The sequence below is a fragment of the Amia ocellicauda genome, chromosome 4 (assembly GCF_036373705.1).
Source record: "Amia ocellicauda isolate fAmiCal2 chromosome 4, fAmiCal2.hap1, whole genome shotgun sequence".
NCBI classification, from domain to species: domain Eukaryota; kingdom Metazoa; phylum Chordata; class Actinopteri; order Amiiformes; family Amiidae; genus Amia; species Amia ocellicauda.
The window spans coordinates 27,892,953-28,037,131 of NC_089853.1; the positions used below are offsets into that span (position 1 = coordinate 27,892,953).

At 38.3% G+C, this 144,179-nt stretch overlaps 7 protein-coding genes across 9 annotated transcripts in view; 4 read left to right on the forward strand and 3 right to left on the reverse strand.

Annotated features, from left to right (window-relative positions):
- Window positions 1–15,707, forward strand: part of sin3aa (SIN3 transcription regulator family member Aa) — a 25,013-nt gene extending 9,306 nt beyond the window's left edge. For both annotated transcript variants that reach the window (XM_066701702.1, XM_066701701.1), the window contains exons 7-21: window positions 365–517; window positions 954–1,112; window positions 1,293–1,382; window positions 1,832–1,950; window positions 2,595–2,805; window positions 3,014–3,130; window positions 3,377–3,615; window positions 4,114–4,297; window positions 4,793–5,369; window positions 5,777–5,946; window positions 6,066–6,239; window positions 6,675–6,767; window positions 7,320–7,414; window positions 10,655–10,859; window positions 11,447–15,707. In XM_066701702.1, the coding sequence (XP_066557799.1) occupies window positions 365–517; window positions 954–1,112; window positions 1,293–1,382; window positions 1,832–1,950; window positions 2,595–2,805; window positions 3,014–3,130; window positions 3,377–3,615; window positions 4,114–4,297; window positions 4,793–5,369; window positions 5,777–5,946; window positions 6,066–6,239; window positions 6,675–6,767; window positions 7,320–7,414; window positions 10,655–10,859; window positions 11,447–11,677 (2,817 nt within the window). In that variant the 3' untranslated portion in view covers window positions 11,678–15,707. The remainder of the gene's footprint in view (window positions 1–364; window positions 518–953; window positions 1,113–1,292; window positions 1,383–1,831; window positions 1,951–2,594; window positions 2,806–3,013; window positions 3,131–3,376; window positions 3,616–4,113; window positions 4,298–4,792; window positions 5,370–5,776; window positions 5,947–6,065; window positions 6,240–6,674; window positions 6,768–7,319; window positions 7,415–10,654; window positions 10,860–11,446) is intronic.
- A 10,381-nt stretch (window positions 15,708–26,088) lies between these two features.
- Window positions 26,089–39,690, reverse strand: crabp1a (cellular retinoic acid binding protein 1a). Its single transcript, XM_066701703.1, has 4 exons — window positions 39,426–39,690; window positions 36,471–36,649; window positions 31,415–31,528; window positions 26,089–26,467 (listed from the first exon to the last, which is right to left on the reverse strand). Exons 1-4 carry the CDS (start codon window positions 39,673–39,675, stop codon window positions 26,417–26,419), a joined length of 594 nt encoding a protein of 197 aa, XP_066557800.1. The 5' UTR covers window positions 39,676–39,690; the 3' UTR covers window positions 26,089–26,416.
- A 9,895-nt stretch (window positions 39,691–49,585) lies between these two features.
- Window positions 49,586–57,338, forward strand: skic8 (SKI8 subunit of superkiller complex). Its single transcript, XM_066701707.1, has 11 exons — window positions 49,586–49,717; window positions 50,444–50,494; window positions 50,971–50,998; window positions 51,363–51,468; window positions 51,548–51,720; window positions 52,251–52,399; window positions 53,784–53,877; window positions 54,204–54,297; window positions 54,674–54,766; window positions 55,818–55,896; window positions 56,944–57,338. The coding sequence occupies exons 2-11, from the start codon at window positions 50,483–50,485 to the stop codon at window positions 57,031–57,033; spliced, it is 918 nt and encodes a 305-aa protein (XP_066557804.1). The 5' UTR covers window positions 49,586–49,717; window positions 50,444–50,482; the 3' UTR covers window positions 57,034–57,338.
- A 601-nt stretch (window positions 57,339–57,939) lies between these two features.
- On the reverse strand, window positions 57,940–67,372 carry slc25a44a (solute carrier family 25 member 44a). Of its 2 annotated transcripts, none has more exons than XM_066701706.1 (4): window positions 67,094–67,372; window positions 62,326–62,999; window positions 61,890–62,017; window positions 57,940–61,240 (listed from the first exon to the last, which is right to left on the reverse strand). In XM_066701706.1, exons 2-4 carry the CDS (start codon window positions 62,957–62,959, stop codon window positions 61,049–61,051), a joined length of 954 nt encoding a protein of 317 aa, XP_066557803.1. In that variant the 5' UTR covers window positions 62,960–62,999; window positions 67,094–67,372; the 3' UTR covers window positions 57,940–61,048. The 2 variants fall into 2 exon arrangements, with proteins under 2 accessions (XP_066557803.1, XP_066557802.1); XM_066701705.1 differs by having other exon boundaries at window positions 62,326–63,003; window positions 67,094–67,369.
- Window positions 67,373–67,905: 533 nt separating this feature from the next.
- ireb2 (iron-responsive element binding protein 2) lies at window positions 67,906–81,230 on the forward strand. The gene is made up of 22 exons (XM_066701704.1): window positions 67,906–68,005; window positions 70,225–70,320; window positions 70,510–70,675; window positions 70,993–71,130; window positions 71,515–71,733; window positions 71,860–71,929; window positions 72,530–72,713; window positions 72,939–73,078; window positions 73,162–73,333; window positions 73,553–73,653; window positions 74,027–74,143; window positions 74,457–74,616; window positions 74,721–74,856; window positions 75,218–75,302; window positions 75,677–75,833; window positions 75,960–76,084; window positions 76,219–76,323; window positions 76,585–76,727; window positions 77,009–77,156; window positions 78,237–78,359; window positions 78,667–78,852; window positions 79,459–81,230. Exons 1-22 carry the CDS (start codon window positions 67,981–67,983, stop codon window positions 79,579–79,581), a joined length of 2,919 nt encoding a protein of 972 aa, XP_066557801.1. The 5' UTR covers window positions 67,906–67,980; the 3' UTR covers window positions 79,582–81,230.
- Window positions 81,231–81,941: 711 nt separating this feature from the next.
- psma4 (proteasome 20S subunit alpha 4) lies at window positions 81,942–88,172 on the forward strand. Its single transcript, XM_066701708.1, has 9 exons — window positions 81,942–82,043; window positions 82,924–82,951; window positions 83,657–83,699; window positions 84,214–84,376; window positions 84,521–84,598; window positions 84,681–84,769; window positions 85,771–85,901; window positions 86,971–87,094; window positions 87,906–88,172. Exons 2-9 carry the CDS (start codon window positions 82,949–82,951, stop codon window positions 88,058–88,060), a joined length of 786 nt encoding a protein of 261 aa, XP_066557805.1. The 5' UTR covers window positions 81,942–82,043; window positions 82,924–82,948; the 3' UTR covers window positions 88,061–88,172.
- A 2,470-nt stretch (window positions 88,173–90,642) lies between these two features.
- On the reverse strand, window positions 90,643–103,298 carry oaz2a (ornithine decarboxylase antizyme 2a). The gene is given in 6 exon segments (XM_066701710.1): window positions 90,643–92,609; window positions 92,883–92,968; window positions 93,679–93,851; window positions 96,234–96,314; window positions 96,316–96,382; window positions 102,960–103,298. Coding segments are annotated over 6 exon segments (651 nt in total). The 5' UTR covers window positions 103,073–103,298; the 3' UTR covers window positions 90,643–92,478.
- Between the last annotated feature and the right edge of the window lie 40,881 nt (window positions 103,299–144,179).

Genomic DNA, 144,179 nt, shown 5'->3' on the forward strand with positions numbered 1-144,179 from the left:
AGTGCCATTTAGAATTTACTGACCATAGTGATGCACCACAACGTGTTCCCTGAATAATAGGCTTTCAGAACGGAGTACCAGGAAGTTGTTTAAAGCTTTTCATTGTTATATGGAAACTAAATCTGTAACTCTGGATCATAGCTAGGTTATATAAATCACTGTCTTTTGGGCTGGTAGCAAAATGGGCATCCGTGTTCGAAATATGGTGTTGCCTTTCAGAAAGTAGTTCATTTTGCAAAACGACAACAAAAATAGGGTGCAGTAAATTCGTCCTTAAAAATATACTTTTTTGTCTTTTGTCTTCCTCACCTTTTCGTGTGTCCATGTGCTAGTCCATCATAACTGTTTCTTGTTGCTTGTGCAGAAGGAGCAGCGCAATGCGAAGGAGGCGGGAGGAAACTACACTCCTGCACTGACGGAACAAGAAGTTTATGCTCAGGTGGCCCGTCTCTTCAAAAACCAGGAAGACCTGCTCTCAGAGTTCGGCCAGTTCCTGCCGGATGCAAACAGCTCTGTGGTGGGTGTAAAGCGTTTTCTGAAAAGCTTATGCTGGGGAAGTCTTTCAGAGTCGCCAGTAGCTTAGGAAACGAGCGAATGGTAAGGCAAAGCTAATACTGACTGGCTTTGTGTCACGAGATATTGATTAAACAAGTTGAGGAGGAGTCTGAAGAAGAGCGGGTATTATCCTTCACAGTCTGTCTGCAAGAATTCAGTAAACTCTAGAGACATGCCTTTTCATTATTTTCTGTTACATTTCTGAATAATTACCCAACTGAGTCACTTACTTTCCACACTTTAAAAATCTGTTAGGTTTGTGCTCCAAATTTAGGAATGCTTTCACGTTAAGCCTTAGATTCAAATAACTCTGTGGAGAGAGGTTTTTGTATGAAAGTTATTTTAATTTCGTACCGAATTCTTTGTTGTCTTATTTTCATTTTCTATTTGTTCTCCAGCTGTTGAGCAAGACCACTGCAGAGAAGGCCGAGTCTGTGCGCAACGATCATGGCGGTACTGTCAAGAAGCCCCAGCTGAACAACAATAAGCAGAGACCCAACCAGAATGGTTGTCAGATCCGCCGGCACTCCGGGACAGCTACTACACCCCCTGTTAAGGTAATGCACCCACTGACTCCCCATTGACACTACAGAGAAGATAGGGGTGTATGCCTATACTGTGAGTAGTACTGGAGAAAAAGGAGCAATTAAATCCTTCCTTGGTATAAGTTCACAAGAAATTGGTGATAGTGTAGATCTGTAAGCTTTTCATTTAATGTATTACTCTTCCTCTTGCAGAAGAAGCCAAAGTTACTTGGCATGAAGGATTCGTCATTGGCAGAGGCCAGTAAGCATGGGGTTGGCACAGAGTCACTGTTCTTTGAGAAGGTACCTATAAATTTGTCTGCATTTTTTCTGTCACAAATGTACAATTAGTCTATACAAAATTTAAGTTTACAACCAGTTGCACATGGTAATTGCTTAAGTGAAATTCACCTATGATGAGCAATTAGACCATTAGCAGTGAATTTTATGTGTGGTTTAAAAATATATTTTTTTATGGGAAGAGAAAACTTAGCCCAAGTTTGTGTTGGAATAAAAAAGAAAAAAAGTTTCTCAACAATTAAATGTTTTCAGAGACATTGATATTCTCAGATTAACTATCAGGGGAGACGAAAAAACATTTGGTTAATCTTCATTTGTGAAAATGGTGTAATCAAGCAGTGGGTAAACCTTACAAAATTACAGGTTATAATTCTAGAATATTCTCAGAAGTATTATGTTGAGATCATAGCAGCAGCAGGGGTGATGGACATGTGCTCTCTTGTTTTTTGCAGGTGCGTAAAGCTCTACGCAGTACCGAGGCCTACGACAACTTCCTTCGATGTCTCGTCATATTCAACCAGGAGGTGATCTCCAGAGCTGAGCTGGTGCAGCTGGTACTGCCCTTCCTAGGGTAAGTTTCTGACCTAGTCTGGTGGAGATGGGACTCTCAGATTAAGCTAAAACACTCTGGGCTAGTTTCACTCACCCAAATTTGGTACTAGTAGTGGACTACCCAATTTTGCAGTAAGGGGGTGTGTGAGGGGGACCTTCCATTTGTGGGAGAGAGAAAATCTAAGATAATGTAAAATTGCTTATACAAATAATAGAGTAGTCCTAGACTGGTGCTAATCGAAGTCAAGTGAAACCAGCCAACAAAAGTTAACACCTGGAATCCATTATGTTGTATTTGTTTTTCCAATTGAATGCATTTTTTTTTAAATCTAGAAAGCGATTTAATACATTTTACTTATTGTATAGGAAGACCATTACAATTAAAACTAGACTGTATGTATTTCCAGGAAAGGAAATGGATTTCAAACTAAATATTGTCTGATTTTTGTTTTTCTAACTTGAAAACTAGTGAACCCCCACACACAAATTAAAAGTAACACCTGTTTTATTAAATGCTGTGGATATAGTCTTTACAGTTTCATTACAGTTAGACTTTCTTTATATTTAAAACTACAATTTGCATTATTTTTATTAAACCACCTACTGTACCAGTGGCAAAAATAAACTGCATTAATCTAAAGTATAATTTATCCCCATTTGCAGGAAGTTTCCAGAGCTGTTCACTTGGTTCAAGAATTTCTTGGGGTATAAGGAGTCATCCCATATAGAGAGCTTCCCTAAAGAGAGGGCCACAGAAGGCATTGCTATGGAGATTGACTATGCCTCCTGTAAGCGGCTGGGCTCCAGTTACAGGGCATTGCCCAAGAGCTACCAGCAGCCCAAATGTACTGGGAGAACCCCACTCTGCAAAGAGGTACGATCAACAGATGCACAGTATTGCTACAGTTCTCCGCAGTGCTGCACAGCCATCCACAACCACATACAGCCCTGCATGTGTTCAGCATAACTTAGAGACCCTAACAGGTTGTCGTATTAAGAGCTAAAATCTAAGTGCAAGTGCATGGTTTTAGAATTGCTTTTCATGTAATTTCACCTATGTCTCTTATTTGCTCCTTGTTCAGGTGTTGAATGATACGTGGGTGTCTTTCCCATCCTGGTCAGAAGACTCGACCTTCGTCAGCTCAAAGAAGACGCAGTATGAAGAGCACATATACAGATGTGAAGATGAGCGGTTTGAGGTGAGAAGGGAAATCTCACAGTATTGCCGTTTCAATGCTACGGATATACTTGAACAATATGAAACACATAGACTTCCTATTTCTGAAAATTTTGATGTAACAGGATGTAACATGTAAAAGGAAAGGCTTAGTCAATACAAATTATGATTATAGTGCATGGGAAAATAACAGTATTCTACTGTGAAGAAAGTTGAAATGGAACGGGCACTTTAGTTCGTGATAGAATAAACTGTTTCCTCCCCTTAGCTTGATGTGGTATTGGAAACGAACTTGGCCACTATCCGTGTACTGGAAACCGTTCAGAAGAAGCTGTCCCGCATGTCTGCTGAGGAGCAGGCCAAATTCCGTCTGGACAACACCATGGGTGGCTCCTCTGAGGTCATCCACCGCAAGGCCATCCAGAGGATATATGGTGACAAGGCTCCAGATATTATTGATGGCCTCAAAAAGAACCCAGCTGTCTCCGTCCCCATTGTTCTTAAGAGGTACGTTGAATAATTACACTATAGTGCTTTATTTAGACTTCGAAAGTGCTTTACATGTTAGGGGTACACACGTCCAGCACCACCAGTATAGCAGCCACTTTTTAGGAGGCTTTAATTGATTAGGGCCATAGTTTGGAATTGTCTTGTCGAGAAATGCGCTAGGATTTTTACTGACAGTCAACATTTTTTTTTGTAATATATACGAGCACAGCACGTATTGACAGCACAGTGTCCCCAGCCCTGTACTGTGGCATTGTGATCCACACAGACCACAGGGTGAGCATCTCCTACTGGTCTCCTCAAGGTCTTTTACAGCAGCAACCTTAGTTTCTCTCAGGAGGTCTCACATCCAAGTACTGGCCAGGCCCAGACCTGCTTAGCTTCAGTTGATTACCAGTGTTGAGCTTCAGTATGGTACTACTGACAAGGTGAATAACACCTTTTTAGGGAACTATACATACTGGTTTACATTCTTAAATTTTGTACTTTTATGTTTAGGTTAAAAACTAAAGAAGAAGAATGGCGGGAAGCACAGCGAGGTTTCAATAAGATCTGGAGGGAACAGAATGAAAAGTATTACCTGAAGTCTCTCGACCACCAAGGCATCAACTTCAAACAAAACGATACCAAGGTGCTGCGATCCAAGACACTGCTCAATGAAATTGAGAGTATATATGATGAGGTAAGATAGGACTATACACATTCATCGCAAGTATTACACCTGCTACTCAGGTAGAATTACTCCTAACACTCCAACATGGTACAGAGTAGAAATTACTTCTATTGGTAACATGTGCTTTATAAAGACAATTAATACATATGAATAACCCTCCCAGTGGCTGCATGCATACATCAAGATGACTGTTTAACCAAAAGTTTAGATATTATCTTGGGAGTTTTACAGGAGGCACATATGCTCACATTCTTGTTGCAGAGATTTTTACAGTTCTGTGCAGATCTGCAGAATCCAACTGATCCAATAGGTGGAGCAGCGCAGAACTGCGGACATCTGGGCTACAAGAACTCAACCCATGTTTTATGTCTGTAACACTCAACTTTTTAAATGGCCCAGTTTATAATGCAGATAACTTTCCATTTAGCTCATCACCATTACTGTGACTGACAGCTTTGTGCATGGTGTACAATCTGATCTTTTGTTTGTAACCTTGTCTTACAGCGGCAGGAACAGGCATCAGAGGAAAATGCTACGCCACCCATAGGGCCGCATATGACGCTTTCTTACGAAGATAAACAAATCCTGGAAGATGCAGCATCTCTCATCATCCACCATGTAAAGAGGCAAACTGGCATCCAGAAGGACGACAAGTACAAAATCAAGCAGGTGATCTATCACTTCATCCCAGACCTGCTGTTTGCGCAGCGGGGGGAGCTCTCTGATGTGGAAGAGGAGGAAGAAGAAGAGATGGAGCTGGAGGAGGGTGGCACAAAGAAGCACAATGGGGTGGCGGCCGGAGGGGTCAGCCCCACCAAGTCCAAGCTCCTGTTCAGCAACACGGCTGCACAGAAGCTGCGAGGCTCCGACGAGGCCTACAACCTCTTTTACGTCAACAACAACTGGTACATCTTCCTGCGGCTGCACCAGATCCTCTGCTCGCGGCTGTTGCGCATCTACGGGCAGGCCGAGCGGCAGATCGAGGAGGACTGCCGTGAGCGCGACTGGGAGAGGGAGGTGCTGGGCCTCAAGCGGGAGAAGAATGAAAACCCAGCCATCCAGCTCAGACTTAAGGAGCCAAGTAAGTTGCAAACTTCAGATTTCCCTCTATCTCATTCTTTTTCTTCTGTACGGGAACATGTTTATTAACAGTTAGGACATTTAGTAAAACTATAATTCTTACTATAAAGAAACTTTAATTTGGCCTACTGTATTAAGAGTGGTGTTAAAAATGTTCTGTAAACATTCAGCAATTTCAGTTTGGCATCAATAGTGGTAAGGTTTCAGTTTTTTTTAAACCAATGCTGTTTTTTTAACTGGAAAACAATGGGCAACAACAGGTACACAAGTGTATTTTTACACCAGGGCAACATGTCTAGCATGCAGATCTGTTCCACTGGTGTTTGTTTGCATTGGTCTTTGTGATACTGAATCATGCTCAGTATAAACGGTTACAGTTTATCGATGTATATCTGTTCCCATTTCCAGTGGATATCGAGGTGGAAGATTACTACTCCGCATTCTTGGAGATGGTGAGAAATCTGCTGGATGGGAATATGGACGCATCTCAATATGAGGACTCATTGCGGGAGATGTTTACCATCCATGCCTACATCGCCTTCACCATGGACAAGCTCATCCAGAGCATCGTCCGGCAGGTACGGAGGCGGCCCCTTGATAGCAATGGAACGGCTTTAGTATAAACCTAATTTTCTGAAAGATTACGAAATGTCCTGATGTTGATGTCCTGTCCGCTCTTTCTCTTATTGTTCTACAGCTCCAGCACATTGTGAGTGATGAGATCTGCGTGCAGGTGACTGACCTGTACCTCTCGGAGACTTTAAATGTTGCTACAGGGGGCACTCTATCCACACAGCTGTCCCGGACCACCTCGGAGGTGGCCTACCAGCGCAAGGCAGAGCAGCTGATGTCAGATGAGAACTGTTTTAAGGTAGAGACCCTTTTCTTGGTATCGCAGAGCTTCACCATCACAATCTTAAACTCTTTGACCCCGATTCTTTTTTCCTGGGGGTGTGAAATGTGAAGGGGATCTTCCATTTGTGGGATAAAAAAGGCAAGATAATGTAAAATGGATTAGACCCCAGAATTAGCACTAGTCCTGGATTACCCAATGTTATTTTAGGTAGAGCAGTCCTAGACTCCTGCTAATCGAGGTCTGTGAAACCAGCCAATGGAAAACCAAGAATCAAACACTTGGGCATCAACCATGAAAGCATGTCTTGTCACCCAGTGCATGCTACTTATAATTTTCTGCATCTACAATAATCCAGAATTCAGAACACATACATACAAATGACGTAATGGTATTTCAACGATGAATCCCAGTCAGCACTAATGTGGTCCTCTCTCTGCCTGTGGTGCTCAGCTGATGTTCATGCAGGGCAGGGGACCAGTGCAGCTGACCATCGAGCTGCTGGACACGGAGGAGGAGAACTCGGATGAGCCTGTGGAGGCAGAGGTGAGTTCACTGCATACTCATGTAGCGTGGGTGTAGGTACCTGTGCCTGCAAGAAGCTTTGAATCCTCATCCTACAGTATATAGTGTCACGTGTGCTTCAGCTGAACAGTAGCAAGTAAGTATAAAGAATCAAGTCTGTATTTTCACTTGATCTTCCTGTGGTTTCGAGTTTGAAGTTTCTTCAGAGTGTTTAATGTTTATATTAGATGTTCTGCCCATGATAAACCTGAAGACTCCTTCATAAAATACATTTGCATATTCCATCTCTTTAGAACAAATCCTCCAACTGTGGATCCCCTAACCTGTACCTACTGAAGCAATAAACAAGCTTATGAGGATAGAAAGGCATAGGAGCAGAATGGAGGTGCAGGTTTTGAGGGTGCATCTAAAACCATTTAGTTGGATTGCTGTTACACTGTCAAGCTCATGAAGTCAGTTTTACATGTTGCCATTGAGGGATACTGGGATGTGCTTGCAAAAACGGGGTTCCGCTTGTGAATGATGCTTCTTAAATTAACTCTTGATCGCGATTGGTTTCCTCTTGTTTTGCAGCGCTGGTCAGATTACGTAGAGAGATACGTGAACTCGGACTCGACCTCCCCGGAGCTGCGGGAGCACCTCTCACAGAAGCCCGTGTTCCTCCCAAGGTGAGGGTCTGGGTCTGGTCCCAGTGAAAAGAGTGGTCTCTGCCCAAGTGCTCTTTGTATGACTCAGTCTGTTGTAGTGCTGTTTACAAGTCTGTGGGCTAAAAATACATCTAGTTAAATCACAAGTTTTGGCTTTCGTACAGGGACATCTAAGAGGTGTTTGCACAAAATTGGAAAAGATATGTGTCCCCTGTATTTCCCAACTGATTATTAAAACGCTGTTTGTAAAGTGACACCTACCCTAATTTGACTAGACAAGGACAATTTTACATACAGATAGAAGCACACCGCTCAACTGTCTGAGCTTTATATTGATGCGCAAGGAGATGGCAAGGTGAAGGAACAAGAGATGTGATCTCCTATGTAAATGCTCTCTGCTGGAGATCTGTCTTTTCTTTTACTTTAAAACAGTTCCGATGTCCTCCAAGTCTTGGGAAAGCATTTCTTTATTTTTAAACCAGAAGCTTATTTTATTAGATATCCTAACAAGTCTGTATTTATTCTCCCTCCCCCCCATGAAACTACAGCCTGTTCTAACTACAGAAGAAAAGAGTGTACAAAAAATATATACTTGGATTTATCTTTCCTTTCATTGTTGCGTGGCTCCAAGGTTTACCAATTTTGCACTTGAACTTTAAATTAGTTTTTTTTTTTTTTTTTTTTTTTTAATAACTTTATTCTGGCAAAGGATGACTAATATTTATTGAAAGTGTGTACCACTTATTTTTCCTCTAAAGATTGCACATAAACAAAGCACCAGAAAAGAGGATCATTAAATGGGTTTTAATGAGCATGATCTGTTGAAACCCACAATACAATGGGGTTAATAAAAATGTTTCACTGTACAGTTTACTAAGTTCAAAATATTTGATTACAACCCCCCAAAAAAATATCACCAGTGGTTACATTTGTATTTCATTCTTCCCAAATTAATACAATGTTCTGATGAGATTTTGCAACATTTTATTGTGTAGAAATAAGGTGATTTAAAGAATGTTACAGAAATAAATGCATATGACTTGAATGTTTCTATTAGAATGATATATACATTCTATTTATACCACCAGTCTCACACGAGCTTTGCACTGTTTTTTTTTATTTTTTATTCTTTATTCTAGTTTTAGGCCTACTCTGTACTGTTCTATGATGAGCATTTTTTTAAATAGTCTTTTGAATACGTTAATGCATACCTTGCTTTGCTTGGTTTCATTCTCAGAGTGGGACCTCTGTATCTGTGATTAGTAATTACCTTCAATACACAGGCTTTGTTTTGTATTTTTATCCTAAAACACTTTTTTTGTTTTTTTCCTTTCAGCAAATTTTATTTTATTAGTATTTAGGAGCTTTCATTCTGTTTTCACATTAGGTATAAAGTCAGAATGCGTAAGTTGGTTTAAGATAATGTAAGTAATTGTAGGAAATCTCAATCAAGTTCCTTTTATTTGGCATTTAGTTTCCGTTCCTCTTTATATGTCATCTTGACGACCCAAGGTACAATTATTGATCGTGGTGTACAGTTCCATTGGTGGTATAAATTGAATACTTGGCAAGAAATATTTTGATAGCGGGACACAACTTGAGATTTCATGAGTATAATGTTTTTATTGTTCAGCCATTATTCAGTTATCTTTTGTGCACATGTAATTTTTTTTCTTAATATGACAACTGTATGTGTAAATGATTTTATCAATGTATAGATGTTTATGTATTTCTATAAATGTTGTACATGATCTCAAAAAATTGAGTGTATATTATTCTATAGTGGACTATGTGTGTTAACCATCCAATAGATACAGTGCACTCCCGTTATATTTTTTGTCGGGGGTGGGGGGTCTATTATACAGTGCTGGCAGAAGAAATAACCTGATATGATTCTAATTTAACACCTGCTACACTGTATTTGCGAGAGGGGCTTGTAAATAAACTGCTGGTCTGAATTTTATTCCTATATGTGCGTGTATTTTTTTCCAGAGATTTGAGAGTATTGTATGCAAGGGTTGTTTGATCTTATTTAAATTCAACACGATTGTGGCACCTAAAACATGTCTGTTTCTGGTTTTGTGTGCGCATTACAACAGTGGTACAGATTGGACATGGTTAATTTCATTATACATAAATAGCATCATATAAAATGACAGAAAACTTTAGTTGGGAAGTTATACCAATTTGGCAGGCTTTGTGGTCCAGTGGAGAAGCCTGAATAAAATAATCGTCTCCGTGATTTTTGTATTGTGTTGCGCTTTCTTCGGTCTTTTATTTATTTTTTGCGCGTGTACTTCAAGTGTATTTTAATTGAAGAACTGAAGGTGGACATTATTACCCTACAGTCATAACGGTTACAGTAGATGAGGAACTCTCAGCAGGTGGTCTTGCCAGTCTTCTGTAAAGGATGTTTTATCTGATGCAATAATTTAAATTAAAATTATTCAACAGCAACCCCTAGTTTTGACAAATTAAAACAAATCGAAAAACTCCCTAATTTCCACTTCTTTGTGTTCGTCATTGAATGTATTTAAAACATTCATGTTTATGAAGTCTTAGATTTTTACAGGCAGCAAATTCAAAAGATATCTTAGACAAAGTTGGTTTAAACTTTTTGAGAATGTCTGATTCTGACTGCTTGTTTTTGTTTTCAAAACCATTTTTAGGAATTTTGAGGTATTTTTCTTCCCTTGTCAGCATTGTTGATTGTAAATATCTTAGAAGGTGTATTTGCAAAATTCTGAAATAAACTCACTTGTAGTATATTTCTTGGCTTGTGAACCTTTTTGGTGACTGTATAAAGAGTTTGTTTTTTTCTCATTTTATGAGAATTAGCTAGTTCACAGCTATTTGTTTAAGTGGAGCCCTGAATGCAAAATATGATTCATGGCTTCAGTCCCCACTCACCAGTAACTTCTACGGTAAGTACAAATTTTACTTCTAGTATTTATTGAAGTGGGGAAAATCATTGCATTTTAATGCTTGCATATTTTGGATTTTACCATGTTGTGGATCAAAATGTGTGCCAAGGATATAAACCCCATAAGTGATTCTTAGGTAACTTTTCTAACGGAAGTGCACTGTATGTAGATGCATCTGTGTTAATCATGTTTGAAACTTCAGCCGATTGATTTTAATACTGTGCATCTAAAGCATGGAATTCCGGAGTAGGGACATACATTGAGACTGCTGTATTTACGCATTCAGCACTTCTTGGCTGGGTGAATTTAAAAGGTGTTTTTTCCTCCTCCCAATAAGGAATCTGCGTCGGATACGCAAGTGCCAGCGAGGGCGTGAGCAGCAAGAGAAGGAGGGCAAGGAAGGAGGGAAGAAGTCCGTAGAGAATGTGGAGAATATGAACAAGGTGGAGTGCAAGTTCAAGCTCAACTCCTACAAGATGGTCTATGTGTTCAAATCAGAGGACTACATGTATAGGCGTACCGCCTTGCTACGGGCGCACCAGGTAAAGGCCTTTTGCAATTACTCTCATGGTATTTTTAATTTTCTTTGGTCTGATTTGACTCTGGGTCAAATGCATCTCCAGTGTTCTTCAAATACTTTGAGTTGTGTTCACCCCTTTTCATCAAGGTGAGACCTAATCAAATCCAATCAAACCCACTTGTTCCTGATGATCTCCCCCATTTGAAGCTGACTTCTGAACAGTGTTAATTTCGTCAACGAAAAATATTCGTCAACGACCTATTTTCAGTGACGATAACTATGATGATAACGACGAAATACTGTGAAAAAGACGATAACTAAAAATAAATGTCTTCTAATGTTAGTTGACTAAAATGTGACAACAAAAATTAAACGCAAGACTAATGGACGTAAATTACAGTATTTGTTTCATGGTCCAATCATAATTATGCATGCCTTGACTTGGTCATTGCGTTCGTGTAGCGCAGCTAATAAGCAGGTTAGGAGCAGTGTTCCCTGGTGATCTTTGGAAATACATACTCTCAAGTGTTCTTGTGTTCAGAATGTTGCTTTCTAAAATGAATCAACTTTTTTTTTTGGAGGCCTGAATGTTTTGTCTGTTATTTTCAGTCCCATGAAAGGGTCAGCAAACGACTGCACCAGCGTTTCCAAGCCTGGGTGGACAAGTGGACGAAGGAGCACGTCACTAGAGAGATGGCAGCTGAAACCAGCAAGTGGTTAATGGGAGAGGGGCTGGAGGGACTGTTGCCTTGCACAACCTCTTGTGAGGTGGAAATCCTACACTTCATGAGCATCAACAAATACCGTGTCAAGTATGGCACAATATTCAAAGCACCATAACCTGCCAGTGTCCTGGGAAGGGAAGGGGGTCTGTTTTGTTAGGTTTTGGGAAAATGTGAGGGGTGGTTATCAACAACTTTATTGGAACTAAGTGGCATCAAAAAGCTGGTTGCCATATTGTACTGTGGGCGGCTGGTGGATTCATTTTTTGTTTTGTTTTTAGCAGCATTTTAGCTGTTCCTGCTCTTGCAGGTCTCTGGTGCCAAAACTAGTCAAGCATTTTACATTTGTTTAAATGCTTCTAAATATTCACCTCCACAGTTAATATAATTGGACACACAATTACCTAGCACCTGTAAGTCTAATTTAGACCTAATACTTGGATTACTGCTCTGACCTATAAATATGGGTTTATGGGAGCCATTTGCTGTAGTACAGTTTTTCACACGTGCTGGTTACAATTTGGGACTGATTCTAATGTTAAGAGTCCAAACTTTTTAATACGTTTGCCATTCCACATTAGGTACACAGGATCAGGCTTGGATGGGAATAAGGCCACAAGGGTCAGGCCAAGTTTTGATATAAAGTTTGGTTAAAGTGCAAGCAGTTGCAGAAAAGGTTTTTCTTGTATGTGAGGGGAACTTGAAAGCTGTATAGTGACATACTGGCAAGAGTTCATTTTCACTATGCATTTTAATAAATGGGTTTGAGAAGAAATGCGCACTTTAGTCAGAATTGACGCAGTTTTACGTGTTTTTTTCTAATGACTTTGGAATTTAAAAAGCACTCTCTGTGACCAGTCTGCTGGAATCGGATGGGGCTGAATTTTAATGGTTTTCATTGCTTGCCACTATTTCATATTTCAGGATGCTAATTTTATTCAAACAAAGCTTACTGGCCCTTGGAGAAAACATTGCAGTATGATGGTATTCCTGTGAATCTCAACAAGAATGCATTTTTCAAAAATAATAAAACAAAGATTAAATACCATGATCCATTTACCTGCTTTGATGGACTGGTCAGTAGTTACTGATCGCAAAGATTAGTCGGCAAACTCGTACATATACTTTTTTTTTTTTAATTATTATTATTATATATTTTTTTAATAACTTATTCAAAACAATGGCAGCATTATATATATATATATATATATATATATATATATATAACACACACACACACACACACACACCTGTAGGGGGTGGGGGGAACAAGACTGTGGAATTAAAAGAAATGTAGTGCAGCATTTCTTGTAAAATAACAAAAGTCAGGCCACCCATTGAGGTTTCTGGCCACTATGTAAAATTGTATATCTTGTGAAATGTCAGATTTATGACACTATAAATATATATAAATATATATCACAATCGCAACCAAGCCCTGGCCGCCCTGGTACAGTACCTACGAAGTTGCTGGCAATGCCCAATGCCAATACACCAGCTTTTACACACAAACCAAGAACAATGAGAATGGACTACCCACACACTGCTTACAGTTTTGTAAATAATATGTATATAGTGTCAAACCTTTTTTTTATTACAGAGATCTGCGTTGATGTGCTAGCATACTTTACAAGCTTACTGTGTACTTTAGTGAGAGGTGGCTTAAAGGTAGTACTTATAAAAAAACAAAAGAAAAACAAACAAAAAAAAAATAGCAAGTTTATTACAGTTTTTACCAAAGGAAGTTGATTTATAATGATAGTTTTTCTTGTTTTCCTTTTTTGTGTGTTTTTGTTTTTTTAAGCTAAAGAAATGTTAATTTGATAGTAGAAATATATCCAGGATTTTTGAACAATATTTTTTATATCATTAAAACAAAAAAAGAACAAAAATGTTTTTGTGACTAATTGTCCAAACTCTTCAAATTGTGAGGTAAGAGTTTGGCCTTTATTTCATGCTAAACTGTCACTGCCGGTTTGGATGTATTGAACATATTTGACAGAACAGATACTAATGAAATATCAGGCTCCAGGTGTACAGAAATTCTTTCTTTAAAAGACCATTCAGCACTGGAAAAGTTATACTTTTCTATAGCACCCTCTTGTGTATAGTCTTTCTATGTTGTTAAAATATGGGATTGAACAATGGCCTCTCATTTAAGAAACCCTGGATACATTTCTGCTATGAATATTCATCTGCATTTTTAAAGGAGAAAAAAAGAGAAACTGCAAAATGTCACCGCATGATTTTTCTGTGGATCATCATGGCCCCTTTATTTCAACTTTATTTAAAAAATAATAAAAAAATAAATAAAATTGAAATTTGTAGCAGATGGACCTAATATCTTTGGCAAGGTCTCCAGATCCCAGGCTGGTCAAACCCTATTCATCAGGGGTAGGCAATTGTTGAGGGGTATAGTTCATCTACCTCTTCAGGACAAACACACATACTGTGAACTCCTTATTGTAGAATAAGTGTAGGGATGCAGTTATGCAAATACCTTTGAACAAGACAAAAAAAAGAGTGTTGTGTGTTACTGATCTTACCTGATGTACATTTTGTAAGTGCTGCATAGGTTCTAATTTTAAATGCAGTCATACTGGTGAAGGAATTCTAGATGCTAGATTTGTTTGAATTACATCCCTTAAATTACTTCTGATCTCACTTTTCCACATTAAAGTTGTCTTTACAAGTTGAATGGCTTGGTAACTAATCCTGGTTCTAATAGGACCACAATCAGGTGGGTTTTTAAAACTGTTTTCAAAAAGTACATTTTTAAGAGTAACTTTACCATATTGTTATTTTGATAAACTGAATGCTCAATCTTGAGGCAGTGCAGCAATTTGCCAATGTCCTGTCCTCTGCTGTAAAGACAGGTTGCTCGAATATTTTCTCTAAAATCAAAGCAAATTTTGATTGTCAGACTTCTGCAGTCTAATCCACAACACACATCTGAAAGAACTTCATAATATATAGGGTTGCATTGTAGCGGCCAGTTATACAATACTGCTTTCATACAATCTCATGATGTCGACAACATTTTGGTTTACGGTATTCAGGACAGATGTTCTCCTTTTTCCTGATTTGGCCTGGCTTTGTTTGAGATCTGGTTCATTAAGGTATCTGTACAGAGACTTTTTACAATCTGAGAGTAGATACCTCTTTGCATAGAAACAAAAAAAAATACAATACTTGTATTTATCTATAATCCTCCAGGATTTATTCAGTTAGCCATTTTTACCTTAACAATTCATGTTATAATGAAAATGGCTGAAATTCCAGATTGGCATGTTTGTGCCTTCCCAACTGCCTTCTGATCATTTTGGGGTTTACATTCAGTTTTGTGTTTTGAGGAGGGGCCATGTTTTCTTGTTGTAGGTTTCTATTTTAAAGGTGCTGTTTCATGGATAATGTTTTATCTTAAACTTCAGAATTATTTCTGCTTCATCCAGAGCTATTTTTGTTCAGTTTTTAAAATTAATTTGGCTCCTCTATAGATCACATCTAAAGGGATTCCTAAACAACTGAGTAGTTGTTCCTGAAAAAAGTTAAAATGACTGTTAAAATCCCAGACTGAACCCTAAATATCAAGCAAAACCTGTCCAAAGAGAAATCCCAGTGTTCCCCTTAATGAATTCAAAAGGTTTCAATGGAGTAATGAGATAGTTGCATTGTCAAAAAAACTGTAGGCAGTAGATCTAATTTATTCAAGCATAGCCAATTTCTGTATGTTGAAAGTGTCCTGCGGTTTTATTTTTTATTTGTATATATATAAATGGTGTTATTACAAGGATTCAAGCATACATACATTATATACAAAATACACGATGACACCCTGTCAGCACTTAAGATACTTATCTTCCTACTGTGGGTCTGTACCATGAATGAATTCACAACCTGTAGGGTGGCCACTTGGTGTAACATTGGTGGGACCTCCAGTTTACCAGCAGTGTTTATCTGGTAAAATAGCTAAAAGAGGAATTTTTAGCTTGATTTAAAGCATCTGAATGATAGTATACTGCAATATATAGCATCTATGACCCTGTAGACCCTATACAGTTAAAATCTCTTCTCCTGGGCTAGAATGTTTGTCATGTTAAATTTCAAGTCAAATAAATATGTTCTATAGTATGTATATTGTTGATCAACTGAGATGTTTTTTGTTTTGTTTTATGACACTGAAGAAGTTTCTCATCAACAGCCCTTTACCTTTAGTTAAACATTTACCCTTGGGTGGCCTGCTGCAGGGGAGGTTCAAGATAGTGACAACTCTTGTGATCTAAGGCTAAGCAGTCATGCATGTCCCACTGCACCCGATGACATGAACCTGGATGAGTGAAAATTAGAGCTGATGAAATGAGTGAATCCTGTATTTTTATTACTGTAACCCATTTCATTATTTAGGTAACTGATCTCTAGGTCAACGATATACACTATTGTCATCCTAATTTGAAGAAAAAATATAGTTTGTGACTGAACAGAACAGGCTAAACAGTCAGTCTGTTTAAGAAAATATTTGCTAAGGGCAGATATACTGTGCTGCACTCGGTCACAATATAAAGCTTTCTCAGTATTAGTTTGGGAATCCAATTTAAAGATCGCACCACAATAACCTTTTTAATTGAGAATCTCTTCAATCGGAAATTTAATGGGTACCTATTGAACCTGGTGCTGAATGATCTCTTGCCAAGTAACATTGCTTTCTTGATGATCGGAGTGCTGAATTAAGCCTCGTCCCATTTAGTTCCCATTGGTCCGTACTAAACGCCTCGACAGTGTGGACAGTTTGTTTTACTACAGTATCTGCATGCGTAAGCACCTCCGTTATCAGAGCGTTGTTGACAACCTGTTCAGAAAGCAAAACCACATTAGGTACCACATCTCTTAAATGGGTGCTATGGCTTTGGGTGAATACAGCAAAACCAGAAATGGTCAAGTCAGATCTCTGAGGATCATTTGAAAAAAATAAACAAGGACTGGATAAACCCTTGATGCACACTCTTATAAGGAGTTAAGTGACCTGCACGCTGAGCGACTCTTATCATAAAAAAACAGTATATGAGCAGCCTGCTTTTGTTCCCCCTCACCAGTTGAATAGGCTGGTCCTGCCTGCCAACACTCACTGCCACCAGCTAAAGACAATCTTGGACAAAATCTTGGACAGTTTGTGCCCAGGACTGCGATTTTATTTTTATATTTACTGTATAAAATATAAGAAGAGATAGTTGGGGCTCCGGCTTGTACAAATGCAACTTGTTAAACTGCTTTTTGTATTCCATTTGACTGTGACCCTTTTGCCACCTCTCCACACGATTTATATACAATGTTGTATACTTGAGTGTAGTGCAGTATTTGCCATTAAAATATTACTGAAATAGAGAATAGAGCAATGTGTTTTGTTTATATTGTGCGCTTTTCTCAACATCTATTCACTTGAAACGTAAAAGTAGCATTGGACATCTTGGACACCACAAGCATTGCTCATTATCCTTAATAAACTTATAAGACTTTTTTTTTTAGCTTTTTTAAAATGTATTTCTCTGTTCTGCCTTCCACAGAATTAAAACAAAAAGTGTGCACAAAACCAGGAGTGGTTTTAGTAGTTCAGTCTATTACAATATTGATTATTACTGGACATGGTGTTGGAAAAATGTGGGTTACATTGCCAATAACAGCTAAGTGCTGAAAAGCAACACTTACTGCAGTGTGGCCTGGATGCATCATTGACGCATTGGGGGGGGGGTAATGTTAAAGAGGAACATGACAGGAGAAAAGTTATTTTCTTAAAAATTATAAAGTTGACAATTTAAACTAAATTTGTGTATGAAATGATTACACAACACAAATAAAAATTGGTTAAACGTGACGCATATCTCCCTACCTACATAGAATTCCACAGATCACATGAAGGATATGAAAATGTTGAGAAGGCAATCTTGTTGGTGACACAAAAAGCAGTGTAGAGTAATTAGAAACCTGGATACATTATTCTATGTATTTTGGTTATTTTAATCTTTGCCGTTTTCAGCCTTAATATACAGACTATCATGGACAGTGAACATGGTTGTCGTGGCGAAGGATTTGAAGGTGAACTACAGGATGTGCACAACCCTTGCTGTTCTTTCTCCAGGCACCAGAGGGGGATGAGGGACCATCCAAAGGCATGGAGTTTCTCCCTATCCCTTTCACACACACCCCTTCTTTACCTCTCAGGCTAAGATCATGCGAAGGTAAACTAGATGTTATTTGTTTCAGAATTTATATATTTTCCAGCCACATAGTTATTACTACCAAACAATCTGGAAAATCTGTGAAGTCTTGCAAGAAATAACTATCCAGATTTAGGGTTTGTAAAATGAGTTTGAAGGCAAAAGGTTAGGTTACCTAGAAAACCTTTCTGCCTGAACAAAAATAAAATAGGAAATCTCAACCTTGGTGAAGATCAAAATGAAAAATAAAGACGTTGATTGTACAGTTAGGTCCATAAATATTTGGACAGTGAAAAAATTGTCATAGTTTTGGCTCTGTACACCACCACAATGGAAGGAAGATTTGCTTTAAGTGTAGACTTTCATCTTTAATGTGAGGGTAGTTACATCCAATTTGGGTGAATGGTGTAGGAATTACACCCATTTTTATATGTGGTCCTGCCAATTTTAGGGGCTCAAAGTAATTGGACAAACTAACATTCATTAATTAAATTGTGATTTTCAATACTTGGTTGCAAAACCCTTGTAGTCAATGACTGCCTGAAGTCTGGAGCCCATAGACATCACCAGATGCTGGGTTTCTTCCCTGGTGATGCTCTGCCAGGCCTGCACTGCAGCTGTCTGTAGTACCTGCTTGTTCTTGGGGTGTTTTGCCTTCAGTTTTGCCTTAGAAATCAAAACAAACCAATTAGAGAGATAGCAAAAACATTAGGTGTGGCCAAATCAACTATTTGGTACATTTAAAAAAAAAAAAAAGAATGCACTGGTGAGCTCAGGAACACCAAAAGGCTCAGAAGATCACGGAAAATAACAGTGATGGATGACAGAAGAATTCTTTCCCTGGTGAAGAAAAACCCCTTCACAACAGTTGGGCAGCATATCTGTGTCAAAGTCAACAATCAAGAGAAGACTTCACCAGAGTAAATACAGAGGCTTTACCACAAGATGAAAACAGGAAACTGGAAGACCAGTTTAGAGTTTGCCAAAAAACATCTAAAGAACCTGTACAGTTCTGGAACAATATCCTATGGACAGATGAGACAAAGATCAATTTGAATGATGGAAAGAGAAGAGTATGGAGAAAGGAAGGAACTGCTCATGATCCGGAGCATACCACCTCATCTGTGAAGCATGTTATGGCATGGGCATGTATGGCTGCCAAGGGAACTGGTTCCCTTTTATTTATTGATGATGTTACAGCTGACAAAAGCAGCAGGATGAATTCTGAAGTGTTTAGGGCTATATTATCTGCTCAGATTCAGCCAAATGCTTCAAAACTCATTGGACGGCGCTTCACAGTGCAGATGGACAATGACACAAAGCATACTGCGAAAGCAACCCAAGACTTTTTTAAGGTGAAGAAGTGGAATGTTCAGCAATGGCCAAGTCAATCACCTGACCTGAATCCAGTTGCATGCATTTCACTTGCTGAAGGTAAAACTGAAGGCAAAACACCTCAAGAACAAGGGAACTACAGACAGATGCAGTGCAGGCCTGGCAGAGCATCACCAGGGAAGAAACCCAGCATCTGGTGATGTCTATGGGTTCCAGACTTCAGGCAGTCATTGATTGATTGATTGATTGTCATTGGTTTTGCAACCAAGCACTGAAACTCACAATTTAATTAATGATTATGTTAGTTTATCCAATTACTTTTGAGCCCCTAAAATTGGGGGGACCACATATAAAAATGGGTGTAATTCCTACACCATTCACCCAATATGGATGTAACTACCCTCAAATTAAAGATGAAAGTCTACACTTAAAGCATATCTTGATTGTTTCCTTACATAACCATTGTGGCATACAGAGCCAAAATGATGACAATTGTGTCGCTATCCAAATATTTATGGACCTAACTGTAGGTGTAAATTGTTTGAGATGGATGGAGCAGCTCATGTTGAACTAATGTTCCTGGACAGGTCAGAGATGGGCTTGTTTTCTTCAAAGAAAGCATGACCCAGATTTATTGCATGTGTTCACACAGGGTAGGGGGGTGACAAGAATGAGTCTGACAGATGCATATGGGACAGTTTCCCACTAAGAAAGCTAATGAGGGAGTTCAAAAGGCTGGTCCACAGTACAACATCAATTAAAAAAGCAGTTCTGCATGATTAGATTTTGAGAACATGTCCTATTTCATGCATTTCAGCTCATACTAATTGTGAGCAATAGTAACTGCAACATGTTTTATGTCTATCATAGGGAAACTTAGATGAACACTGCAACTGTACCCCTGCCTCCAAAGAATAATGAAATATTAATAATAATCTGAGGGACACTATACAATTACTTTTAAAAGTAAAAGGTGGGATAACCAAAATTTAAGTCTTATATATGACCACATCTTGCTTCGGTTATTTAATGACATGCCTGGATTTAATGCCGGGATTCTTTTAATTGTTCACATCCTTAAAGGTTTTTAAACTATAAATGTATGTCTAATGCAATCACTTTCAAGGTTTCAGCTTGCATTTGTGCCAGGGGCTGTTTATTTGTTTGAAGTCTCTCACAACCCCCCCGCCCCTGGACATGTTGATTCACATCTAATATATGCAGTCTGCACATTTAGTATAACTAAATGCACAAAGTGTCTTTTACCCTGTTGGAGAGGCCATTGCTTTTCCTTATTACTTGAAGACCTGTTTAGCCCATGGAAGGTTTTGATTGAGAACACAAAATAGTCCCTTCATAGATCATTCTTTATTAGTCCTTACCCAAGCCCAGGCTCACCATGGAAAGTGTGCTTCGATGGAAATCCAGGAAAACATTTTCAAAGCCCTCTGTGCTCCTGAGAAAATGAGACCAAACGGTAACCCAAGGGACTGGGCTTTCACGCATCAGATATTTCTGATCCTCCTGCCTGAAACCGTGAGTCATTTCGATGAACTTCGTTTTTCCAGAGAGAAATCAAGAGAAATCTTCCAATACATACAGTACATCCAATGAGCATTTGCAATCCGGGGCTAGAAATACTAATTGGAACAAATGTGAAAAGAAAAGGATGAAAAATCATTAATGTATCTATCTTTCCTACATTGATTTGAGAGACCAGGGTCCAAGCTATATTGTATGGCTTGGTAGTTTGGTAGTTTTCTGAGTCTTGAGATTATGTATACAGTGAGGGAAAAAAGTATTTGATCCCCTGCTGATTTTGTACGTTTGCCCATTTTAACAGTGAGAGACAGAATAACTACAACAAAATCCAGAAAAACGCATTTCAAAAAAGTTATAAATTGATTTGCATGTTAATGAGGGAAATAAGTATTTGACCCCTTCGACTTAGTACTTGGTGGCAAAACCCTTGTTGGCAATCACAGAGGTCAGACGTTTCTTGTAGTTGGCCACCAGGTTTGCACACATCTCAGGAGGGATTTTGTCCCACTCCTCTTTGCATATCCTCTCCAAGTCATGAAGGTTTCGAGGCTGACGTTTGGCAACTCAAACCTTCAGCTCCCTCCACAGATTTTCTATGGGATTAAGGTCTGGAGACTGGCTAGGCCACTCCAGGACCTTAATGTGCTTCTTCTTGAGCCACTCCAATGTTGCCTTGGCTGTGTGTTTTGGGTCATTGTCATGCTGGAATACCCATCCACGACCCATTTTCAATGCCCTGGCTGAGAGAAGGAGGTTCTCACCCAAGATTTGATGGTACATGGCCCCGTCCATCGTCCCTTTCATGCGGTGCAGTTGTCCTGTCCCCTAAGCAGAAAAACACCCCCAAAGCATAATGTTTCCACCTCCATGTTTGACGGTGGGGATGGTGTTCTTGGGGTCATTCCTCCTCCTCCAAACACGGCGAGTTGAGTTGATGCCAAAGAGCTTGATTTTGGTCTTCTCTGCCCACAACACTTTCACCCAGTTCTCCTCTGAATCATTCAGATGTTCATTGGCAAACTTCAGACGGGCCTGTTCATGTGCTTTCTTGAGCAGGGGGACCTTGTGGGCGCTGCAGGATTTCAGTCCTTCACGGCGTAGTGTGTTACCAATTGTTTTCTTGGTGACTATGGTCCCAGCTGCCTTGAGATCATTAACAAGATCCTCCCGTGTAGTTCTGGGCTGATTCCTCACCGTTCTCATGATCATTGAAACTCCACGAGGTGAGATCTTGCATGGAGCCCCAGACCGAGGGAGACTGACAGTTATTTTGTGTTTCTTTCATTTGTGAATAATCGCACCAACTGTTGTCACCTTCTCACCAAGCTGCTTGGCGATGGTCTTGTAGCCCATTCCAGCCTTGTGTAGGTCTACAATCTTGTCCCTGACATCCTTGGACAGCTCTTTGGTCTTGGCCATGGTGGAGAGTTTGGAATCTGATTGATTGATTGCTTCTGTGGACAGGTGTCTTTTATACAGGTAACAAGCTGAGATTAGGAGCACTCCCTTTAAGAGAGTACTCCTAATCTCAGCTCATTACCTGTATAAAAGACACCTGGGAGCCAGAAATCTTGCTGATTGATAGGGGGTCAAATACTTATTTCACTCATTAACATGCAAATCAATTTATAACTTTTTTGAAATGCGTTTTTCTGGATATTTTTGTTGTTATTCTGTCTCTCACTGTTAAAATACACCTACCATTAAAATTATAGACTGATCATTTCTTTGTCAGTGGGCAAACATACAAAATCAGCAGGGGATCAAATACTTATTTCCCTCACTGTATTTAAGGCCCTCTTGCCTTTGCTTCTTTACTGAGACTCGGTTATTGGCCTATTTGATTTATGTTGTGAGACTAACAAGTGCAAGTATATCTATGTTGTCGACAGCAATTTTCTACCTATATCACAGTCATGCATGTTCCATACAGATTTTGTGTTAGTTCATCCGTCGTAAAGCAGGGTTTACTTGCCTCCAAATAATTTCTCAAATTATTATACATCTATTATAAGTGTGTATTTGGTTTTCCAATCCTAATCCTAATCCAGATTGGTAGTGTTCTTCTGCTTATAAACCAAAATAATGTAACTGTAATCTAAATAATGACCAGTTCAAATGCTGTTTATTTAATGCAAACTAACCCATTTTAATTGTTATTTGATGTTCTGTAGACCCATCCCCCAAGTGAGCTGTGACCAGGAATGCATTCACGAAGGGGGCATTTCTTCTCCTCCCTCTCGGTGCGGCATGGTCCTGACAGAATGCTTCTGTTTGGCGTCACTTTTGCAAAGAAAGCCCTGTGTGTTTCCAGACTGACCCTTCACACAAGGGATCACAATTACTTTATTCAGATGTGTTGGTGACATTTACGGCATTATGAGAATCTGTAGCCTGTCATTAAATTAACAGGCCAGTGCACTTACTATGGGCACCAAGATCAAAGCTTTGTTAGTCACTCAAGGGGAAAGTAATGCTTTCATTAAATATCAGGTCAAAAGTATTTGAAATTCTAACTGTATGTGTCATTTACAGTGTTGAAGACATTATTGGACATTGTTGTTGGATAGTGGACCAAAAGTTCTCCATAAAGAGCCTGTCCAGTTCATCCCATTGCAGGACATTGGTATAATCGACTTGTTAATGATTTAATTGATCGTTAATAAGCTCAGTTCCATTGCATTAATTAGAAAAGTCTACTTGTAGAGAGCTGGTGCTCAGTATTCTTACATTTGTAAGTTTAGGATACACAAATGTGAAATACTGATATATGATCATTCAGGTCACTTGGTAGTTGTTGTTATTTTAAACCACTAGAATTATAATTTATTTTCAGTGCAGGCCAGTGGTGACAACAGCAGAGACATTTCTTTAAATTATGACAAACCAGAGAAGCTTGAAAGCCATACAGTGTGAAGTGGTGCCAACAATGACCTCGATCGTCTCAGAATATGTATGAAAACCAGATTGTATCTAACCTTTCATATTAATTCACTGTGATCAGTCTGCAATTTTTCACTGTGTGTGGTTCTGCAGACTGTTATCAACCATATCTCACTATTGTATCAACAGCATATGTCAGCTAATCTGCCAGACAGTTAATTAATCAAGTTCTGTATTTTTGGAGCCAGATAAAACAAAAACTAAACAAAACAAAATGGAAAAAAGCCCATAAACAACAGTCTGACAGGCCTTGTGAAAAAGCCACATCCCTAAAAGAGACCTACATTTTAAAATAAACTATTTTGGTGCCATAGGCTCATTATTGGTTTTCAACTTTCAGTTCTGTTTCCTCCTCAGCATAGAATATAATGATGCCCTCAAAACCAGAACACGGCCAACTGCTCTCCATAGTCCTACGGGGTCTGGAACTTGTTTCCTGTTTAATGTCTAATATCCGACAGTAATATGCTTTCCTTTAATCTATTTTAATAAGCTGCAGTGTTTCTTGTGCTTGTTATTTATTAATGAGCAAATAACTTTTATTCGGATATTTGGATTCTCCCACCCAGGAAAATACAACTTTAAGTGGTTATTTTGCTGTTACAGTGGTTGTCTCAAAAGACTCAACAACTGCCAGTGTACAAGATGTTTAATGTAGATTTGGAGCATGTGGTGTTAATAGAGTTGAGGAGCTGTGGCTTGCTGGCTTTCAGCAGATGATACTGCAAGGAATTTAACTGAAGAACTCAAGCGATAGTGACAATACCACTGTGGGATTAATATTAGGAGCCGACACGGGTTGCGTTTGTATTTATTCCCATTAAAACACCAGTTTACCGAATCTCTCAGTGCAAAAAAAAAGGAAAAACAATGCACTGAATTCCTTGAATTGAAGGGTATTCATAGAGAACCAAAATGCTGAGAATCTTTTAAGGTTTCAAAACAGGAAGACACATCAGATTCCTTTATTTATTGAGAGCAGCAACCCAAGATTTAATCTGTGGTTTATGATCATCCATCGCTATAACACTTTTGTATACTAACTCATCTACTTAACTAAGCTAATGATTTTTTTCCATTGTTTGTATGTCAACATCTTTTTCTAGTTGTCATGTTACCAGCTTCTTACAAGTCCCAGCTTGTAGTCTGCTGGCTATAGTATCTTGAGCACTACAATTATTTACTGATCCATGACCACTATCACTTATTCCACTGAAGGTGACTGGCAGTCTGAGCACTTCAGCTCAATGCGTGTTGGCAGAACCGACTATTTTCATATTCACTGTGTAAAACAGGTGTATTCAGTAGGGACAGACTGGATTAATCTAAATGCAGTATTTGGCTCATCATTTTCCTATAACTTAAATGTGGTATAATGTATAATGGTCTTTTAACAGCCCTTGCATTTGTCCCATGGCAAAATGATAGTTGCTGCCTTTGTTTTCTTTTCATGACCCTCTTTTCTCATTGTATACCCTCAGTTGAGCCATTAACATCTTTATTTGTGCCGGTTCTTTTCATGCTGTTGGCTCCAATATAGAATGGCCATGGGACATTACATAATCCAATTTTATCTTTTGCTCTTTTCATTGTCTGATTCAGATTTCACTTAGTGGCCTATCACATTTCTCCTAATACGTACTTCAGGACAACACCTAAACCAATTCGATGAGAATTTCAAAATATTACCATGCTGTTTGAAAGAACCTCAAGCTACCCTGCATATTTAGTTTTGCCAGCAACACAGAAATCAATATTAGTATTTAATATATAGACAACATTTATTAGAGACCTCTGTGTCCTTGAATGCGCAAATAGTGTCGTATTTATCTGTCAGTCAGTGGGTCTATTTTTTTGTAAAGCTGCTCATGACTGAGCTAAAACTGAATTGTGTGCTGGCTGCTGCTTATCTCTCAGCTCTTGTGTTTTTTTTTTTTTTTTTTATCTCACCGCCTGTAGTGTCACGCCGGAGCAGTCGGCTCCACACAGACAGGGGTTGTTCCTGTGGGAGCGTCGGGAGGGAGCTGCTGCAGTGAGAGTGAAGGATGACTGCAGCCAGTGTCAGTGGGTAAGGCCTGGGGGTGTGGTTCTCAGCTGAGAGAGAGAGGGGCTTCTATTGGTTGAGGTAAACAAAGAGCTCAATGTGAAGCCCTACAAGTGTGTCAAATATAAACTGTGAGGAAGTGTACATCATTAGAGAGCCCCTCCGGGTGGGTGAGTGGGTTTTAATGGGAAAACACATCTCTCATGTATAGCGTACTGTATCTCAGTAAGAGAATGGAGCTTGTGGAGAATTTTATCACCCCCTCACCCTGTGAAGACCTGCTGACAACAACAATAGCTTTCTCAGATGAAAGATGGTTAGCAAGAACTATTTCAGGTGAATATGTTTAGCCTGTTATGTCAGCTTGGACATAAAATACGTAAAAATAAAATACCACATGGGTGGAGTAGGTAGCAACAATGCTAGAAGTTCCTCTGAAAATAAACACAACAGAACCATTTTTTAAAATTTTATTACTGTTATGATTTTGCAATGCTGAAGTGCCACACATGTATAACATACCAAAAAAAAACAATGAAACATCCAATTAAATGCACTGGAGTTCACAAATACAATCACAGTTATCCCAGGTTTGTGGCTAGTGTTCATACCGATATAACACAAACACACTGAAGGCTTAGGAAGGTTCTGATGCTGATGCTGTACGCTGCACAACTCTGGCATTGACTCTGAAACAACACAGTGATTTAGAATGGGGGATTCACAACTGAGCTTCCGCAATCTCATCACGAAGTGGCATCCACTCTCCTCAAAGCATCCCTCTTCACTCCCGCACGTAAATGCGCGTGCACACCACGTCATCAGCACCAAAAGTCTGCAACAGAAGCAGTAGGAAAAACATTATACATTTTTCTGTGTGTGTGTGTGTGTGTGTGCATGCATGTGTCTACTCTGTCAATTTGTCCCTTCTTGTAACTATCAACAATCATATTTACATTGGCGTGTGGCACACCTACAAAGACAAGACAAGTCTTTTTATGCAGGTTCTGAAAATATTTTACTGATTATTCCGTCCATCTTGTGTTTGCTCCAAGTCCCCCATATTTTTTTCCCTTGGGAGATGCTCTGTTAGCAAATCCAAAAGGACAGACGATTATACACGATACGGAAACTTCTATGTACTTAACTCAAGTTCACTGCCTGAGAATGCATGACGCGATTCACATTTAATACTAGATTCCTTTAGAGAATGTCTTTATTTGGATTTCAGTTCAGCTGGCAATGGTTTATGTTATGTCACATATTCCAAGAATTAGGACTAGCCTCAGGTCTATAAAGTGTCTAAGCCCAGTTTCTAAGCATGATAATTTGATTTCTATATTTAAAGTCTGTCCCACTCATTTATTTTTCTTGTGATTTTACTGTGTTTCCTTAGCCATCTGTGTTAAAGAAGCCATGTGTGTGTTGTATTGTCTATTGCCCATGTGGTTTAACAGAATTCTAGTTTACACTGTAAACCTGTGCCAGGATAGTGTTTGCCTTGGCTTCCTAATATGATCCCGGCATATTTAGCCACGGCATACGTGTCAGTCTGGAGTTGAACGCTATCAGTAAAACCTAGAATAGCATTTTTACTCTGAAGCAATGATTTCAGTGAGATGTAAACTTACAAGATTGACATCTCCTATTTTTCCGGGATGTGAAAGTTAAGTAAATAGAAGACTGACAGAAAAATATACAGGAGTTGTCTTTTATTAATGTCGAAAAGAGACAAATACCTAAGCCAAAGATTTATATGACATTCAACTGGAGAATATCCAGAAACATGGGACTAGATCTAATACCATGTTGTCACAAAGAATTGAAAAACGAAAGCCCTAGAATTCGTGGTTTTAGGAGGTCAAAGTTCAAGACAAGATCAAGACAACACCCATCACCCCTGTATCAAAAACATGGTGCATGGTAGATACACTTCAGCCTTCCTCAGTAAATCAGCATGTTTTCTTTGAAAGAAAAATGACAGGTATGTTATTGAAATAGCTGTAGTAACATGTAGAGATGTAAAATGCCAAGAAAATGTATTAAGCTGCTACATGCTCTTAATGGCCAGCCTTCATTCTGCTATATTAAAGTTACTGAGGAACAAAAGATACTTCTGTGCAATGAATATGAGAGTTTGTAGTTGAATTAAGAGGCTGCAATGAGGGTGGTTAATTACATCCAAAGGAGCTAACAGCTGAAAATTAGGACATCGTTGGCTGTAAAGTGTCTGAAACCAAAGATTTATTTGAGTTTGAAAAGTGCCATAAGTACGACTGCCAACTACATGGAGCATCTGTATCCCAGTACACAACTGCAAGTCAGGAAATGAAGGAGTGCAGTGTCACGCGGCATTAAAGAATTGCATTTAGATGAGCCATCTGCTCTGCAGGAGCGTCCAGGGAGACATTACTGAGAGTAGGTTTACAGTGCCATTTCCACCATGATCAATTAACCACATTAACACTGGCAGGCATATTTCAAATTGCACAGTAGCAGTGTTTTAATTCACCCAAACTACTTAATGGGATCCAAAGTGTGTGGATCCAGCTGAGAGCAGCCCAAGTAAATGACCAACTTGGCATTTCTTTCAGAGCCAGGTGGATCTTCAGAGAGCAGCTGCAGGGTGTTTTAGTTAGCACTGTTACAGACTCTAAAGCTTGAGAGATGTGTGATGGAATGAATGACGCTTTTTCCTTTTCTCACTTAATTAATTCCATCTTTAGGTTAATCCGTCTTTAATTGTCAGTTGCTGATTGGTTTGTTGTGATTAGATTTGTCCAATTGGGGGGATGGATCCAGCAACTTTCTTGTTTCTCTTGCGTTTTTGTGTTTAAGCTGTTAATGTGTCATTGGGTTTTGCTGTCTTGTAGACTTCCTGTGTTGCTATGGAAAATTATTAGACTTACTGACTGCAGTCTTACTCATTGTCTTCTGATTGCAGTCTTACTCATTGTCTTAATCAAAAAGAATGTTGTGCAATGCTCTTTCTCTGATCTTCTGAAATTCAGGGATAATGCTTCTTGAGAATGATTTTGTGTGACAGTATGTGGTTTGCAGGCGGTTTCAAAACGTAGCCAAGTCGTAATCAAGCCTTGCCATGGATACATTTATTACAGAAAGATACGTTTATTTAGTTGAGTCTGAGGAGATCAGGCCTCCAGTCAGGTTCACTCAAAGTTCCTGAGAACTTATGCTCTGCATCATAAATCATCCCTTCAATCTCTCACCCCTTGGAAATTATCACGTGGCTCTAAAAAGTATTTGTTAAATCCATCCGGAGCATTAGTGCCAGAGATCAGCAAAGAAGCAAGAAGGGGCCCCTGTTTTTCTTTCACATTTCTCTTTGGGTGATTTAAAGCTTTTTTATTACAGATCCATTTACACATGTCTTGGAGGTCAGCGCGAAATGGATATATTGACCAGGGTCATTGTACATTAGGACCCATAAACAGGACAGAATTCAGAAAGCAGTGAAGGAAATAACAGCAGGCAATCACACGAATAGTCCAGCCAATCAGACATGTTACTAAGTGGCAAATTGAACTCAATAGCAATGATACTTATTTTTTAATTTTTTAAGTATATGATTTTGAAATTTCCAGTTTTCTATCAGTCATGAATATCTACTGATTTTGTGATGCTAAATGTGTATGCCATTAATTTACTGTTATACTTCATTATCCATGCTTCATCCAAAGAATGTGAGCAACTATCAGGAAGACTTTCAAAGCTTTGGCACAAAAGCAAAATCTGTTTTCCCTCTCTCGCCAGCTGCTTATGTAACACATTTTTTTATTGAAGAATATTTATGATATTCCTCTTCCATAGCTTGAAGTTATTTTCCCTGTGAAGCAGCACAAAAAGTTTGATTATAGAAAATATATGGGACAAATTCTGTGCTGCATGAAAAAGCCTTGTGCTTGATACATTTAAATTAAGAAATGAACTGCTATTGTCATTCATTCATTTGATGCCTTTCTACAAGAGCAGGGAGTTCTGTAATTGTTTTCTAAAAACTAGATTGGTGCCAGAAAAAGCCAAAATGTTTTTACATCGGAGAAGCCAGATTTACACAGGATATTTACACATATCCTATCTGACCATGGTATTTTATTTGCTAAAAATAGTATAGCCTCTCAAGTTTGCACAAAAAGTGAAATAGTTTGATCCTAAAATATCACTAAATATACACAACCATGTAAAAACTCATCAGTCTTCAAACATGTATTGAGCCAATAGGTTTTCATTGTTTTCATGGTTTTCAGATCTGCTTGTGATTTCAGACCGATTATCAGGCAGTTGCCAGTTGTTTAATATATCTCATCCCACGTGTGCAACACAACACACACAACGTTTGTAAAATAATTTCAGGAAAAGTGGGAGACTTGAAACAGAAAAAGGTAATCCCTTTGTGGAAAACAGATTTCTTAATTTCCCAGTGGGGTTACCAAACTTCAGTAATGAGTATATCTTCACTGCTAATAAAATGTCCACAACTCAGGAATTGGAAATTGCATTTATTGGTTCTGTGAAATGCTCCCCATATGGGCTATAAAATCCAGCAGATGTTTTTGACCTCTACATTCACTTAATACTGTTGACAGAAATCAATCAACTGCGCAGGAAATAATGAAAAGACGCGATGATGCCTTTAAGACCTTTGCCCAAGGATTCTGTATATCATGACATGTATATTCTTTTTTTTTCCGACTGAGGATTCTGTTAAGTGGAAATGGGAACTAAACTGCATGGAAACTCCCGATAATGCCTAAAACTTGTATCAGAGAAAAACATGGGGCAAATTGTGTCAGTCTGCGTGCAGGGATTCCAATAAGAAGTTGTTCACATGGTAGAAAAACACATGACCATTGAAGAAATGTAATATTCAATTCACAGAATGTGAACCAATAGTATGGCTAAAGATCTGGCATGTGGTTTGCACAGTAAATAATACCAGTACTTGCCTTTTAGTAAAAGACAGCAAAGCCAGAGGTGCAGAGTGATTATAGTAAGTGCTCCCTGTTCCTTACTATTTATTCTGTTTGCTATATTAAGATGGACAGCATGACCAATATAATTATCCTACTAGAGAGTTCTGGCTGCTGCACATGATATTTAATGTAATATAGTGCATGTATGGGGAGCTCAAGAGGCGTGTAATGTTAGGTAAAAGAAACAGGCTTGCATATCTTGCCATGAAGATGTAAGCCGTATAGGATTCACACCAGCAAAAAATACCTTTGAATAAATGCATTTCAGGTTAAATTGTAGTGTACCCAAGAGGTGTAGGAGGTTTTTCAAATGTCAGACTCCAGTGGTCTCTACTGTGTTTCACAATCTTTATCACATTTATATCCTGATGTTAGGCCACAATAATAGGAAGTGGTCAGTCTGAAATGTCTGAGTCTGCAGAGCCTTATTGTCTTATTGTCTGAGAGGTAGGCAGATCGGTCAGGCACATGATGTTACTTTGGCTCATGCAAGCAAGGCTGAAAATGCACTGCCCCTCAACCCCCTCTCTGGCTCTGTAATTCATACACGGGTTATTGGTACTGTCTGTTACTCAGACCAAGACATTTGCACATCTGAAATTGGCGGACTGAAGCCCTTTTTTTAAGGATATGAATATATTGGGGTGATGTACACATCAACCCTTCTGGCACGCACAAGACTTTGATCTTTCTAAAGCACAGCATTTTCAAATCTGTGGTGAATAAAAATAATTCTGTAAAGTGAAAGGTTTCCCATCTGTAACAGTTAAATATCTCACAGCTCTTACCAAGATCAGTTCATCACCTCTCAGTTCTCTTGTCCAGTAGGTTTTTGGACCGGTTCCACCTACTAGCGTCTGCTTGCAATACATCTTATTCTCAGTCTCCCAAGTCGCCAGGCTCTGTGGGCAAGAGAACAATCAACTAAGCATGATGCCACATACTTAACATCCCAGCAACACTGTTCCAGGGATGGAGAGAATTCATCTGACCAGGACCCCTTCATAAAGGGAGAACTACAGACAAGAGACAACATGATAAATGGGCAGCAGCATTCACTTTCACAATGCCCCCCTTCCAGCGAGGCAGTCTGAGACAGGCCCTTGCTCAAGATTACTGCACAGAGCAGCTGTCCTTGGGACCATTTCAAACACTGTGTGGAGCTGTGTCTAATTGATATCAGTTTTTTTTACAATATAAATTCTCGAATCTGCATTTCTGATGTGAAATTCAAGGGCTCTATTGGTCCCCAAAGGCCCGCCTCTCGCTACTCTGCCTCTGAGACAAATCCGTGAAACAACTATTTCAGTTCTTACACCCTTAATTCATGAAAAGGCCCTTGTGACATCATTCCAAATCTTGAAGACTTCATTAACTCTGATCTATTTGGAACAGAGTTCAAGCTTTTTCCCTTTATTTTTTGGATTGGAGCATGTGAGTCAAGATCCATTTGAAGGTCACAGCAACATTTTTCTAAAATATTTTTTAATAACCTCTCAATGAGAACAAAGCAGTCTTACTACAGGGGAGGGCATTTATCTTGAACATGTCTTTGCAATAAAATTATTTTGCCCAGAAGAACAGAAAAGGATCACATGTACACTATATATAAATATATTTAGTTTCAAATGAACTAATCTATGTTTTGAGGCGCAGTTATCCGACAACTGGTCTAAAGAGGGATAAAATCCCATGACTTTCAATTGAAGAAAACAGCTGAATCAAGGTGGTTCTATCCAGCTGTCTCTACGTAATGGTTTATTATCTACATTTCTTTACACTTAAATAATGCATTGGCAACTCGTTGATTCAGATGTCTAATTACTGACAAGTATAAGAGGCTTCCAAAAGTGTTTTATCTCTTGGTTTAAAATATCATCAATGCCACACACGCTTACTGTTAAAACTTTATGTAGAAGACATAACTTAATCTGCAAGTGTTTTAGCTCCACTAAATCACCAAATTGACTGAAGCCAATATACCAAAAAAACAGGTGTTTACATGTATATAATAGGGTGTGGGGCCACCCTTGCCCTTAATGACAGCTGCAATACATTTACAGATGGACGACAGAACACTTCCTCATTCGGCACAGGCTGACATGCAGTGAGAGAAACTGGTCTCTGAAGTGTCTTATGGATTTGGTGTTACAGGTCATTCCAGCCATGTTAATCAGGATTGAAACCAGCACTGAGCAGACCACAACTTGGCTTTCATTTTTAGCTATACCTAACATGAAGCTATGATTTACTTTTGACTGATTTCTCAGAACTAGAATACTAAAGCTGGGATTTTGGACACTTGCAATGATAAGGATAGCTTCATGTTTTCTTGCTGTTTTCTCTGGTATTTCATGGTATGGCATCTCCAACATGCGAGTCCTCCACTATATGGAACGCATTTCTTACTCCTGTGACCAAAGCACACCTGTTGTATTTGAAAAATGTATGTAATCTAATGGAGAGTCAATTGATGAGCAGGTGAACAGTGGGTGTTGTGACATTTATGTTTGGTTTCCTCAACCACCACAGACAAGGTTTGTCACCTAATGAATTAGATGGCAGACTTATTGTTAACAAGGAATTTTTTGGGATGCATCAGACTGCCTTCCTAAAATGAGGTCGTTACAGATTACATTTCTAGTCATGCCCTTTAGGTTGTAGTTCCTCTATTAGCCTGTGCAGTCAGAATGTTAATCAGCATATCAAAGGCTGAGATGGATTTTGTAATTCCTCTGTGCCCATCTTGAAGAATATTAAACATCACATCACATTACTCCAGTGCAGATTGCTCATAATCTTCTTTTCTCCTTGCAAAATATGTTCCTCTCATGCCCCAAGTTAAACCTGCCAATTGAGGTGAACAGTCACAGACTTCCTCTGTTACTGGCAATACTGATATGCAATTCTGACTAATAACAGAATGAAAGTAGAGATTTGTTCTTTTAAAAAATCTTTTCATAAAGCTTTTTTTTTCATAATGTTAAATAAACATTTTAATCTTCTTATCTTCTTGAATCTGAATCTGAACAGAATGGTAAACTCGCTTTCTCGTTGAAGAAATGTTCTTTTAATAATTTAGGGAAAGAATGTAAAATGTGCTCTGGAAGTGGAAAACCTAAGGCTTTCATTAGTTTTTCCTCCTAATGCAATGAGGTTGTCGTGTTGGTGTTCTTGTGGGTATTTCAGTGGGGTTTGCCAAGCCTCATGCAGACTGGTGCAGATGGATCCTGCAGTAGCATTGCTGAGTATATCGCATCGGTGCTGAAGGCTGTGTTATTTTTTCTTTTGTTCCCTGCAGCAGGTGTATAATGCTGGAATCTGTCTCCATAGCAACCACATAAGAAAAGACCTAGATTCATCAAAGCAATTCCACCTGTACTATGTATGTATGTAGTTAAACATTTAGTTTGTTTTGTCACCTCGGAAATTCATAACATCCTATAATCTAATAATTTTTGTTTTAGTAATTGTCATGCACTATCATTAGAGTAAGAGAGGCATATCGAATGGGAGATTTTATCCGAACCTTGTTGCTTTAGATCCTAAATGCCACTTTTTGTAGGGATGAATGATAGCGTATGAACTTTACTCATCAAATAACAAAATAAACACAAAAGAAACCATGCAAGAGAAGGATAAACTGGAAAGTCCTTGCTGAAAAGCAGCTGAAGGCTGCCCTGCAATATCCTGGATCCCTTTGAGTCTAGAAGATTAAGAAGTGCTTTAACCAGGTGCCAGTGCCAATACTCAAAAGTTAATGTGTTGCGGCTGATTTACATGTAATCCCCTTTGCAACAGACACAGCCATGTTTGGGCTAATCGGAGGGCTGCAGGAGCTCAGCAATTGTGTTCAGAGCACGTTTGCTGGCTCCAAATCTGATGACTATGCCGCCACTGCCTCCAGTCCCCAGGCATGAGGTCTAGAGGAACGGAGGAGACGTGCTTGACGATTTGAATGTCAGAGATGCACACGGGAGGTTCCCAGGACCGCGGGCTGCAGTGTGGTTATCAGTGCCGATTGTCTGCGGCTTCTCATTGCTCCAGCAGCGCTCGTGCAATCTGTCTGTGTCAGAGCTCGAGGGCAAAGCCAATGAGATCACATGTGCTCAATAAGTGCTGGAGCTCATTATAAGAGCGCACAGCACTCTGCCTATCACTAATGTTCTGCTTCATGGGCTGGCCACAGACACAAAGCTGAGTAGTGGCAGAAACTTCATTCCTGTGTTTTGGACACACACTATCACAGAAGCAGCTATGGTACTTTAGTTCAGAAACTAATAGTAAAATATTTAATTGACTTTTAAAAGTCCTTTCCTGTTTGGGTTGGTCATGTTGTACAGCATTGAATCTTGTTTCATTCATCTGTCCCAGGATTCAGGCTCAGATTTCCCACTCCTGGCCTCAGCCAGTTGTGATGGAACTCTTTCGCAGGGAATGGCCGGTGTGAATCGGCCCACTCGGATAATTAAGCTGTTTCCTTGCAGTAATCGAATCGTACAGTGGTTAAGGTTGACACATTTCTTGCTGATCTGCTTTTAAAACATAACTGCTTAACACACGTGTGTGAAATATGGCAGACAGGCTTTCTGAACTCCAACACTTGTGGTTTACTGCATGGTGCTACCCTATTCATCTGTTCAACTTATGTGATTTTCTTCTTCTATTTTTTGCAGCCCCTGACTTATTATAAGTATATATACAGAGACACGTGAGTGTATAGAAGCCTTTATCTCTGAATGGTTGCTTTGGTATTTAACTTAAGATTTCAAAAGATACTTTTTAGAAAGCACATGTTGATGAGGTCAATGTATTTAAATGTATATGGGGTAAATATTTGTGACCATGTGAATCTATCTAGAAGGTTTGGTTGTGAAGGCCAGGATTGAACAGATCTGGCAGTCCAATATTTGTGACAGTACTGGTGTGTGAAACCAGTTTCAAATTATAATAAGTATGGATGAGGAATGAAATATAACTATTTTTTTTGTCAGCCATTAAGCCTCATGTCCAATCAAGTTAAAAGTGATCAGACTTATTTGAGCTGAAACATTCAAACTTCATGAGTAGTTACACATCAACTATAGAAGCAGATCTTAACATGGTGAACTGTATCTTTCTTCAGGGAATTCTGAAGTCGGCTTCTTGCAGCAAGTTGGACTGTAAAGAGAAACGTTTTGCTGGTTTCATTTCGTGCTGCATCCCCCCCTCCCACCACCACCAATGATCAACTTTCAGCTACAACAATCCTACCCACCATTCCACCTATCTTTTGTTGGACTCTTAAGGAAAGGCCATAGCTTGTGTCCACATCATTAGTTGGGTTGCTCCCAGTGCTCAGTCCTGAGTGGTCTCTTTATAACACCCCTGTGTATGTAAAGAGTGTGCCCTGTCTCAGAGGCAATATGTCATTATTAAAGCCCTGATGCTCTCATTCACCCTGCCAGCTGAGCAATGGTAAGAAATATAGAGGTCAAGTGACTTGGCCTGTGGGTCACACAGTGTGTATTACTCTGATTAGCTGGTGTTCATATGTGTCCAGAGGCGCGCAGTGGAGGACTGCATGGAGTGTTTGAGGCTGTGACTTCCTCAGTGTGCAGCGAGAGACAAAGAGAGGTGATAATTGTGGGTGCTTTCCATCTATATTACAGCAGACATTCGTAAATTTTTATAATGCTAAACGGTTCCAATGTACTCGAGTACTCGTGTATTGTAATTGTAATAACATTACCCTATACATGGGCTATACATTTGCATAGAGAGCTTGGAGCAGCATGCGGAAAACTGCTCTCTGGTCCTGTAAGGTCCTGGTTATGCCACCGTGAGGCACTGGCCATTTCTTACCCTGCATTTCCTGCCATCCACCGTCTCCTCTTCAAACTCCTCTCCGATGTGGAAGTTGATCTCGGTGGTGCGGACGGTGGTGGAGGTTTTGATGTAGAACTGCTCTCCGTTCTGCCTGATCTCTACATGGGGCTTCGAGGCAGCAGCCCCAGCCACCTTCCTCAGCATGGCGTTCACGCCTAAACACACAGAGCAGTCACATGAATAGAAATAATAACCAAAATCGAGCTTAACAACTGAACAAGCCCCGCCCTCTACCCTCCCTCCCTCAGACATCCTTGCTGACACTCTTTCTTTTGTATCTCAGTGCCACTTTTCAGAAATGCAGTCTCTGTGATGTGTCTTGGAAGAAGGGGTCCTTGCTTGCTTGCACTTATAGCAGTACAGATCTGTTCAGTAAATTACCAAGCATTGTGTAGCATAAGCACCAAAGGGAGGGTCACTTAATGTGCAAAACAAAATCTGTTGTAAGCATTGTAATGTTTGAGCATTGCTTTGAGCCTGAGGTGTCATCTGAGAATTATTCTCAAGTATTTTCCATTCCCGTTGCTATATTATGTGGCAATACATGGTATGAAATGGTAAATCTTCAAAAAGCAAAACAGCAATGTGGTCAAGCTCGGTACAGCCTTTTCATGTTGTTATAGTGCAGCAATTGGCAGAATACAATTCTTTTCACATTAAAATGAATTTAAGGTTTTAAAAATTCTGACCAAGCTTTTAAAGTAAGAATTTTGCATTGACTTTAACCACTAACGTGTTTGCACATATAAATTATTTGATTTTCTATCTATAATGGACTATTACTGTCTATCGTTGTGTTGACATAAACAGTAAAAATGAAAAAATTAAAGGACATGAAAACATTTATAGAATAATTATAGCAGTGTGAACTGAATATTCAGAGCCGTTCAATGCCTGTACAAATAGGAGAATTTTAAACATTCAGCAGAAAAATTAAATGTTTAACTCAGGATTGCTTTTAACACAATTACATGCCCATGGGAGCTCTTAAGAAACTGACACTGAGCACTGGAAAAAGAATTTGTGGAATTTTTCAATTGCAGCCCATCTGAGATTTCAAATATTTGTCTTTATTAACAATAAGCTCAAATAAAATGGCACTTGTCTCTTGGAAGATGATTGCTTGCGCATTAGGGAAATCTCAAGTTATAGAATAATTCCTTTCTTTGTTGTCTGTTACCCTGTGACTCTACTAAAAGCACTGGCTGCACCTTTTGGTTGTCTGGCCCCAGTAAGTGGTGTAAAATCTCCAGTGAATTATCTGCATGCCAGGGCAGGGAAGAGCCCGTTCTCTATCATCTCCTCTCTCTAAAGGCACATCTGCCATTCTGCTTCTTTTGTCACCCCACTGAAATGGGTAAAATGATCAGCATGGATCTACTTTCAAATATGTTTGTGTTTGGAGAAATCTATATATTTCAAAACAATTTCTCAACAGTAACTGTACATTACTGCTATATTCATGTTTTCCTTGCCTCTCAGCCATGTTATATATGTGTGTGTGTGTGTGTGTGTGTGTGTATATATCCACAGTACAATCTCAGAATTATATATAGTATATCGTTTACAGGTTTGCAATTATTCTTTCATTGTGCATTTTTAAATCTTGGTCTTTTCTGAATGAGAAGGAGAGGAAAATAGCTTCCCACTGATTTTCATTTACCTTTTTGTTTAAAAAAATAAACATGCCAGGAACATCATTATCAATTAATTCCTATCTATTCTCCTAGGGCATGCCATAAATTAGACCCTGGTTTAAATCTAAAACCCAGTCTGTTTTTTGGCGGAACAGAAATCCTTCCATTAATGTCTTGTTTTATGTTGGTAGCTCTTGTTTAATTACGCCTTAGATTATGCCTCCTGTTTCTCTCATTTTTCTTTTTCTTACAGAGAAGGTTTCTTTCCGCGAGGTATTAAAATATGCTGTTAAGGCATTGGAAAATCTCAGCTTCATTTATTTTGCTGACTTAGCCTACCTCTAGTCATTTCTTCCTAATTCTTTCACCCGCATAAAAAAAATAAAAAAAAAATGGTGGGCAGCAATAAACTGCTCATGTCCTGCTCAGTTGGTACTTCAATCTTAACTAATTTCCGTTGCCTTTATTGTAATAAGGGTACTTCAGTTGTATCCCATAATATAAATGAGTGTTCCAGCTTTCAATTGCTGCATCTCTGGATTTGCTGCCTGATGAGTTATTTATGAAAACCCTCCTGAATAACAAAGGTTAACAAATGTATGTATTTATCTTCAGAATATAAGTGCATAATACTGATGGGACAGCTGTATTGCCTTTGATAGCTATGGAGCATTTGGAATGATCTATCTGTTTTATTTTTCATCTTAAATCTTTTTACATACATAATCTAAACTAATTTTCAAAGGAATAGATGGAGGGACAGCTATTTCTGTTGGTAGACAGTACATCTTTAAAATCAAATACACCAAACTATGAGATTTGGCTGATTGATTATACTGTCCTGCTATCAGCCCTCTGTTCTGTTCAATCTGTACCACATGTTCTTCCAGCCACCTATTTATCTCAATGCCTGTGCTATGGATAAAGACTGAAATCCAGTTAGGAGGCGTGCAAAGGCAACCCCAGTCACTGATGGATCTCGTAGATTTCAGCTGGAAACATTCACCCCCTCTTAATGAAGGTCTGAATCTGGTTCATTCCCTAAAAAAAACAATACATTGTCTATTTAATTGGATATCCTCCGTGCTGTGGCTCTTATCTCACATATATATATTCGCTTTCCTGCCCATTCTTTTTACTGGGCGAAGACTATGGCTCTCGTCTGAAGTAGAGCAATCAATCCAGGATTTAAAGCTTTGGTGAGTTTCAAGGCATGCAATCTTCTGGGGGGATTTTTAGGATAATTTTAGTGATGTGCAAGCAAGGGAAAAAATGGGAAAAAGCAAGGTCTTACCTAGAGCTTTAAGAAGTTCATCAAAATTCTCACTGCTCTTCATCTTCCAGGTTCCGGCAAAGTTGGGCATTTCTGTAGCTGCTGAGGGCTGTGTTGGAGCTGTGAATGAGGAGTCTGGACGCAGTGTCTTGTAGTGTGACAGAAAGAACCTGCTTCTTAGTGCTTGGTGCTCTGCTCTCTGCTCTTTGCGCTCTCTCTCACTCACCCCCCTCTCTCTCTCTCTCTCTCTCTCTCTCTGCTTCTGCCTCATCTGTGCCACTAGTTATAGCAACTGTCTTGGGTCTGAGTCACAAAGTTCCCTCCCCCTGAAAGCCCTATCCAATTATATAAACAAGGCCCCAGTTAAAGATGTAGCACAATGAAAGGAGCAAGTGAAACCCAGACATGTCTGTCACAGTTTATGTTTTTTTTTTTTTTTTTTTTACGTTTGCTCATTTTCAATGTGCAATCAGTTAGGTAGGGGCTATTTTGTGGTGTGTGTCCATGTGTCATCAGGTCATTGCGGATGGTGTAAATGTCTTGTTTGAGCTAGTCTCCCAAATAATTAATTTAAATGGAAATCATATACCCCTGTTTTGTGTAAAATAAAATATGTATGTTAGAGCTTTTTCATACATCTAAAGATATAAACATACAATACAAAAAGCAAAAAGCTTCAGACCCAAAATCTTCAGTTCAAGTCAGCAGTGTTTGATGTTATTTTTCTCATCACTGTAAATTACATTTTTATTTTTATTTGTCATGAGCCACACCCTTATTATCTTTCCCCTTTTCACAGACATGCACAGTGCTGTCAGTTGGTTTATTAAACTGACACCTTATATCAAAAACTTGAAATGCATAGTCATAAAGTATGTGAACAAACAAATGTAAGTATTTGTAAAACACATTTGTATAACAAAGTATAATTTTTCATTACTTTGCTATGTTTGTTTGAAAGTTTGACTGCTTTATTTTGGGAGCAACCATTTTAAAATATTGATCTTTCCATAAATCCTCCTCGGATATTTAGGGGTGCCAACTGGATACAGAATTCCTTGTTTTTCCTTTGCCAGAACATTTTGCAACATGACATCTGACAGGGAAATCTCTCTCCAAGTCTGAGTCATAAGGACCTTCCAAGGATTGTTTATTTTTGTTATTCTGGGACCTCCTTCCCTTCCCTTTTGTGATTGGAGATCAAAATCAGATGTGACCGAGCACAGAGACGCTAAGTGCAATTGCGCCCTCGTTTTTTCATTTGCAGTTAAAGAAGTGAAAGTGCAGCTCCACAGTCCGCAACATAGGAATGGCAGAGTACGATATCAAAGAGATATTTAAAGGTCATCCTCTGAAAATGAAAGTTACATTCCCAGGTCATACCCACTCCTTGCTGTGTTTGGCTCAAGGCAGGAGAGAGCCCTGTCTGTCAGATGAACTGAGCATTTTGGTTTTGTCATTTCCCTTTCTTCATTGCTCTTACGCAATCTAAATAATTCTCTCCCCCTGCTGTTCCCAGCCTTTTGCTTCCCTGTGCAGCCTTCAAGAAGCCTTTTGCATTATTTTTATTGACCGGTCTTGGCACCCACATTAATTCACAAATGCAGTGTGAAAAGTAGAAACAAACAATAAAAAAAGGTGGTGGATTCTACTAAGGGCACCGGTGTACAGGGTACTGCAACACCCTGTCAAGAAGAATGAGCCCGACCTACAGAGAGACAGGCATCCAGCTTCACAGGAATCATTTCACACTCACCGCAGCACTCAGCCAGACCCCAAGAGGGCCAGGATCTGCCGGCGTGTAATACTGAAAGACCATGGCTAGACTCCATTAAATCAGAGACACACAGAGGCTCCCTCCCGTCAGTCTTACTTATTCTTTCACACGTAAACCATTATTTTTTCCCCTGTCAGAGCCTTGCTGTGCAACACCATGAGGCTGGCTGCCATAAGAGTGTATACTGCTTCCAGCGGTTGCTATATACTGCAGAAACACAAAAATACTTTGTATTTTCTCAACTATAATTGTAATTGTAGTTAGCATAAAAAGGTGCAGGTACTGCGTCAGCTTGGCTCGCCGTGACCAAAATGACTCTTGCTGTTCAGTATCCAAAAATGACACTTTTAGAGATTTGCTAGGGTCACCAGATACATATTTATTTGTGTGATTCAAACATGGATTACCCAAGTTATTGGCTTGAAAGCTTATAGGAATTTACCTGTACACTTTAATAGCTTTTTGAAATATCTGATTTATTACTTGTGCCTTTGTTTTTTGCTCTATGTCCCTCGTTTGATGTTGATGTGTGTATTTGCTTCAAAACAGAAGCTAAAATACATTAAAAATAAGGGTCACGATTTACAATAAGTACCCAGTATAACTCATTAATTAATATGAATACCACAGGTTAAACATGAATATGTCATGCTCGTCATCTGAGTTCTTATGTTAATCACATGTATAACAGGGTCAGGGTTAGGGTAAGTGCAGGATCATGTGCTCAGCATCAGAACTCAGATGATGTTCATGATGTATTGATGTTTAAATCCTATAGTTTTCATATATTAATTAATGAGATATACTGGTATCTTATTGTAAAGTGTTACCAAAATAAGTTTAGTTGCTTGAACCCTAGTTAGAATAGACAACTGGCAGTATATTTGGTCTGAGAAAACATTGGCTGTGAAAGGTTCTGCTTAATTCTTGATGTAATAGTTCAGAATTGTATTTCCAGAGCTGCCATGGGTGTTATTGTGATTTTCACCAAAAGACAGCTTCCCAGTGATTTGAATGTGATTTCCACTGATATAAAATGGCCACAGAAATGATTAAAAACTGACTTCCACCTTCTTTAGTCTGTAACTTGAAAACAGATCGGTCTTTATGGTAACTTTAATTTTGAATGTTTTATTATTACAAACCTAAAATAAACAACTACACAAAGTGGTATGTGGTGGTACTAATCCTGAATAACAATTTTAAAAAGGGTGAAAAACACGCACACACAAATGTATGTATGTATATATATATATATATATATATATATATATATATATATATATATATATATATATATATATATATATACACTCACCTAAAGGATTATTAGGAACACCATACTAATACTGTGTTTGACCCCCTTTCACCTTCAGAACTGCCTTAATTCTACGTGGCATTGATTCAACAAGGTGCTGAAAGCATTCTTTAGAAATGTTGGCCCATATTGATAGGATAGCATCTTGCAGTTGATGGAGATTTGTGGGATGCACATCCAGGGCACGAAGCTCCCGTTCCACCACATCCCAAAGATGCTCTATTGGGTTGAGATCTGGTGACTGTGGGGGCCAGTTTAGTACAGTGAACTCATTGTCATGTTCAAGAAACCAATTTGAAATTATTCGACCTTTGTGACATGGTGCATTATCCTGCTGGAAGTAGCCATCAGAGGATGGGTACATGGTGGTCATAAAGGGATGGACATGGTCAGAAACAATGCTCAGGTAGGCCGTGGCATTTAAACGATGCCCAATTGGCACTAAGGGGCCTAAAGTGTGCCAAGAAAACATCTGCCACACCATTACACCACCACCACCAGCCTGCATAGTGGTAACAAGGCATGATGAATCCATGTTCTCATTCTGTTTACGCCAAATTCTGACTCTACCATCTGAATGTCTCAACAGAAATCGAGACTCATCAGACCAGGCAACATTTTTCCAGTCTTCAACTGTCCAATTTTGGTGAGCTTGTGCAAATTGTAGCCTCTTTTTCCTATTTGTAGTGGAGATGAGTGGTACCCGGTGGGGTCTTCTGCTGTTGTAGCCCATCCGCCTCAAGGTTGTACGTGTTGTGGCTTCACAAATGCTTTGCTTCATACCTCGGTTGTAACGAGTGGTTATTTCAGTCAAAGTTACTCTTCTATCAGCTTGAATCAGTCGGCCCATTCTCCTCTGACCTCTAGCATCAACAAGGCATTTTCGCCCACAGGACAGCCGCATACTGGATGTTTTTCCCTTTTCACACCATTCTTTGTAAACCCTAGAAATGGTTGTGCTTGAAAATCCCAGTAACTGAGCAGATTGTGAAATACTCAGACCGGCCCGTCTGGCACCAACAACCATGCCACGCTCAAAATTGCTCAAATCACCTTTCTTTCCCATTCAGACATTCAGTTTGGAGTTCAGGAGATTGTCTTGACCAGGACCACACCCCTAAATGCATTGAAGCAACTGCCATGTGATTGGTTGGTTAGATAATTGCATTAATGAGAAACTGAACAGGTGTTCCTAATAATCCTTTAGGTGAGTGTATATAGTAAAAGTAAATGTTCTTCTAGAGCACCACTCTCTTATATATTAAGTCTGGTGCCCTGGCTGGAGATCTGAGAGGTTGTGTCATGCTGGGACCGGGGGAATGGCAGGAGGTGTTCAGTTTATGGCAGAGGTGTCTGTGCAGAGGAAACCTCAGTGTTATGTGCCAGCGCTGGGCTTGGAGCCACACACATTCAAACTCACACAGTTCCAATTGTGGAGACATGCGATGTGTGGTTAACATAACCAACCAATGCCATATGTTGGAAAATATTATATTAAATATAAACTCTTTTAATTTTCCACTGAATTTGTGATTAACATGAAATTCTGAGGTTTCTGTTTGTCCACATGATAACCCTATAGTGACCAAGTTTGAAATGTTTATTCCTCATCTGATTCTCATTAGATGTTTTACTCATTTGCAGAAGTTGCTTGAAATTATTATTATTATTATTATTATTATTATTATTATTATTATTATTATTATTGAACAAAAAGCCTTCAGACTACCTCTTAATTATTTGCAAAGAATGGCCTTTTTAAAACTTGAATAACTTATACTTGTTCATTTCAAACAAGCAGTCTGTAAAAGATAAACAGATTTGGATTGTACATCATTTAGTTTTTAAGACATTTTAGGATTCTGCAAGACCCTGATAATGTTCTTGTCATATCCATTAAAGGCTGGTGTTTCGTATAATTGCTTTTGCAAATGACATTCTAAGAAAGATTAAACCGTCCTATTCAGAGGTTGTCCCCCACAATGAAGTTCATCACAGTCATGCACTAACAAGAATGATAAAGAGTCCTGTACAGTTTTACAGCACCAGCACTGATTGCTGTCAGGAGAGCGGCTTTGTGTTTTTTAATGGCGTAAAATAAGACCAGTCTGGGAATAATTTTGAATTATATCAATCTGTCTCTTCAACAAGTGAAGCTGTTTGTTTCAGCTTTTAGAGTTCTCCTTAGTGCAGGAAGACCAATGACTTTTTAATTGGACGATTAGCAGAAGACAAATGGTCTGGGAGTCCTGTATGGAGACTATAATGATCCATGGGTGACTTTCAATACACAAAAAACTCAATTCACCACCTGAAATAAAGACATTTCTGTGACAAATCCAATATCCTGTGGTATCAGTAAATCAGTAGATCTTGTGGTAGTTTACTTCTTAAGATTGTATAAATGATCAGGTGTACATGCAATAAATATTGTATTCAGTTAATATTTTAAAAATCTTCAGGCAGAGATTAATAGGTTTATTTATAGATTTTGTATTGTTGTATAGCTGCCAGAGAGGCTTTAAAATATACGTCTTGATTTAATTCCTATTCCAAGCATTGAGCAATTTAAGATTATTGACACTCTGGATTATCACATATTTTCCTTGACATTAGAGCTGCACAGCCAAGATGTTTCATGGATATTGGGGGTGCAACCACAGCAACAAAAAAACACACACAAGCCTGCCCCATTCCTTTCCCCTGTTTGTGTGTGTGTGTGGGGGGGGGGTTAAGCAGCTGAGGACCACTATAAACACACATTTCAGCAGCCTCCTGTCAGTGGCTCCATTCAGATGGGTTTCAATGTGCGCCACTCCATGCAGACCTATTCATTCGCCAATGCATCTTCCCAAAAAGGCCACCCCCGGAGAGAGGCTACTTTTGTTTACTAATTTCCCCCAGGCCAGATCGGTTGCTTTCTTGATGGTCTTCATCAATCTCTTTAAAAACTGCCCTCAAGACAACAGAAGATAATTTATGTACAGATGGGGCTTGAAACACTTTGTCATCATCCTAGCGAAGTGACCAGTAATAGGGGCCAAACTATTCCCCTGTGAGCAGGGCCTGGCCACTCTACGGGCCCCCCAGCCGTCTCTAGGACAATAAATTCCATTTCCTTTGGCTCAACTGGGGCAGCCGGCAGAAGTAAAAAGGCTCACTGATGAATAATTTTTTTGGACATGAATAAATTATGTAAACAGAAAGAAAACAAATGTAGATTTGTGATCTTTGGTTCTGGTTTAATTTGCAGTGTAATGTGGAAGCAGTTTAAAGAGACACACATAGTGTTATAGCTATGTTGGAGATTACATTTAAATGAAATTTTGATTTTTTTCTGTTGTTTTTCCCAGAATTATGTTCAAAAGCTTAAAAAATAATAATTGTCATGACACAATTCATCTTAACTGGCTGGACAGGGGTGTTTCTGTGGTATAGAGCCAATATTAATGCAAATGTCTGCAACAAACAATTATAAGCAATTTGCTTAACTTGTTAAATTATGGAGTAACATTTCAGAACGATTGAAATACATTCAACTAAATAACTTTAAAAGTACAGGCTGGATGTTGTAAAAGATTTTCTAGGCAATCTTCCTCCATTTCCTGTGAGATTCGATGTTATAATGAGTATACTTTAAAATATCTTTCTGGACTCAGCTTTCATCCCCCGGTGGAAATTATTTACACAAAACACGATTTAGTCACAGTGCAGTAAGTTATGCAGTGAGGCAAAAACAAGACAAAGCAAAGCTGGATTATAATATAGTGGAATAGTGAGCATGTGGAATTGAACAAGTGATAGTATGTAATATACAGCTCAGTTTGAGGCAACAGTGTACTTGTCAGTATATAGGGTTTAGAGCACAGCAATGGATCAGCTGGTGAAGTCTGAATAGGATTTCAGGATGCATCAGAGGGTGATCAGAAATGGTGTAGTCTTTACATTTCTAGATAGTTGATTCTGCCACTGGAGGGCAAGATAAAAGAACAGAGAGAGGAACCAGGACAGTGAGGGGAAAGTATAGTTAGCAGATGGTTAGCAGAGAAGACTGGCACTTTAAACATCTTTTTGGTTTGAGAACGTTCTTCTAGTTACTTTAAAGTAAAGATATAGAAGTCTATAAGAAATAACTATTGTGTTTCGAGTAGCCAAGTAGCCTACTTTCTCCATATGTTCATATGTTCGTTGGGGAGAAATGAAAGAAACTCAAAATATCTTTCTGTGCCAAGGTATAGGATTAGATGACAGACACAGCAGAAATCCAGCAATCCATAGGCTGATTGAATACATCTATCTACAAGCCAGACTGCTGTAGCCTTCTGTGTCATCAAGTTACCTGCAGAGTGACCAATGTGTGTTTGAGTTCCTGTGTCAGGAAGGCCATCTTTGACTGAACGAACCAGGAATTGTTACCACTGACGCTCCCACCCGTCTCTAAACCAGTTCTGTACAAATGAACTGGCTTTCCCAAAGGGGATGGCCCTCCTCTAACCTTTTTAAAGTCTAATAAGTGAGCCGTGGATGAATAAAGTCTCTACCAATATTTAAAACACTCCCTGCTGCTTCCTGTCCTCCTGATCATTCATCAATGCTGACCTTGCAGCGTTTTGCAGGCGAGAGGAGGTTACGAGTTCGATAGTAACCCTGACCCCCCTCTGGCCTCTTCTTTCCCCCCCACACACCTTATGCACAGAAAGGTCCTTGGAAATCATTTTATAAACCACTGCTGTTTACAAGCAAATTCCCTTGTGGCAAGACGGCCTGACTACTCCCATTAACATCAGGAGGTTTTTGGGTTCTGCCAAAATTAGGTAATCTCTGTCGAAGATCATTGTATAACACTTTTCAGGGGAACAGAGGACAGATCCTGAAACATTCTTCTGTCCTTACAAACATCTCAAAGGAGCTTAATAGCTGTATTATGAATCGAGGAGTGATATTAACTGGTGCTCTTAGAGGCTTCACAGATCTAGTAGTGAGTAAATATAGTCATAAATAAGAATACCCTGTAAATGTTAATGGACCACAGAGCACTTTTTAAACATGGTGATAGACTTTCATGGTAAAAAACAATTACTTTGAGTAATGGCGGCCAAATATTTGATTAAGTATCAGGCAACTATACCACAATGTTATTCCACTTTAATAATACCTTAAATAATATGTATCTGATTATTTCATATGAAGTTATTGAAAATCGTACTGCTAAACTGGTGGAAAACTTTTAGCAGTCTTTTAAACTTAACGTTTTTACTTTCTGAAGATGCCTCTAGTCTAAACGTATATGTGCATGGAATTGTCTTTATGTGTAAGTCTTAATATATCACTCCTTGTACAAATGTCTCACTGATCTTTTGGAATGGAAACTGAATTTATTTTCATTTTTATAAGCATAATTTAGTAGCTTAGATCCTTGTGAAATATTTTTGATGCTTCTAACAGGCCCAGATTCCTTTTAAGATTTCATTTTCCATTATTAAACAATTTCCATGATCATTCTTAAGTGCTATACATACTGTATGAGTGGAAAAGCCTATTGAAAAGTTTTATATAGTCTAATTGCCATTTTTAAGCTTTTTAGTAAGTTTATTGGGGGAGTTACACACAATGCACTCAGCACACAATGCACCTTTGATTTTTTTTTATGAACATCTTTTGGCAGAGATCCTTGTTGAGAGAGGGGGTTTCAAGTGACCTATTATCAGCTTCACAGTGTTGCCTAATTTTCCTTCCAAAAGGGTGTCATCTTTAGAAAATGATTTTAATCTGATAGTACAGGGAAAATCCAAATTCTGAAAGCCTGAAGCTGATGAAGTAACACCTGAAATAACTATGGCAGTTGCTGCAAAATAATAATAATAATAATAATAATAATAATAATAATAATAATAATAATAATAATAATAATAATAATAATAATAATAACACTGCAGTACTTAACAATACCATTATAACTTTAAGCCTAAATGCTTACATCTATTATCCCTCTCTTGGCTGCGTCATATAAAAAAATCAAATATGTTATCCATCATGCTTGGTAAGGGCATCTACTAAAAAAAAAAAAAACATAAATACATAAATAATAGCATCCTTTTAATTTGCTCTTCCTGTTATTACAGATTTCTCAAACACACAGCATCTTTCAACTTGTTTCATTCCCTGATGACGTGAAACCTAAGAAACTTTCCAAACGAGAGGAGGCCATTCGACCGATTGTGCTTGTTTGGTAGCTATCAGCTTAATGATTCCAAGAAGTGAGCCTCAACAATATGATCAGAAAACGATCTGCTTGTATTTTATTGTGCATGTTTCAGTGTTGAACGGCCAGCACATGGATCATTGGCAACACTTTCTGTGCCTGGGGGACAGCGACAGCAGCATTTAATCACAGCTGCACATGTCAAACCTTGGTCACAGAACATTGGCTGAACATTTCAATAAATGTCACTATCCTGGGAACCTTACATAGACCAAATTAGATTAATATCACTTTGTTCCTTTATACCCCAGACTAGAAAACCCATTTGTCCGATGAGCCCATTTCTCATGGTAGCCAATTTTTATGAACAAGGTTTGAGGATATAATATATATTGTTGCTCTCTTTTTCTTGATTCACTTGAGCACTTTTCAGTTTAGCAGATGCCTCTAAATGCCTGCAGATTTGTGTCCTTTTACAGATACAATAAAAACGTATGTTTACCATTGAATTACATGTCAAAATCTATTTATTCCCACAACAATAACGACAGGAAAGACTTTGCTAAAGCATTAATCTTCATTGATGACAGTGTCTTAATTTTGTCATATTACTAAAATAACCTAAACAGCCATTCAGAATTATTGCTTTAATTGAATAGAAGCAATTGTATGACTTAAAATGTTACGAATCATAACTGTGTACCCAAATTAAAATGCAAACTTGCGCAGGACATTATAAAGTGATGTTTGCAATAGCATGAATGCTATGGAAAAACTGTTACAATCTAAATCTTAGTATTAGAAAAAAAGTGAATGTGTGTTATGCTACCACAAGCAGCGCCTCCAGTCCACTAGTGTTTTACCACTCAACACGGAAGCGGTAGTTGGAGGTCTACCTTTCCCATAATGCCCAGCGCGAAGTTGTCATGGCGGCCTGCAGTTAAATACAACGTTTTGGGGAAAGAAAAAAAAACTGGAAGAAAGACCATCTGTGAAATAAGTAAAGTAACATAAAGGTAAGATTTTGTTGATATTCTTAAAAAAAAAAATACAAAGAAAATGCGTTAAAGAACTAAAGATTTCCCCAACTCGTATTGTCAAATGAAATACTGAATTACATTGCGCATTTGACACAAGTCAAGTTCTTGGTAAATAAATAGGTAGCTGTGTTCTTCTTATTCTTAAAAAATTGAAAAATAATCGTGTAGGTTCGCTGTATTCAATTAACCTTTTCCCGTCTGGCAGCTATATATTTTTACTGTACAGTTTTTCACTCTCTTTCACTTATCTGACGTGGTATTTAATAATAAAGTTCAGAACTATACAGAACTAGAGTAAATGTATTGTTCAGCACGGTTTGCTTTTTATATAATTTGAATCGTTTCTCTCACATAGACTAAGACTGTCAGATACCCGGATATAAAGTCGAAACAATGCACGTAATACAATATAATGTGTCAAAATGATGGATTGACCTGGAAATCTTCCTGGAATTGTGTGTTAAATTAAAATGCCCACAAAAGACCATATACGTTTAATTTTGATTACATTCAACCTTTTGTATACATAGTTTATGATGCCTTTCTTGCTTGTGTTTCCATAACATTTACAGGTGTCCCTTTCCACTGTAATTGCAATAATTTATGAAGGGAACAACACTTAATCTTGCATTAGATTTTACATTTAGTAGCCTAAACATCCACAATATTGAATTATCAAAAATGCTTTATTTATTTTTTCAGGCTAGACCAAAGTTTGGTATACGTTACAAAAAGCAAAACATGACCACACAAGTAAGTTTTCTTTCTTTCTTTTTAAAATATCCTATAACTGCTGATGTTCAGACTGTTTAGAAAGTAGAATTGATTTCGAGTATAGCTTGTTTGGACAGTGGTCCAGGAATTGCAGCCCCATATCTACTAATTGATTGCATCTTTCATTCCCGAGTTCTGACTTGACATAACCCAGCACACAGATTTAGCACTCAAGAGCTGCTTGATCATTAATTTCACCTACACTTACATAGTTGCAATGGTGTAAAACATATATTTTTACAAGAAAACATTCCCTCAAATCACTAATGCCTAACCAGCTACATTTGAATGTGTACTCAGTGTATCTAACTAGAAATCAAATATTGCTGTAGCTGTGGAGGTTACTCACTGAGAGGAGAATTTAGAGAAGTATAACATTTTTGAAGAAAATGTTTATTACCTTTAGACAAACAAATATAATGTTTTTTTTTGTTTTTGTTTTTTTGTAATTACAGTACAGTATACTTTTCAAGCAAGAACATGGTAAGTGTCTGAAATATGCACTCCCCTGTTTTCCTTAGTAAATGCATAACTTCTAGTTGTCCTATTTATATTTATTTTCCTTTGTATAACACTAAAGTTTATGGCCTAAAATTGTTAGTAACTCCTGATTAAAAAAAAAAAAAAGAAAAAAAACGGATATAATTTTTTTTTATCAAAAGACTAGAAAATCAATTGGTTATTTCCTGATGAAATTTAGATTCTAATGATACTATCATCCCATAATGGTTTCTTCTCCCAACTGTGCTATCTGAATTGTGTATGTAAGAAAGTACTGTCATGCAGATATCATTAGTAAGCAGGTATCTGAAGTGAATTGTTTGACTGTTTTTGCGTGATGCTTCAGCTCATGATGACGCTATCTGGACTGCTGCCTGGGGACGGAGTGAGAAGGACGGGTCAGAAACCATCGTGACGGGGTCTCTAGACGACTTGGTGAAAGTCTGGAAATGGTAATGAATGTGGAGGTTATAATGAAGTATTCACCTGTGGAATTTGGACAGATTAATCTTTGTATCATGGGCCTTGCAGGTGTGATGAGAAGCTGGAGTTGCAGTGGACGCTAGAAGGTCATCAGCTGGGTGTGGTGTCCGTGGATATCAGTCACAATGGAGCCATCGCAGCCTCCAGCTCCTTGGATTCCCACATACGGCTCTGGGATCTTGAATCTGGCAAGCAGATCAAGGCGATGGATGCAGGACCAGGTATGGGCTTGTAGGCTAGTTGTTTCCAGACTTTCTTGTAGAGTAATTATATATCACATCTATAAAAAAGTATTAATTAAAATAAGGGCCGTTTGAACAAAGTGGAAAATTGTATGTAAGGGGTGCATGGTAATCCTTTTAGAAAGTTATATAAATATCTATCCTGTTGGACAGACTTCTATTCATTTTTTTATTTTATTATTATGTTCAGTAGAGTTCTGCATATTGTGTACCTTTAAAAATAATGTGCTCGTACAACTATTTTTCAACAAAACCTCACGGAGTCATTTATTAATGAAATACAATGTGAACAATTGAGAAAGCAATAAAACAATGACTGGAAGTTTAATGCTTCATTATGTTTTTGTCACACTCCAGTGTGATTTTGAGTGATTTCAAGTCTCCTGACTTGTTTATTCAGCTGGTGACATTACAAGAATAGGCTTTGGGATCATTTCTTTGTGATTAAAGGTTTGTTACATCTTGCTACTGTTGAAAAGCTTAACCAAACTTCTTTGTTCTGCTTTCAGTTGACGCTTGGACTGTGGCGTTTTCGCCAGACTCCAAATACATAGCCACGGGAAGTCACCTGGGGAAGGTCAATATCTTTGGTGTGGAGAGCACAAAGAAGGAATATTCCTTGGACACCCGAGGGAAATTCATTCTCAGTATTGCATATGTAAGAGGCCTTCTATTTGTCTTAATTATATTACTCAGTGGCCACTTTATTAGGTATACCTGCTTGTTAATGCAAATAGCCAAACAGCAAATCATGTGGCTGCAACTCAATATATAAAACATGCAGACATGGTAAAGAGGTTTAGTTGTTGTTTGACCACACAGAAGATCATGCTGGGTTCCACTCCTGTCAGATAAGAACAGGAAGATGAGGCTACAGTGGGCACGTGATCACCAAAACTGGAAGGCTGAAGAATGGAAAAACCTTGCCTGGTCTGACAAATCTCGACTTCTTCTGTGACATGTAGATGGTACAGTCAGAATTTGGCGTAAAATGCATGAATCCATGGATCCATCCTGCTTTGTGTCAACAGTACAGGCTGGTGGTAGTGGTGTAATGGTGTGGGGAATGTTTTCTTGGCACACATGCGGCCCCTTAATACCAACTGAGCATCATTTGAATGCCACAGCTTACCTAAGCATTATTGCTGTCCATGTGCATCCCTTTATGGCCACAGTCTACCTGTTTTCAAATGGATACTTCCAGCAGGATAATGCACCATGTCACAAAGCACGCATCATCTCAAGCTGGTTCCATGAACATGACAGTGACTTCAGTTAACTCCAATGGCCTGCATAGTCCCCAGGTCTCAATCCAATAGAGCACCTTTGGGATGAGGTGGAACGGGAGGTTTGCAGCATGAATATGTGGTCAACAAATCTGCAGGAACTGTGTGATGCTATAGAGTCAAGTCAGCATGGAACAAAATCCCCAAGGAATGTTTCCAGCACCTTGTTGAATCCACGCCACAAAGAATTCAGGCTGTTCTGGAGGCAAAAGGGGGTCCTAACTGGTACTAGATAGGTGTACCTAATAAAGTGGCCACTGAGTGTGTGTGTATATATATATATATATATATATATATATATATATATATACATGTGTGTGCGTACGCTCACTCGGGTATTTGTTTTAAATTTCTCCAAAATTAGTAGTTTTATGATTTATAAGATTTCCTGTAAGTTTTTTATTTTTCCTGGTAGTTGATATGTAGAATGTAGATATGACTTTCATGCTGTATAAGGTAGATGTTATATTTCTACATTCACTATAGCTTCTAAAATTACTCTACAAATCACAAACAATTTTGTTTTAACTTTAGTGTAATCATTTTGGGTAACATTCCCATTAGTAGAATCACAAGCTACTACTGTTAAACCGCTCCATAGTAGACTTATTTTAAGGACTAATTTTGCTCTCCTCACTCTCTGATAAAGATTGTGCAAACTTCAAATATTGCTGATTTAACACAATAAATGTCATAAAGGTTAAATTATTCCATTGCTGCTTTTCTTAACAAGTGAAATTAACCTTTTTTTTTCAGAGCCCAGATGGAAAATATTTGGCGAGTGGGGCTATAGATGGAATTATTAATATTTTTGATATTGCAACTGGAAAACTTCTCCACACCTTGGAAGGTAATTAGAATCCTTTCATCAAGCTACATTTCCATCTATTTACGCACAAGTTTTTGTCTAATATTGGAAACTATATAATTATAAATATCTCGTGTGTTGATTTATTTATATATATATATATACACACACACACACACACACACACACACACACACACACACACACACTGCACTTTTTTTTTCCCATCTTTGGCAATGCTGGTCTGAATGCAATGTCCTACTGATTCAGTTCTTCCATGTAAATTCTCTGAATAGGTAGGCAGAAAATGGTGGCACTCATCATTGCAAAAATAACTATTTTTTTCAATTATTTTTTCTCTTCTTCAGGTCACGCTATGCCTATTAGATCCCTTACATTCTCGCCAGATTCTCAACTTTTAGTAACGGCCTCAGATGATGGGTATATCAAGATTTATGATGTGTAAGTATAACTGGATCTTCAAGAACTTTACTTCTGTCTGGTTTTGCTCGAGGTCACGAAGCTTGGCTGCTGGTTGTCAATTTTTCATCCTTTGTAATCCAAATGTACTTTCCCAGCCTTTTTGTGGAGAATTGCTTACACTTTGTGTTTTGATACTAAAGGGATAAACGTTATTTTAAATCAATATACATTTTCCTGACTCTGATGTTCGTTTGTGAAGCTTGGTTCTTACTTGTATTATAAAGCATAGAACTTCTTGATTTGTTTTTCATAATGGAGCTTTAGAAGTACAGTACTGTAGTTTCTTATATGTAGGATGCCACTCCATCAAAGGGGAGTATATGAAGAGAGCTTACATTCTTTAAATATTTTACAGACAACATGCTAACCTAGCAGGGACTCTGAGTGGCCATGGATCTTGGGTATTAAATGTTGCCTTTTGTCCAGATGACAGCCACTTTGTTTCAAGGTAGGTAATACAGGGCCAGAATGCCCAAATTTAGTGAAGAGTAGTGGTGTGATGTTCACATTTGGTATTGATGGGGAGTAGAAAGGTTTTCCAGAAGTGATTTTATATTACCTTTAGATCTATGAGGTTGCTTGAAGTTACAAAGGTAAATTAAATGCTAACTTCAACCTCCACTTTGATCAAAATGTGGGGACAGTGTGGAGCTCTGTATCCTTGTGCATCACATCATTTTATTTGACTCGAGGGTGCAGGATCAGTAGGATCTTAGTGGCCATGGTACAACATTTAAGCAATACATTAAAATGTAACTATGAATTAATCATTGTGGGGGTTTGGATGTACAGAATTTGGATGATTGCGATTTTTTTTTTTCTTTCCTTACTCAGTCTCTCGGTTAATCCTTCCCAAAGAAACCACAGTGTCAGAGTTGTTTATCTGACAGAGCTCTGCCAATTTCGACAGGACACAGCTGTAGCCAGATACGCCTTTGTTGTAGGCTGTGAAAGGCAAGGAAGAACACACGAATACGTGTTCGCCCCGTGTAGTCACCCGGGCCGCACATCGCCAACCCCTCCCCCCCACCCACACATTGTCGGCACCCAGAACCACACATCGCCAGCATCCTCCAACCCCCCCCCCCCCCCTTAACTGGGACCCAGACTTCATCAGCTGGGGCCACTTTTTTGGTCCCAGTCCACCCCTGCAAGGAAGTGAGACTTGATGACCCACATTTTAAAAGGGAATGTTAACTACACATTGCATACGAATATTGTTCCATGTAGATTCATCCAAATAGTATATTACAGAGAAGAACGCAAACTTTGTGGAGTCAAAAAATGTATTTTCTGTCTGTTTTTTGTTAAATATTTGTATTTCCTGTCACGAATGCATATTTTTCCTGCCAATAGATTTTTCTTATTTTAGCCAACCCACACCCATAAAACTTTTAAATTCTGCAGCATTCTTTAATTTTATATTAAACGTGTTAAATACATAACAGATGGCATTGGAACATTGCTGGCATATGACTTATTGTGCTTGACATTTTTAGTTCTTCTGACAAGAGTGTGAAGGTCTGGGATGTCGCCTCAAGAGCCTGTGTTAATACTTTCTTTGACCATCAGGACCAGGTGATGTATTGTCATTTTATATGCAGTATTATGTTTTACAGTTTAAAACAAGTAGTACACGCATTACCAGGACGTACAGGCAGAATACACAGTGCTTTTTATTAATACATTTGCAAAGTTCCTGAGGGCTGAATTAGAGGTAATGATGTGAGGGTGCATTTACAGACTGTACAAAAGTTCAGCACTGATTGTAGGCTCCTGTGTAAGGCTCTAATCTTCCCCTCCACTACAGTCCCCAGCACTCATTTTTGCATAAAATAATTAATAATCAAAACAATGCAATACTGGTGGAAAATGCCATACTTGGTATTCAACAAGTAAGAAATTAAATTAATTGAAAGCGGGAAAAAAAAAAATTGACCTAGACATTTTTTATTTTTCTACAAGGCTTTAAGAAAAAGTCCTTTTGATATGATTTGACACCGCTGTCATCTTGTAATCCTTAAAATGTTAGTTATGCTGCCACACTATGTGATTACAAATGTCAGGGGTACTGTGGTTGTTTATGCCTAGAGATTGATCTTCTGTGATATTTCATGTGGCAGCACATCATGGGGGCATTTGGTTCTGTTCACAGATGTCCTTTTTAACCGTTTCATTACTTCTCAGTGCTTGCTGGTTTAAAGCATAGAATCATTTACATAAACGTGTACAATGTTTGTTTTAATCTTTTAACTCAACCATCAGATTATCTTCATTCAGTTCTCTCAGAAAGAACAATGATGTAATCTGAGCTGTGTATTCTGTGTGTGAATGCCATGTGGAGAACCAGATTTTCATAACTAATGTGGGGTTGAGGAAGGTCAAATTGGCATATTAGTCTTTGCTGAGCAAGATCCCAGTTGTACTAATATATTGCAATAGTTGGACAAGATCCTCTCTTTTACAGCTGCAGATCTTGTAGTGGGTATGTGTCATCTGAGTGCACAGTAAGATTGCTTAAAACTCGCTGATTTGGAGTAATTTGTGTGTAATGGGTAGTACTGTTAATATATTTTGTAAGAATAAGTACATTCTTATATGGAAGGTTTTTGTGATCTGTTTCAGGTCTGGAGCGTTAAGTACAATGGAAATGGTTCCAAGGTAGTTTCTGCAGGAGATGACCGCGCAATTCATATTTATGACTGTCCAGTTTGAAAAGGGGTTATTGGACTGACAAAAACATCTGGCAGTTACAGCCCCCTGCAAACTCTGTACTTGTTGTCTGTATTGGTATGATAACTAGACTATGATCTATTGGAAGCAACTCAATGAAGCCAAAACCGAAGACAGCAATTGATGCATTGGTGGTGGTATGACATTTTTTTTATTTTAGTTTTTTTGTAATTAGCATTCATTTTGACTACCTGGAACTGCTTTTGTCTTGCATTTAATGAAGCAATCGCAAAACATCCATTCCTGTTCATGATCAAGAGGTTACGCAAATAAATCCATTATTTTTATTCTTTGATGTTGACCTAATTTATTCATATTTTGTATGTATCTGAAACATGCATTTAATTAAATTACATATTTCCTTTGTATAAAGGAACCTTATCAGTTTGGGTTCATGAATTACATATTTAAAATAATATATAAATAGTGTCCCTTGGCACTGGAAAATATAAGGAATAGGATCCTTCAACATAAATGCACACAAAATAAAATTATATCTTAAATGTCCAGTGGCAGTTGAGTGATCTTGAGTCAGTCCTGTTTCACTGTTCAATTAGGACTACTGCATTATCCTCTCTTCTTATCAGTGTTTGAAGTGCAATTTCTCATTCTTCTCTGTAAATATGTTTCGTTATTTCTGTTTGGTCTGTAAATTTACATGACAAATTAGAGATTTGGAAACAAGATTCCATGTGATTTAGTTTTTTTATTACGTACAATACCATGGTACACTTAACTTTGTATGCATTAGCAATAATTATAATTGGAGAGAAGATTTGTGCATTTTCAATTGAAATTATTCATGCCTTCTTTCCCATTACATATAATTTTATTTAACTGATATAAAACCTTTCTTTATTGTTTATTTGGCAACACACTGCAACAGGATTTTGTTTTGACAGTTTTATTAGAATGTAATAATGACAAAAGTGTTGTAGAGGATATTGAATATAATGTCACACACATTGCAAGGTAATTATGGTAGTTCCTTAACAAATATTAGCATGACTTTAGGAAGTAGAACATATGAACTCCAGCCATGGACCTTTGGAAATACTACCACTGGGGAAAAAAAATTATAATCACAAAGTGCATGTAGTAAAGTATATAAAGACTTGAGGGGGAAACGGATGAAACACGTTATTGCACTGAGACTATTATATCTGGTTTCTAACACAACTCAAGAGCATGTTAATATTAAAAGTACAACTAGCCACCTCACAGCAATCCAGTGCACCACCTTGTGGACAGTATAGATCGCAGCACAGTTAATGTAATGTGACACAGGAACAGTTTAAACCTATGTACTGAGTGTATTTTTTCTAACAATGGAAATTAATTCAGATGCAGGTTCTGTTTCCAGTTCAGCAGAAGAACATTATATGTTTAAGGAGTCTACTAAAGTTATGGATTTTGAATTGCTACACACAAAAACTGAAACGAACCAATAAACAAAAAACAAAAAAATTAAATATAGTATCACATATTAGGGTTTGTGCTTCTTCCCATATTTAACACCTAGTCTGGCTACAGCATATATTTGGAGATGAAAGGCAAATCACAAATTGGATACTACAGGTTTTGGCAAGGGAAACAAGGGGTTGTTGCCCGAGTGCTGCCTCTGTAGGTCATTTTATAGGTATATGGCAATCTCCAGTTCCTGTCAAATATACTGGTGTGCTACATAGCATAGTGATGATGGTAAGGAGTTTAAACTTGAAGCGAAAGAAAATGATTTAAACATATGTAAGTCATATGTTTAAATTATCCTGCCCTACTTGAGACCAGGTATTAATTGTACTTGTGTAGTTATTCCTCCTTTTAATTATGTTGTTATAGAACTGTATATTTGGTGGAAGACAAGTATAAAGATTTTTTTTTTTTTTCTTCCCTTGAGTTTTAAGAAATTGTCCTGTTAATTATGTACTGAGATGTGGTATTAGGTATCAGTGTCCTTTCCACCCAGAGGGATAAGGGAGCTGGGGAGGGGTTTTAAGCCACTTTTGTCTTCATAGTTTTGGATGTTTGAGGTCATGGCAGGGGAGGAATGGTCCTGAGGTTAAAGAATATTGCAAAACCAAAGCATGGATATTAAATAATTTGTAATGCCCAGTTTTAACAAACATTAATGAAGATGTATGACTGAAGGTAAGTCAACCAAGCTGGCTCAGTTTACATTGATCAATCAGTACTGAATTAACCCACACTAATTATCCCCTTATATCTAACAAGGCTGCGATTTAAGATGCTTTTTAGATAATCAAGGCTCATGTTCAATGTCCTTTCCAGCAATCCCAATGAAAATTAAAACTGCTTGAGAGTATGAAGTATTTGTTTTTAACTAATAAGAAAGCTAAGTAGTATGAACAACAACAAATGTTGATGATGTTTCTGCTACATTTTATCTTTCAACTGTCACCAGATCCCAGAAGGATAGCTAATACTGTAATGCTCTTGATTTCCATTGTGCTTTTCAATTTGGTTTACTAGCACAACAGGAAGAGAATTGTGAAAGCCCCAGAGCTTTGTATGATTTCACTAGAACAGTCTCTGCAAAAGAGGAGAGGGGACAACCATCACTACTGAAAGTGCGCACCTGTATAAAAATCTAAGGACTAGACCACAGATTGAAAGGAATGTACCAGTGGGGTGTTGTGTTGTGTTTTTTAATACTTCATAGATAAAAGTTTAGGATTTGCATAACCATTGACAAGATGCAAGGAGTAAAGATCAAGTTAAGCACTTGGTTGCTTTCTTTAAAAACCCTCTTACCCGTGCCCTGTCTTTTTACATCATTCATTGATTTAGTATGGCAGGAGTGCTGATAGCTGACCTATGTTAAAGCGTTACTTACTTAGAAACATATTATATATACATACTTAGACAACTTAAATGAAGCACAATGTTCACAATGATGTCAAGTTTGGCCCAAGAATGTCACTTTTAACTGACATGATTATAATGCAACAGTTGTACTCTAATCTGCTGAACAGAGACATGGGAGAAAGTCACACCTGTTCACCATTCTCTACTAGCTTGCTTCAATCAGGCTCTCGTATGCGTCCTTGGAATAATGAGGCTTGAATACGGGAAAGGCGCCCTGCTTCTAAAAATATGGATCATGTCAAACTGGCTCACTGCATTAAAAAGGCATCACTGAAGACTGGTCTTGCTACCATAGGCCACCTCCATTCCAGATTGCTGTTAAAACCACTTTTTTTATTAACAATTTTAAAACTTGCTTACAACACCACAATTATGGTCAGAGTTTTCTTTTCCTGTTTAGCAATGTGAATGTGTCAATCTGCTCTTCAATCAAAAAGCCCACGAGTCTTGCGCAGTTCACAGTTGCGGCCGCATCTCTGTTTAGGGCCATATGACCCTAAAGTGTGAGTGTTGATTTGATGGTATTTAGTGTAAGCAGAAAAGATTTTACAAACTCGTTTTTATGGTAAATTCTAAACGTTAAGTAGGTCTATATAAATTGGAACCTTTATTTCCTCAAATGCACCGTAACCTTTCTGATCAGAAGAATAATTTAAAAGTTGTATTTTACATATTTTATAATTAAGTAAATAATTACTCCCACAGTATTTTGGAAATGTTTGAGAATTAAGTGAATTCCATTACAAGATGATCTAAACATGTACACACAATTAAATGGTATTTTTGTTAAACAGTTTAAAAGGAACATGTTTTTGTCCTTTGTTTTTAATAAAATAAATAATCAATTTGTTTTATGGAAATAAATGGTCATGGCAGGCAGCTCTTACAGAAGTCTTCTGGAAAAAATATTTAAAATCTAGCTGAACTGGGAAAACTGAGGCACCTGCCACCACACCTGGTTACCATGATAAAAATATCTCCCTCCTGCAAATAACTTCACAAGGCAAAAAAGTTTAAAGGCCCAGAAACATGAAACGAAAAACCAAAACAACAAAAACTGCTTGTGCAGAGGGAGAACTGGCTTTGAGGATGAGGGCTGCCTCCAGTTTCTCTACCAGTGCCTGGAATCCACCAGCTCTGGTCGCAGGCTCAGCTTCTTCAGGGTTTCATAGCCCACCACCATCACAATGGCCGTGGGTGTGGAGGAGATGATGCGGGCAGACAGCCCCTTAGTCATTCCCCAGAAGCCCTCCTCAGCCAGGAGCTGTTTAAAAGTCTCAATCACTGAAGACTTGCCTTCCACCTTTAGAAAAGTTAGAAAAAAAAAAAACCATTAATCTCCAGAAAACAATTCACCATATACTTTCTCTCTGGTAGACATTTAGGAAGATTTGGTAAAGTTCATATACCAGACAAAAAATAATGCAAGAACTATTTTTTGTATCTTTTATGTTGGATTGTGGTGTTAATTTACCAGATGACTTTAATAACCTACAACTGCTTCCTTATTAATCTGTGCCAGATCAACTGTAGATGCATGTTAAAACTGGTGTCTCAGAAAGGTGGTATTGTTCAGATTTCAAGTAATTTATTACAACCCCCTTTAGCATTGCTTACTGCAACAAAAACAAAAACTTGCAGAACCTGTATAGTCTCCCTCCCTCTCTCAGGTGTCTCTCCCCTGTATATAGGATCTCCTGTATTTATAGCATAGAAAAATCACAGGCATTTCAAACATTGCATTCCCAACTATGCAAAAATTACCAGTTAAAGCAAGAATTGGAAAAAATACATTAACTTTTTCTGCCTTTGCTACAAACGAGTACAAATTAGATATGCAAAACATCCTATTCTAATAGCAATGCCATTGTGCAAGTTGTCTATTTGTAAACTGGTCAGCGAGCTTTAAACTTCACCTTTACAAAGCGAGATGTAAAGTTATTTGCAGTTACCTGCACTCTGGCCCGGACTACATCCATAGGGTTGGTGACAGTGGAGGCTGTAGCAGCTGCCAAAGGCCCAGCCATGGCTTGAAGGAGCAGGTGTGGGCATTCACTGGGTGCCCATTTAGATAACTGTTCTGTGAAGAAGGGAGATGTAAAACCTTAATGTTAAATAGTGTCTCATTCTTACACACATTACAATATCTTGTAAAACACATTCAGAGGATTGAAACGTATTAGGGACTGCCTGCCTATTTGAAGGGAAAACAGATTAAGGCTGTTACATAAAGCTGTTAAGTGATTTTATGTCTTTTTACCAGCAAAACGTTATAAACCCAGGTTAATATGTATACATGCAAATACAGAAAAGAGAGAAATTTTGGCCCACGGAGTTGTTCCAGTGAAGGCTTTGCAAAAGAAAGAATACTTTCCCATTGAACTTTACCTGCATAGAAATGATAAAAAGGCCACCAAACTGCACTGTTTGGGATGTACGTTAAGAGGGAGGCAACGTAGCCCCTGTAAAATCCACGGAAACCATCAGCTGCAAAAATCTGAACTATGATATCTCTGGTCTGGCCAAAAGTCACCTTGTGCTTAGTAGCCAACACCACTGTTTTGGACTTGATTTTGAAGCGGCCCATGTTGTCTCCTTGGCCTTGCATCATGAGGTGCTGCGAGACGATGTCAATGGGAACCGTGATGCTTTGAGCCACCAGGGAGGCAGACCCTCCGGCTACCAGCGACTTCAAGGTATTGTTCTCCGAGTAGGTGGACACGTATTTCCTGACAAGCTCATATGTGGTGATGTATCCCTGCCCCGAGATCAAAGTGAATGTGTTCACCAGGAATCCCCTGTAGAGTCCGCGGACGCCCTCAGCTCTCAGGATTTTAAAGAAGGCGTCGAACGTGCCGCTGTAGAGGGACTTCCCTTTCTGCACTTGCAGTCGCGTGCGGATGAGCGTGGCGGGGTACACGGTCGCCCGGATCGTCATGGTCATGAACACCCCGAAGGAGTAGAACTTCCTCTTGTCCAGGTCCTCCCATTCTATGATCTGAATGTTGCGCTTCTCCTGCATCGTTCTCCCCCACAGCTCCCGTCATCAGATTGGTTTCCAGCTGCCTGAGGAAGAGAGGAAGCTAATCAAACTTGATATCGGGGCAAATCAGAGACTGGTTGTCATACAGACAAATAGGGCAGCATTTCAGAGAATGACATATGACTTACTCATTGCAAATGGGAGTTGTCTGCATGTTCTTACATTTTCGGGGGGGACTGAACATTGTTCCTAACAGTGACTTTAAAATGCAGTAAGGAACTTGGAATCGTTTGGTTCTGCATTTAGGAGCAGCACATGTCAAAACAGTAATTTCAGGAAGTCAGTATTCACACAAAAAAAAAGTTTGTGTTTTTACAAGTATTTTTCTGTAAGTATGGGTCCATTACTTTGCAGTTTCTTATGCAAGACACCCTAAAATATATTAATATTAAATATTAAATATTAAAGGCAAATATGTTTTTTTTTAATGTTTCATTTATGGTAAATGTAGGTTACCGATACCCGTGTGTGATGTGTGTAGGGTGTGGGTAAAGCCAACAACCCAGACAAATGGGGGTACAAGCTGTTCAAGTGGTCTCCTAATAGAAGAGCCACAACCTTAAGGGGAACTGGCATCATTCAGGACTTTGTTGTACCGAGGGAGCTCCACCTTTTTCAATGTGTCATTGACAGAGACTGAATAGGATTTGTTGATGGGAGCTAAAGTAGTCACCATCGTTTGCAGGACAGTTGCAGAGCCTGAACCCACCCACTTTACAAGCTTTGACCCGATTCAGACACTGCATGCTAACCTGGGTATCCGATGCATTGGCACTGTAAGGTCAAACTGTACGTGGAGCAACTGTAAGAGATCCAATTTGCAAGGAATTCACAATCACTCAATAAAATGTTTATTATATAATGGTAATTAAATAATACAGAGAAACAGGTGACAGATGCAGAGGATCCCCGGACTCAAGGTTCTGAGCCCCGAGAAAAGAGTGCGGCCAATTATAGGTTGAGACCTCGAAACCAAACAAAGAAAAAGTCCATACATGGGAATAATTGAAAGAATTATTAATTAATATGCAAGTTACTCCAAACGAGCATAATGGGTTGAATGGCCTCCTCACATTTGTAAACTCTTATGTTTTTATGTTCTAACATATTATACTGGCTACTGAACAATCAACAATATAGCTATAGAGTAAAGATATCATACCCTTTGGTACAATTCCTCCTCACCACGTATGTAACCTTGTGGACAACTCTCATAAACAACAGGAGGGTTAGTTATCAATGTAACAATTTTTTCCTCATCCTCTGAAAGTGACAAGGCAAGATAAAATCAGATGTTTTGAGAACTGAGTGTCTCTGTCTGCTACAGACTGCTCAATAGACTGAAAGAAAGGCAGATAGACAGGCCCTGTATAATTCAAATTAATTGAATTTGGCTAACTTCAAAATAGTTGCTGATCAGTATTAGAAATTCTCACACAACCTTAATGGAGGATGGACTTGTCACAGCACAATCATGGAGCATATGATTACTGCTCTTCTGAAGGGGTGACTGCAGTGACATGGCTGGATAACAAGTGTTTTGGCACATTTGCAATGTTTTGACAGGAAAAAATATATAAACCAAACAATTTGTACCCATCATTCTTTTAAAATTGTTGTTCTACCATTCACTGGCAGCTCAACCATGTAAGAAATATGATGTGTAAGGAACCCACAGGACCATGGTGAATGAATAAGATGTTTATTGTATAATGGTAATAAAATAATATGGAGAAACAGGTGACGGAGATACGGAGGATCCCCCGACTCAGTGAAGGATCTGAGCCGAGCAACAATAGGTGTGATTATTTATAGGTCAAGACCTCCAAAGCGAACAAAGAAAAGTCTAGTTATGGAAATAATTAGGAAGAATCAATGTATATGCATTAAATACTGATTAATATGCAAAACTAACCGATTATATTTGCTACTGATTAATAAACAATATAGCTAATGAGAAAATACGTGAAAGCCCCAGAGCTTTGTATGTTTTCACTAGAACAGTCTCTGCAAAAGAGGAGAGGGGACAACCATCACTACCAAAAGAGTGCTCCTGTATGAAAATCTAAGGACTAGACCACAGATTGAAGGAATGTATCAGTGGGGTGTTTATTTTTTTTTTAAATACTTCATAGAGGAAAGTTTAGGATTTGCATATCCATTGACAAGATACAAGGATTAAAGATCAAGTTAAGCACTTGGTTTCTTTCTTTACAAACCCTCTTACCCGTGCCCTATTTTTTTACTGATAGCTAACCTATGTTAAAGCTTTACTTATTTTGAAACATTTTATATATGCATACTTAGAAGACTTAAATGAAAACACAATGTTCGCAATGATGTCAGTTAAAAGTGACATTCTTGGGCCAAACTTGACATGCTTGTAATATGTTAGTTTTGCATATTTGCTACTGAATAATAAACAATATAGCTAATGAGTAAATATGTCAAACCCTCTGGTACATTTCCACCTCACCACTTCTGTATCCGACTCTCAAAAACATCAGGAAGGTTCGTTATCAATATAGCCATGTTTATTCTCTGAAAGTGTCAAGGCAGGGAAATCAAATGTTTTGAATACTGAGTATATGTCTGCTACAGACTCCTCAAGATACAGACAGAAAGGCAGATGCACAGGCCCCGTAGGAATTAATTTGGATAAGTCCAATATAGCTGCTGATCAATACTAGAAGTTCTTAAAATTAAAGGTCCAATTGAAGGGAGAAAAGTAGTTATGTTTTATGCCTGATATCAGAATATAAAGTTTAGGTTTTTTTCTAATGTGTATTTCTATGAGTGATCCTTAATGGGTTAAGGATTTACATGAGTGTAAATCATCAGACAATACATCTGTGCCACAGGACACTTCGACCAGGCACAAAGGTTAGACTATATCATTGCTGGATTATAATAATAAATTCTAGTCTGTCATGTTGAGTCACAATAATGCATGTTACAATCAATGCTGCATAGCCAAATGCAAGGGTAATTTTATTACTTGGAAAGAAGAATGTGAAATGGTGTTTCTTACAGACCATTTTGGAAGTAGAACAGTGTAGATGGTGTATATGGGTATCTACAGTTTACGTCATTTCCTCTTTTGAGTGTAAATGTGTATTACTGTCTAAGTTAGACCTCTACATGGGCTGCCTTTTAATAAGTCAAAGCCTGTACACAGCAGCATATGCCAAAACTGGTGATGTCGTGATAATTAAGTTTGTATATAACATCTAAACATAATAGCCATAATCATTTAGAAAAATTAGAATGGAAAAAGTTGTAGATTATAAATAGAAATTCACATTATGAAAAATACTTGAATGTCATTGCTTATCATGCAAACAGGAGAGTTAAGATGTGGCAGGTGTTCCGAGTAAGTGCACTTTACATTTTCTTTCATTCTTTAATAGTAAGTTTAAAAGAAAGGTAAAGAAACTTTATGATAATCATTTTTAAAAAGCATTTCAACTGGACTAGATGTAAAATACTCTTAATACCTAAATGGATTTAGATGGAAAATACATTTAAAAAAGGCAAAACATTCCTCTTACACTTGTTTGTCATCAACCTGTTAAATAGCCTAAATGATATAGATTGGTGATGCACAAGCTTCCCAATTTGTTATGTCGATGTAGTATTGTAAAATGTATCAATGCTTTACAGGTGAGGATACCCGCCTCTCTGTATATAAATGCATACATAATGTGGCAGTAATTAAGGGATTCAGAATGCGTATACCATTAATCACATTCATAATTTCAATAAGACACTGAACTGCATCACAAACCACAAATTAATGGTCTTGTTTTCTATAGTAAACGTGACATTGTGGTTATTTAATTTAAATCTAAGGCCATGGCGATACATTGTATCGACCGAGCAACCGGAATGAAACCTGCCCCAAACCAGTCAAATGTGTCCTTCCTTTAATCATTGCTTGAGCTTTTAAAACAATTGCACTTGAGATATTTCCACATGCACGCATCCGCACAATTTCACAAAATGGACTGAGTTGCGTGTGTGAGAAAACACACGGATGTAGTGCATGTCTCTACAGTGCTGAACACACCGCCGACCTCTGTTCATAACAATACAAAACGTGTTTTTGCTTACCGTAGTTATCTTCTTTAAAAATCCATGTTCACCGCTATACTGCTATAAACAAGATAAACGCAAATCTTTATATAACAAATGAAAATATTATGCATCAAAGACCGTATTTTAATTTCCGGCCTACTCGTATATTTCTACAGTCTGTTCTGTAAATGTCATGCCGTTTCAGTCGCCAATGCGAGTCCAGTGATAAGGACACACCACAAAAGGTGAAAGGTCAGCCCTTCCCCAATGCTGCATATTCATTCAAATGGTAAAATCGCAATACGCTGTTATTTGCATACATTAACCTGACTTTCCCAGATAATCATTGTGTGTCACATGACGCTTAGTTTTAATGTGTGTTGTGTCATGTGGTAAGGTTGAGTGGCTGGGTTCATGTTTTCTTGCTGTTAAGACATTTCACAAATCACACAATATAGTTAGTACTGCCACTTTACCCACTATTACTAATAACACGTATTTTTCTAACATTATTTAATGTTATTTGCAGGCAGATAACTACTATTTTGCAATGCTTTTCTGTGTCTCTCAGGCATAGTGTTGCTATTATGAAATCTTGAACCTCAGCGTGGCAAATCTGAACAACGGCTTAAAATGAACTTGGTAGGTGGATTCTAGTGTATTCAACATGTATTAGTCGGCAACAACACCAAAGGCAAATCAGTCACCGGGAAAAAAACAAATCTGCCATTTTCTAGGGTCAAAACTATTCCGCACATGACGGCGGCCTGGAAGGGACATGTGATTCGTTCGCGTTACAAAACTGCACCTCTGCCGCGGTTGGCCGGCGGCCGAGTGGGCGGCGCCCTGCGCGATTGGACGGGCGGCGGGGAGGCGTGCCGCGCCGCGCCGCGGAGGAGATCGTGTGTGTTACAGACCCCGTCATGGCGCTCGCTGCCGCAGCTCAAGGTAAGGGAACTGAGCACAACGACATAACAAAAACACAAAACCAGCAGCATGCACTAACTAGCACAGCACCTCGACTGACGCCTTGCGATATCCGTGATAATCGGATGACCCTTACATATAGTAACTAAGCTAGACTTTCGCCTTTTTATTTATTGTTTACAGACATGCGATTTCTCGTACTTTCATCTTCTAGCAGGTACGATAGGCTACCGTTGCCAGTGTTTTAACTCGCCAAGCGGAAATAAAGCTGTTATTTATGTCCTTTAGGACCCAATGAAGTTGTCAATAAAGGTGGTTTATGACCGAGGCACCTTTAGACTCGTGTTAAGTGTAACTCTGAGGTGGCCAAATGTTAACACGTCCGGAGTTTCATGAAATGATGAGGGGTCCTTTCTTTCCAGGCCACGGCTCTTTTCAAGCTGTCAGTATCAACGTGTCAGGAGGTTTCTCTTTATTTACAAAGAAATAAGGCCGACTCAGTGTCTATAGTTTGTTTGTTTGTTTTTTGACGTTTCAGTCATTCAATTAATTCTCATGGGGTTGCCTGTTTTGTCATTAGTGAACCAATCTAAATGGTACATATATAACCAAATATATACTGTAATCCATGGGAGTATTTTTGACGTTGTATTGTAAGACACTTCGAGAGAATGCAATTCCACAGTTATCAGCCCATGCCACTGGCTGTGTGCGGTGTGTTGGATGGGGAAGATAAAGAGAGGGTGGATCTACACGTAAGAATCCCTAGGCGTTCCCCCAAAATACCTTTATGCCATTTTCCTTCTGCATCATATATATTTAAAGAAATTCATCTTCCAGTAAAAGTTTTTTGAATATATATATATATATTAATACATAATTCGTCTTTAATGGTTATTTATCCCTTTTCATAAAATTGTTCAGTCAATATGTAGACTGATACAAACATCCAAATAGGCCTCTATCACCAGTTACTTAGATTTTAAAATTAAATTATAGGTGTGTGTATATTATATATACAATTATACACACAATCATACACAATTTGATTTGAATCTTATTAAAGTCACAGCATTGTACGTTTCTAATTGTGTATTTAAAAATGATATCCAGCTATTACTAGTTTTTTTTTTTTTTATGGGAGCATGGTTATTTAAACAATTTACTTTATTTAATTCAATTTAAATGGTATTCCTCTAAATTTAGAAAATACTAAAACCATAATAGTGTTTAGTTATGAAGTGTACATGCATTTGGAGCTAATTACAGTAATGGGATAATAGCACATAATGAGCACAGGAATGCACTACTAATGTGCTTGAGCATGACATTTTTTATTGTTGTGTTTTGAAGCCTTCATGTTTTATTGGTTTAATTATAATTTAATTAGCATGTAAAGAAATTAGATTTACATTGGTCATCAAAAAAGGTGAAGAAGGCAGTATATAGCTTAAACAGGAAGGAAATGCAGTTGATGTTGGCTAAAAAATAATCTTTGTTTATGCAACTTGAAAAATGCAGGTGCTGTATGATCAAAAACTGGTGTGCAAGCTTTGAACCAAAACTAATTTCTCTAGTTGTTTTCAATGACTGACCCCCCCGAGACCATACATTAATTTGATCCGTAAAATCAAAGGCATGCTAGTTCTATCAAGATCCATTCAAGTTCTTATACTTGAGAAAGGCATGCCTGTGGAATCTGGGAATCATTTTAAAACATTGGTGCAGTGCCGATTTAAGAAACTGCTGCATTGTAATCTGTTCAGATATTTCTGTACAGCCTAAAATGAACTTAATGAGCACACCATGCAGTTTTGCATTGCTCCCACTTCAAAAGAGTTCAGGCAGGTCAGATAGAAAGGCCAAATCACTCTCAGGGCTTGTAGTGTGAGCACATAGCTTTACAGGTAAAACTTAAGGTTAAAGATTAAACACATTTCATTAAGACTGAACAACATTGCCCGGTAATGTCTTATGCTGGAGTTGACAGGCAAGCCAATAATACTTAAATCAGTTTTTTTAGCTATGTGAATTAAGGACATTCTTGATTCTAGCACATGCTGTCACCCCACCTGTGACGTGTTTAATAATCAAATTATAAACAAAACCATGTTGATATTGCTCTCAATAGCAATGGTCTTCATATGGGCATTTTAGGAGCTATTCCTGACTGTATAAGTAAATGTAGAGGCACACTTAAAAAGGAGGGAGTTTCTAACGAAAACCATTATATTTTTCAGACCACCCTTACCAAAATCTGATCGACACCTTGAAAAATGTTAGTTCCAAAGACAGACATTTTTTTAACCTTCAGAAACTCAATGACCCAAGATATGGTAAGTACACAAATGCAAAAAAAAAAAAAAAAAAAAAATCATGCTTTGGCCCTCCGTTTCAGATTGCTATTGGCTTAATTGCTATTTGTCATTAAATGCAGGTCAGCTGTAACTAAATAAAAATAAAGAATCCTTTTAAACTGAAGTGTAGTGTAATGGTTTAATTGTCATCGTTTTCTATCAACACAGATGCGTTGCCTTTTTCAATCCGTGTCTTGCTGGAAGCTGCAGTCCGCAAGTGCGATGGCTTTTACGTGAAAAAGGAGGATGTCTTGAACATCCTGGACTGGTGCCAGCAGCAGAGCAGTGTTGAAGTGCCATTCTCCCCTGCGCGGGTCCTCCTCCAGGACTTCACGTGAGTTCAAGGCTCCACACTTCCTAAAAGAAACTCAGGCTGTGTCTGCAGTACCAGTCACCTGTTGATACATCTGCTGTTTTCACCCTAAGGATTCATGGCTAGGCTACCTTGACAATACTGTGACCTTTTTCTGAAATATGTGGTAATGATCTTGTTTGTCAATAATGACTGGCTGTGATTATGTTCTCCTATGACTCACAGCAGGCTTATTTGTGACACCCCCCCCGCCAGGATATGGTCTATATTATGCAGCTACCTGGATACAATTTGTTTAAACTTTTTTGTATGTATTCATTGTGTTTTTGTCCTTACAGGGGTATTCCAGCTATGGTGGATTTAGCTGCAATGAGAGACGCAGTGAATAAACAAGGAGGTGATCCAGAGCAGGTTAACCCTCTGTGTCACACTGATCTCATCGTAGACCATTCATTACAGATCGACTTCAGCAAATGGTACTTTTGCTTTGCAGTTTAACTTCCTGATTATTTTCTGCGGTTGTTAAAAATACATTATAACACCATTGTTTTGAGCTGTACATTACTCTTTGCAACTTTAATTTTCGTATTTTTAGTGTATTACCCAGCTGAACAGGCTTCACATACCCTTAACAAAACCTATAGTAACTTTAACAAATAACACTGTTATGTCCTGATGGTAATTTCAGTTCCATCTGGTAATGTCTGCAGTATTTGCAAATCATATATAAGCATAACAGATCCCGTTAACAGTGTGGGTTTGGTATGCTTCTCAGTAACCTCCTATATGTTTAATGTAGTCTTATGTACTGCAGTTTGCAAGGGCGTCTTCTGTGAAGTAAATGTGTTCTGTTATTGCAGTGCAATTCAGAACTCGCCAAACCCAGGTGGAGGGGAAGGTCAGGGAGCAGCTGCCAGGTCCTCTCCTGCCAAGCCTCAGCCCCGGGGTGCCCAGTGTGGAGGGCAGAGGGGCTGCAGAGGGTCCTGTAATGAAGGCACCGCTACCTCAGGAAAATCGACTGCTGTCCAGATCGAAAACACACCAATCCTCTGTCCCTTTCATCTACAGCCTGTTTCTGAGTATGATTTATGTTTTTTTTTTGTGTTGATGGTTTTGATAATAAACTAAACTGTGCCTAAAAAAAAAAAAAAAAAAAAACAATATTAGATCTAAAGTGGTAGTTTAATTTCTGTTTATCTTAACAGTCCAGAAACCACCTTGAAGAATCAAGAAGTGGAGCTGAACAGAAATAAGGAGAGGCTGCAGTTCTTTAAGGTATGTTGTCTGAGTATCGAAACTTATTTGCTTCTTCCCAAGTCAGGAGGTTATCTGGGCAAATTCTATAAAAACTTGCATTTATTTATTATATATCTTTACATTATATATGAACATGTTTGTCCATTTCACCCCTTTTACAGTTCATGGAACCTTTTAATAAAAGTAATTAAATTGGCCTGCAGTCTTTCTATTAATAAAGTATAGAAGATTGCCTGCCATATATGTATGGACAAGCATAGACTTCAAAGAAGTGTACAGATAAAACATAAATTGTAGTTTAATACCGTGTGGAGGACATGATTCTGGCTAGTAGCCTCCACAAGTGTCGATAGCTAATTCATTTTCTTTAATTAGTTGCACTGCAGGCTCTTAAGACAGAGATTATTTTAAAACCTCTGCTGCTACTCAACCAGAATACAAAACAAAACTAAATGAATTTTAAGTCAAAATTCTACATATGACAGATTAATGATAAAGGCTTTCAAATAATTGATTTACAGTAATCCTTTGGCAATGACATTTCTTGCAGGTAGCCAAGTTAAACGTGATTTTTGAGTGTTTTAATTCCATCAGTCATTTTTGTTTTTGTTTTTCCAGTGGTGCTCAAAAGCATTTACAAATGTGAATGTAGTCCCCCCGGATGCAGGAGCCATCCACCAAGTGAACTTGGAGTACCTGTCAAGTGTGGTGCGTGACGATGTTGGCTTTCTCTACCCTGACAGCGTGGTTGGTACAGACTCGCACACCACCATGATTAATGGGCTGGGGATTTTGGGCTGGGGTAAGCTATATTTCATTTATTTTGTTATAATGAACATGGATTTTATGCTGTCTGATATAATTTTCCATGTCTATCTTAAAATTATAAAAGGTATTAATTTTGTACACTGCATATGTAGAAGGAATTATTTATCATTTTGTGGTATATTTGCAATTAAGAATTATACCAATATTATCATCCTTTTTAGGCAGTAAATAAGTGTCTCTCATTGTGCATCTGTTTCAGGGGTGGGTGGTATTGAATCGGAAGCTGTTATGCTGGGCCAGCCGATCTCTTTGACTTTACCCCAGGTGGTCGGGTGCAAGCTTGTTGGATCCATTAACATGTTGGCTACGTCCATAGACATTGTCCTTGGTATTACAAAGGTATGGGAATACATAACATGTTGTAGTGGTCTGTGTACTTTTAAACTCTTCATCTCTCATTCACAAACTCTTGTCATTTGCAGCACCTTCGACAGGCTGGTATTGCTGGTAGATTCGTGGAGTTCTTTGGGCCAGGGGTCTGTCAGCTGTCTGCTGCAGACCGGACTACAATTGCCAACATGTGCCCAGAGTACAACGCCACTGTGAGCTTTTTCCCTGTCGATGATGTAACACTTAAGCACTTGAAACAAACAAGTAAGAACATGTCAACTGACGCTTTTCTTTTTCTTTATTAAAAAAACAATGATTAAATTCATGTTTCTGCAGCTTGACTACAGATATGTTGTGTACTCATAATTAATGGTTAATTTTTATTTTTATTCCGGTATTTATACAAGGCACATTTTTGTCGATTGACTTTGGTTTTAACTGTGCTGTGAAACAAAGCTTCTCTGTTTATTTTTTATTTTTTAGAATTTAGTGAAGAGAAACTTGACATAATGGAAGCTTACCTCAAAGCTGTGAAACTGTTTAGAAACTATCAGGACCCGTCAGAAGATCCACAGTATTCTGAGGTGAGGTTTTGCTTTTTCACTTATCACAATGTTTTGTAAGATTTCTCTTTCGACTTGGTTTTCTTGATGCATCTTCTAGATAATAGTATCCCTGTGTAGAATTACATTAACTTAAAGACAATTATTGTGTTATGCTGACATCATGGCCACTAATAGATCCATATTTTGAATAACCCAAAACATAACTGGCATCCTGGGGAAAATATACTGGGCACAGTAACCTACAATTAAACTAGTATTGTATTGTAACTGTAATATGAGACTGATAAGGATATTAGATCCCTTTACTTATACATTCCCCAGAAAAGTAATGTTTTACTCAAACAAACAACTGCAAAGCCTTTTACCATTTTTTTTTCCGATGTTACCTCAGGTAATAGAAATAAACCTAAGTTCCATCATTCCCCATGTGAGTGGCCCCAAGCGACCGCAGGACAGGGTGGCTGTTTCCAACATGAAGAAAGATTTTTTAAACTGTCTAAACGAGAAGGTAAGTCATTGGCTTGATGGATGTAGTTCTATTTCAGTTCAGAATTCTTTGTTTTGTTTGTTGTTAGGGAAGATGTTCACACCCCATTCTGTTGCCTTTGGTAATGTATATCTGCTCCGGATATCTGAAAAGAATGAATTTGCAAAGCACCTTTGTTTTAAAGCCTACTGCAGCTGAGTTCCTTGTTTCTTCTGTAGAAAAATGCAATATAACTACAACCCCATTGTAGTGGACTGGTACACTTCAGTATTTAATTGAGAAACATTTACTTTGATACCCGATTTGCAATTAAACTTTTTCCTTTGTGTTGTAGGTGAGCTTTAAAGGCTTCCACATTCCCTGTGAAAAACAGGAGACTGTGATGCCCTTCCTTCATGAAGGAACAGAGTACAAGCTTGCTCATGGCTCTGTTGTTATTGCTGCTGTGATCAGCTGCACAAACAATTGCAACCCCTCTGTCATGCTGGCGGCAGGTACGTGTCGTAGTGCAGAGTTTCTTGTTCACAAACCTCTTAACTTAAGGAGTGAGATTTAAAATTCTGATGTGCAGAGTTTAATGGCAGTCTATGTGCTCTAGGGCTGCTTGCGAAAAAGGCAGTGGAGGCCGGCCTGACCGTTAAACCTTACATAAGGACAAGCTTGGCACCTGGGAGTGGAATGGTGACTCACTACCTTAGTGCAAGTGGTGTATTACCTTACCTCAGTGTGCTTGGGTATGTATTGCCTGCTGAGGGTAATTATTCAAAAATATGTGAATTCTCAAGATGTATATACATAGATTAAGCTCTTTGGATTAAAAATATAATTTTTCACATTTCTCAAGTGGCTCCCCTTTCTCTTATAGGCAGATGAACTGGGGATAAATGGCAATAAAGAACTGGAAACTATAAAGAATATTTTTCTATATTTCAATGGTCATTAATATCGAACTTAGTTTGATTCTCTAAACATTTCATGTTCACCTTCTTGACCTTTTCATATTATTACATGAAGACATACATTCTGAAATGTTACTTAATGTATTTTATAAATGTGTACTGTCTATCATGGCTTTCCTTGATATTTGTGTCACAGGTTTGAAGTGATTGGTTATGGGTGTGCCACCTGCGTGGGAAATATGGCCCCACTTCCAGAGGCAGTTGTTGATGCTATTAAACAGGTAGAGTTAACATATAATTTGCTTTATTTTCCTCACCTGTTACAGTAAATGTAATGTGGTTTGACCTCCATTTAGTGGTGCAATTATGAAAGGATACATTAGTTTAGTGTAATGTCTACATTGCATGTCTTTTTTTTTTAAGAAAATGTTTCCACAGACCTAGCAATTATTTTGTTCTGTTTTTTTGGAAATTGTAGATTCCTTAGGCAAAGCTTTGTTTCATGGATCACCAGTCAGCTTTTAACAAAATAAATTCAAATGACATCTAGTTTAGACAGCAGATGGGGACAACAGAAATCAATGGAAAAAGTAACCAGAGCCAAGTTATAGACTAGGCGGTGAATAATACAAACCTCTTTACACTCTTTTTACAGGGAGATTTAGTTGCCTGCGGTGTGCTCTCTGGAAACAGAAACTTTGAAGGCCGTCTGTGTGAGTGTGTGCGTGCCAACTACCTCGCCTCCCCCCCTCTTGTGGTAGCTTACGCTATCGCTGGCACTGTTGGCATCGACTTCGAAACAGAACCTCTGGGTAGGCACTGCCATAACCGTGGTTCACTTCAGGCCTCAGCTGTGGTGTTTATACTGTTCGGGATGCAGCACCAGGAGTACGAGGTGTATCCAGTCTTAACAATATTGAAATCTGATTTTGCTACAGGCGTGACTGCTGACGGTAAAGAGGTGTATCTTCGTGAAGTGTGGCCCACGAGAGAAGAGCTCCAGCAGACTGAGGAGCAGAGTATCATCCCATCCATGTTCGCAGATGTAAAAGAGAGAATGGAGGTCAGTCTGGATTTAAGTTGTACATGGACTGTGAGACATTGTCAGCAATTATAAATAGAGAGCTTCTGTCCTTCAGTATGTTACACCTGCTGGATTTCAGCTGTGTTCTTGTTTTGTTTTTGTTTTTTTTATAGAAAGGAAACAAATTGTGGAACAGTCTTGAAGCCCCAGAATGTACCTTGTTCCCTTGGGATCCCAAATCTACATATATTCGGTGTCCTTCATTTTTTCAGAAACTTGTAAGTTCCAGTTAAAATATTAATTAATCTGTTCCATGTCCATGAAATAGAACAGTGGTATTCAGTTGTTGTTTTTTTACAGATGTGCATTTTTCAGCTCCTGGAATGAATGACAGGAATTGAAACACATTCTTTTCTATTCTTCTATTTGAAAAGCTGATTGATACAATGTCACATGTTTGAGACCTCAGTGGGAGGCTTTTTAGTCTTCTGACCGTGTGAAACGGGATAACCTCTAAATGAAACCTTTCTCTGTTGCAGACTAAAGAGGCACCTCCTCCACAGTCCATCGAGAATGCCCATGCGTTGCTCTTTTTGGGGGACATGGTCACAACCGATCACATTTCACCCGCCGGAAGTATAGCCCGGGTGAGCGCTGCTGCCAAATACCTGACAACCAAACGGTAAGAGTCTCTTCTCAGGGCCAATAGTATTGAGCTCAAAATGTGTTCGATATCACAAAATAATTTTCAGCCAACTACAATTTAATTGTAATTTGGACTACATTTATGTCAGTCCGAAGCTGGAGCTATAATAGACTTTCACCATTGAAGCTTGAAAACACTTAAAGAAGGATTGAACCTATGTTAAGAATATCCAAAATGAACTGGTTTCAGTGGGTAGCATATTATATTGAATGGATGTTTGTGACGTTACGTAACCTCAGTGTTTAATCCTCCTTCAGCTTGACACCTCGAGAGTTTAACTCGTATGGGGCTCGCCGAGGGAATGATGCTGTGATGACGAGAGGCACCTTCGCGAGCATCAAGCTGCAGAATCGCTTCATTGGGAAGACAGGCCCAAAGACGCTGCACATCCCCTCAGGACAGACGGTACGCAAATGTGTCTGGGATCAATTGCTTTTGTTTTGTAAAACTCTGATCACAGATAAGGGGCAGCAGCTTATGATTTCTTTTATTTTGCTACCTTGGCTGTGTTGAGATCAATGTTGCCAATTTGAAGACGTTTCCTTAATCGACCGTCAACATCGTAAAAGATCAATCAATCAATTAATCTTATTAAAAAGTGGGGGGTTTTGCCTATGACAGGAAATCTCCAATGTGTGTTTTTTCCTAAATAAAATCTCTATTTTAACAAGATGTGGACATATTTGACACCATGTAGATAACGGCAGCACAACGCTCTTACCTCATTTTTGGATTAAACATGAAAACATTATATTTTAAAACAGAAATTAAGTCAAAAGATCAATCAAAAATAAGGTGTTTTTAACCTATATTTAAAGAACATAAAACAATTGGACTCCCCATCTTTGGATGAGTATTACATTTAAATGACTGGCAGTAAGTCACCATATATCCACTGCCTCATTTAGTTTTTCTGCAAGGTGGTCCGCTGTGTGTCGGACTGGCAGACTTTTGGTTAACAGCACTGCGGACTTCACCTTCCAATCATCGCTGATGTAATGGCAGATGATGGTGATGTAACTCTCCGCGGTCAAGGCAGTCCAGTAGTCGGTAGTTAGGGACACCTTCTCTATTGTAGCCAATTGTGCTTTAAGATCTGCATTATTTTCTCTGGCGCGCCTTTCTATGCGCCGGTGACTGTGCCTCGCGATGGAACGCTATATCCTGGTTCCATCAAATTCATTAAGCCCCGAAAACCTTTGCCAGCAACAATATTTATTGACATCATATCTTTCTCTGTTAACCGGCAAATCTCTTGTGAGATCCTCTCTGCCCGATGTTCATTAGTTATTTCTAGCATCTAGTTATTAACATCCCTAGTTACCTGCATGACAAAAAATATCTCCTTCTGAAGCTTGTGAGAGCTCCATATATAGACCACATCAGTGCTGTTTTCCCCACCTCTTATCTCTCTTCAGTTGTGAATGAGTTGATTCTGTAGAGCCTGTCTTGTGCTCGTGGTGACTTTTTTTTTCTGTGTTGCAGCTGGATGTGTTTGAGGCAGCAGAAAGATACCAGAGGGAGGGCATCCCAGTCATCATTCTGGCAGGCAAGAAGTATGGCTCTGGAAACTCACGAGACTGGGCTGCCAAAGGACCCTATCTACTGGTAATTTCCCTGATACTTCCTTTTCAAGTATGAATAAATGGGGGTTACCTTCCCAATCCAACAAGCTTTCTGTCATATGGGAATTCAGCAGTTGCTCACAATTTGATCTCCAAAGGTCATTTATTCCTTTTCCATGTTCCACACAGTTTGAATTAAAGCTATTAAAGTCTCATATCTAAGATCTGTATCTGTACACCACAATACAATCATCTTGGTTTATCCATGCTGATCTCTGTACAGTTGCCAGAAGAATTTACCTAAGCAGGTGTTCTTTGTCTGAGGGTTGTTTTGTCCCTTCCTGCTTCAGGGCGTGAAAGCGGTCATCGCAGAGAGCTTTGAAAGGATGCATAAGAACCATCTGGTCGGCATTGGGATTGCTCCTCTTCAGTTCCTGCCTGGAGAGAGTGCTGATGTGCTAGGCCTGTCTGGAAAAGAGAAATTCTCCATTTCAATTCCAGAAGTCCTCTCCCCAAGACAGGAGCTCACTGTAAAGGTAGGTAATCTATTGAAGCGTGTGTTTCCAAAACAGATGTTGCAGTAGGCAGGGCAGCACTAATACGCCTACCTACAAACCCCTTCCCATTTCTACCTTTCACTGTTTGTGCATTCCCTTGTTTGTGCAACTGTATGGTCATGAACACATTTCAAATTAAAAGATGTAGTTAAAAAGAAATACGAACATGCATGCTTTCATGTTTTGGGGACAAGGCTATAAATCCCCTCCCTGCAGTTTGGCTTTCTATTTTTAGTACTTTGTGAAATAATGATGAAATCCTCAAAACAACAAATCACTTTGCTTTGGAGATAACACTCCAGTGAGGACATTTCTAACCTATCTGCCACTTCATTGTGTAAGCCTGCTGCACAGTTGTGTAACTAACACTATAGTTAGGTTCCTGTGCATTCTGTTACAACATATTTATCGGAATTAAACACTTACATGCTGCCTTTGTTGTTTCTTTAATATAACTGAAAGGCATTGTCAAAAATATACATACAATTGTATGAAAGTGACTCCAAATTGAGATAATTATCTTGGGATTAAAAGTATTGTTATATGCATAAACATTTTAATTTCCTTTTTTTCTTTACTTTATAGGCAAGCAGTGGGAAGATCTTCAAAGTGATTGCCCTGTTTGAAAATGAAATGGATATAGTTTTTTTCAAACAAGGAGGGATCCTTAAATATGTGTCTCGAAACATGTTACAGCACTTGCCTTGATGGATCTTTTTAAAGAGGAAAGCCTTCTTCAGCCGCAAGCACCTGCTGCATTATTAGTGGAGCATTATGGTATATTTTAACATTGTGGTTCTTGCGATCTAGCCTAAATAAAGAATGGTATGAAATATTAACATGCATACTACAGTACTGGTACACACTATAGTACTGAAAGGAAAAGTAGTGCACTTTGACTGCCTTTTAACACCTCGGAAGGAAGGATGTGCAGAGTTCACCTTGAATCAAGAAGTAGCTTGAACATTGTCCATGTTTACTTATTTTGTCAGACTCCTCATTTTCACAGATGCCTTTGTTGCACTTAAGACATATCCAGTATACTTTGTATTGGTTAATGTGGAAGAGTTATTTTTTTTTACTACCGTTTATACACTTCTTGACAGAAATGTTTCACTAACAACTGACTGACTCCCTTGTCAAATTGTACAGCCCCTGTGGGACGTGAAGAAAGCCTGATTCCTGTTACTATAGCAGCTTAACAAGGGGTAAAATTAAACCAGAGCTATCTCGCACAGATTAGTGATCAGCCTTGTTAATTGCCTTCTGACAATTTGATGATATGGTGTTAACTTCTGAAGGGTAATCTGTTAAATACACCTTTCTGGAACCTCTGAATATTTATCACCAATATTGTCTAAATACAGTGACCTGGTGGATCCTTGTTTCTTATGAATTTGGCCTGTAACTTTATAGAATAGTTGAATTGCTGTATTTTTCTTTTTTAATAGTGGATTTATATGAATCCAGTCAAAATTGCTTCTCTACACGGGTATTGTAACACATCACTGTGGAACTGCAGTGTAATTCCTCTTTCCTCAGAGGGTTTGGTCTGTGCCATCCAGATAATATTCAGCTGAGCCCAAATGCACATTGTGTTTAAATGTCACTCATCTTGTAAGACTGCCGGAATCTAAAAAAATGCTGTTCAGTATGCTTGCATTGGGTTGGGTGGGGGATAAATAAATAATTGAAATTGATTTTTCTCCTGTTGCTGAGGCTCAGCTGCGTCATGTGTTTTAAAATTATTCAGTGGTTATGCAAGCTCTGCAGTTCCAGTCTGTATGTGTTCTTTCTGTGATACTCAGTCCTTATTTGAAAATATAGAAACACATAACATGTAGATGCTGCTTCTAAAAAATCTTCATTTTTAATCTATTATTTTGTCACATTGTTTGTGCTTGATCCGGTACTACAGTCAGGCTGTGTTCAAATTCATTCTGCCTTTGGTGCAGTGGTCATGATACTGCATTGAGTTTCTCTTGTGCTCAGTGAAGTCTTTATAACTCTGTATGTTACGAATGCCATTGTAAATCCTTTGTGGAAAAATGTAAAAGTCAGGACAATGCAAGTATAATAACTTCTAGAAGTAACTGTAAACCTACTTTAAAACTTTGTGTATGTGGTGTGGTGCTTTATGTATAGCATTGTATGGGGTTTGGCAATATGCCATTTCACAGCAATCCCCATTTTCCAGTTTTTAGAATTGCATTGTATGCAATACAAGGGCACACAGCACAAGCCAACAAGAAGTACTTAATAAAAGAAAAAATATATTATTGTAAAAAAAAATTAAACTCTAACTATTAACTGTTGCTGATATTGTAAATACAATTTTAATAAAGAATCAAATGTAATTGTGAGTGTCCGTGGATGTGACTTTCTTGGCTCTAATCAAATATTTGTCTCTTTTAAAAGAACAAAGACATGTCAGACACTTACGTTCATCTAAAGTGTGATCAATACATAATAAATGACAGTAATCCTTGCTGCACTACTTTGATCTGTTGCAGCTCCAATATACTCATAGATGGATCCTAGAGATTTTTTTTTAAATAAACCATTAAGTAATGTTCATCTACATTTTTAAATTAGTCCATTTAAAGTACAAAAGAAGGCTAGTGACCGTTTTCTGGTAAGATGCTAATAAAGCAGGTTTACTTTTACCTTCCTGCTGCTGCAAAGTAACACAAAATATTCTAAAAGGTCTCTGACTAAGATTGGTCACAGTACAGTAAAACTGCTGCTTTTGGTTATTCGCAACACCACTGCAGTACACCAATAGACTCCTAACTACCTACCCTGTTACTATAAAAAGAGGGATCCCCTAGTAATTGTCCACACTCAATGGTTGGATATATCTGTCATTATTGACACATTTCAAAAAAGTTTTGAAATTATTTCTCCAGGAAAATCCCATAATGAACCCCCTCTTCCATGTTCCCTAAACAGAATCATTTAAACCATTTCAGAAAGAAAATTAGGCCTGTGTTTTATATTGGTATATAGACCCGAGTTCATTCCCTTGAAGTTCAGTCATTCTTGCAGCTAGGGGGCGCCGCGGTGGATTCTGGGATCTAAAACTAAAGGAAGTGAGTCTGTATTGTCGGAAGTCGCTTCTTCGGTTCAGCAAATCCCCGGCAACACTGTGACAGAGCAGGATTTCAAAGGTAAAAAAGCTAAAATAATTAAATCTGCTTTATTATCGGAATCTGAAACATTTCAGAGTAATTTGAACGCAGTGCATTGTGTACATTAAGTGACATAAGAGCTCATTTAGCCGATATTCAGGTCACAAGCAGTGAAGGATGAGATCTCTGGCCTAGACGAGTGATGCGGTGCAGTGGCTGCTTCATCATGCTGGCTCGGCAAAGCGTTTTCACTGAATACCGCTCTCTCTTTATACGTATATCTGCCATATGGCTCCAACCATCACCTTGTAGTATGGCTTTATATAAATATATTCGGTATTTAAATTCACAGTTTTTGTACTCATTTAGTAGCAGAAATTACTTTGTCATGGAAGGTTGGTAGAGTCATGCATTTCAGTTTCGCTTTCTGTCGCTTTGTTGGGAATTGTAGACTATTTTTCCTATATATTTTAATTCAATTAATCATTCTAAGTTACTGCAAACAATTGCAGTTAATTTACATTTTCAGTTCATTAAAAGCTTCTTAGTCATACGCCATTTCATATATTATTATTATTATTATTATTATTATTATTATTATTGCTGTATGTATGCAACTAATCTGCGCATTAATTTCTACTTTAATAAACAGTAGTCCGAAAAGTGAAATTGACTATTGCACTAGGTTAAATTAAAACCATATTTTTGTATTTGACATTTTAAGCTCTGCAGTTTTTTTGCAGTGTCATATCTAAATCGGTCATATTTGTATTACCTTCTAGAATGTATTTATGTGTTATTATTTATTGATGAAAGGTATAATCAAGTATTAGAAAAGAGCTGGGAACCATCACTGTCTGTTGTCATTCATAATACGTTCATGCACATGTATGTTAACAATACTAACTTTATTTTACAGGTTTATAGGAGAAGTCTTTTTCATAATGGTAAGAATTCTGTTTTATTGTTTTGTGATTAAAATATACATGTGTGTCATATTGTGATTATGGTTCAAAACAGAATTTGATGCACCTCTTCCTTAGACTAAATGGTGTGTATTGGGTGTATTTTTAAGTGGGGGGTGGGAATATATTGCACATTTATAATAGCATAGTAACCAACTTGGGATCTCTGGTTTATGTTTTAAATAAAAGTATAATGGATCTTTCAGAATGATCTGCCTTTTTAGTTACTTGAACAGTGTGGTGTTTGTTACAATAGAGTATATAGGTTATTTTTCTCTTGGTTCTGATCCCTTTCTTAACACAAGCTACCTATATCAGGAGAGAGCACCTGAACAGTTGTGCATTATCTGATTCTAATGGTTACAATGTGTAGGGTAAATGTACCCATTGAGCCTGCCAAATATTTAATTGATTTCATTGATTTACATATTTAGTTCACATTGTCTGCCAGTAAAGATTACTGAAAATTTAACTCTAACCTTTTTCCATACTTTATATGAGAAAATATTACTTTGGGAAACGACACTTTCCAAAATATGAGCACATTCCACAATTGGCTTTATGGTGCCTTGTGTATCGTTTAATCCTGTGTATGTTTCAGTTAAGTCCAGCTTTTATTTTTAAAATTTTTACAGGTATATTTTACATAGAGCTTAACTCGTTTTCGTGTCAATGTCTTTTTTTCAGTCTCGACGATATGACTCCCGGACGACGATCTTCTCACCTGAAGGCAAGTATTACTTTTTCTTTCAGGGTTGCTTTCTTTCTGGTCCTCCTCGGATAATTCTAGTGTTAGTTTCAAAGTTCCTGCTTGTGGGAGTCTATAATAACATTCAGCCATTCTGTTCAAAGCCATGGAAGACATTATATTATGTATGCCATTATATTCAATACCAATACAAATTAAGTCCTTTTAATTTGTATATTAGTTTGAAATAGAAGTGGTTTTAAACTACTATAACATACTGAATAAGATTGCAAAAATGCAGTCAACCAACCAACCAATCAATCAATACTTTTTTTTTTTTTTTTTTTTAACTTCTGGAAGTTTACTAAAATGCTCAACTGTCTCTGCTCATTTGTGGACCCCCCTCCCACCCAACATGAAACTCTTAAAGCAGTAGTGGAAGAATGTTCATAAAGTTATCACTCTTGATCTATGGATGTCCAGCGAGTTGTCATTGGACACAGAAGGGGACCGCTGGCTGCTCTCTCCCTGACCAGCTGTGTGGTGTATTCGACAGGTCGTCTGTACCAGGTGGAGTATGCAATGGAAGCCATTGGTCATGCAGGCACATGCCTAGGTATACTGGCCAATGATGGCGTGTTGTTGGCAGCAGAGAGGCGCAATATTCACAAGCTGCTTGACGAAGTCTTCTTCTCTGAGAAGATCTACAAGCTCAATGAGTGAGTTGTTGTTTTTTCATCACGTGTCTTTACAGTTTCAAAACTGGAAATTGTTCTTAAAATTGTATGCAATTGATAGACTATTGAGATTTGCACTTCCGACTTTTTAAAAAATTGCCATGCCTGTTGACTCATCTCTTACAGAGATATGGCCTGCAGTGTTGCTGGAATAACCTCCGATGCCAACGTGCTAACCAATGAGCTGAGACTAATAGCACAGAGGTAAGATTTGTTATTTGTTGTTGTATGTGGTTATCCCAGTTTTTGCTCAGTGTAAAACATAACTGGCTGTATTTTTCTTCAGGTATTTGTTGCAGTACCAGGAGCCAATCCCCTGCGAGCAGTTGGTAACAGCACTTTGTGACATCAAACAGGCGTACACACAATTTGGAGGTATAAAAACTAAGATTTAATATTCAATTCATGTTATCCAGTCTAGGAAGTCTAACATGGAAATCTTTCTCTCCAGGACTGTTTACAACACCCCAAATACAGCAATGTGCTGTATTTAAAATTCGCTTTCCATAACAACTGTAGCCAATAGATGCATCTGTTATCCCTTTAGACTAGGGCTTGCTGTGGGTTTGTACTTGAGGGAATTATGTATAGTTTGAACTGTTAGACTTTGCTAAAGGCTGATTTATTTTGATATACAATTATGGCTCTGTGATTGTCTTTTGTTTTCAAAGGCTTGAAGTCGAGATTCAGTAGTATAATAAAATGCAGATACATTTTTCTAAGGTGAGGTGGATTGTCTTGCCTTCCAAGATGTATTTTAATCCACCCTCCCCTGATATTTTCACTGATCTCCTTCCACATGAGTGAATGCTTGTTCCATCTTGCTTATTCTCATGAATACTATATAAAGGCAGACAGAATTAACACAAATACTGCTGGGGATTATATAACACTAGCTGAACTTACCAACTTTCCTGGTCGGATGCCAATCAAGTCAGACTTCTATAAATATATAACAAAATATATAAATCAGACTTTATGCATGTAGTTAATTCTTTACATTTTTGTTTTTTTGTTTAAAATAAACTGAACAACTTTCCCCATAGCTCGAATGAGCCTGTTTTCTAAAGATACACCTCCTCACTTTATTTATTGATTGATGGTTTTGTGGTTTAACACATGGCAATCTTGTGATAGATGTTTTATGTTTCATAAGTGCAAACACTGTTTTGCTTTAAGGTCAAATACTCACAAATACTCCTTTCTCTATAGATAAGTATCACTAATAGTGCGTCTAATGACCGTTCATTATGGTTTTAAAGTCAAGCACACTGGCATGAAGTAAATGCTCAAACTGGGAAGCCTGATTGATTTTCCAGGAAAGATGCTATACAATGTGCAGGGCATTGTTGTAACCCTGGTGTTTATCAATGCAGGCAAGAGGCCCTTTGGGGTTTCCCTGCTCTACATGGGCTGGGACAAACATTATGGCTTCCAACTGTACCAGAGTGACCCCAGTGGAAACTACGGAGGCTGGAAGGCCACCTGCATTGGCAACAACAGTGCTGTAAGTGTTTTCATTCTTAAATTGAAACAATATGATTTCAAGTTACCTCTGTTAGATGTTGTTATTTGATTTAGGATTTTAATTTCATAAATACACGACTGCCTGAAGTCGGGCAATAGTAGCCCAATGCATCATAAGCTTTCCCATTCTTGCAGTCTGCTTTCAGAAGTGATTTGGAAGCACGTATTCTTCATACAGTGATATCCCCTTTACATGCAGTTTTGATCAAGTATGCTAAGTGAAATTTATTTTTTGGTGGGGTGGGAGCAGTTTCACTTCCAGTTGATGGAAATGTTAAATGACTAACAAGATAAGATTGCAGTATCAAAACCCTTATAGTATTCCCAGGAAGGAAATTAATGTGGGGGGAAAAAAAATGAATTGTACAACTTTCAGACACCAGGTGGCACACACTCTCTCTCTCTCTCTCTCTCTCTCTCTCTCTCTCTCTCTCTCTCATATATAATCTAAGAAAATATCTGTACTATATATATATATATATATATATATATATATATATATATATGTATGTTTTGTTTTTTTTGGCTACTAGTGCCACACAGACTATATTTTGACTGCATATTCCAATAAAATCTTCTCTGGTAAAAAAAAACAGTAAAGTGAAAAAGAGCTTGAGAGAGAGTGTAAGCTGTAGAGTAAGCCATGAATCTCTGCAAGTGCTTGTCTTGTGTCTTGATGGCCTGCCTAGCGTTGTTCATTAGGGTACAATGAACCCACAAGTTAGGGCAGGAAAAACTGACTTGCATGAGTACTCCCAAAAAAAACCTGTACAGACTTGTATAGGCAAGCAAGTTCCCTCATTCGTCCCTCATCATACTGTCTATCTTTTGCATCCAGTTTGTGCTGAAACTGGGATTTCATTCAGTCTAGGCCTTCAGAAAGATAGTGCTGGGTAAAAAGTAGAACAAGTTATTTACAGTAAACGCCATTGTAAAGATGCTTACAGTTGATATGGGTCCCCCCCCCCCCCACGCTTAATAGAATATGTCTTGGGTGAATGAGTGTCAGAATTACAGTGATGAATGGGTGCTCTCTGTTTTTTGTGCAGGCTGCTGTGTCCATGCTGAAGCAGGATTTCAAGGAAGGAGAAATGACATTAGCATCAGCTCTTGCCTTAGCAGTCAAGGTGCTGAATAAAACCATGGATGTGAGCAAGCTGTCTGCTGAGAAAGGTAAAATCAGCTCATGATGTATTGCATCTGTAGACCTGCTACTAAAGCTGCTAATACTGACCAATCACAGGAAAGGCATCTGAGAGAGCACTTCATATATACTTATGACCCGTGTTAACCACCTAGAGAATACATTAGTACTTTGTAAAATAGTCAGCTGTGTAAAAATAATTGTAGATAATGTGGAACCCTTCCCTGTGTAGTCCAGTAAATCTGTATATTTTAAATATTTTACGTTTTGAATAAGGATTGAGTTTTATTCTGGGGTCAACTGTCATGCATGAAAAATATAGTGCAAATGTGCTGGCTTGTTGGTGGCCAGTCACTTGCCTTTTGAAGATTTGATAGCTTTATCAGTGTCACATAAGTTTAAGTACACTGGTCCCTATGGTTTTGGAGAAGTAGCCATTTTAACATGCTCACATCTTCAACCAAGTGGTTAGTACTCTGTGCTAGTGTCATGCATACCAGTTGTGGGCAGTAATGGTTGTGGAGTCTCCTCAAATTATGCAACATGGCCGCTAAACCATGCGACCCATCCACTGCAGTTGAAGAACCGTAATAGTGGGGCATAAGGCATTAATTTGTATGAAGCATTTGTATTTGCATATGCATTTGTCAAGTGGTTTCAGAGATCTTCTTTTGGCATGTGAAGCCTTCACTGCAAAACACAATTTGCTGTCTGCACCATGTGCTCAGAAACCTAAGTTCTACCATAAAGCTTTTGTGTGTAAAAACTATGCTGCTGATTCTGTGAGGCGTGTCAGTATGCAGGCTTGTTGAGTTGCTGTGTTGATTGGGTTTATTGCAGTGGAAATTGCCACACTGACCAGGGAAAACGGCAAGACCAAGATCAAAGTCCTGAAGCAGAAGGAGGTGGAAGGACTGATCAAGAAACACGAGGCAGAGGAGGCCAAGGCCGAGCGGGACAAGAAGGAGAAGGAACAGAAAGAAAAGGATAAATGAGCACCTGACTTTTCACCTTTTTCTAAATTGACAGATTTTTGTTTCCAAAATACTATTGATTACTTGTCTTTTTTTCTGTAAGAAAATCTCAATATACACATACCAATGTTAACTACATTGCAGACTCTTTTATTGCATTCCTTTCCCAGATTGAGTTTTCTTCAGTCTGTTTTGCAATGTGTTCATCCTACTGAGACATCTAAATAAAAGCCTGCCAGGTGGGACTGTTTAACAAACAAGGTGTAAACTCAAATATATCACAAGTATACTTAGTTAGCTGGGCTAGTGAGGGTCTCCCTTAAACACATCTTCAGTAATTCATAGTTTGAAGATAAATACGTAATGTATAGCTTAATAATAAATACAATAATACAAAATATTGTTTCTGACATTTAAAAAAACTCTACATCCATACCCAGTAGAACACTGCAGTGAGTGTTTTCTGAATGTGTCCAGAAATCCATCAGTCCTATTACATTGTTACTCGGGGATGTTTTATGGTGCATGTGGATCTCTGGAGTAACACCACCTATACAACACTGCTGGGGAATTTATTATAACTGATGTTGGAATCGAACGAGGTTAGAGATTATATACAAAAAAGAGAATTCGCACCTTACAATAATCTGAATACTTTATGGAAGTCCGATTTGGAAGGATCACCATTAGTACACGATAGCTTTTCTCTTTAATCTTAACTGGAGCTTTAATGGATGCGGTGTCCGCTGGACCAGATGGAATCGGATGAGAAATGCTATATTCCAATGGCAGGTTTAGAAATTATAAAAATTATGTAAGAACAAGTAAGTAGGCACCATGCGGCTCTCAAGCTTTTGAGCTTTATCTTTCAGGAACATGCAGCACACTGGACTGTTTACCAAGCCAACTACATGTGGAAGAGTTCTGTCCGTTGATATCATTGGCAAGTCTAGGCAGGAATGGTACGATGTATTATTTTCTTTCTTTGCTCTGTTAGCTAGCCTCGTTGTAGACATACGTTTGTGGTGGTAACGTAGGCTCTCAGAAGGGTGAATAAACTTCCCATGCCGGGAGACCTGGCCATTTGGCGTAGTGGCTGTATCGTTGTACTGGGGCAGAACTGTGGCACCAAACACCTGCTACACTCACACACTAGTTAACAATAGAAAGCACACAGGCTCTGCAAAAACCCTAAGTTTGATAAATTCATTAAAACGTTGCCACTGTCTCAATTATCCCTTTTATGCAGTTATTTTTCTGTTCTCCATCATGAACTACGCCAACTTGATCAGCTCTTAACTGCTGTTGTATTGGCACTATTTGTGGTGATAAATTTCACACGGGCCCAGCTCCAGCTGATTATCATAAAATGACTTCATAATGTGTATGTCCTTTTCAGGTAGGTAAAATATAAATTCGGTAGAGTGTGTAGCAAGCATTGTGAATTAATTATCAGTGGGGTGGTACGCAACAATTTTAAGTTGTTATTTATAAATATGTAGATTAGTATTTAAAGAAGATTTATATGTTTTATTGTATTACATAGTACCCCGTTGTCCAGCATTACCATTAGATGTTAATGGCAGCAGCTGCAGTGAGTTATATTTAGTGTAAACGCAGTCTGGAAAATAAAGATGTAATAACCAGCAGTTAGAAGAGAGTATGCACGGCTGAATTTCACAAAGGATGCATATACCTGATTGGTAACGGTAGTATTACCATCTGACAGATCTGAAGGGTAACCAAATTACATAAATCTGGGCTCATTGCACTTTGCACATCGGAAGTGCAGCCACATATAAAAAATGGAAGGCTAAGTGGCCAGGGAATGATGTATTTAGTACAGTCTTCTGTGTTACAGTTCAGTTCCTAAAATAGAAAGAAAAATGCATCCAGCTCCCTTCTCTTGGCCAAGTGCCACAGTGTCTGCTCGATGTTCATTGGCTGTGAGTGTCGCATTGATCTACACAGGGATGAGAGCCAGGAAAGAGATGTCAATGCATCTTAACAGCTACAGAGGTGTGTTTTCAATGTTTATCATAATTTAAACTTACCATGGTCTAATTTTATTATTTAGTGTGTGTCATGTTAGTTTGGAAGAGGTGTGCATGAAAAATGTACAATATTTAAAATAATTTCTACCAAAATAACAATTCCATACAGTTGGACAATGGTCTGGGTGGGTGAGAAGGAGGGACCTGTGAGTTGAATCTCATGGTAAGTAGGTGTGATGGCCTGGGAAGCATGGGGTCCTGAAATAGAAAGTACTGTAGCTCAGAATTCCTACAGACCACAGGTCTAATGTCAACCAAGAGGGACACTAAAGTGAAGGAAACCTCAATGTTTCATTCACTATTCTCAGTCTATCAATAACAAAGTGGTAAACCACTTGGGTCTAGTTCAAATATGTAGTTATTTTCCAAGCCTTTAGCCTAGAATGTTGAAATTCCCATCTTCGTTTCCAGTGGTCAGTTCATATTGATAAGGATGTGAGTTTTTTAAAGTGATTTCTGGCACAGTAGTGATTTGAAGGTCAATTTGTCCACAGTAGGTGGGGTTTGGTATATGTCCACTTCCCAAAAAAAAAACACACACCACCTGAATTAGTTTTTAGAAGTTAAACCTTAAACTTTATTTTGTAATTTCTAATATACATAAAATCCAAGAGGATATGAGCATGGATTGCCTTTTTATGTTTTAAGTCTATTTTTCCCTGTAAACAAAGATCTAAGAAAAAAAGTAACATAAAAATAGAACTCTGAAAAGCTGAATAGAAACTAGTGCTAATAAACACTGCTTAGTTAAACACTAAGGACTCTAAAAGCACCCCCCGCACCCATGCAAATTTAAGCCTCTTGCAGACATACAGACAAAAAATAATAACAATTACACGCAGTACTTTGTATTTTACTTGGTTGTGCTTTTCTGACTTAAAGATTATAATGTTGGGGAATGTATAGCTGTGTTCTGTTTTTTTTCTAAAGTTGATTTGGTAAATAAGAGAATGCCAGTGTTTACACTTAGAAATCAGCTTAGTTACAGATTTTAAAAAAAACACACTCATATTAAATGTTAACATTTAACGATTTCAGCATTGAAGTGCCAAGAGTAAGGGAGACCAGATCTTTGGCAACGTTGTGAGGCTTACACACATTGGGGGAAAAAAAACTATAAACACAAAAACAAGGTGCTGAAAACCCACAATCTGTTGTGTACGACTTAATATATCTACTGTACCAGCAGTTTAATGCACATTTCCTTTTGCTGGTGAATCCCTTAAGTGCTCCTGTGTCATTCCGGTTTGATTTCTGTCTTAAAGTTTGGAACCCATGAGTACAGAACATGAAATCTACACTGTAAACACTGAAATTGAAGTGAATGAGAAAAGCTTTTAGCATCAGTAGGGTTCTGGTGATCAACTTTACTTTATATAGACAAATTGAAGCAAACTTCCCAATGCTTAACATCTTGCAAGTTAAATGGTTATAACTTATGCTTTTGTTTCTTAGCTTGTTTGTTTGTCCTAGTACATATTTGGGCAACTTGTCTGAAATCGGATGTTAATTTGAACATAATTGTACATACCATTTGGGTTCAAGGTTGCACAGTCTTGGCTAGTTTATTTATATTACATCACAGGGCTTAATTCTTTCCATGCCCTTGACGAATTAATCAAACCTAATTAAGACAATAAAGCAGTAATTAGTGACGAAGTGGGAGTTAAGCTCAGGGAGAAAATGGATTAGAAGTGCCCAGCCGTACATCTCACTTCTGATTTAGCCTGCAGAACTCCTAGTTTTTTACCCTGCAGTAAATCTGGCTAATCCCAGCAGAATTCCTTGTTTTATGATTTGGCAAATAAAGGCAAATCTCCAGTGCAAAGTCCATGTTCATGTGTAGTTAGAAAATGCGATATACAATTCAGTAAAAAAAAAAAGAATATGGTTGAACTATATATAAAAATGTAAATAAAGAACCTTAAAAAGAGTGCTACAGTAATGGGAGAAAAATGTAATGTCCTAACCCTTACTAAAAACAAATGTGATAAAAGATTCTCATTACTGCATCTCTCTTCCCACTGTATATATAATCCCAGAACCCTGACATTCAACACAAGGTATTGGAGGTTACATAGTATTTTTAGCACCAAATGACCCAGTTAGAGTGTCCTGTTCTGTCTGCCAGAACCCTGCTTATTTAAAAGATCCGAGGTGGGCAGAGGGGAAATAAAGATAAATGAGATTGCCATCCGGTCCGAATCACCCCCTTGTGCGTGTTAGCATGGCTATATTGTTAAAGAGTATACGATGTCTCACACCTAAGATTTGCCTTTAGCTGCCTACATTTGCACAGTGCCTGGATATCCGAGTAAAGAGGACAGTGAGACAGGTTGTTCCAATGACCCAGGTGGCAGGAGAACAATGCACTGGTGGATTCCTTCATTCTTCATCTGAAGTGCTCTGATCCAGAGAGTAGACCATGAACAGGATGTCTGGCCGGGTGGGCACTGAGGGGTGGCCTGGTTTCACAATCTCAAAGCCCAGGTAATGGAAAGTCTTTGTGATAGACACTGCAAGATATGGAAAGCAAGCAAAGAAAAATCATTACACATTCCCAGCCAGATCCTCTAGTGAGTTGTTTGATGTGTCTAGGAAACTTGTCTTCGGAGAAAAATTAAAAGGGTGAACATGTTGACAACAGTTTTGTTTTTAGAGACTCATACATGACTCTTCTGAGCTTAATACATAACACTGGTACCATGGTTTGACAGGTTCTCAGCTCAGTTTTACAACATGGGCATGTGAACTGTGCTAGCAAAACAAACTGCAAAATTGTCTCTTACATCGATCGTCTCTGCTTTTGTAAAACCACAGAAAAACATAATTGACTTTCAACTTCTCTTCTGCAAACTCCAGTAGAACAGTCAGTCTGCAACAGAGAGAGAGAGAGAGAGAAATTATATATATGCAGATTTATGTAAAAGTTCCATGTTACATAATATCAGCTGTATTTCTCTTCCGAGTTTGCTCTCAGTGTTGCTATATTTGCTTCTTTCTGTTGTCTTTGTTTTTAAACAAAGTGCTTTTTGGTCAGTACCTTGCGGACATGATCTAAAAACTGTAGTTGTGTGGGAGACAGGAATGATAACAAAAAGGTTGAGAGCAGCACTTTAGTTCTTGATATTTGTGTGGAGGTGTCATCTGTTAAGGATTTAGGTTAGCAGTGATTAAAAGACACCATTGTAATGCTGTGCTCTACAGTTAGTGTTTAACATCCCTGCAATTTTTTCTTCTTCTGATAAATGGAAATTCAGAATATTGTGCAATTGCTTGAGTAACCATGACTGTGTTACTAACTGGGAGGTTGTTAAGCATAAAATATGGTATCTTGAGATTTTAGTTTGTGACTATTTGGCTAGTGACTCATAATGGTTACTGAAGTATGACTTGACTTTTTCAGAAGAATCTAGAGTGGTCTACAGCTTGTTATACAGGATACACATATCATAGTATATTCCAACTTTTCCCGAGATATGTTGCAAAGTGACAACCTCTTGCCGCTCCTGACACCTAGGGAGATCTTGCTGGAGAGAGCAAGCAGCTGAAGAGAAAAGATTTGGCCTGATAGTGTGCCCTCACCCCTCCTTGCTTCCTTCTGGTAATGCCCCCTCTGCAATCTCCAGGAAGAGGCTGCCTCCAGACAGCACAGCCTCCCAGTAGGACACCCGGGTCTCGCTCAGCTGGTACTGGAAGTACAGAACTGGTGGCGTCCCATTAACTGGAGCAGCCTGCGTTACTGTGAGTCTGTCATCCTAAAGCAGGAGAAAGGAAGAGGTCTGTGATTTGCCTTTTGCATTTCAGAGAGATCTAGACTAGGTAATATGTTGTCATTAATTAACATCCCTTTTGAACAGTGAAATAGCTTCTTTTTTTGAGAACAGATGAGTTTGACATGATATGTCATACACTGGGAAAGTGAAAAAGAAGATAACATTACGTTCTTGCTCAACATCCTGAAGTAATTATATCACATCCATTTGTTTTCTAGTTTATTCACTGCAGGCTCCTGCATGTTTGAAAAGGGAATCTGAATCTAATCACCTGGCCTATTTGTACTCACTTTAACCAAAGAGGCCTTTTTGAGATGTATTTTATACTACAGACCAGTATTGAAAAAAAATAACCAACCCATACTGGGCAGTTCCATTCCAAAAGAAGATCGGGATTATTTTAGCATTGTTGTTTCTCACAATAGTCTGACTTTAATACTGACTTTTTATTCAGTATTTTAATTTTGCAACATAAAACTTTACAGAATGTAGGAATTAGTTGTTCATAGCTTGTCTGAACTGTAGTGACATAAATTGCATTGGGCACAGGGCTGAGGAAACTGTTGCTTTAAGATTCAAGCTGTTCTTCATGATCAAGCCATTAGTCAGCCACCACTGCTTTGATAACACAGGCTCTTTCAGGTGTGCGGATGGTAACGGCACAGATATTTATGATCCGTCTGATCCTGATCCGCTCAGCGCTCGGGCTTGGCTCATGCTTATTATCCTTTATTAACAACAGCAGACAAGCTGGCAAAGGTGACATTTCCCAAATGAAGCAGCCTTTCATTACCATGCATTCATCTACAGATGTGAAGTTCTTTTCAAATGCAAAACTCACCCCAGTAATGGAAGAACTGTGTTTTAAACTCTGAACCATTGGTCATTTTATTAACCCTGCTATTTACCCTCATAGTTACAAGGCAAAACTGTCCAACACCACCAACTCCAAGCTAAGGAGACGTGTTCCTTCTATGTAGTCCATCTGGTAAAAGGTAGATCGTATCCTGTACCCAGCTGAAATGTCATGAATTCACAGAGCTAAATTCACTACAGCTAGACCTTGGGGCTACGTGACTTGACAGAGGGAATATTGCATTGATTTACCGAGTGCTGAGCTGAACTGGAGTCAGTAATGTATACATGTCCGAAATGGAGACCAGATTTAACCTGCATTTCTGGTGGCGTTTCCTCACAGGAAAGGAGTACGATTTGTACTTTTAACACCAACATGTTGTCACATAGTCTGTGCAGAAGGTTTGACAATTTAAAGGAGTCAGACGATTTCTTAACAATGTATGAAAAATATTACTATGGTTTCACTTATGATTTATGGTAAGTATGTGTAAACTATACTACTTTGGAACCTTGTAAAGAACCAAGCTATAAGAACATCTAAATTAAATCTGATGATCTGTAACTAGGTTTAATGATATTAGTAGTTTCCATTTCTCATCCACAAGTAATTACTTTAATGGCTTGGAGAGCCTAATTTATATACAGATTATATCTAATCTCTAATCAGGAATTTGAATACTCATTTTGCTCTGTATTAATTTACTAGCAATTGGTCTGTGATTAAGTACTCTTAATGGCAAGTAGAAAGTTTAATCCTTGAATATAGGTTGTGGAAAATTACTAGAATGTTCTATGTTGCATCTTATATGTGTAGCTGAAATGGTCAGTAGCAATGAATGAATGCCTTTAAAAGCAGTTTGGCTATTCTAGGGGGGAGATTCAGAGTCGGCAAAAATTTTGAAAACACTATGTATTTTTCTCTTTCTAGATTGTGTCAGCGTAAAATACATTTTGTAGAGAGATGTCGTAAGAAACAGGAACTAAGTGCAGGTTTTGTTTAAACAATGGGTTTATCATGATAGGAAACAATAATAATAAAAAGTTACTGCGGACTTCCTGTGTTTCTTCAGAACATGTCCAGGCTTGCTTGTTGCGTATGATATGTTATTATGAGTCCCAGATTGAATTAAGCAGGAAATTAACAAAGCCTAATGCCATTAATGGTTACAAATACACATTTATGTCATTGGAGAAACATATCTGTTTGTATTTCTTTTTGAATACAATTGATTATAAGGGATACCTTATAATACCTGAACTAAAATATATACTTAGTTTGGTTTCAGTATTATGTCAATCCTGCTTGCTTACACTGGGTTTGTGGAAGTTTGAGCTACTTGAAACAAACTAACGGATAAAGAAAGAGCATTTTTATAAAGTGTTATGAATACTAACCCTGGGTCAAATGCTCAATGGCATTGTAATGGGGAATACCAATCTGACTGGGAAACTACTGCTATTAATGTGCACTACAGGTGAAGCGGGGAAGGCCCTGCCCGGTCTTACCTTGTGTAGGAGCACAGTGAGAGAGTGATCCCTGCCAGTCCCTCGCCCACCCGGGATCTTCACTAGTGGGTGAGGGGCATCAGGAGCACCACAGAGGCCCTGGAGCCTGGTGCCTGGTGCAGTGGAGCTTGGAGCCCATTAACGAGGTACTAATGTGGGGAGACAGAGACTTTAGATGAGGCAGTACCTTATCCTGGATACTACTACCCAGAGGTATTTGAAATGGCAGATTATTATTTCTTAATTAGTTAAATAATCATCATCATCATCATCATAATAGTCATAACATTTTAAATTGGCAGCCATGTTCTTTGTGCTATAAGCGGGAGGCATGTGAGTTTAATATACATTTAAAAAAAAAAATACAAAAATCAAACGGGTTGTATTTTATAGGCAAACCAGCGTTGATTGGTAAACTCTTCAGTCTTCAGTATCATAGCACCCGTTCCAGTGCTGACTGAACACTCCTCGACTGCTCAACCCAGCTCTGAACAAAGCCCTAGTCGCCAGCTATAGCACAATCTGCGTCATCGTAGTTGACCTGCACTGACCTAGATTGGATCCCTATAGTCTGGCTGACGTTGCATCATACGATTAAGACCTCTGCTGAAAGTGATTCCCGTAGCTGTTAACTTCACTGAGCCGATCCAATGCATGAAGCACGGGTGATGATGGGTAATTAAATTATTGTTATTTTTATATATATATCTTGAGACTGATGTCACTGCCACAGTCATAAGACTCTGACAGAATTACAGGGTTTGTCTTCAAACTGTCATCATCTGCACTGTTGATGTTGTCTATTTAATTCGTTTTACTTCATGTGTAGACTAGTGAAAGATCCGTTATCCCTGCCGAACTCACATCACTGCTGTTTAATCACCACTGATAAAGGCAGGCATCTCAGAAGATTGTTGGGTTAGAGCATTTCAGAAATGATCTGAGAATAGAGTTCTCTAATTATTTGCTTTAACTGCTTTGGAGTACTGCAGCTTTAAAGTAAATTGGAGGTTTAATCTTGGAGGAGAGCCAGAGGTGGGTGTTTGCATCACAAATAATCACATGACCGCGTCTGTTCTGTAAACACGTCTGCAAATAGCTTGGTAGCCAAAAACACACGTCTGGTTCTTAGGTTACAGTGCAGAATTTCTGTCCAGAAATGATAGCCCCCCACTGCAGCCCACAATCACATTCCCCCCTTTCATTTAGAAGATAAGCTTCTGTTATCGGTCACCAGGGCTGCAAGCAAACACACAACACAGCCTTTCAATTCCATAATTAGTTCTGTTCACATTAAGTATTCACAACCTTCACAACGGTAGTACACAGATTGCCAAGGCCAAGCCCCATCTCGAACACTGAATTGTCAATATCCCTGGGCCAGAAGGTCTCCAATTGAAACTCTTGAAACACGCGCACACACACACACACACACGCCTGCACAGACTACATGGTCTTTGTGTGGAGGTACACATTCCTTAAAATATGGTAGAAGAAACCACAGATATGAGAATTCTCAAAATCAATTACAGCTCGTTTTCTGAACCAATAGGATGTCCACCCTGTATTTTCACTAGCAGTTAGGCCTTTATGCATCACCCTCATGATATAATACCATGTTTATTCTGCATCAGATAATGTTGACTGCACAAGCAACAGGAAACCGATTTGTCAGATGAGCTTCTTATCAAAGCAGACCCACTTGCAAGTGAAGTAGTAAACTAGGAGGCAGGCAGGCAAAAAGGAGCATCTGTCCAAACTTTAAGGTTTAAACGGCATTAGTGAAGAATTGATTTCATAAGCACATACATAAAGAGGATGAACCAAAAAGTGCTGGGTTCCCTTTCTGGAGCTGTAGAACTTGTTAAACAAATGTGGCAAGGATTTTAATCAACAAGGTTTAATTATAGTTTTCGAAGAGAAACTCAAACTAAATGCCACTAATGCTATTGGAAGCAACCTGAAATGTAAGTTGAGGTGCCGAGTCTCATTCAGTACTTCTGGAATGTGTTAAATGAACATTGTGTTATTATTGTTTCTGTTATTTTGTTTTCTCCCATTTCCCCCACACAACTATCTAAAACAATGACACCTAAATACCATACATCTTCATGAAGATAAACATCAGTGTTAGTGAGGAAAATGAAATGAAATACATTCTCTGGGAATAATGTTAAGGCTGTGAGTGAAATGCTATCTTGTTTTGAAAAAGAAGACCTATGCCCTCTGACATTACACAGCACCCTGGACGCGTTATTATTATCTGTTCGGCTCATCTTCCCTGGCTGCTCCGCAGAATGTCAGCTCACTTTGAAGGAGGCACCCGCTGACACAGGGTCAGACTAAGACTCTTAAATGGGAAAGGGGGAATTAGGTCACAGTAAAGGGTGTTAAGGGTGTAAATATCTCCTTGTGGGAAAGGCAATGCAGGCATTCGATTATACAGCTCAAAGATTCTGATCCGAGAACTGAGATTTAAAATACACATTTAATCTAGAAGTTAAGGAAGCAGGGGATTTGCCACAAGACTAAAAAAAGAGTAGGTATTATTTTGCTTATTATGGGTAAAGCTCTGCGCTCTGCAATGTGACTCAATATAGATAATTTTCCACTGTGGCATAGCAAATATGCTTGTATAAGTGGTTGCACAAAATTGGTAAATACCTTTAACCACTGGTTTATTGTACTGTATTGTGAGAGAGAGTGGAAAAAGTTATATGAAATTATCCAAACTGGCTTCAGGCCTCTTTTTCCAACAATAAAGCCGTTTGGCAGCCCAATTTGGGTTAATTCTTCCTGAAATAATGGATTATTTGTTTTAGAGCCTAAATTTGGCCTCGTGAGCAGTGGTACGGGGGTGGCAGACATTCAAAGAACACAAGCTCTTTAACAGGAAGCATAGTGTCTTCCAGGAAATAACTACGCTGCAGCTCAGGGATGGGAGGCAAGGTGAGATGCTAGGCAGCTTGGAGGACTTTCTAATAACAGCAGCATCTACTTTGAGGCAAACAGTACCTATTCTAGTTTCTAGAATTGAAGCCTGTCATAGTGCTTAATGTAAGCAAAATGTTTAATTAGACATAAATTATTGTTCCAAAGAAAAACAAGGAGGGGTCTTACACTGGTTCAATATTAAGGTCTCCTGCTCTTAGTCTGTTACAACAGTTTTCCACATAGGTGTTCTTTAGCGGAGATGTATACGTACTGCTGTAGATATTCCTACAGTTTGTGGAAATGGAATCAAGATTGTTGTGTCCCGATAAAAACTGTATTCCAACATACATCACTCAGTACTGGTTAACCCCTGTGTAATTTTACTAATTTATCTTAAAGGTAAATTCATAAATGGACAATATCCATAAGAATGATCTATCACAAGATAAGTTGTCTTTATCTTTTATTTATGAGAAATGTAAACATGTCTCCTAAATTTCACATTTGTAGATCATTTCTCCTAGACACGACAGTTTCTAAAGCTGTCCATTACAAATGAAAAAAGCATATTTAACATGTGGATACTATTGTTGTTGACCAATCAATAAGAAAATGATACAATTATTTGAAGAGGAAAGGCTGCTGTATGTATGCAGTGGATCTGATTGTACAGATGTAAGCTATATATTTCCTGTTTTTAAAGGTAGAGTAGCTAGCTGCATCTGATGATATGCTCCAAATGAAGAAATTTGCATTCTCAACAAAATGGTTATTAGTTTAGGTGAATTACAGAAAATCTGAGATAGCACAATAGCAAGTGTGCAGGTTTGTTCCTGCTACACTGGCATTCAGTTAATCTCATTAAACTGTTACTGTGACCCTGTTTGAAAAAAAAACAACAAAAAAAACTGCCCTGCATAATGCATCCTGCACAGCAGCAGAACTGAGACTATGTGCCGAGTGATCTCTAATCCAGGACCTGTGACATAACTTCTTCCATCCTCTTTACAGGTTGGAGTGCCCTGATTGAACAATAACAGAGTTATATAATGGCTTCCAGATCTGGGGCAGTATGATATTCGCAGCCTCCCCTGACAAATGCTGCTGACAGGGAGCACTGCTTTTCACAGCAAATCATGGTACTTTTGGTTTTATATTGTGTACACACAAAAGGCTCTCTTCTCATGTAGTCTGAAATCTGCCTTGCCCAGATGCAACCACTTAAGCTGCACCAAGAGCTTAATTTTGTTGCTTCTTTTTTGTTTTGTTTTCCGTGCACCATTTGGTGTGGAAGTCATCAAGTGAAGTGACAAGTGCAGCACTGCTTATGTTGCTCACAGCCTAGAGAATGAGGGTGGGGAAAAAAACTCATCTTTAAATATATTACTTATGCAGAGAAATTCATTGCTAACAATCTTAGCCAGTGAAAGTCCTTACTAGTCATTTTGTGTGCTTTTAATTTAAAATCCACTCCATATAGACTTAAATAATTTCCTCAGAAATGTATAAATGTATGTTATATATATATATTGACAAAACTGTGAAATTACTGAAATGTGAGAGCAGTCATTCCTTAGTCTATATATTAAATAATCTTAAGAATAGTTTCTCATATTAGTCACCTATAAATAACAAATTAATAGTTAACTTGCATATATGGGTTAAAACATTAGTTCCATATTGTAGTTTGATGTTGTTATAGTCAGACCAAGCCTACCTGTTGTACAAGAGGTACCCAGATTACAGATTGAATAATTTTCTAATCATTTTCATGCATTTGATCAGAACCAATGTATAAAGTTACATATCCAGTCTATGGCACAGATTATGAAATGGGTGAACTGCCTCAGCTGCTGGAATAGGGCTTTCCTCACAATGTAAGCTTTGCATGTTGGAGGAGACCCTGAAGCAACACACATGAACAAGACCAGATGATTTATAATGTCTGGATTTGCTTAAATCACAACTACCTGCATAACATTCTTTCATACTTTTGCCTTCCATCTGAATCCTATGGGAATAAAAACACTATTATGCTAAAGTGAGGAAATATACAACTGATGTGCACCCTTGTCAGCTGGCACAGTACTGTACTCTTAGAAATCATGTGCAAAACAGGTGGGGGTTTTAGTGTTGTTGTTTTTTTTTGTTTGTTTTGTTTTTAACACATTGCTGACTTTGATTAAGCCCAAACTATGTGGTGTTCATTCTAAACATTCAAATCATGCACCAAATATGCGTCGGTATTATGAACACGTTGAATGTAGAATTACACTATTTGTTTGAAGATTGAGGACTCAATCTCTTTAAAGAAAGACAGATGTTATTACACTGAACGGAATGTGATTCTCAAAGCTTTTTCAATAATTAGAAAAATGCATATAAATACATACAATGTGGAATGTTCTTCGGTTTATAAATGATTGTGGTTTGCCTTGCACAAGATAAAGTAGGATTGAGATGCATCTATATACAAGAGAACAAGTATATCGGTGTCTATGAAAATCCAGATAAGTGAACTCGGAAAGGGTAAGGTTATATACGATCAGGCATTGGCCCTTATTTCCTGAAAAGCACAAAATGCTGCACCATTTTGAATGCGGTACACATTCACAAATTCTGACCTTGATAATGCAATTATATTTAACACAGAATATGTTTCATGTAAAACAGCCTCGATACTGAATTGTCACTAAGGCGACAAATCTTATGATCTGAAAGTGTTTGTCTGCAGTTCAGTTTGATGTGTTTAATCCTCACGTTGACAAATAATGTTGGACGGAAAAGCTGCTTCTGCTGCCACAACAGTGACGAGAGAAGCGTCTCTGGGGAACAATCGCTTCTGCTGTGTGTGCTTTGTTGCCAAGCCCATTCAAAATTAAAAGCAATCCTTTCTTTTCCTAATTATTGCACAAAACATAACATGAGTATTAATACATAAAGTATTAACAACGCGTGGCTCATGTTCATAATAATAATAATAATAATGTGTGTTACTTTGTATACACGTTAATTTCGTTCTGACGTAGGTCATCTTAAATCATTTGGACAGTCAAACTACAGAGATGTTTTGGTAAATATGATCCTGCCCATCTACATTGTGCCAAAATAACAGCCTAGGCCAAAATACTCTGCACCATGTCCACGAATAGGGAAGTGAGGAATTGCATGGCTATTCTTGGTTCCTGGCCCTGATCGCCTACTGTATGTTATTAATCAAATACACGAATTAGATACAGAGGGAAAACGAGAACAAAAATGGTCGCATCACGAACGATGCAATTCAAATGTTAGGCTATTTAAGCGCTTCTTACTCGACTTGCTACACATTTTGCTTACAAAGCTAAAACAGATATACGTGCAACTGACACATACAGCACGATATTTATCTTCCTTGAAAAAGATGTTCCAGAAATTTCTTTAAGGCGAGTATCTAAACTTCACTCTCAAGTTACCTCACATCTGGAAGTGAATATTATTTCAACAGCTCAATCCAATTATTATGAGTAGTAGTAGTAGTAGTAGTAGTAGTAGTAGATACATGTATTCCTTTGTAACACTTATGTTGTAGTAGTGATATGCATTTTAAAATGCAATGGTACTTGAAATAAACAGGAGTTGCAGAAAGTTCTATCAAAAGCTAATCACAGGCTATAGACTGCATGGAGACAAGCAAGGTACCCATTACTTATACATTAAAGACCAGAATGAACGTAAATTGCAAAGTCTTCTTCATTTAAACAGCATCGTAAAGTACAGTGCAGTAAATCGTGCACATCTCACTACACCTACCTTTCTTCACTATTTAGCATGATCACTTCGGAGGAATCGAGATGTATATTGTATCCTTTCTGACAACCAAAGCAGTGACTATTTAATAGAAGCTCCACGGAGCGGTTCACCATCCGTAAAAAAACCGTCAGGATCACTGAAACATCCCCAGTTTGCCTTTGTCTCTTCTCTCCGGACCAGGATATTTTGTAAACACTTTAACTGTCAGTTACAATGCTCAGTTACAATGTGGCTAAATGATTGCTTCAGGTTATTTAAACACCAAGAGCTAGGGGATCATGGGTAAAGAAAACAGGCAATCGCGTCTGGGTGTCATGAAGTCTAGTGTGTGTGTGTGTGTGTGTGAGAGAGAGAGAGAGAGAGAGAGAGAGAGAGAGAGAGAGAGAGAGAGAGAGAGAGTGTGTGTGTGTGTGTGTGTGTATATATATATATATATATATATATATATATATATATACGTGTGTGTGTGTGTGAGAGAGAGAAGATAGCCTTTCTTCTGCTGGCTAATTATATAAGTGAATTCGTGTTCAGGGATGGTTGAGTCTCAGTTCTTTATGTCAACACAATATACCGCAACTATTCTGTATTTTAGGTTATTGTTTTGATTTTAGTTTTTTTTTATCATAGCCTCTCCCTGTTACACCCCCCCCTCTCTCTCTCTCTCTCTCTCTCTCTCTCTCTCTCACACACACACACACACACACACACACACACTGTTATTCAAATATTATTGAAAGAAGAGCCCCCTGCCCTCTCTCAGGGTGTTGTTGTTGAAAGTATCCCTTCATCATTCTGCTGAGCATAGACTTTCTAATGTTATTTTGTTCGTGTGGGGAAACTGCAGTCTCCCTTTAGATGATTTTCAATATAGGCAAGATAATAATCATAGCGTGACGTTAAAGCCTGTATTATGTAACATAATGACTTTATTGAACTATATATATGGGTGTAGAAAGTGTATACATTATATTTTTATATTTGCAGTTGAATGCATTTTTTTAATTACTTGCATGAGATTTTAGTAATTACTGTCCAATTAGCTTTTCATTTTTCCTATTTGAATCACACTGTTAATGCATTATAATAAATCCTGTATGTTTTTCTGTGTTTAAAGAAATATTCCTCAGGCAGCCAACATCCCTACGCCCCGCATGGTAATAAATCATCTCCCTTGATCTTAATTTACAGATGGGTATAATTGTTCACCAGTGGTCTGTTTTCTACTAAAGCTGCCAAAGCTGCTGCTAGTCCTTTCAGATGACAACAAAAAAATCGATCAATTGAAATCTGCGTAGCGGGATTGTTAATTAAGAAACTCTGCAAGAGAACATTATAAGCTTCATGGCTATACCTAACAATGTTGAATTGTTCTATAATATTAAATTTGCTCTGTGGCAAATATAGTTTTTTTTTTATCACCTTAATTATGTTAACTAAATTAATTATTGAATAAACAGAATTGAATATTCAGATATTTAACTACAGTATAGTAACAACAACAATACATTCCCTGTAACTTTGCATAAAATATGCTATGCAGATGAATAAACCACTCTTTTTTGTGCATGTCTTTATAATCAGCAAAAACACCACAGTTGCATTAATTATCTAGAGTTGGCTACCACATAATGTGGGGTGGATTAATTGAGAGAGAAGCTCTTCAACAGGCTGTGGCCCTTGAACAGAGTGATTAAGACGTTCTTTTTGAGACTGATCTTGTTGCCGTACACCCAGTAGCTGCCTCACACATGGAACAATGTTACATAAGCATAACACTGGAAAGAGATCCCTGGCCAAGTGGATTAATAGATTAGTAACAGGATACCATGCCCAGCTTGGCATTTGATCCTAGAGCTGTACCGAGTTAAAACCATTTCACTCCAGTGGGCAAAGATCTGAAAACCACAGACATGGATACATCTTGGAGGACCTTAAAAAGAAACTCTCCCCTTCAAATTTGAAGCAGCCATTATATATTTTGTTGACTGAAGCTCCAGTCACTTAAGTCTACTCATTGTCAGGACTTTTTTTATAGTTTTTGTAAATCATTCAGTGTTTTGTTCCTTTAATTTATTGTTTAATTTTAAGTGGATTTTTTCCCCTACAAAATGTAAACTCATGCCTCATTTTTAAAGCGCACAGGACCTGAGATGACTGAATGTTCTCATAATTTATTATGTGGCCACAACTTCTTTGAACTTGACAAAGCTAATCAGTAGGGCATTACCAGGCTACAGAGTCCCAAAGGAAATGTCTAAAAGCTCTTCTTCAGCAGGCTTCAGTTCAGATATGAGCATCATTATACCAACCTTTTTTTTCTACTTTATCAACTGTGAATACAAAAGCATCTTCTCTTTTTTCCTCTCCCCCAAGCCAAGATCTGTACCCAAGACTCAATTCAAAGACCTTCAAATTGCATTTAACCCCTGGCATTCAGAAAAATAAATAAAAAAGTATTGAATCATCTGCACTATGTATGCCTTTAAGAAACACTCAATACTTGTGAGCTTCCCAAGCTATATGAAAAAGCATGTAGTGTTTTAATCGTGCTTCCCAAAAGAATATTAAAAATAATGGAGAGTTGGGTGTAGAAGTACATGCAGTGTAGGGGCAATGAATCAAACTTAGCCAATAGAATTGACTTTGCCCAAGCAAAAGATTCCCACCTACAAATCCATATCAGCAGGAAAGACTATTTTGGGCAGGTCATTTAGGCAGTGAGTCTAATTAAGAAAGTAAATATCTAGTGCACTTACTTCAGTGGTTCCCAACCCTGGTCCTGGAATTGTGTAATAAAACAGTTGGTTCTTTAATAAGTTCTTTATATAATTCTATGCTTAACTTAAACCCCCAAATGTTTAAAATAAAGGCTCTGATTTAGGAAATTATTTGTTCAGTTAAGGGTTCAACAGAGTAATTGAGAGCTCAGTTGGAACAAAAACCAGCAGAGATGGGGGTCTTCCAGGAGCAGGGATGGGACTTACTTGACAAGTTGCCCATCTCTAATCATGTGTCTGTTAGTCTTACAGAGGAAACTCCCAGTGTGGCCAGACAACGTTCATCGAAGAAGGCAGATATCAAAATGTGTCATAAATGTGTGACACTTGGAGACATGTTTATTGCTTAATTTTGACATTAGCAATTAGTGACCCCTAAGTCACCTTGGCCTGTCAGTCTGTTCCCCCATAGTGAAATGCAGAAGATGGTGAAAACAATACTGGAAACTCAGTACACTCTAGGGGATGAAATATTGAAGAGTACTGGACGGAGAACAAAGGATGGAAAATTGGACTTAAAGAGCCGGGCTCCTATTACAAGGCGGTGTTGTAGATAAGAGCAAACAGCCAATCATGGCCACAACATCCTTATTAATGTTAAATTCCCACAGGGGATAAAACAGATAGCACACAATAAATAAATAAAAACCCATACAAAATCTATATAACTTATTTATGTTTATGTATATTTCTTGTTTGTTTTCCATATGTGGTGATCCTCTGTTTTTGTGTTTAGCCAGTTGAAGTAGATAAAAAACAGTTTCACCTTTACACTTGTACTGGCTGGACAGCCTCCTTGATCTAATTAAAGGTTCTATTGTATCTCTTCCCTTCTGGCAGCCTCAGTATTGTGCTGTGTGTTTCGTGTGTGAGCAATCTTGCACGTCCATGAACTGAATATTTACACTTTCAGGTAAATATAACATACAGACTGTATTAGGATGGGCTGCGGAGATAAGAACGCCTTACTTCCATGACTATCTTGCTTACATAGCCAACACAGGATGAGTGCACAATTCCATGCACATAGCTTGAATAATATAGATTATTTTGAAACCACAGCCTTTTGCTTAGTAAACTACACTTTGCTTGTTTGTGGGGTGGGGTAAATAACGAAGATGTTTAATGTAATGTATTGGTAATGGAAGAAATCCAAGCAAATCCAGTGTGAACATGCAACGATTGTTCAACTGAATCTCATTTCAAAGATCATGCATAGATTAGAAATATACTCTTTAAAGGTTTCAAAAGCAAGGTTATGTGATTAAGACATACTGTATCATATGCTGTCATATCTACTCTAAGCTATTCCTGACAACATTTTAATTGACAAACGTCACATAATAGTTCCAATGTCTATGCAATTTGCAGTATTTAGTATACATTCCCGTGTGAAACCCCGATTGACTTTGTGAAGCATAATACGCAGCTGTCCTCAACAGAAACTTAGATTAGATGAGGTATGTGCTGTTGGCATGTATTTTTTAACATTATGATGATACAACTGATTTTATCTTTTTGTTGTTTTTCAGACTGAAGGCAGTTTTCAGCTCTCTGATATTAACAAATTCTGATGTTATATCACAAATGCATACAGTAAGCCTCATGATTTCATATAATTCTTCAGAATATATATATGTATATATAGGTAGATCACTTGTATAATCTGTGCTGCAGTGTAAGAGCACACATCCCATGACACACACACAGTGGCAGCTGCAACTAGGTGCCAGTAAGAATTATTTTTCTTATATTCATAGCTTCAGATAAATACCTCTCTCACCTTATCTTATTTTTCATCTTCTTATTATTATTATTAAGTAAGCCTTTTTCTGAGGCACCTTACATGTTTTTTTCAAACACTGACACATAATGTACAACATACATACAACATGACAATGTTAACGAAATCACTATTAAAATTTTAGGACCTTCAATACTGAAACCAGTGAGCACCCGCAGAACAGACAGACACCATTCCAGTGAATTTCAGGGTGATTGCAAAAGATGCTTCAGTACTTTCCTTTTAGTGTGCGGTCGATAAATGAGCTTATGTAATCATTCTCTGTTTAAGAAATATAGTAAGGCTCCCTATGTATTGACTTACTCAGTTTTTCCACAAGTCTCCCAGAAGACAGAGCAATCCATCTGAGGATTCAACAACTGTTCAAGCAGCGGCCTTCTAGGTGCTCTGGGAAATCATTTGAAAATAATTGAAAAAAAAAAAAAAGGTAAGATTGAGAGGTGTGGGGGAAATATGAGTAAAATCTGATGAACATTTATACTGAAATGGTTGTGTACAGGGATCCTTTTCTCTTTTTGTACCTTAATTGGTCCCTGTGGACCAGTCTTCTTTTCCAGGAAAAGGACTCAATTGCAGTGCAATGGTTTCTGGGAAATTACGTCCTCCTTTAAGCTTGAGCATCTGTTTTGTCCTGTCTGCTGTCTATGCATTAAAGAAAGATGTTGATTGTTTTAGTAAATATGAATAATGTTATTGTTCAAAAAGCTGCAGCTGCAAAGTGTTTTTTGTGTGTGTGTGTTGTAGAATTCCCTTTATTACCATACATCATAAAGGATTTCAAACCCAGGAGCAGAGACATCTGCTTAATGATAAAGAACACTTGAGTCATGTATTATTTGACCCTGCAATGAAATGCTTTTTTCAGTCAAAATTTTGCTTAATGTGATCAAAGTATTTGCATGATAATAATATTAATTATCATTTTAAAAAGTTGCCCCTTTCTCCATCTGATGGGATATACATTTAAACAGACAGGACAGAGATCATATAGGAAAGTACCAATGCATATATTTTTGTCCTTCATTTTTATGTAACAGGATTAAGAAAGTGTTCCCCCCCAGGGCAACTGAACATTTTGTGCCACATGAGTCTGTCACCCTTGCTTAACGTTAAGTCAATTACACATATACCCAATGCCTATACTTCTGACGTGTTATTTTTTACAGAAAAAAAAAGGTCTGTCCTGTGGCTCAGTATTACATAAAATCCCAGCCCTTTGTCTTCACTGCATCAGCAATCCTCATGATAATGCCACTCCATTGTGGCAGATGTAAGACCAAGCAGCAAAATGTTGAATGAGTAAAATATCCATATTTTTTTCATGGCACATTGTCCTCCCTTTGCAATTTTAGCATCTTGCTTCTGGAACCATCATTTTTCTATTAATGGATCAGATAACAATTGTGTTGACTGTTTATTTAACTATGCTAGATCATCTTAAATGCATTACATTTAAATTCAGCCATACATTTAATCTAAAAATTCCTTAGTAGTCTGACTTGAAATCAGGGCTGTTTTCAGCCGAGAACATTACAAAAGTCTGCACATCTTTGCAGGAGAGTCATTGTTAAGAATTTCTGACAGGGAAAATTGAATGATAAATTTACCAACCTTTATGTAAAAGGTGGAAAACAAAACCACTGATATAAAATAAATAAAAATAAATAATTTGCTTTTGTTAACTCTTAGGTTAGCATCTAAGTAGTGATACTTCCACAACATTTTGTTTTATCTTAGCTTGACAGTGTAGTTTTATTCATGTGGTTCCCACTATGTGTTTGTCAGGCATTTTCTTTATTCCCTATTAGGAAAACTGAGAATCAGCCTCCCAGTCTTTGTATGATTAATGGATTCTCTAAGGAGTTTTGCCCAGTGGAATTCCTAACTAATACATTATATATATTGTTTTCCCATATTTGCCTTATTCACCCACGATATAATCAGTAATAAGAAGTTTATATGTGTTATCTCCCAGCTCCATTAATGGTTTGATTTGATGTTCAGGATTTTTCCTCTCCTCTCCTCTCCTATGACCCTTAAAGTAAATAATTATTTCAGTGAAATACATTATGCAAATATGAAACCTTTATTCCTTCCCATGCTTTTTAAAATATAAAGGTTTATTATAGTTTTTTCGATCCACATAAAAGAAGCTGCATGCATCAGTGTCCAGTCTCACATGACACAGGGAAACTAAAGCTGCATCAGTGTTCAGACAGGTAGTATCTGTTATACTGCAGTCTACTAGGTGGTGAAGTAGCAGTCCAAGAGTCTTGATTTCTTCAGCGATGCCAAAGAGTGTACTAATGTTTTATGTCATTCATTGATGTTGACAAAAATAATAATAACTAAATAAAGAAGTAAGACAACCATTATACTGAACATTACTCACATTCTGTTGAAAGAAAGTATTTGAACTGATTGTGAACTTGCAAAAATATTAAGCTCAACACAAGAAATGACATTGGTGACAAGGACATAAGTCCAATGAAATTATGAATTACTCTCTTGAGAGAAAATATTTCAAGATTTCCCACCACTATTTTGGGACATACTTATATTTAGTATATATGAGAGAGAGAAAAATCCACACAATGGCCAGCTATCATATAATTGAAGACCACATCTCTAAAAATAAAAAAACTTTAAGGCTGTCTATTTTAATGTAGGCTGTTTGTTTGTTCAAAATTAGCCCTCTGAAAGGGATTGGCACTTCTGTAACATCCTGCTTTCTGAAGGCCGAATCCTGTGTGAGCCATAAAGGTGGAGGAAGTGCAGGGGGTCATGGGAACTAGCACACAATCCAGCTCACTCTGAGAACTGCTCCTGGTCCCAGTGTGAGTATTCAAGAAAAACATCCCAAACTCTGAAAAAAACATGCGACCTGAGGAAACTGCAGAACAATGTAAAGCTGGAAAATTCACACAGTCACAGATCAACACCAGCCAACCAGTGGTAGATTTTGAGGTAAGAAATGTGGCCTAATAACTCCCAGGTCTTCAGGCGTCTATAACCATTCAGAAATACACAGTTCCCAGGCGACTACAGGGTCTTTTCCCACGATGTGTGTATCTCTATTTACATTTGTCTGCCAATCCACTTCCCAGTTTCCTAACTTACTGGAAGTAACCCCCCCACTCCACTTCATTCTATTCTCTATCTGTGCTGTTTCATTGTCTGAGCCCTTTTCATTGCTGCGACATTCATACGGTGGATTTCTTTATTGTAAATTCGAGCAGTCATAACATCTGCAGTAACACTAAAGGACATGGTGCTTAATATGGTTGTTATTTATGCCATCCAGCAGGTGTATGACTGCCTGGGCTTGCTCTTTCTCCTCCCTTACCCTTTAGAGGTGGAGCATTACAACAACACAGTGTGTCAATACCTTACAGCTCCTCCATCTTTAGATCACTCTGATTTTTGTAATGTGTGGAAGATGTTTTTATAGTGATGTTGTTACCTTTGTAATGTTGTATATTCATATAACTTTTTATGTTAGTGTTGATAAAACCATGATAGTCTCCTTGTGGAATTTGAACTTGGAAAATACATAATTTCAGAAAAATAGAAAATGAAAAGGCAAATGAACGGTTATTGCAGATCTGTGAATTGTATAGTAATTTGTTTTATGTGAATACATATATCAGTTGCTGAAGAATAGCTATGAAACCCAGGATTTAGTATTGCAAGAGATTGTTCTGTGAATTCTTGCTGTGTGACAAAATGGAAATATTCAGACTTGCCAAATAAGCCTGTGGTGCAAACTGCCCAGGCAGCTTATCCTCTCCACATGTGTTTTTTTCAGCTTTAAGTCACCCCTATTATCTTTTTTTTATTATTTTTAATCAAGGTTTAACCTTTATAAGCTGTTTTCCAAACTGACTTTATTTTGGAAAAACAATTAGCTTTATATGCCAACTCTGCTTCGTGATCTGTAATTATTTTGCTCTTTGACACCAAGTATTCCAACCACTTCTTCTCTCTCTCCTTCTTTTGATTAATCACAATTATAATATATATTTACTAATATTTTTCCCTTTTCTCATTCTTATTTGGGTGTATTAGACTTGTTGGCCTGGAGAAATCAGCATTAAATATCCAAATATACGTTCTCTTGTGTCATTATTAAATTGAAGCGGAGCTAAGAGTTACTGAGGGGGAAAAGAGGCCAACAAGCACAAAGCCTGCGAGTGAATGTACTTTGGGCATTTTAGCCATGCGTTTTGTTTTTCACTGTTGCCTTAATCTGTGTTGTTTTGTAACAATGCAGCTATTGGAAGCTATGCCAGGTATGTCCGGCTTGTTGTTGTTCACACCACTGCCGTGAACTGTAGAATAACATTGTTTTACAGAATAGGGCTGGTGTAATCCAAATTACTATGAACTAGGTCAGGCTACACAACAGGGGATTTAGCCAAGTCCAAACTTGTGCAGAGTCTGAGGAATTCTTCCCATATTTCCGTGAGTTACGACCGTATGCATGACTGTGCTTTGGCTACACAACATACAACTTAAATTAGCTTCACACTAATGAACAATTATACTGAATTGAATTAATTACATTGTTGTGGAGTTCTTTAGCAGTTTTATATAGCCTTCAAGTGCTACTGGGCTGTAAGTGTTTTTTAGTATAAGTAGGGTTCAAATTAAATTATTGTCCTGCATTCTTGGATTTTCTCTTCAATGTTTTAATAGTAACAAAAGCAAAGAGAGGGAGAAGTGTGTCCAGTTTGCACTAGCAATTTAAAGAAAAGGAACAAAATTAATTGATTTTAAAATTTGTGAATGCTTTTCTGAGATTGATAATACTTTAATATACCTTTAGTTACACTATATATTATTTAAAATATATGCTTACTAAAACAATCACCATTTCTTATTTCAGTTATATTTTTTCATACCTTCCAGAATGCAAATCTGCATGTATTTGCCTTCTTTGTTTAGAAAGCACTGATGCGTTCTGCTGTGAAATTAAAATTTTTTATTCCCAGCAATGCCCACAGTACTTCCATATTAGAAGCATGTGACATTGTGTTTGAGAATGAAAAACATAATCAAGATCAGTTTCAATGTATTTTCTTTCTTAAACACTTTAATTTATCTCTTACTTTTGCAGATATCGAATGGTAACACTGCACTACAGAATTCTTCAGAAGGAGAATTTGCATTAGGAAAAGAGATATTGTGCACCAAAATACTTTCTGCTCAGATTTCTGTTTGGAATCTATATTCACAGATATTTTCTCTTATCTGTAATCGAAACATAATTAATTTTGTTAATGTCCATCCAGTTGAACCATAATTGGAACAGCTTATTGTGGAAAAATGTACTTTCAAATCAGGCAGATGTGTGAAAAAAAACTTGTATCTGTCAGCAGCCTAAATTTAGATGATAAATACATCAAGTAGATGACCACTGTTGGAAGAAGGGGGGAAAGCTGGCCTACAGTATGCAGCTTTGTAATTTATGACCATGAATGCTACACTTATTTTTGAGCAAACTGACGTAACAGTCTTCAAATGTTTTTCTTTGTTCTGTTTCCTGGAATAATTTCATGAGATTTAAACACAGATGGTTTCGTCCTCATTGAGAACAAAGTGCCACATGAGTGCATTTGTTATGGGAGAGTGTTGCAAAAGATTTTGATTCTGTGTAGCCCAGAATGAGCTGAAAGCTGAGACTGAGCTGATTGGATTGAACTGAGAAACCGGGGCTGAAAAGGAAACAGTCACTTGGTTTGAGAGAAGTTTACTTTACTTTTTAATTTTTTGACTGCAGTGATAGTCATTGTGGTTCACCCTGAAGCACTCTAAGATGTAAACATGGTTTGGCAATGATAGCTTCCCAAACATTTTTTAATTTAAGATCTGTTTCCAAATGGCATTTTCTCATACAGATAAAAAGACGTATCCAGAAAATATGGAGAGTTAGCTGAAAGTGGTTCCTGGAAATAATGCCTTGGATGCTGTAGCAGAAGCTACGTTTCCCATGGGGAAGGAGGCATAGTTACACTTTGAGAAGTAGGGAGACGGAGACAGCCTTCATAATCAGCAGTTTAAATTATCAGGAAATTAGTTTCACTTTCAATTCCTGAATTTGAGAATGTGGGTGCCATCCTGCCACCTGCAGTACAAAGGGCAGACACCAAAATCCTTCCTGCTTTGAGAACTGGTCATGTTTGACCTCTGCCAGAGCAGAAATCCCTCATGGAAACAGCATTGCAAACAGATTAAGATGACATTTGAAAAATAATTATATTCAGATTATGGAAACTGAGTTTCAGAGTAAGCAGTAGCCCCATCTAGTGTCCACTTTTCTCTGTATCTCTCCAAGCCCTGGCAAAGCTCTTTGTCTTATGTTATAAATAGCATACAACAATTGGCCCTTTTACTTCAAAGTCATTGTGGTTTAATGAGATTGCGGGCTAGATTGGATCAGAGAGCCCCATTAAATATGGTTGAAAGCTGCAGCAGACCTATCATTAGAGGAATTCCTTTTAACAGTATTAAATCATTCCGGAAGCACTAAAGGATATTTCACGCTCTTTAAATTATTCCTTTTAATCTTTCTCACCCCTCTGCCACCCCCCCCCCTCCCTGACCCAGAAAAAGGTCTCATCCTTTTGTAATGAATACCCACAGCTAGAGGTTCTGTGTAGGGGCAGCACAGCAAGTAAAATTGAAACACAAACCCAGCCTACTGATTATTGCATTTCTTCCCCTATGTAAATACAGTGTGAAGGATTTTGGTTATATTGATCTACTTGATTGATTTTAGAGATTTATCTTTCTTTGACAGTGAAAGACATTTCTGAGCAGCCTTTGTTTCTTAACTTTTCTGATGGATTTTCCCATACACTTAGATCCCCCTCATTCCACTGTAAATATTAAATCAGTTTTGCAGCAGAACCCAGTGGCCATGAACTCTGAATTAAACTACATCCCCAGCATGGATTGACACTCTCTTTTCTCCCCACTGCCAGTGCTGCTGCTGAGAGTATTTCTAAAATATCATCTGTCAGCTTACATAAAAAGCACTAGCAAGTCAGACTTTATCGGATTTGTGCTAAGGTTACCTTTCCTGGCCCTAGGCCAACAAAGCTACAGGATTAGCTGAACCGTATGCCTAGAAGCCAAATATGGAAGTAATATCATGTGAGGCCAGTGAATGCTGGTTTTATGCTCTGCTGCGGCACAATTCACATGCCCTGGACAATGCTTCTGACTGTGTCGCCACTGTCAGAGAAAGTTCACTGCAAATCATACAGCAGATGGTGATTGAAGCACAATACAAAATATTTTAGTATTTTTTTCACAGCTCTTATGGTGCTTTCCCCACTAGATGTCAGGGTTGCATTCTTATTGTCAGAGTTTCTTGGTTCTAAACTCAGTTTTTAACCTTAATGCATCGCTCAGCTCTCTGTTGCTAAGGCAAGGTGTTTTTAAATCATCAAAAAAGCCTGACCTACTGAGATTTTAAAAACATAACCCGATAATTCCATTCCAGGGCTTTACAAAACCACCATATACATAACTGTCAGTTTTATCAGCCAGTATTTACAGCAACCATCTGACATGCAAAATAAATTACCCCACAGATTGGTCAGTGGGCTGTCTTAACAAAGTGGGCTGTAGGGCCCTGCCCTTCATTTAAATTTAATTTACTTTTTGTTGTTAATAGCAGTAATATAGTTTCATTTAAATGTTATATTTCCACAATGGCTGATTCAACATGTGTAATATTAATAGATGTTTTCCATAATATTAAAAGATTACAGATACACAGGTATCAATTAAGAAGGGTTTAGGTTTTCTTACATGCTTCTCTTCTCTGTGTTTTATGCATGTATATTGTTCACCAGTCACTCAGTACGTATGCAATATCATTAACACAATTGAAGCTCCAAAAAAGTAGCATTGAAAGATAACTATCCATTACCATATCAGTCAAATGACAAGTCTTGAGTTAATAATATTTTTTAAACTAGTATCTCCAAGGAAAGGTATTGATTTCCTTGCGGTAAGCGGTTTCAATGAGCAAAACCATATCGCTAATGCGCACGCGCACTTTCATTGTGTTCCAAGAACACTTCCGCTCCGCCATTTTTAAAAAGATAGTGGCGGCAAATTAGGGTATCTAGCTGAGCTAATGAGTACTTATTTATTGAGTTTACCAAAGGTTGAACAGAGATATCAGCAGAAATTAAACATTCAAATAGATTTTTCACTGCCAGATCAACTTACAAATGTAATGTAAGACAGTATTATGTTTCATTACCGGAGGCAGCTCACCGATGTTTACTACTGTGGTTGATACCGAGTGCGTTTTTACACAAGAGAGGCCTTCTCGTGAGGCTTAACGAGTTAAGAGTGTGTAGTTGCGGACAAATAAACAGTTAAACCCATCCACCCATAAATAAAGTGTTTAAAAAGCTAGCGTTATTTTGAACTCACTGTTTGTACAAGTGACTGTCAATAAATGTCGCATTTATCTACTATAGACTGATGCTAAACCAGTCTGAGATTTATTTGTCCAAACCACGGAGAGGGAAACGCAATGAACCGGCAGACACCAGCCCAGCTTTCTATGGCTTTGAAGGTAAAGGCTGCACAGTCAGGGTGTCTCATCATAGCGATAATGACTAACTACACTATGGAATGACAGTACAGATAAAGAGGAGGAAATGTGTCCTGTTTACCATTCACTGGGAAAACGATACGCTTTTATGTGTGATGAACGTCGCTGTTAAGGCAGCTTGCCATGTTGACAAATAACTGGCCGCTCTTCATCGATCACAACCCGGATGTTTTCTAGGAATACGTGCGTGTTTTCCCATTGTAAACGGGCTTCAGGCTGCAGTGCTTTGTGTGGGATTTGCAGGCGGTGGCGCTGGTGTCCTCACTATAATGCCGCACAGCCTAGAATGCTGCCTTTAAACAGCTTTCAAAATAACTGGAATAGCGTTCAGGTTTCCCTCACAGCACTTTAATCATTCTGAAACATGACATCATGTTTTTAAACACGATTCCGAAACGGGTATTCACATACAAAAACTATCCATATTCTATTTTGTAGTCATAAAAACAAACACACACTATGTTGCATTATAGTGTAACTCATTATTAAAGCTAAAATCAGTAAGCTTAAGACACTGAAATATGAATCAGTATCGAAACTGTTTTTCAAGCTAATTTGTTCAAATGGGTGTTCTTGAATAGAGTTTCCTCGCTACACAGTATACAATGGGAACTGCTGTGACTGAAGCACAAAGCTCCAGATGTGAACAGCTGCTTCTCTCTTGACGAGATATTACTATTCTGGGCGCCAAAAGGGTTCACAGCTTATTCACTCTCCTTAGATATATCCCTTGAACTGACTCCAGCATCATTTTGTCATTTTAATGCTTCAGAAGAGATTCTACAAATACAAAATCCTCAGTAACCTTATTTTCTTATAGGAAAAGGAGTTTATTTTGGCAGTGATTTATATACTCTTCTGGCTTTGGAAGAGACTCATTTGTATGCTAGAAATAAAAAAAATCAAAATGTCACATAAGAGAAAACATGTCTCACTGTAAAATTACTGTTCATATTCACAAAGATATGTGTGCATTCCCCTCATCTACCAAATAATTGACATCACTGTGATACCAGAACTGTAGGGAATAAGTTAAGTTTCAAAAGCGTGCTGAGCATCCACAGGCATAATAAGAATATACTAATTATGATCTATGCTTTTCAGTAAATTTAACCAGTTATTTCAAATACTTAGTTTTTTTGACAGAAATAACAAAGGTACAGTAAAACAAACAGCAAAATTAGACATTAGTGCAATGCTGCCAATATCATAACATTTCAGAAGTATCCTTTTGCAGACGCATTGTTGCTAAGTTTTAAATTTAACTTTGGTCGGCTCTAAACTGAGAACTTTAGCCATTTAATAAAATATTCCAGGATTAATCTACCTCCTGGATGGGAGTTTGCTGTTTGAAAAGCTTTTTTTATTTTTTGCCTGGCACATGAATTTCCCCCTTACATTTACATCAGAGTGTCAGTGCAGATTGAGAATGTGGATTTGTTTGCCATTAACCCATACCAGGGACATTGCTTTTGTACTTGTTAGCTCATTTTACTACAATGTATGCTTATTGTATTTTGTACTGTTTGCATTTACTACACAATGTTTCTTGTGAACATTCCTTGCCTTGAGAAACGGCATCTGTTAATAAATAAATAATAATAATAATGTATCTGAGGCACATCTCTAATCTTCTTCAACAAAAACATGCCCGTTGAAGGTACTGGAACGTCTCAGTGTTTTTATGTGTGCTGCATGGGGTCAGGGAAAGGACAGGGCAGGTGGTATACATCAGTGAGTGCTTGACGTCTTTCCACAGCCTTATCCAAACAGGAGACAGGCAATGCGCACATCGCCCTGTGGAGGAGGAGAAATCATGTCTTTTTCTTTTTTTTCTTTCTTTTTGTGGAAAGTTAGGAATCCTCTTGCTGCTCAAAACAAGTTACGGCTGCAGTGTTAGTGCGCCCCTCCCCCAACGCCTTATCTTTAAAGGGGTCTTCACTAATCATTGAACTGAGCACATGATATCAATAAACAATGCTCAGCTTTACATTACTGCAGGCCGGAGAACTACCAGAGGATTGCCTTCTGCCTTGCTCCAAAAGATGTGGTGATTAAAGATCGAAAATCAGAGCATTTACTGAGAAATAGTTTAAATCTTCTACAGGTAATTTGTGATTTTAGCATTAAGCCTCACATCTGTTCTTTCCTGAGGTGTCACTTAAATATACTTAAATACAAAATATAGCTTCCAGTCAACTACAGTTAAGGAGTCAGATGATACCCAAGTTCTCTTTAGCTCGCAAGACATGATCTGAGGGAGATTTGGAGACAGTTGTACTTCAGTACATGAATACATCAATTAAATAAATAGTAAGATGTGATTTGTTAACATGCATGGAAACTGATATCAAATGGTATTTAGAAATTTGGAACAGAATAGCTGGAATAATCTGGAGTATTCTTGATAATCTCTATTGAGATCACATGGGCCCACAAGGGAATGCAAAGATCTTTTTCTGCTTCAGAAGCCGACAATTGGATATCTATAGTCTATTTGAAACTAATTCACGTTTTCTTAACAGGACCCTGGAGTAAATAACCTGATCTATTGTCTGAGGTGGGGTGTGAAGCAGGGCAGTCTCCTCGGGTTAGTAAGTAGTGTTAGATACTTCATTTAATGGCTTTTAAGCTATACAGACACTGAATAAAAATTGAAAAGCTTTGATATATTATGTTCTCTCACATTACAAATTAAAATGAAATCTAAGCTTATAATGTGCACTAATTCTGCATACCTCAGTCTGTGTACTGAGCATTGAGGGAAACTCTAAATGGTTAAAGGGAACTTCTCTACCAGATGTATATATGGCAGCTGGAAACCAAACAAATGGTTGTGGATGTCAAACTTTGAACTGTTTGGTTTCTAGCTAGCAGGTTATGAGTTATAGCCAGACATGTACACTTGTAGAGAGTTTTGTTTTTCAACAGTGGGGAGCAGTGACATCTGCAACTGTTGAACTTGCAGCCAGATTTTGCAGGGGAGGTCTGGTTTATCATGAGCTGTACACTTTGAGTGTACTTGAGTTATTTGATGAAGGTGTCCTAATAGAGCTAGTGAGGGCCCATAAAACAACATGTAAGCAGTGTTCAATAGTAAAGTGGTAACAGTCCTATGAGCCATAACACCAACTTCACCCCAGATTGAAAACCCTCAAAGAATGACTCACACCTGCCTGCCTCACAATATTTTTACTAAAGAGCCCAGATGCCTGGAAAGCCAGCATTTCTCAACACCATGTGCAATGTGAATGACTTAAATAAAATAGAGTTTACCTCAGAGTTTCTTAAAGATTCATGCACAAACTGCAAATCTTAAATGTGATCGAACCTGTTGGTGTCATTATTATTATTATTATTATTATTATTATTATTATTATTATTATTATTATTATTATTATTATTATTATTATTCAAATATTTCATTATGAAGCACAAATATTCAACCAATAAACAATCTTTTTAAATATGGTAATTCAGTTTTGTGTAGTTTAATCTTTACCGATTTAAGTTATTATTGGGATATACTGTAAATGGATTAAAATGTTACACATAGCCATTAGATGCCCCAAGTAGAGAGGTGAAAAGGTCTGTCTTTGTTACTGGCTGCCTCCATTGTACGGAATCTGAACCAGATTACACAAACAGAGATTGACCCTCAAGGCTCTGTTTAACTCAGACACTGAATAAGTGCATAATATAATAATATACATGATTAAAGATGCAATCTGAAGTATTGCTATCAAAATCTCAATATCTGCAGGCGCATGGCTGGCGTTTAAAACATTTTCAATCTCTTTAAAGTATCTATCTTATAAACTTCAGAATCTCCTTTTTTCAGAAGAATATAGAATTCAGCATTCTGTTTTATTTTCCTGTTCCACTTAGTTTTGGGAGTAGAAACGTCCCACAGAGAACTCTTCCCAAATCCTTAAGTGAAAAAAAGGCTTGACAAAGGAAATATACCCGTAAATGGAGCAGTTAAGTGGCCCACCAATTATGGGGTCGCTGTGCATGTGTGTAAACAGAACAGAATGCCAGAACACCATGGTCTGGACACTGGTGTTGTAATTGGAGGATTGCAGTTTGTAACAATCTAGACAAGTCTTTAAGTTGCATGAAATTACTCTTGGACTTCATTAGCACGTGCTGCAAATTATTTTGTAAAGATTCATTGCAGAACAAAATGTGAAGCTGGGCAGGAGCCTTTTGAATAGCATAATCTGCTGTTGCAGTTGTAGGCATCACTCCAGGTATTTTTTTGTTCAGGTTTGTGGGGGTTAGTGTATGCCCTCATGTACCCCCGTGACTCTTTTGGAGGTCCTGACCCCACATTGGGAAACACTACGTTGACAGGCTGTAGATGGCAAGCACTTTGACGAAGTGGAGACCTCTGCTGATCGTTCCCCAGAAAGATAGCCAAGATCACAACTAGCCTCTTTTGGGCTTGAATTTTACTGCCGGAGACTTTTTGTGGTGCTTCATTTTTAGTCACATAGGTCAATGAGGACAAACCTTTACACCAGGTTTCTTGTACATAAAGAAGATACTTAAGCTTTTGTTATTTTTCTTTGTTGTTTTTTATAATGTAATTTGGTGTCGAGTCTCTATGAGCTCAGGGTAGATACACTAAAGCTGGAGTTCCTTATCTTGCATTGCTGGAACAGCAAATTGGATTAAATGCTTTGTGTATGGACTGTAGCAGGGATTGCATACCAAATATGGTTTGTTTCTGAATTAGTGCCAAAAATAGATCTTATCAGTGAAAATCCTTTGCTCCTGAAGCAGAGCTTTATTTTAAGTAAATGTAGAATAGCTAACCCAGGGCTGCCTTAACTCAAATGTGAACGGGTCAAAGATTTAAGTCGGCCCTGGACCGGGTCAAAACTAGTCCCGCTTTTTGACCCGGCCGAAAGCGGCCTAACTGTGAGTGTGACGCGCCGGGCCTGGGCCGGTGGAAAGCATCAGCGTGTGACGCATCTCAAGCCCCGCCCCCAGAGACGCGGAATAAACAGAATAAACACGGACACCGAAACAGCTACACACTGCAGGACACAATATTATCTCTCTATTGTTTGAAAGTCATATCGATCTATAGCCTTAAATGTACAGATACATTTCGCTAGCTCACATCTTTATATATATTAAAAAAGTATAGGCTAAGTATGAGTTATAATGATGTAAACAGTTCAAACTACTTTGTCGATTAAAATCAAAGTGTGTAGCTGGTAAACTTGCTATTGTTTGTTCTTTTACTAAGTATGATTGAAGTCTGAAATCAATATTAATAAGTTGTGATTATATATACATCGCATACACCTGTAAGCTGAACTAATGTCCTGCGTCACTGGTTTGTTTGAGCAGATTTGTTTAATTCCCGGCATGCATTTCGTTTAAGCCGCCTTTTCGCCCGCATATGTGAACGGGGTGTCCAAAAAAGTTGAGGCAGACCAGGGCCGGCTAAAAAACTGTGAACATGCTTATTTTATTTGCTTATTTTGGTGAGATCGGCGGCCGACAACGCCATGCTGCTCAGGGATGTCGTGGCCTACTCGAACGAGAGAGGGCTTCCCCTGGTCCTAATCAGCTTGGACCAGGAGAAAGCCTTCGACAGAGTGGGCCACGAATACCTGCAGCTTGTCATGGAGAGGATGGGTCTCGCTGTTGGCCTGAGGAAATGGGTTAAGATCATTTACAGCGGTCTAAGCAGCAGGGTCTTTGTGAACCGCCACCTGACCGAACCATTTCCGGTCAGGTCGGGGGTCCGGCAGGGTTGTCCCCTGTCGGCCCTGCTGTACGTCCTCTGTCTGGAGCCGTTCATGCAGGTGATCCGCCGGGACGTCCGGGTGACAGGTTTCCATCTCCCGGGTTCCGGCGGAGAGCAACTGAAGGCCCTGGCCTACATGGACGACGTGGCCGTGGTCTGCACGGATGCTCCGTCCGTGGCCAGAGTCGAGGAACTGCTGGACGGCTTCTGCAGGGTGACGGGGGCCGCTGTCAACAAGGCCAAGAGCGAGGTCTACCTCTCCAGGGCATGGCCTGTCGGCCGGGGCCCGCCGACCATGTTCTCTGTGAAGCCGTTTATCAAGGTTCTGGGGATCATGATCGACGGGACCAACACGGGCACCCGGAGCTGGGAGGAGGCCATATCTAAGGTACAAAAGAAGATCCATGGCTGGAGCACAAGGACCTTGACGATGGCTGGTAAGGTGCTGGTCGTAAAGGCCATCCTCTTCCCGATACTCCTCTACGTAGGAATGATCTTCCCCCCAGACAAGGTCATCGCAAAACTAGTGACGCGAATTATATTTCGGTTTGTCTGGGGGAGCAAAATGGAGAGGCTGAAAAGAGTGCAGATGGTGAAGGGTACCCTTAATGGAGGCAGGGGGGTCCCGGACGTTGTGCGGCTGATAAAGGCGCAGGGGCTGGCCTATGTGGTCAAGAACATCCAGGCTGCTGGCAAGAAAGTGAGTTTTATGAACCGATTTTATTTTGCCAGCAGCCTGAGACCATTCGGCCTCTGCGCCATGGATAACACCAGGCCGCACTCATGGGATCCCCCGCCGTTCTACAGGGTGCTCCGAGCCTTTCATCTGTAGTCAGATGAGATCTACGCAGGAGACCAGCCGGATAGAAGATTTCCCTCCCGAAACCTGCCGGTTTATCTGGGCTAACGCTACGCACGTTTGCCTCACGAATACACAGAAAGATGTCTCCTGGATGGCTGTGAGTCGGTGTCTCCCCACCCGAGTGTTCATGCACAGAAGGGGCATTGCTCCTTATGACACCTGCCCCTATAAGGGTTGCCTGGGGAAGGAGACGGAGGCTCATATCTTTAGGGATTGCCCCTCTGCCTGCAGGGTCTGGCTCCTGTTTTTCCCGTTCCTCCGCAGGTTTGCCGTTCCTGTGCGGACGACCGCCCAGCGGATCCTCTATGGCCCTGTCAAGGGAATAACATCTCCCTCCCTGAGGTGCTGGTGGCGTGTCGTCTGCGCAGTGAAGCAGGCCCTGTGGGAGGGACGGAACATCTGCCTTTTTAATAAGCAGGAGCTGGACCCGATTGTCACCGCGCGGAGGGGCATGGTACTCATTCGTGAGTATGTCAATCTGGAGGTCCATCAGAGGGGCAAGGAGGAAGCCTACAAGATCTGGCACATAAAAGATCTGGGGGAGCTTAGGATCCATTGATGGGACCCACCTCCGGGGACGACCATCTCCCCCTGCTGGAGCCCGAGCCAAGATCTTTTAATTCTTTTATGAAAGATTATATTTTAAAATGAATTTTAAAAATGAATTTGAATTGTTTTTAAAGATTTAGTTGTTTTTAAAAACTAGTTTGATTGTTTTTTTGGGTTGTTTTTGTTATATTTCTTTGTCAAATGCATTGGCCGTTTGGTTTTAATTTTAAATAAATTGGACTGTTTTGGTTTGTTTTTTATTTTTCTTGTTTTATTTTATTTTTTTGATTTGTCCGATTCATTTTCAGTTATTTTCAATGTATTTGACATTTTTTGTTGGTTAGCAGGTTTGCTTTTAGCACATTTGTTTTTCCTTTTATACACATGTTCAGTTATTTTGAATTTAATCACTTTGAGATTTTTAATTTTTTTAAGTGATTTTAGTAATTGATTTTTTTTTTTTAATCATAAGTATTAAAATTTTGAATGTTTTTATTTGTAAAATGTAAAATACTTTCACTTAATAAACAGTATTTTGGTTTTGAATTAGTAATTTGCTTCGATGCACATTTATAAATGAACAACACTTTCTTCAATTCCCAGCTTGATATTGTTAAAAACAATAATACAAAAGAATCTCTAGAAATTTCCTGGAACACACATCTGATCATAGGCTATTGATTATTACATGTCTCAGTACTCAGTGCTACCCATCTACACAAATCATAATACAAATGATAATTATAATAATAATAATAATAATAATAATAATAATAATAATAATAATAATAATAATACAGCAATTAGTTTATAATCGAATCTTTATTCAAAACAATTATCAGATACGTGAGCAAAAGGTGCTGCTACTTACTAAGTTTCACTTGTGTGAAAGCAGATTGGGAGGATGATTAAACAGGGATTTACATTCTTTGTCAACCATGTGCTTTCTTGCTGTATGAATGTGTCCTCCTTTTCCTGTAGAGTGCAGCAGGATACTGCACACAGCCTCCCTGTGCCAATTCACATATCTGGGCCTATACCTACAGTACCAAGGGCTGTGCCAGTTTCAGATCACAATCTTAAAATCTTGAAGAATAGTGGGATTACAGACTTTCCAATACCTAACAGGAAATATTATTTGCATGTAACTTGAATAGTTTTAGTAAAACATGATGATGTATAATGGTGTATTTTTTTAAGAACCCTTTACTTATTCTTTAAATAGTGTTCTTCAGGGATCAATTGGGAATTTCCTTTTTTTATTTTTCCATTGGCTTTCTCTAAAGAACATGTATTCTCCTATTGAACAAGTTAACTTGCATGTCTAGAATTGGTTGTGTACACCGGAGAATGGGAACAATGAAATGCAGAAACTACAATGTAATGTAAGCTGCTATTCCTGCCGATGGAATGTGTGTGTGTGTGTGTGTGTGTGTGTAACACATAACATACAAACTTCAAAGCCTTGGTTCATATTCTTAAATGTGAATATTGTATAGTACATAATACCTTGTTATTGTAAAGCTTGAAGGAAGGTAGAAGAGAAAAGGGCACCCCATTAATTCACCAAATTCCAGCCAAAATGCCTTAACTGTTGTTTCTTCCAGTCATGTTTAGATACAATAATTAAGCAATTCCCCAATCCTCTCTTTGGACATTCCAGATTTTGTTTCCTCACAGAAATAAGAGCAACATTGCACAACATTTCAGACATGGTGTGTAACTGAGAAAGCCCTATAAGGCTGCACCAGGGAGGTGACAGACAGACTGTGACTTTGACGGAGGCCTGAATGTCTGTGGAGGCCTGAATGTCTTTGACGGAGGCCTTTACTGCAGTGCCAGCTCCGCTTAAAAAGCAATTACCGCTGAAGCGCACCGGTTCGATTTGTTACATTTTTGATAAGAGGAGGGAAATGTAAAGAGTATGCAAGGTTGTGCGTCCTCTTAAAGGGAAAAAAAGGGGGTTCGGGGGGGAGTAAAGCTGAGTTGTAAATCTAAACAGAAAGCGACAGGCTAGAGCAAGGGAAAAGGACTATAAAATATTCATAGTTATAAGTAGGCCTCAGAATGAGTGGAGCTGATTAGATGTGATGAGCGTCTTAGTAATGTGCAGCCCCCCTGGGACCCCCTTCGTAATGCACTTCACTTTAGCTCAGGAATTTAGTGCCATTTTTTTTTTCAAGGCTGACTTTCCACAGTTCTGCTTTCTTTCATCTTGTATTGTGCAAACACTGTGCACTGGCAAGTCTTTAAAGGAATCAGATTGAGAGATACCCATCCATCCGCCACATCTATAATAACACAGCCGACCTGCAGTTAGCTTTCATTGACCCACTTCAAGATATTGTTAATGGCCAATTAAAGAATTCATTTGAGTGGTTTCATTATTTTGTCTTATTCCTGATCTATTTTGAATCTGTTTGGTTTTGCTCTACAGTTGCATACCGTTTCAGTTAACTGTGTGATAGTTATGTGTGCCTGACATATATTTGTCAACCATTTCTTAACTCAACTGAGAGATTTTGTTTGTTGTTATGCATTCCAGTAAGTACCCGGCTGTTGTGCTGAGTTGGGAACAGATTGTGGGGCCAGTGCTATTCTCTGATATATATGACGCTGTTGTTTTGCAATGCTTTTAAATACTCCGAGGCACACTTGTCTCTGCTGGCTGATATTAGACAGTATAAACATCGCTGTATAAACAAGCACTGGGAATGTCACCCTGTGTCCACACTGAACTACAGTTCCCATCACCACACAGTCCCACACTCTGCTAAATTTGGACTAGTGTGCTTTACCACAGCAAGCTTTCCTTTGATGATGCAGATGTAGCTGTTATGACTGCTTGATTTATGTTTGTTTAGAAATCTGCCAGCAACTAAGCATAACTTTCAGTTTAAAAATAGTTTTGACTATTTACAAAAGATGCATCCCTGCTTCTATGCATAGATGTCTAACAAAAAAGAGTTCCCAATTTTCAATTCAATTACAAGAGATGCAAAAAGATTTGTGTTGTGTGGTGTTGATGTAAGAAGACACCATCTCAAAGCACATTCTAAGAATTCCTCTCCTGGGACCCTCATGGGTAAACACACACAATTCCATTGACTACCATGGTTTAGGACATTTTACAAGGTTCTCTTGTAAACCTGTTGCCCTGGCAGCAAATGTTCAGAAGTTAATTAGTTGGCAAATGATAGAAATCATCAAAACAATTATGTGTACTTTATCAGAGGGCAGTGAGACTAGGCCGCTTAAGGAAATGAAAGGGCAGTTTGCTCAACAATTAAGGAATCCTTGGAAAAGCCAGACAGCCAGCCACCTTATGTATTAAGGCTGATTCCTGGCTAATTCGCATTGTACATTCAGTTAGTTCAACTGAGGAAGGCAGTACAGAGTTGAGGGCTATACAGAGGTGTCTTTACAGAGAAGTATTTCATATTTTCTGTCATGGTTGCTGCAATTGAATGGTATTTGCCTTCTAAGGCTGTTTTTCCCTGTGTTTTGTGTGCATCTCTGTTGGCCATAAGAAAACAAATTTAAATGTCTTTATTTCTTTGTTTTAGCTTAGTTGTTGTGGACTGAGAAAAAATATTGTAGATAAGATTATGCTAAAAGGCCAGTCCCCTTACGCAGGGGGATTGTACACTCCACTACATTCATAGAAAGATTGCGTTACCGTAATGAGTTCACACACTGGGAGCCCTGTTACATTATTTGGTATGGTACTTGTTTCCTCTTTATTCAGTCAAAATTCATACTCCCTGGTCATTAACCTCCATACCAAGCCATTAGTTAGGGTGTCTTGAAAACGGGGAGGCATGTTGTAATGAATATGAACTAAAAATACAATGTTTCACACAAAAATATGTTGTATATTTTTTTTAATGCTAGTCCCACTATGAACCTAATATTGGCTTTCAAAGCCAATTACTCTCTTGGCTTTCTATCAACCTTTTCCGTCTTTGGTCTCGTGCACTTCTTGGAAAAATAAGACTCTATAATGTGTGACCTGAGCGAGTTAGTTTGCCTCCGTTGCCGAGGAAACAGGGTCAAAAGTTACATGGGAAGAGGGGAAAAGCTTATTGCTTTTATCATGGTCCAAGTCAGATTGACCTTAGCTAGCCAAGAAGGAAAGAGTGACATTTTGATGTTCTATGCTGTGTTTTTTTAAGTTTTGAGCCGCACTTGATGAAACAACTGTCCAAGAAATAGCACAAAACTGCAGTAAATGCCAGCTGAGGCCATAAAATAATAAGGTTACAAACTTAATTTTTTTTTAAATAAAATGTTGCAAAATATAAAGGCATTTCTGCATTACTTTTGGCCCAGTATCAATGCAAAATCACAATTTTGTAATTATTAATGTTTACATACATATGTGATGAATTTATCCAGATTATAATGTAACATGGACCACAAGAGTTCAGCAAATCTAAGTATATGTTTTAAATATTAAGGCTTTTGTTGTTGTTGTTGTTGTTGTTGATATTATTGTTATTTTAGTTGCTACATCTCTAAATCTACAGCAATTCATGACAAAAAACAAAATCCTCATACTTTTATTTCCAAGTGTTCTCTGCACAACAAACTTACTAATGTTCCTATCAAATAATAAAATTGTGCATTGTTTAAGAGCCCATAAACTGAACTTTTGACTACATTTCTGAAGATACTGTTTGTGTTTATTTATTTTTGATGAATAAATATTTCTGCATTGGTGTTAAAGACTTTGGGGGGAATAGACAAAAATCAAAACCAAAAGATAACACTCCCCCCTATGTTTTGAATCCAGGATGTCCCAGACAGGTATTTCAGTATTTGATTAGAAAACAGTTGGGTGTGAATGCTCACAATGTCAGTGTGTACCTGGAAACAGAGGAGCAATTCCTGAACAGCATTGAGCTGTCTTGCTCCGTCTTTGTTGAATTCCCTTCTTGTCAGCAGAAGGAAAGAAGAAAAATGTAAATGTTTTTTGTTTGTAATATTATTGTAACTGTATAATTGTAATTTATGACTTTAATATAAGTCCATAGTCACAGTTGGAAGAAATTGTAAAGTGAAAAAGAATAACTATATTCCTTCGCATATGCATGTGGTTGTGTGTGTAAGACAAAACCATTCCTAAACATTACTGTTTCCAAAGTATCATGAATATAATATTTTTTTAAACAATGACCTTTTAACATGATCAGAAGTGAACCACTTAATAATGCTGAGAGATCTGTAAACATTTTCCTGTCCTATAAATTCGTGGGATGTTAATCATCATTCCAGTCACATTCCAGGGTAAGAAAATATGTAATTTCTTTCAGTAAGTTCAGTTTAACTTCATTATCAACACATATATGTCCTGAATTTTCAAACTTTGTTTCAGTGGCTTAATCGAAGCTGTTTTTCTTTTTTTCCACCAGTCCCAGTGATGTGTTGACATGATTTATTTGGCTTCTCGTAAAAAATGTCTGATTGCAGACCTGCTGGTTGAGATACTCCGTGTGTTAAATTCTTTATATTCCTCATGGAAAACAGCACATTTGCCCATCCCTAAAGCTGTATGGAAATGTATTCCTGGAATCCAGCCTCTTGTAAAGTTCATTGGAAATTCATGAGATGGGTACATAGTAATGCTCTGATTGGGGAGACCGTTTTTTTTTTTTTTTTTTTCCCGGTGTTGTTCTTTTTTGATACTTTGCTTTGAGAAAACGCTTTTTACACAACTTAATTGCATTAGGGGCAGCAAGTAGTTTTGCTAACAAGAGTTAGCAAAGTAAGTAAGTAAGTAAGTAAGTCCTGATGAAAAGTGCTGAGGCTGAATTTAATTCGAGAGACAGGAATGAGTTGTCTTTCTCTGCCAAAAGACACTTGTGCAACAGGAAAGTTTAGATAAAACTCTTCTTTGGTTTTATGGCCATTTTATAAATGTTATCAATTAGGAATCTCTTCTGATTACTGGCAGTCTATCGCCTGTCTTGAGTGTATCCTACTGATAATGTTTTTTTACTATCTAAAGGTCTTTGTCTTTCTTTCCTTTTATGTTGTTTTGTTTGTTTCTTTGTTTTTGCCTTGGCTTTTATCAATAGCGCACAATTCCAAAATGTTTATATGTTTCTTCCAAAATGGAACTGAGACAATCTTTACATTATATAATCTTTAGATTATATGATTTCTTAATACTGTAATAACAGTAGTATCTTTCTGTTTGTTTGTTTTCATTTATTTATTTAGAGTACATTTGAGGCAGTGTGCATGCTAACAACTGCAAAGTTAAAAAATGGTACACTGAAAATTGATCTGTTGATATTTGAACGACTTAATTCTTAGTCCTGACTGGTAATGTGTCTGGTACACTGAGAGAATACATTATAACTGCTGGAATATGTTTCTTTAAAAAAACAAAAAAAGGTGCTTGTTTTTTAACCTATCCCTCCATTTTTTTAAGTGGCTGATGTATTCGGACACCACTTGTCCCTTCTCTTTCCCCAAGGGCAGTGCTCTGTCATGTTACTAAATCCTTAATTGGCTTATTAGATCATGGGGCTTTTATAGGTGTAGAAAAATTCTGGCAAATCACAGTGAATTCAAGAGGATGTGGAAGAAGGACTAGTGATGAAAAATGGAAGTGGCATGATCGGCCATTCGCTACGGAGAAACAGCTGCTCTTTTGTGCAAGTGGAAAAAAATTACAATTTCAAAAGCATGGGTCTGAGAGAAAAGATTTGCGAATGCAGGGGGATTAATCGAAGTCTTGCAAGTTTCCTTTGCTGCTTGACAAAAAAATCTTATCCCTTGGTCCTTTTCCTTGTTTGCAGAGGGACAGTATGTGGCGTTTAGATCATGTTACATTTGAGTCAACGTGCGTAGGCAGAAATAAACAACATACATTAATGAATACCTTTATAAATATACAAGCTTGGTTGAGTGCAGTTTGCCACCCACGGACTCTACATTGCCAGTCTTGGCCCGAGTCGGAATAGCACAGCAGAGAAGCCTCAACCCGGGTAAACCTCCAGAGATGCCCCCCAGAAGCCCACACTGTGCTGTGTGCCTTTCCAGCAATGATTCATGGCTTGTGCTTACATTTTTGATGACATTTAGTGCTGGTGACTGGTTCTGTGTAGGTAGTTATGCTGAGTGGTTTTGGTTTGATTCCTAACACTGGAAACTGAGAGTGACCTCTTGCTGCAGTTTAAGGTCCCCATCCGGCCCTGTTCTCCTTGCTTTGGTCCTAACTCGTCAACACGAAAACAAAATCCCACCCCCACACACCATAATTGATCCAATGTATACTTTGTTTCATTATTTAAAATGTATGTCAGTGATTACATTGCTGTTATGTGTATTTATTCAGTCTTGAAGTGCTCTAGTGTTTCTTAAGTCTTCCAGGAAAAACCTAAACGCAAGCCTTTTTCTGAGTCATATTGTTTTCTTGATGGCCTTTGCTCCCATCTCACTCAAAGGTTAGATGGCACTTTGAGTTGTTTTGAAGTTGGGTGTCCCTGGGTTTTTATCTCTCATTTAAAAAACACGCCCTGGCTGTTCACTACAAATTATCGATTGGAGGGACTTCACACTGGATGAGGCGTTCAAATCAAAATAGAAAAGTTAATTTAATTATAAAAGTAGGAAAGATTTTCACCAAGACAAACAGAACACTAATTAATATGTGTCATAGTCTTTTGTTGCCAGATAACGAAATGGCTACAAATCATTTGCAAATTATTTTTACAAATAATGTGTTCGCTTTAATATACTTTGACCAGCAGTATCTGTTTTTATATTATATTTTAGAAACTTTTAAGCATCTTATCTTTTAGTTGTGTCAGTCACAACTTCCTGCCAATGCTTTGAGACAACTGCATCAGTCCTGGAGGACAGTCAATGTCCTCCATATCAGAAGATAAATATAGTTAATTGGCCCTGTGGTTCCATCAAAAAACAAGTACTCCTCATTGATCAGTAATTATTAATATCCTCTGTAGTATGCAAGTGTTGCGAAAACATTGTGGAGAACAAATTTGCAAAGGACTTTTAACAGTTAAATGAATCACAAGTTTTGGAAATCATTGATGGAAACTACTCTTTACACAAAGACATATTAATGGTTGAAATAGTTTTCCAAATAATATCTCAATTTTACACATGGCCTATGATCTTTCAAGACTTCGTTACCTTCTATAGTTAGACCATAAAATACAACTAAGTTATGTGTTGTCTGTTCACTTCTAGATTTAACTGTTTTTATGTTTTAAGGAGAAAAATAGTAAAATCCTGTCACTAACAAATCAAACCACATGATATGTTCTGTAATAATTAAATGCTATATTATTGGTTGTGGTGTTTTTTTTATTACTGTTGTCTTACAGTAGTTTGATTATAATTTGTATTGAATAGACAAGTGTGTATTTCTACTTGTAGTAGCAGACTCCTTCTTAGGCATGAGTTTTAACCTCAAATGCTTAGATTAAATTATTAAAAGTGGGTGGTGTAGGTGTTCGGGGAAATGTCCTTTTAAATATATTAGTAACTGTATTGTGTTTTTAATAAAGATTAATTACTGAGGGATTATAATTATGTAAATGATGGCAAAGAAAGAATGTTTAGAAGATAGAACATTTTAAAATGAGAAAACTGTATTTTCTGACTATGGAGGCAATTTGTGGAGATATTCCCTGGAAAACGAATTGGAAGAAATATTCATATTGTATCTGACAAAGAATAAGAAATCACATATTTAATTATAAATGCGTATTCTGTGCCTGCTCTGTGTCTTTCAAATGTCTCTGCGTGGGAGTTTAAAACACAACTACAGCTTACATTATATGCTGGGGTACAAATTAAAGACCCAAATGCAGAAAAGAAACTTAAAAAACTGTATATAAAAAATAATAATAAAAATTGATGCACTTAAAGGAATATAAAAAAAAAAAATTGTGTTAGTTTTAATTGTAAAACCTGACAGTATGACCTATCAATGTTTAGGAAAGATCTGCCTGTTTTAAAATAGTAGTGTCTGTTTTCCATCACTGTCAAGTTCCTGGTATTTGCCAGTTGTAAGAGGGGAGGACAGTGTTCTTCTGAAAAATGGAGTGCAAGGTATCTAAATAGACCCATGGTTTGTTTAAGTTTGGAGCTGCTAATTGATCTGATGAGATCTTCCTGAGCACAGGATACTCAAACTTCTGAGGCACACAGGACACCTGAAGGTATTGTACTGGGCAGTAAGCCATCTGGAAGACTTTTTAAAATGCAAAACAAATCTCATAAAACTTTACTTGGCTAACAAAAAACAACATGCATTATATAACATTCTGGTTTGTAATAGCAAGATGCAAATGATAAAAACACAGAGTATAGGAGACTGTACAGTTATCCTGGCCTACCTGGTAAAAGCCTGTTATCTCCTGTTGTTCTTGTAAAGTTGAGCCTCTTGTCTCCTGTTTTGCTTGTAAAGTTTATTGAGTTTCACTGATGGGAGTTTATAGCCTTCTCAAAAATCTATGACCATGTTTCTCCACAGCTTCTGCAATAATTCTGTTTCGTATTAATCAATGCAAGAGCTTCTAAGAGCTTGTGGTGTATGTTCTGGGAGATGCAGGTGTGAAACCTAGGGGTCATTCTCTTTTTTAAAATCCATAAATCCAAGTCCAAATTCCTAATCTGAAAGAATTTTCAAACTCACACAGACTAAAGAACTGAGTCTAAAACAAAGTAGAATATGTGTGGACTTGATTCAATGTAAATGTAAAAATGTAAATGTAATGTAAATGGAATGTAAAACCCTGAAAGGTACTGGACAAATCATTCCAGTGGCGATCGAGAAGAACAAAAACACAAGAACTTGGGACAGCAGTACAGAGTGTAGGGGCATTCAGAACACAATACAGGAGGCACTTCTTCACACATGGACTTGTGCTGATCTGTAACAAACTCCCTAGCCATGTTGTTGAAGGGGATTGTTTGGGTTCCTTTCAAAACAACAGCTGGAAGAGATTCTTGGATCATTAAGACAGGAGTAAATAAACAAGCAAGATGGGCAAAATGACCACCTCACTTGTGTAACCTCTATGTGCTTATGTTCTTGAAAAGCTGTTTGTATACTTCATGAAAATATGTAATAATTAGAACAACCCCAAAACTATGAGCATTTTGAATTGTGTTGTCAATACTAGTAGTCTGAATGAATTATATGATCAATAAAATATCCCTGCACCCAAAATCAGAACCAGATCTTAAAGACCAGCTTTCTGACACTGGCTTCATCTATGTAGGGCAATTGGGGTTTCCTACATTAGAAATGTACATTATAAAGTTACAGAAAAGGTGTGCACTAATAATTATCTTTATAATTTGCCTAGAATTTAGTCTAAAGCAGCATTTAATTTAGCTACATTGACGGGGAGATCTAAATGAACTAAATTAACATGGTGTTCTAGCAGTAAGTAAACAAGAGGTCAGCCTACACTTAGTTTCTTAAGCCTTTTTTGTAATCTTAGTTGCCAAAAATTGCACCAGTCAAGGAAAGGTTTAGGTTGGTGATATGGAGTGGAAAAATAGCTCAAAGAGGTTCAGTATCCATGGCAACATGATTGTGTATATTCCTAATATGGCCTGGGAACCAACCCTCTCTGTCTGGCAGGCAGCTTCACAAATTTTACTGATAAGATCACTTTGTTCCAAATTCTCAGGAGGCTAGGAATAGCGTGCAGCAGGAGACCCCGCGCCAACACTAACAGCCTCGTCCGAATTAGTGAGCGGAATTAGCTGGGGCCTACGCAAAAGATTACAAATGATATGACTTTCTTGCCCTCAGCATCAGAAATCCTGCCATATGTATTTTTCGGTTCAACCACATATGGACTTGAATTGATATTGCATTACACAGAGCCTGCGCAACTTCAAAAGAGAGTCAGGTTACAAAACATATATAATACTGTTGTACTCTAATACAGATCAATAATGATTCAGTACCTTCAATTAATCTGCAACTACTGGGCTTGTATTTGTTTCTATGTTTAACATTTGTTGCTCTATATTTTATTTATATGCATAGGATATGTGTAACCTCTTCTTTATGATAATACCTAGTATTCCAGTACTGGGGTGAGAAAATGTTGCTCCTTACACCTGACATATCCATGTTTTTCAAGTGTGAGCAATTCACGTCTGAGAATATCACTTGCCTTTGGTTTAATAATCAAATGCATATTTTAAGCAAGGTCACAACATTTACTAAAGTATGATAAAGGAATGGACAGTTAGTTCTGACCTCGGATCATGTCTGAAAAAGCAGATTTTTGTGGGATGAGATGGATGAGAACCAATTCAGACCTCTATGCTTCCTAGGTGAATCCATATATTGTACCAGCTTTACATCCAGTACACACAAGATCAGCTGATGAGACAGATCATGTACCACGGTAGATGACAGGAGATCGAAAACAATGCAGGCCAGATCTAATCTGAATTTTGCCCACTAATGTTTTACAGGGGGTTTGTTTTAATTCTAATTTTCATGGCCCCAGAACAGTGCAGCATGAATTTGAGGACGCATCGCAACATCAATAAACTGTTCTAGGTTTCCTGGGACTAAGTTAAATATACAGTCCTTTAAACTGTGTGCTATTCTCTATGGCATTGTTTTATTTTTCTCCATGCCATATTTAATTTGCCTGTATAAAATGCAAGAATATTTGTGCAGTTAAATGAAGAGTTCACATGAACCATGACCGAAGTTTAAAGAGGGAAAGCAGTGAGGTCAAATCTGTCATGAACTGTCATATAAATTTAGGCTTTTCTTACAATATCTTTATGCAGTTTGTAAATACCTCTTTACTAGTATAGCCTAATTAATAGATTGTATATATCTCAATATAAGCAGTGACAAAAACAAAAATACTCTAAAGGAATCTTTTGTTTTTGCAACAAAGTTATCATTATTGACATACACTCACCTAAAGGATTATTAGGAACACCATACTAATACTGTGTTTGACCCCCTTTCGCCTTCAGAACTGCCTTAATTCTACGTGGCATTGATTCAACAAGGTGCTGAAAGCATTCTTTAGAAATGTTGGCCCATATTGATAGGATAGCATCTTGCAGTTGATGGAGATTTGTGGGATGCACATCCAGGGCACGAAGCTCCCGTTCCACCACATCCCAAAGATGCTCTATTGGGTTGAGATCTGGTGACTGTGGGGGCAAGTTTAGTACAGTGAACTCATTGTCATGTTCAAGAAACCAATTTGAAATGATTCGACCTTTGTGACATGGTGCATTATCCTGCTGGAAGTAGCCATCAGAGGATGGGTACATGGTGGTCATAAAGGGATGGACATGGTCAGAAACAATGCTCAGGTAGGCCGTGGCATTTAAACGATGCCCAATTGGCACTAAGGGGCCTAAAGTGTGCCAAGAAAACATCCCCCACACCATTACACCACCACCACCAGCCTGCACAGTGGTAACAAAGCATGATGGATCCATGTTCTCATTCTGTTTACGCCAAATTCTGACTCTACCATCTGAATGTCTCAACAGAAATCGAGACTCATCAGACCAGGCAACATTTTTCCAGTCTTCAACTGTCCAATGTTGGTGAGCTTGTGCAAATTGTAGCCTCTTTTTCCTATTTGTAGTGGAGATGAGTGGTACCCGGTGGGGTCTTCTGCTGTTGTAGCCCATCCGCCTCAAGGTTGTACGTGTTGTGGCTTCACAAATGCTTTGCTGCATACCTCGGTTGTAACGAGTGGTTATTTCAGTCAAAGTTGCTCTTCTATCAGCTTGAATCAGTCGGCCCATTCTCCTCTGACCTCTAGCATCAACAAGGCATTTTCGCCCACAGGACTGCCGCATACTGGATGTTTTTCCCTTTTCACACCATTCTTTGTAAACCCTAGAAATGGTTGTGTGTGAAAATCCCAGTAACTGAGCAGATTGTGAAATACTCAGACCGGCCCGTCTGGCACCAACAACCATGCCACGCTCAAAATTGCTTAAATCACCTTTCTTTACCATTCAGACATTCAGTTTGGAGTTCAGGAGATTGTCTTGACCAGGACCACACCCCTAAATGCATTGAAGCAACTGTCATGTGATTGGTTGGTTAGATAATTGCATTAATGAGAAATTGAACAGGTGTTCCTAATAATCCTTTAGGTGAGTGTATGTATTAATTATCAGAAGTCTCATCATCTAAAAAAATATACTTCCACAAAGTATGTAGAAGAAGGAATTGTCCTATACATAATCAATAGCAACGTGCAAGACAGAACTGTTTAGAAACAGCTGTCCAAGTTCTCACGACACAGCTATCACCCTAAGCTTCCCTGTATGTATTGGCAAGTTATTGTATTGTCCAAAGAGAACATTGCAATTTTACCAGACTTATTACAGTGATTGTTGTGGTTTGGAGTTTAAGTGATATTCAAAAAGAGGTCAGTGACCATTTTCTTGTGGTCAGCTTAGCATTCTACCAATGAAATCAGTATTTTTCCCATCTTTTCAGTCCCAATGATCTTGGGTATCCCTATGTGGTAACTAATTCACTACATTAGTGTGGTGCTGTGTAGGGAGCCCTATATTCATTGTGAGAATGAGGGCTCAGAACATATGTTCCCATCCAGTATGAGTTTCACATACCCCTATATTTAGAATGCCTACAATACATTTGTTTTTACCATCAGTGGCACTACATTTGATGGGTTCGCAACTATTTTAAACCACAGAGAATGGAAAGTTACTCTTATTTTTTTTCCTCTCTACAAGACCTTTACTCTCTCACTCCCCCTTAAAGATCTTTTCCCTCAAGAACAGAGTTCTTCTGAAAAGCAGCCATGCATTCACACACAGCTATATATCCCTTCCGTTTGGTTTCCCCTCCAGCTTCTGTCTTAGGACTTTGTAAGACTCAGTTGACTAATCTAATTCCAGTACCCCTATCTGGGAATGTGTTGCCCTGAGTTGTGATCCCTCTCCTTAGGTCTGTGGTGCAAATTTAAACAGGATGCTTGGTGATTCTACAACCTTACTGTAACCGAAAGAGTATATTGAAAAATCCCCCATGTTTGTCTGTGTGCTGCGATGATGTGCGTTTGTTATTGTGACAGTCCAGCAACTGAGGATTCCCTGAGGAATGTGGTGAAAGTCTCTCTGGTCTTCCATCCTGCTTGACCGGACTGAATTGAGGCCCATTAAGAGGCCTGGATGCACATGCTCCCACAGCAACACTGTTGGTTATAGGTCATGTGATTTTCTCAGCTGAACAGTGCTGACACTCCCCTGTTGCTGATTTTTTGACCTTCTTAAAGCCATAGCTGTGTTTTCACAAGTCATTTGAATTGCCATACAATCTATACAAATAAATCCATGATTTTACATTTGAAGGGTGTTTTGTTTAAAAAACCTTTTAGGCAAAACTAGTACGTTTTTTCCATGCAGTCCATCCCAGTCCGATGTAGAGAAAAAAACACAGCTCATATTCACAGATATAAACACTTTACAAGCTAAAACAGTTACATTTTCAAGTTAGATTGGGATAATCAAGCTGGGCTGACATCTCATATGAGGTGGAATTGAGTTCCAGAGCAGTGGACAAAACAACAAATACATTGTCTGTATTAGAGGACACCAGCAACTCCAGAATATATACAGGCCCAGTATCTGGCAAGGTATAGGTACATTAAAATCATTTTATTGGCAGGGAGCCACTGCAAATATTTTAGAAGTATTATTGTACAACCTTATGAACTTATAAAATATAAATTTATTTCATTTTTGCTGTTGTAGGTTTTTCGGAGAAATAACAGCTTTGTTTCGCAAACTGCCTCAGCTGGCATAGCAGTTCCATGTGTCTGGCACAAGCAATGTTCTAAAGTTTATTTTTGCAAGAACAGAAACCTTGGAAAGTTAGTTAGCATGGCAAATAACAACCAAAAGCAACAGGACAATCACACAGGGCTCAATCATTAAATAGGCAAGCAATAGAAGCTTATAATCTATAAAGTTGCATCGTGTGAAGTGCTCCTCTGAGGACTGATCTGCATTGGGGGTTAAGGGAGTTATGTTCCTCTGTCTTGCACACTTTCTTTCTGGGAAAAAAGTCTGAGGAAGCAAGCAGGATGTGAGCCAGTCTGAGAGCTGTCACTCAGAGCTGTGCGAGCTGTTTCTTTTTTTAATTAGAGGTCTGACGTCATGTGTGAAGTACTCCTAACTCAGCCAGCCCTGGGAGGGGGGGGCTCGCCACCTCTGGAATTTCCTGTGTGAGAGGTCGGGGTCGGGAAGTGGGGGGTGTAGTGGTTAGTTGTTTAAGAGCTGAGAATGTAAAACACAAAGCCTTTTCCAAGTGAAGTGAAGAAATATACAGTATATTTGTAATACCCTGTTGCAGATTGCATGTTAATGTAGAATAATTTGATATTCAGTTAATATTATTGTATAATTTAAACAATGTAGTCTTAGGTTAGGAAACTCAGTTGGGTTTGAAGCTGTGTACTGAAGGGCTAAAACACACTATGTTCTTATCTGTCAGTTAATTGATCCATTAGACATTTGCATTTACAAAGGAAATGTTTGAAAAGACAAATGAAAATATGGATGTATTTTGTATCACTTTTGTATTATTAGCCTTGCTTTCTTTTTACAATCTTTCCGTTACAATTTCCAGTGGTGATGACTGCACACCCCAGCTCTGTCTGCCTTTTAGAATGGAGTCTTGTGAGGACACAGCTGGAGAATGTTAACAAGGCTAAATCGGGACAGTTTGTACTATGCTGATGTTCTGCATGTTGAAAGATATTTAGATTTATGAACCCCATTTACACACAAAAAAGACAGGGGCAAAAACTGTTTATACCCATGTCACTAATATTGTAAACCTCCAATAAAACAACTGAGTTCATTGCGTATTTGAACTGGATACCTTTTTTTTGTGTTGTGTAATGATGAGAAACAGTTCTATTCCTCTTCTATGAGCATTGTTACCCACATTAGAGACAGAAAACAGTTTTTGACTTGTGAACATGATATACATGCACAGCCTTACCAGTCCCCCACAAATATAAAAACTCTACAAACTCTTTTGGGCCTCTGCCAGCTCAGGACTCCCCTTTCTGTCCAGTAAACACATCTCACTGCCTGACAAAGGCTCTTTAGAGCAACAAATAAAATAATAGTTATACAACATCGCAACCACTATATCTCCAAATAAATCGTCACTTATGTGGTGACATTCGGTTTATGATTATTCAATGGCGTCATCTGCTTTTTAACATCACTATTATGTGAGTAATGCTTCAGAAATGTCACTTGCGTTGGACTCAGGGATACTGCAGATTGTTTTTCTGACTGAACGCCAGACACCAGACAGTGAAAAAATTCTGTGAAACAGATTGGTACTAATTTTTATGACAGAGCAGGTTGTAATTATATGTGACAAACATAGATTTTCTTATGAGCTATGCTCCACTAGCTCCTATACAACCTTCACTTTGTGGCTTTGACAGGTTACAGCTGAAAAACTTGTTGTTTTTATATTCTGTTATTTTATTTTTTATCATCGTTTTTATCACTGTTTTTTGTTTTCTCAACCTCTGTGGATCTTTCCAAATAGCACATTTGCAATACTACATAACTTTACCCGACACTGAGCAGCAATCGAGAGACTGTCAAACGGCTGAGTAGGAAGGTAAGGAACTTGTATGCAGAAATGGGGTTCTGATCCCAGATGCATTCTGAAAAATATAGCCTAATCATTGTATTTTGATATGGACAATTAACTTACTGAGTCATTTCAAATCTAGACTAAAAGGGTGCAGTGCTTTTTTTACTCAGCAGGCTGTTCTTCATCAGTGGTTTTATTTGTTCACATGTATGTCGGCCTGTCTATTGGAGGGGGAAAGAAAACAAATGCATCACACCTAATTCCTAAAATGTCAGTTGACCTGCAATGATTGTATCTGTGCCTGACCAAGCTATACGCCTGGTTTATGAGGCTGTGTGCTGGTTGAAGAGTGCCTCCGGAGATAAATTATATATTGTTATCACGACATGGATTACTGTCCTTCGAGAAAAGCAGACTTGGTTTAAATGTGAGAAAGAACAGATGTAAACTAGAAGGTTCAGAGGTCAAAGGCACAAATGTTGACTTGCAGAGCAGAGTCAGAAATACAGGGCCTCTGTTTATTTCACAAGTTGTTTTGGCTTTCCCTGTAGTTTGTTGTCTTTGGCTGTCAGCAGAGAGCTAGTTTGCAAACAAATGCTCTGGGTCCTACACACTTATTGTCAGTCAATCACAGAGCTCAGTGGACTTCCTGTGAAAAGCGCCAGCTCAGATGTAAGGTGGGCTTGTTGTTTCTCTATTATGTTGTACCTGTGAGTTGCACAGCAAAAGTTTTGTAGATTATATATGAAAACCCAGCATCTGTTTATAGTATGTCTGATGCAAGCCCCTCGATGGGCAGACCCCATTTTTCCAGCCAGCAAACTGATATTCCCCTGAGGATTCCAGTGCAACTGTCAGCGGCGGCACTCATGTGAAAAGGTAGCAGTGATGGTGCCCTGTGTGTGGCAGTTATCTAATCCCCTCAGTGGTTCCAGGTTCAGGGAATGTAAACAGCAAAGTAAACATTTAGGTTCCAAGAAGAACAAATGAAGCAGAATAAACACCATTGTTCACTTATTTAGAACAATAAATAAAAGGATCGAGCAAAGTATCAGAGGCCTTAATTCGCAAGAAGGTCTTTTAGCCTCATGCTGTATAAGTGTTTTTTTAAAAACTTTATAATGGCTTCTTTCTGGTGAAACATATATTTGTCCGTTTGCTTTCTGACAAACTAAAAGGGAATTTGTCGATATCTTTTTTGTTTTGCCTGGGAGAAAAAAGCTTTTCCTTGGATTTCCTTTGGCTGTGATTTATTATTTCTTTATTTTTAGGTGAGAAACCCTGCTTGTTGGTGTTTACATTTTCCTGTAGTGTTGAAAGACATCTTTCTAGTACACTCCTAGTAAACACTTGGCTCTGCCTCTGTTTCCGTAGTGTCAGACTCCGATTTCCAGCTGGATATTGGCTGTGTTAATCTTGCTCAGTCCTGTATTTGTTTATGTGACTGTGTCTTGCTTGAGTCTCACTGCAGTTTAAATGTGAAAACATTATAATCGTGACTGGAGTCTGTAATTGTGATCGTTGTAAATTCATGGACAGAGAGATGTGAAAATTGTGCTAGATATTAAACTCATACATAAATATATCTTGTTTTAAAATCTAATATCCGGAACATACTTTGGTAAATGTCTTGGAAAGTGTGCTGTGTTATCTCTAAGTTTAACAGTATGTAAGATAACAGTCACTTCTGCAAACTTTGTATTCAGTGTTATGTTTTTTTTATTTTTATATTTATTTTTTAGATATGGTGTCATTAGATGTACCGCTATGCTGTAACTGAAGTCATGAAGGAGTTTGAACTAAGACTTTAAACAGTCAAAAGATTATAAATAGCAGGCAATATGTATAAATACAATTTTATCTTGGTATTTGTTCTGAAAAGCACTTAGAATCTGTGAATGAGTTTGCACTGGACAGGTGTCATCTAACTTTTTAAAATGTCCACCTTCCGCAGCTCTCAGATAGCTGAACCAAAAAGGAAACCTCAAGATTTCCAGAGACATCACTGTGACTGTCAGGATGCAGTAGGCGGATAGAATTATGTTGCTTGTCATTCACGCCACATGTAATCACAAAGGTTGTACCCCTTTGAGACTCTGATCCCATTGTACAGTCGAAACACCACAGGCAAAGACTGAGCTGAAGTTAAATAAATAAATCATCATTAAATAGAAATAATAAAATACCTCCACCAATTTTCAGCATTTGCTACCATTCCTGACACACACACACACACAAAAAGCCTTGATTTATTTACTTGGCAGTAGAAAAAGAAAAAAGAAAGGGGGCAAGTCCTTGTAGACTGCTTAGAAGATCATTCTCCTTAACAGCGTAAGACTTGAAAGTTTCCTCAGACTTGAAAATGGACGTTTCACTTAGAAGCTGAGGACATCGGGAACATAAGCTAAGTGCTTTAGTGCCTCCAAATACTGATGCAATCCGACGGCTCCAGCGAAGCATGCGAGCGGAAGAGTACTGCGTGAGGTGGCCTTTGGGACAATGGGGCTGCCTTTCAGAATAAAACATGAGGCCCACCGGGGACCTGGGCCTTGCGCTTGTCGCAGCCTGTCTGCTCAACCTCTGTCAGGTGGTCGACACCTGCATAAAGGAGGAGAAAGAGGGGGTAGGCAAACAGCCCATCAAGCCCTCCCCTCCAGACAGGGCACCAGTCAGGGAGATAGCTGTGAACACTTTTCCTTACCAACTCGCGGCTTTTTCCTTTCCCAGCCTGGTCTTGAGCACATTAAAGGTTCGCTCACTCGCCCTGGTCCTTATATGTGCCTGGTTATGGCACTCCTATGTGCGGGAAAGATTTTCAGTATCCACGGATGATCACTTACAACAGGACGAAATAAAGGCAGGTTGAAGGCTGAAACGTCAGTGTGAAATGCAGGTTTTAAGTTGTTTTGAGGTGTAAAGGTGTTTGACTGTCCAATAACATACACGTTCTTAACTATATAAAGCAGCTATACATTTCTAATTGCCAAACATTTCCATATTAATAATCTTACAGCTGATTAAGAAGTTGAAACATTTGCAAACAAATGCTCTAAATGTTACAAACTTATTGTCGATGTAAAACTCAGCATACATGGAAAAGCCCTTAAATTGGACGCTCAAAGTGGCTAGTGGAAGCAGGACATTAGACCTGTGACATCAGACAAATGTCTACATGTTTCCTCTTCTTAAAATACTGTGTCCATGTTGAATAGGCTCCACCAGCCTTCTAGGTCTATGTAGATTACAACACCTCACAGAAATTGGTGGAGGGGGGTGGTGGTGGGGGGTGGTGGTGCGGGGTGGTTATGGCACAAGATTATTAGATGGCTTGGCTGTTAGTGTTATTTCTATTTGTGGGCTGTTTAGATATAAATGATGCAATGCAAATGCTTTCTGACCTAGAAAGTTGTATATCAATGATGCAGGACCATGCTGAGCTAAAGGGGCACTGGCAACACTGGCAACACACCTCCCTCTACGATGAGTGTAGGTGGAATTAGTCCAGGTTATTTGCAGATTGGATCTGAAGCGCGTCCTTGGAGCTGTGATGGGAGTCACCAACACTCTAAAGAGCCGGGGTCTTGTCCTCCCTGGGAAGCGTAAACTTGGTGATGTCAAGCACCGCTCTTCAGAAAGAGTGACGAATATCTTTAAGTGCTCTGGGAGAATGAACTACCCAGGAGTCACAGTGTTAACAACCCTGAAAGAATCCCTATGGACCTAAATTGATCTTTGTCTTTTGTCTGCATGCGTCCTGCTGCTCCCTGTTTTCACAGCCTCACTTCTTCCTACACCTATACCTTCTTTAATTGACCTTGTGCTTTAACATTGAGCTTATCAACTGAATAACGTTAATATGCAGGAACCCAAAGGATCAATTCCTATTGATTACTGTGATTATGCGATATTTGTTTTTGCTTTTAACACAAATCTGGTATATAACTTAGGACTACCAACTACCCTGGAAGGATGTGCTTCAGGAGACTTTTCATGTCTTGAAGGGCTGACCCACTAAAAATCAATCTGAAACTGTTTCCAGGTTTTACATGGGTTTTCTTTATTTCTCTTCTTTAAAAAACACTGGTAGCTAATGCATGGATAATAATTGTGTAGTCTTATGAGTATGAGACATAAATAACATTCCAAACCTTGATTTTAAA

Excerpts from the sequence above, each read along its gene's own strand:
- crabp1a (XM_066701703.1), bottom strand. The coding sequence starts at position 39,675 with ATGAGGCAGAAGCAGAGAGAGAGAGAGAGAGAGAGAGAGAGGGGGGTG. Across the intron at positions 31,529-36,470 it reads TGGATGGCAGGAAATGCAGG|AGCCTGGCGACTTGGGAGAC; the intron begins GTAAGAAATGGC and ends TCTTGCCCACAG. Across the intron at positions 26,468-31,414 it reads GAGGTGATGAACTGATCTTG|ACTTTTGGTGCTGATGACGT; the intron begins GTAAGAGCTGTG and ends CTTCTGTTGCAG.
- skic8 (XM_066701707.1), top strand. Across the intron at positions 51,469-51,547 it reads TTGGTGAAAGTCTGGAAATG|GTGTGATGAGAAGCTGGAGT; the intron begins GTAATGAATGTG and ends TGGGCCTTGCAG. Across the intron at positions 54,767-55,817 it reads GACAGCCACTTTGTTTCAAG|TTCTTCTGACAAGAGTGTGA; the intron begins GTAGGTAATACA and ends TGACATTTTTAG.
- ireb2 (XM_066701704.1), top strand. The coding sequence starts at position 67,981 with ATGGCGCTCGCTGCCGCAGCTCAAG. Across the intron at positions 68,006-70,224 it reads GCTCGCTGCCGCAGCTCAAG|ACCACCCTTACCAAAATCTG; the intron begins GTAAGGGAACTG and ends TATATTTTTCAG. Across the intron at positions 76,728-77,008 it reads AAATACCTGACAACCAAACG|CTTGACACCTCGAGAGTTTA; the intron begins GTAAGAGTCTCT and ends ATCCTCCTTCAG.
- psma4 (XM_066701708.1), top strand. Across the intron at positions 85,902-86,970 it reads GCATTGGCAACAACAGTGCT|GCTGCTGTGTCCATGCTGAA; the intron begins GTAAGTGTTTTC and ends TTTTTTGTGCAG. Across the intron at positions 87,095-87,905 it reads CAAGCTGTCTGCTGAGAAAG|TGGAAATTGCCACACTGACC; the intron begins GTAAAATCAGCT and ends GGTTTATTGCAG.
- slc25a44a (XM_066701706.1), bottom strand. The coding sequence starts at position 62,959 with ATGCAGGAGAAGCGCAACATTCAGATCATAGAATGGGAGGACCTGGAC. Across the intron at positions 62,018-62,325 it reads TTTTTATCATTTCTATGCAG|AACAGTTATCTAAATGGGCA; the intron begins GTAAAGTTCAAT and ends CCTTCTTCACAG. Across the intron at positions 61,241-61,889 it reads TAGTCCGGGCCAGAGTGCAG|GTGGAAGGCAAGTCTTCAGT; the intron begins GTAACTGCAAAT and ends ACTTTTCTAAAG.